We start from the raw sequence: 144179 nt of genomic DNA, 5'->3' as shown, positions 1-144179 counted from the left end.
TGGCTACATAATAAGAAATAGTTTTAATATTGAGAGATATTTTTCACATATTTTATATTTTATACCTGTTGTGTTTGATGCTAACAACTATTAGTGACTTTAGTATTCTGAAAAGATATATCATTAAGAATTTCATTGACAGTATTAAAATAATACCAAGCTACACACATTTTATTTTCAGGTAATACTTTGAGAAGGTCTATATTGATCTTCATGTTATATATTGTTGATACCTATCAGCCATAATTTTCCATAAATTCAAAAAGGTTGATTTTAATCAAAAACAAGTTTGCATATATCTTCTGCATATTTTATTTCTTGAATTGTAACTTTAAATAAAGGTGTATCATGTGCTTTGTAGCTGTAACTTGTTTAAGACAAAAATGCATATGTAAATATATATTATGAAATTTGAAGGTAGATAAAATAGTAGTTATGTTTGTGCTTAGAATATACTTGGGTTTACTTATGAAGCAAGTAATGACAGTTTCTAAACAGAACATAACTAACACTAAGTACTCATTAATGGTTCTAGAATGTACATTGTTGGCACTTGAACATAGCTGTGGCTACATATAGTACTTCTGTATTTCAAGATAATATCTCCTAGCTGTGTGTATTTTTTTCTTTTCCTGGAAAATGTATTGCAGTAGGTTATTTCAGACAAGGCATATGACATTCCTAAAGAATCTTTGATGCCATTTATATTACAGAAAGTTCTTGTTGATTTGCTGAAATGGAGTCCAATGCTCAACCCAACAGATGATGAAGAAATATATATATTAAGGTCTTCTACTTAAGGCATGGAAGAAGCGACTTCTTTACATTTTATACAGAAGTCATGAAATATCATTAATTTGCATATTCATGCTGAACTATCCATTTAGAATACATTGGCTTTTTTCGGTTCACCAGATGGAACAACAGATGTTAATATAATGACTAAAAACCTTGGTCAAGCATTTTTGAGAAATGAAAATATGAAATACTCTTAGGATGCATGTCATATATTTTTACATGAAGAATAAAATGTCTATTTTCAGGAAGCTTACCAAACTAATCTAAATATACATAATAAAATATTTTTATTAGATGAAATTAAGCATTAGCACTCATTTTTTTTCAACAAGAAAGCATTTGCTATTATGGAGTGATATGTAAAAACCCTGTAACATGGTTATTCACCTTTCCCATAGAACTCAAAGTAATAAATATGCTTTTAGACTGTTAAAATTTGAGAACGAACTTCATTATTTAAATGCTTACTATGTTATTAACTTCTCATATCAAAACACAATATCACAATATCTGGACTTTCTTAGTCATTTATAGTTTCTCAAATCACAAATTTTGTAGAAAATTAGTTGTTTTCCTGTTATTCAGAATTCTTCTAATTTTTAACATTTAATGGCACATCAATAAGGTCTTAAAATCTAGAAAAGTAGTGATATGATTAGTCCATTTAAACTTTTGTATTTTCTATGATTTCATTAGTATGCTTTAATTTACATTTCTTCATAAGTTTTTGTTAATCTGATGTTTAAGAAGGAAGAAAACTGAAATTGGATAACAATTAAGAATAATAAACAAGATGAGAAAAATAGAAAAATACTTAATGTTTCTATTTTTTCCTTAATTTTGAACAAATAAAAAATCAGAACTCAGTTTATTAGCACTGACTACATAGTAAAGCAATAGAATTTTGAGAGTGGGAGTGATTTTGCAGTGATACAATTGTTGATTCTATGGATTGATGTTAATTTTGAAATATAATATGAATTTACTCGAACTAAATTTGAGATGATATAAGGTCAACAATTTCAATAGATACCTCTTGGTCAAACAATCAGCTTGGTTTTAATTATACCAAGTAACAAATGTCTTGAATTTTTTTATTGTTTTTATTACACTTACATGTGTGTTGGTTTAATAAAGTGGCTGCTGCAGTTTTCAAGAAGCACTAGCCCTGAAAAATTGGCTAGGTTTCTCATACCAGAAATAAATTGTCTCTTGTTGAACTGGCCTTTAGTTCAATTAGAGAGCAGTGTGTTGTCACCAAGGCATGCATGACACTACTACACCTTAAGGTTATTGTGCCATGCTGATTGTTGTAGTTCATAGGCATCATAGCTGACTAGGACTATTAGTTGTTTCTCTTCTCGCGAAGCTTGCATGGCATGTCTCATATTATGAAAGCTAGCTCAGAGATAGTTTTTTGGTTATATCTAGATTAAGTCTTCCGAGTCCTATTTCTGAAATGCATGATGTCTTTGGCATTAAACTTACCTTCCACCTCTGGGAGGCAAACAAGGGCAACAAGAAGCCTTTAATGTTTTGGGAGTCCCCACCATAATACCTAACTACATTTTAAATATTTATGCTTATACCTACCCACAGATATATGTAGCTCTTCCCCCCATTAAGAAACATTTTTTGTATTAGATGGAGAACATGACAGAAAACCACAACAAACAAAATGGAGATGTGTGTAGCCCAGTCTCAGCTGATATATCTGCAACATAACTTTTGCACCCAAGGCTCAGGGATATTGCTAAAGACAAATAAATTCTGCTCTGAGTTTGTTTCTTCTAGAAGTGTTAAAAAAGCTACACTCATCAACATTTGCTGCCTAAACAAGACCTAAACAAGGAAGACACCAGTAGACATTGCTAATATGTAAGGGTGAAAGTTCAGGAGGCCATAACCCTAGAGAAAGAGGTATACGTAGTTAAGGAATGCTTCACCTAGAGTATTTGGTTATCCAACACCAACTGGTCAGCTCTAAAACCACACACATACAAGTAACATTATATAGACTCAATGGGTTATACTTACAAATTTAGGAATATATGTGCAAATGTAACAATAAAAAGAGGCCATAAATTTGAGAGAGAGCTAGAGAGAGGGGTGGGAGAGATGACAAAGAAGAGGAGTAATTAAGTAATTATATTACAATATCAACAAAACATATTAAAAATAATGGAACAAATATGGGGAGGCTCATGATACAGTGGGACCCAGGGATTGAACTCTGTTTGTCAGTAATGAAGGCAAACACTTATACATGCTTAATTGGTGTGGGAAGTTCTTCTGTATATGTGTTGTTTTTATAGGTTAATGAATAAAGAAGTTGCTTTCAGCCAATGGCTTAACAGAATATAGTCAGGCTGAAAAAAATATATAGAGCGAGTAGGTGGAGTCAGAGAAAAGCAATGTAGTTATCCGCAGGAGTCAGATGCCTCCAACAGAGCACACCCGAACCTTCCTGAAAAGTAACAGCCACATAGAAATACACAGATTAATAGAAATGGGGTTAATTTAAGAAATGAGTTAGTCTGAAATATGCTTAAACTATTGGTCAAAAATTATTGCAATTAATACAATTTCTGTGTGATTATTTCAAGTCAGGGCAGTAGAGAAATGAACCAGTGGCATCTGCCTACAGATTGATGCCTGGATGACTGGGGTTTACCCATGTGACCAGCCACACATTTTGGGTCCAGGTGATTATATGCCCACTCAGGGTTATGAGAAAAGTAGCTGAAAGCATGCCGGTCTCTCAGCACCCACACCTGAGCTAGCAGCAGTATTTGGTCGGCAAGGAGTACACAGACAGAAGAGCATGGAGGATTGTTACTGCCATACACAGATATTTCCAGGCTATGAAGTGTGCTGCATTGCAGATTTAGCTTTTACTCAGATAAAAAGGATCTACATGCTGCACAGTGCTACCCATAGTTGAGGTCATGAGGATGGCTCCCACCCAACAGTCTCAGAGACAGTGAATGGACCTCCACCATGTTGGATTAAGTGGAACCAAAAGGCAAAGGAGCCTTAGTCCTAACCACACTGCTTAGCATTTTAAGAAGTGATCCTGGTCAGAAAAAGATTACAGATACACATTAAGGCAAATTCAGATGAAAAAGACCTCTAAATGTGTCACAGTGTATTTAAAAAATGCACGTAGGCTTGGGAGAGAGAAGAAAAAGAGTATAGAGAGTTATAAAAAGAAATAAATGTATTTTTTTAAAATCAAACAAAGTCTTTAAAGAGACAGAGTAAACTTATAGAAAAAGTAATAGAGTAAGAAAAATAAGCCACATAAAGATGGAATATACATGTAGAGTCTCAATTATGTATATTATAGTGTTTTCTTTGAGATTTTTACTGTGAAGGAACTAAATACAGAGAGACATTTGTAGACCCTCCTCCATCAGACATTTCATTGTATGGACTGCTAAACTAAAGAAGCATATATATTTTAAAGGTATCTTGACTTCAAAATTTGGATCTAAGGATTTGTTGTTTTGGAAAACAGATTCTGCTTTTGCTTCCACGGAGGATGAGAACCTATGGATTCCTTCCAGACTAATGTGGTTTAATGAACCAAGATCCCCTTGAAAGGTCCCCAAGAACACCCCAAAAATTACTTCAACCAACAAAACCAGGAAGCAGTTTGGTAAGAACTATGCCTAAGTCTCCAAATATTGTTTATAAAAGTATGTTTACATTTAAAAGGGAATATGTTATAAATATGAATATTTTGCATTGGTATGGATCTTGGTCTATTGGTACAAATTTTAGGTCAATTTTGTCATATGTATATTTCTGCTCTTGATTAAGATATTGTGTTTGTACAGCTCATTTAAAAATGTAATGTATAATTGAAAAATACAGGTTAATAGATAGTCATCTATAATAGTCAAGTTTGTAATCATGTTAGTTAGGTTTTCTAAATATATAGAAACACATTTTATTTAGATAGATAATCTTCAAAACTTGTAAAGATCTATGAAATAGGACATTTAAAATATTTTAAGAATTTAGGTCTTTTCTCAACAATGAGACACATATGCTCCTGGCAGCACCAATCTACTTCAAGAGGATGATGGATATCAAAGAGTTTCCTTATAGAGTTTGTTAGCCATTTGGTCAAGAAACTGCTCTTGCCTGGACTGTTTGATGATATGTTGTGTGAACTGGATATGCAGGACCCACAGAAAAATGATTTCTGTCTGAACTTGCTTAAAGGTAAGACCATACTTTAGAGTTCCTGTTTCATTAAATTGTCTGCCAGACATTCTGCAGGACACTAATGGACTTTGCAATTACAAGGCAGAACAGATCTTCAAATTTCCTGCTTCATAGAAAAGACTGCTGGATACTATGTCAAGGTAGGCTGAAGATGAATGACCCAATGTTACAGAACTTTAGGTGACTGTCCAAGCAGAGAGATAGCTCTGTCAATTTAAGAGCCTTGGAAGTTGCTTACAATGCATTTTCTGTCTACTTAGGTAATATTATGTCCTTCTGGAGTCTTTTATGGAGTTGAAGAATAGCTAGTTATAGTTTTCCTTAATTATGATAAAAGATAAAGTAGGTATAGATACTTTAATTATAATTCTGGATTGATAACTATTTTGTATATGTAATTTTACTATGTTAAAGTTAAAACCTCCCTTTTTATTTAAACAGAAAAGGGGAAATGGTGTGGGAAGTCCTTCTGTATATGTGTCACTGTTATTGGTTAATGAATAAAGAATCTGCTTTCAGCCAATGGCTTAGCATAATATAGCCAGGCTGGAAAAGATATTGAGAGAGAGTAAGCAGAGTCAGAGAGTAGGAGACAGACACCTTTGCCAGAGCCCACCAGAACCTTGCCGGTAAGCCACATCCATGTGGCAATACACAGATTAATAGAAATGAATTAATTTAAGATAAAAGAGTTAGCCAGAAATATGCTTAAGATATTGGTCAAACAGTACTCCAATTAATACAGATTTCTGTATGTTTGTTTCAAGCTAGGGTGGTTGGGAAATGAACTAGTGGTCTCCAACAACACTTAACCATTTTGTCCATTTAGTGGTAATAATAAAATTAGTAATTTAACAGATGATTATGATATTGGCTTTTTATTTCTCTATAAAACTAAATTAGGGTATGAATGTAGAGGTATCATTATATAAAAACATCAATTTAATTTAGCAAATAGTTATGAAATATATTTTATAACAAATAAATTGTTATAAAATATTTTAATCAGGTTTTGGTAGTGACATTGTATGCTGCTAAGTTTTATAAAGCTGCATGGAATAAACTACTAATTACTTTGGAGAACTGAAGTTATCACTGTCTTTATTGATGATGCTCAGATTTCAGTGTCATAAATATGTCACATTCTTTTTAAAAATCTTTTGAGATTTGGTATTCTATTATGTTCTTCGTTCATCTTTAAAGCTTTACTTTTAGATGCATAATCACCTGTCATCATAAGAACTTTATTGTTTTAAAGTATATTTTCAATCTCAGATTCAATGGGAATGAGAAAATCAAATATACCGGTTGGAATTTTTCCTTAACTTGTCCAACGAAATGTTCCTCACCAGTTTCTAAATTGAAATAGATGCAATGTTGAGTGCAAAATCAGTTTTGCTGATGTGAAAACTAAAATCACTTAATATAAAGTGCTGACATAAAAGTGGGAGCTTCAAAGACTTATAGAAAAATCATTTCTTGTCAAATCGCAGAGCCAACATAAAGCAGTGGAAAAGAGAATCGTATAAAGTGGTTTTGATATGGTAATGAAAATTACATGGTTATGAACATGTATTTTGAAATTATTTTAGGGTGAAATGTATGTGATATAACATTTACATTTTCAGCCAATTTTAAGCATAAAATTTACTGGTGAGAAGTGTAAAGAAGTGTATTTACAGTAAGTACCAATGCATTCACTTGTAGAACTTTTTCATCATCCATCCGAAATTGAGAATCTTGTTGTCTATTAAAAAATAACTCACCATTACTTCATCTCAAAAGCTCTGTAACATCTATTCTACTACATATCTTTGATTTGGCTTATTCTAAGCACTTCCTATAAGTATATAAATAGAATCACAGGTAATCAGGTCTTTGTTATATGAAGTAGTAGTAGTAGTTTTATGAAGTAGATAATAGAATCATAGCAAATTGGATTTTTCACCAGATAATTGGAAGTAAAGAAGTGACATTGAGAAGCCAATAAAATATACACTTCTACTGAAAGATGAAGATCTATAGGCAATAGATGGCTGCTGAATGAAAAGACTCTGTGTTCTTCAGGAATGAAGTCTATGATAGGCTATCTAAACCCAAGTGGTCAGTTCTAAACACATATACAAATGAGAAACATTAAATGGACTCAGAAAGCATCAAATAAAAGGTTCTGACTGTGAGATGGAATGGAAGCTATAGGGAGAGTTGGAAGGGGATATAGAACAGTGAAAATGAAATAAACACAGTACCCAAATATTCATTACTCAAAAAATTTAAATTAAAAACATAAAAAGTAAATCTTAAAAGGGAAAAACATAAATTTAGAGGTATAGTGGGATATCTACATGGACATTTGAATATAAACATGTATATATATATAAATATTTATAATCATATTAAAAATAGAAATTCAAACATACATTATTTATCCTGCTTATGTACACTATACTTCACTTTTAATCAGCTGCATAAAACAAAGATATATTTATAGTACTTCACATATATAAACTACTATATTTTAATCAACGACATCTAAAAGACCATGTTCATATATAAGTATTCCTTGTGCATTGCTAATCCCCCAAAAGAACAGAGGATACCAGGAGAAGGCCCTCTAAATCAATGCAACAAAATTCCTATAAACTAATGGAGACTGTGTGATGGAGGAGGGTCATCTGTCTATTGGTTAATAAAGAAACTGCCTTGGCCCTTTAATAGGACAGAAAATTAGGTAGGCGGAGTAGACAGAACAGAATGCTGGGAGAAAGAAGCCCAGTCAGGCAGTTGCCATGGTTCTCCCACTCAACATAGATGCAGGTTAAGATCTTTCCTGGTAAACCACATCTCGTAGTGCAACACAGATTATTAAATACGGGCTAAAGCAAGATGTGAGAATTAGCCAATAAGAGGCTAGAACTAATGGACTAGGCAGTGTTTAAAATAATACAATTTGTGTGTAATTATTTCGGGTAAAGCTAGCAGGTGCAGGAGCTGGGTGGCGGGACGCAGCCCACTGGTCCATCTACAACTGTGGCATTAATCACAGGCCTACATGGGTTTGTACTAGGTCCTCTGCCTACATATCATAGTTTTCAGTTTAATACTTTTATGGGACTCCTGAATGTGTGAACAAGTGATTCTCTGACTCTTGTGTTTCTCTTAGGGCTCTTTTGTTTTTCTTTTGGCTTAGTTTGTTAAAATTGATATGATTTTTTTTAATTTTATTATATTTTGTTGTTGCCTGTTAGAAACCCATTCTTTTCTAATGAGAGACAAAAACGGAGTGGATCCAGATGGGAGAGGAAGTAAGGATGAATGAGGAATGGTAGACAGAGGGGAAACTGTATTCACATTATATTGTATAAGAAAGAAACTATGCAAAAAAGGGGAACAAAAAATTAAGTAAAAAAAGTAAAGGAAAAATACTAGAAAATCCCAATTTTTTTAGACCATGTATATAAGGTATATGCTTAAGATTGTAAATTAATTTTTTGCTTAAACTTAGGACACATTTCATGATATGTCACTATACTCAGATACTCCAAAATAAACAAAAGACAATATTAAATATTAATCCATTTTTGTTCTCCCCCAATTTCTCATGGCCTCTCTTATTCTGTAATATATTATACTTTAAAAACATACCAAACATGATTTAAACATTTGATAAAAATTTTAAAATCCTAAAGAGATATTCCTGTACTCAATTATCTATGCTATACTCAGTAACATATCACAATTTAATCTAACCACGTTTCATTTCAGAACACAATTGAAAGAATTCAGTTTGGGCAGATCTAGATATTACATATGTTTCTATTTTTATATAAATCACTATTCTAGTGACTATTTATTAGGTAGCTCTTATACTCCTACATCTGACTTTATTGCCCATAAGCATAGGAACATCAGAAATTATGGCAAGCAAGCAGTAGAACTCAATTTCACCCAACCCACTCTATATGATGGCAATTATTTTATTTAAATTTTAAATACACCTCCAAAATGTATTTATAGTTTTCCTCTTTGGTGAATGTAGGTGGTTATGCCTATAAAGCATTTTACATGGTGCCTGTCTTATACTTTTTAGAGAAAAGAATTTTTTTTTCTCTAGGGACTAAACTTCAGATCAAGATTAGATATACAAATTATTTTAAACTCAGAGTTTGCTGCAGAAAAGTTTATCTACCTTTTACCTATAATGTTAAATATATGTACAAAATTTTTTAAAAAATATTTTTAAGACATGGTTTTGTGAAGTAACCCAAGCTGGCATTGACTTTGAGATGGTCCTATCTCAGCCTCTTTAAAGTTGCCATTACAAGAATGTGTTACTGTGCGTGTATAAGTGATCCTTTGAAGTTCCAAATATGATAGATTTTTATATATAAAAATATCCATAGCTATCAATGTGATGTGCTTTAGTTTACTAAAAACAACATGTATATTTGTTTTCAAGGGCATTATTTCTGGCATATTAGCAAACATGCAGAAGAATGTTTTAAATATATGTATATCCATTATTATTAGTTCATGAAAGGCTGCAAGTCAGTAAAACATTGTTGATTCATTGAAGTATTCAACAAAAACAATTTTCCTAACATGAAGATAAAATATACAACTTTGAAAGAAAGAGATAAAGAAAAAAAATGCCTTTACCCTCAAGCAAGACCCAGAAATACACTATTTAATTACATCACTGGCAGAAGAATTAAAGGTCTCAGTACAATGTGTTTCAGTTGAACCTAAATGATAAATCTTTCATTGCAATCAGCATAGCTAATATGAAAACTACAGTGTCTTACTATTAATTATCTAGTGGAGTAAATCATAGACTGACGTTCACAGAATTAAATTTTATTCCTACGTTTGTCACCATGATGCTTTGTGACCTTGATATAGGCACTTAACCTTTCTTTGCCTCAGCTTTCTCATCCAAAAAAAAGAGGAGGAAGATGTATCTTTTGAAAGCATAAATTTATCCCATGGTTGATGGGAAAGTAGTTTAAATATATTTCTGCATTAACTCTGTGAAAAAATGTACCCAGTATGAAAATGTTACTAAAACTATCATGCATTTAGCACTTTTTCTCATTCTTTTCCTTTTATTTTTTCCAGTAACATTTTCTATTTTTAACTCCTGACTAATTTGCTTACGTATCACATTTAGTTAGGAAAAAATTCAATATAGAAGACTTTCCTAATCCATTCTCTTATTGTTGTTTCTAGTCCAAGAAGTGACATCAATATTTCTGAAAGAACCTTATGTGACCAATACTTATGGTGGTCCATTCTTATTTTTAATATTTTTAGACCAGACATATCTATCTATATCTATATCTATATCCATATCCATATCTATCTATCTATCTATCTATACATACATACATACATACATATATATGTATATATATGTATATATATATATGAGAGAGAGAGAGAGAGAGAGAGAGAGAGAGAGAGAGAGAGAGAGAGAGAGAGAGAGAGAGAGAGAGAGAGAGAGAATGAACATGGGCCAACTGTACCAACTGTGGAGCTGCAGTTTTCTGAACCTATTAGCAGTGCTAGCCAAAACTAATGTTGTTCCTAATGTTGCTCCTGTCACATCCCACTACTTTTGCTCTGCAATCCCAACAATAACAGTTCTCTGTTCTCAAAAACCTAGCAGACAATACAAGGTCTGAAGATTTAGAAATTTTGAAATTATGGTCCTATAGTTGTTTTGTAATTTACTTAAAAATGCTGTGAAGAGAAGTCACACCATACAACAAGGCTCATATTGGAAGTTTATTTGAAGAAAAGAGAGAAGGGGACAGTGAAATTGGCCGAGAAGGGAGCAGAGACGGGTCCCTGGGTACAAGAGGGATGGAGGTGGGAAAGGAAGCAAATGTGCACAGGGGGTGCTCTTAGTGGTTGCAGCTGAGGAAGTAACCTGTCAGGATCCCAAGGGCAGGACTGTACGGATGCCTGAATACTATCATAATTGATGAATATATTCCACATGATGCTTATTCCTGATGTCCATGTAGATTTTCTTATGTTAAAAGGGATGTTTGTGATGCTGAAGATGCTTTACAGAATTTGGATAGAAAACAGTTTGGGGTACTGAATCAAAACACAGTTCACACTGCAGAATGTGAAAATACTGAAACAAATGAAATCCAAGAAGGGTGGAAAGTGTGCAGCTCCCCTTGACATGAGCAGACTATAAAAGGTAAAGTTATAGAAAGAAATCAAGATGCGGTCTTTTTTGAGGGGAGAGGGATGTTCGAGACAAGGTTTCTCTATGTTACAGTCCTGGCTGCCCTGGAATTCACTCTGTAGTCCAGGCTGGCCTCAAACTCAGAGATCTGCATTCTAAGTGCAGGGATTGAAGGCGTGCATCACCACTGACTGGAGGACCACAACACCACAAAAAACAGACTCAGGGTAACAGATCGCTGCTGCTTGTTATGTTTCAACAAAGATCTGAAAGTGGAGTAAGAACAAAATAGAGAAGAGCAAGCAGTTCAAGAGTAAGCGGTTCAAGTGAACAAGAGGTGTGTAGAATGTGTTGCAGAATGTTTTGACCATGGTCTGAAATGATAATAGAATTATCAGAAAGTACATGGAGTAACTGGAGTCCAGTTCCGTTTGACAGTAAGCATTTTAGGATTAAATAAAGGAAATTCAACTTTCTACTTGTGGGAATTAATCTCCAGATAGGAACAAGTTTGTATCAAATTCTGTGCAATAGGTAAATTATAAGTTATTAGAAACTTAGATGTCTGAATATCAAGGTAGAAAGTCAGAATTGTGCCTCACTTGGTCTGTAGCAACCTGACAGTGTAGGAAAAAGTATGTTCTAAAATCAAGTTTTTCAGAGTTGTCTCCTAAGAATCAGTAACACTTAAGCCATTGTCGGCAGGTCTTGTCTATGTATATTGCAGAGGAGTTTACATCTTAAACCACTTTCCCCCAGTTAACTCCACTTATCCTTGATATCCACCTAGAGGGCCCATCTCTTCTCACCCTTTGCCTTGCTAATGTGTTTGATACTTATTTATCGAACCATTAGAGTGGGCAAAAACATTGTAATGGATAACAGGAGAGAAGAATAATCTCTTTAGTAAATGTCTACTGAAAACAATCTAATGAATCATTGAAATGTGACATTTTCTTGAAGTGTACTAAGATCATGCTTTATGATTGTAAACCCCAATAAGTAAAAGTATCTAGTATTTGTTTTATCCATTCCTATAAATAGTAAAAAAAAATCTGTAATTTATTGCACAGTAACTGTATAATATACTAGAGTAATATTAAACTGTTAACTCTGTCTCAGTTGAACACATACTAAAAGAGAATCCCACAAATAAAAAGTATCTAACTCGTTAAAGCAGATACTGGGTACTATAATTAGATTATTTGGGGCAAACAATTTTAATCCCAATGGAGTTAGTATGCTCTGTTTTGAAAAATGTTCACCAACCTAGACTTCATAATGGTCTACATGTATGATTTATAGAGAAGATTTTCTTTGTATAGTATATAAATAACTTATCTAGTATCACAAATTTTTTTGGAATATTTAGTTTCTTATTAGAATACAAAGCTTCGTTTCTTATTGATTCCATCACATTTGTGCTTTGTGACTTTTTTCATTTAAAATTATGTCAATATCTAAAATCTGGAGACAAAGCAAAAGCCTTTGTAACAATTTTTTAAATGAAGCAGAATACACAAAATTTTATGTTAACAAAATTTCAGTATGCCCCAAATTATACAGGAAGAAAGTATAAGAATTGAGCCCATATGTATGCAAAATTCAAGAAGTCATTGTTTTTTACAATGGAACCCTGACTGCTCTTTGGACTGGAGAGGGAGGGGGAGGGGAGTGAGGCTTGAGGAGTGGGGGAGGTGGAGGGAAAAGGGCGGCAGGGAGGAGGCGAAAATTTTTAATAATAATAATAAAATAAAAAAGAATTGAGCCCATAAATTTTTACTTCATTAGTTTTTTGTTACTGCTTTTATTATTAATTGTATTGGATATATATTAATCTCTTTTCAAGGAGACAGTAGAAGTTGATAAAATTATAAAAAGCTACAAAATTCCTGCTTGTATGTCAAGAAAGTGTATATTAATGTGAATGTGTGCATGTGAGAAACATGTATGTGTGTACACTAACAAGCAAGATTAATAAGAAACAAAGGGGCTTTGGAGATGGCTCAATGGTTAAGAGCACTGGTTGCTCTTCCAGAGGACCTGGGTTCAATTCCCAGCACACACATGGCAGCTCACAACTGTCTATAACTCCATTTCCAGTGAATTTGACTCCCTCTAGCAGACATACATGTAGGCAAAACCACGAATGAACATGAAATAAAAATAAATAATTAAAAAGATTTCTAAAAAAAAAAGAAACAAAGTATTTTACTGACAAAAATGTTAAAGCAACCAAAAGAAGTCTAATTTATTTCAAGATTATCAGGTTTAATGTTTTTCCACATACAACATTTTTTTCCAGATTGACATTTTCTGAAATAATTTTAAAAAGGGTTACTGCTAAATATATATTTTAAGTAAAAGATAGTTTAGTATAAGGAATTTAAATATCTGTCATTTGTCCTTTTTTATCAATAGAGATTTGGCTATTTGCACATTTTTATTTGTCATCTGTGGTGGATTGTATAGGAGTGGTCACTATAGACTCATGTGTTTGAAAGCCTGTCACATAGGGACTGGCACTATTAAGATGTATGGCACTGTTGGAGTAGGGGTGGTCTTGTTGGAGGAAGTGTAGTACTGTGGAGGTAGGCTTTGAAGTCTCATATGCTCAAGTTATGCCCACTGCAGCACCAAGTTCCCTTCTGCTGCCTGCAGAGAACTCTCAGCTCCTTCTCTACACCATACCTGCCTGCTTGTGACCAGGCTACATGTCATGGATAATGGACTAAACATTTGAAACTGTAAGACGGCCTCAATTAAATGTTTCCCTTTATAAAAGTCGCTGTGGTCATGGTGTCTCTCCAGAGCAATAAAACCCTAAACAAGAGAGAAGATGGATCCAAGAATGGAGTAGTGCTGTGATGGGTTGGACAATGTTTTTCTTTGGAAAAACATGGATTTGGGGTTAAAAAGATGTTGAAAACTTCAAGTGTGGCTAAATAAGCAATCTTAGTAGGAACATGGAAGACAGTGGTGCTGAGTGGTCTGGTTCAAGGGGTTTCAGAGGAGAAGAAATCTAGTATGTGATCTAGAGAGTGGTTTGCTGATAATTTGGTGAAGAATGTGGCTGGTTTTTGCCTTGATCAAACAGTATAAATGAGGCTAAATTGAAGAGATATGGATAAATTCCCTTGGCAGAAGAAATCTCAAAACAGCCTAGTACTGACTCTTTCATAGTTATTAATGCTCACTCTTATAAAGATTTGTAATGAAACAGAGCAAGCTGGACAAACAGAATTATAAAATGTACAATTTGAGAAGTAAAAGGTCACCAGGAAGTGAAATGGAACTAAGTCCTGTGTTTAAGGAGATGAAAAGATTAAGAAAAGTCAGGTGTTAAATGGAATAAAGGTAGTGCTAAGTTCAAGGCAAGATTCCATCCAGCTAAGTGTGCAACTTGTGAAAAGGAATTAAAGTAAAGCTTAGAGTAGAATGTGGTGGTGTGTGCCTTTAATTACAGCTCTCCGGAGGTAGAGGCTTTGAGTTTGAGGGAAGAACTTGTCTACAGAGCAAGTTTCAGAACAGCTAAGTTTAGTCAGTGTTGGAAAGCATCAACACTAGAAAGCTCGTAAAGATTAATTAAACAGTAGTAGAATTATGACATGATCCAGACCTCTCCCTCCTGGATACAGGACCAAAGGAAATAAAGTCATCATATAAAAGAGATTTCTGTATATATTCATGTTTAATTTGACATTTTCTTTCTTTTTTCTTTTATTCTTCTCTCATACAGGACATCACACCTACAGTTTGCCCTCCCTCCTTTTCTCCCAGGCTCCAACTCCCACCTCCTCCTCCCCCACATATGCTTTCCTCTGTTTCCATTTAGAAAAAGGAAGGCCTCAATGGAATATCAGCTCGACAAGGCATACCATACAAAAGGTGGAATAGAAGGGAGTTGTTCATGATGAATGCATAATACAGGAATGCATAGTTTTATCAGGTGAGACCTATTAATTCATATAATTTATTTCTGCCAAAATCACCAACTTTCTTTTGGAGATCAGGACTTAAGTATTCTTCGTTTTCAAATGAATAAAATGGAAAGGTTTTGTACAAATCCAGAAAGTACAGAAAATTATAAAACAGTATAAGAGCATAAAGTTATACTCTTAGGTTTACCTAATGTTCTTATGTATGGTATTTATCAGTTCAAGACACAATATTTAGTTTCTAGCTGACCCATAATGGATTGTATTTATAAATACTATTGTTTCTAGACAAAGAATGATATGTTTACCACGGATACATTTTCCTTTCTAAAGAGTTAAGGCAAGAAATGAAAAATATCGTTATATCTTTATTCAGAATATCACTTTCATTCATATTTTAGGTTCATTTTTTCTAAATACCTAATGCTAGGAAAATCTATCGCAGTATACCTTGTAAGCTAAAATTGCAACAGAAAATTTTCAGTATTTATTGTGTACACTGGCATATTTTTCACTGAACTGTCAAAAACAATGGGAATAAAAGTGATAAAGTGCTCCTCTGAATTTTTCTATACACTGATCTATTACACAAAACTAAACTGCAGACCAAATGATTGCAAATCATACATACACTTATGATAGGTATATAATACACACCAGAGACTAAATGTGTGTTGACTATTCAAGTCTATCATTAATTGCAAGTGTCAGCTGTAAACTGTTAGTGATATTTATCACAGGTTTTTACCAAAGAGAATAGCATGTAAAGAATTTTCCCCTGGTCAGAATAATTGCTGTTCGGCAAATGAGTCACATGAAACAATAAAGTTTTGAATCAAATTATATCATAGTTCAAGATTTGAGAGAAATGAATTCTTATATGATGCATGGATACATGCACACGTAAAAACTATATTTGCTTAGTATAGAAGAAAGATATTTTACATGCATTAGTGAAGGTATCAAATTAATTAATACATGGTGTTCTAAAAATATTTCACAAATATGACCCCCAAAAGTTATCAAGAACCTCTTTCAATAAGAATGTGCCAATATACGTAATTTCTTATTTTGTTTTGTCCTAGCTTCTCTTTTACGTTCCATATGGAATTTTTTCAAAAGTGATTGTTGTTGTAAATTTAAAAAAGATCATGAATATCATCCTTTACATCACTAAATTACTGAACATTTGGATTTTCTTACTGCATATCCATATTATCTTAAATAATTTGGCACTTGAAAATCCCCTAGGGGCAAATTTCATCTTCATCATTTTGTACATTAGTAAACTAACACTCTGGAGCTTAAAATAATTCAAATAAGCTTGTTAGACTGATGAATTGCATATTGTTTCTAAAAAGTAGTTCTCTGATACTATTCTGGTTACTTTCTGCATCAACAAGATATCAGGATGGTTCTGTGATTCTTCAAAACACTGAACTAGGCCCTCTGAATATGGGTGACAGTTGTGTGGCTTGGTAGTTTCTGGGGCCACTGGTCATGAAACCAGTATTTATCCCTAGTGCATGAATTGGCTCTTTGGATCCCATTCCTTGCTCGTCCTAGATACAGTGTGAAGGGCCTTGGTCCTGCCTCAAGTGATATGACAGACCTTTTTGACTCCTGATGGGTGGCCTCACGCCCTCTGAGGAGTGGATAGCGAATGGGGTGTGAGGAAGTTGGGGGCAGATTAAAGAGGGGAGGGATAAGGTACTTGGATTGTTATGTAAAATAAAAAAGATTATTTTAAAAAATAAAAACAAATCTTACTTTTTAAAATGATTTTGTCTGAAATTGTTTTGAACCCAAGAGATCATATGTGTTATCTATATAATGACAAATAAGTCAAAATGAAAAATTATTTGTCTAATGTTCAGCAGGACATAAATGCAGAGGAAGATTTTATGTATTCTATTCCATTGCTCGAGAAAATGGTTCTAAAAATGATTCCACTACAAAGTACAAGCACGATCTTCAAAAATTGTAAACTCATTATTTCAAGTACTTTCAAAAGCTAACATTTGTATAATTCCCTAAACAAATTCTATTTAACCTTTCAAATGTATTTCAGCACAAGATGATTTAAACATAAGAAGGATAAATTCCACCTATAGGAATCCACTTAGTATTTGGTTGAGTGTTTCTTTCATTACCCACATTGAAAAACATCAGTATGCCGTCCTGAAACTGACTCACAAGGTAGTTTCTCTACTTACAAATGAAACACTGACAGTGATTACCTGTAACAGTTAACTCAGTGGTTCTTCTCACAACAAAGCCGCCATATTTTAGTTCGCAGGTATAGTTTCCAATGTCATCTTCTTTGACTTCTCTTATGAGTAAGGTATCTCTTTTGAAGACAATACTTGGTCTCCATGCTTTTGTTCTACATTCCTATACAAAAACCATAAAATCAGCTAATACATATGACAAATAAAAGATATTTTAAATCACTAAAGAAATAATTTTGGTTTCATTAAGAACACTCACACAATGTCTCCTCTAGACCAAGCTGGCCTTGAACTTGCTATGTAATTGAGATTAGGCTTTAAGTCCTGATTGTTCTGCCTCATGGTAGGTTTATTGGCATGCAGCACAATGCCTGATGCTTAACAGGAATTTATACATTAAGATTTTACAGGGGCTAAAGATTTGGAATTAATATAAAGAAATTACATTTTTTTCCAAATCTGGAAATGATGAACATCCCCATGGAGAGTAGTTTTAGGGTCACATTAACTTGTTAATGGTACTACTTTGGTAGTAGAAACATATTGATTTGTTAGCTATAGCAACAGGTATATGTTAATCACACTCAACATAAAATTTAAAAGCAAATAATTCATAGAGGAGTACCGTGAAATTGACTCTATTGGTATTCATCATATAAGATTTAAAATGTATTATTGAATAAACAGTGCAAAATAGATTTACAGGGTAGATGCTTCTGTTCTAGTCCTCTATCAAAATAAAATTGCTGCAGTTATAAAAATTGAAATCTCTATATACTGAAAAAACAATTAACATTTGTGTACAAGGCCTTTTGAATTTCTATTAACACACAAAGTATTAGTTTTCAATATGGCATTTTTCAAACACAATTTGCTTCTATTGTTTCTCTTGTCTACTCTTCTTCACCACCTACTTCCCTTTCTTTCCTTTGTACCCTTCCATACTAAGCAGCCTCTTTTCCACTGCCATGTCACCTCTCTTCTCTTTCCTTGACTGCCTTAGTTGGCTTTAGCAACACCTCTTCCCTCTTGTGTAATTCTATCTAGTTTAATAATCTATGCTCATTCTCACAACCTCTTATTTACATGTACATAAACAACAACAGAATCTGCATATGTGAGAAAATGAGATTTTTTTCCCTTTTTGAAACTGGGTAACCTCATTTAATAGACTACTTTTCAGATCTATCTATTTTCTTGAAGATTTTTTTCTTTATGCTCAAGCAAAGTTACAATCCATATATATATATATATATATATATATATATATATATTACTTTTTCTTTATCCATTTCTTTCTTGATGGGTATCTGTACTTGATCCATTTCCTTATTGTGAAAATGCAGCAATAAAATGTATTCATGTGTACCTTGTGGTAGGATATAGGATTATTTGGGTCTATCCCAAGAGTGGTATGGTTCTATCATATGGAAGTTCAAATTTTAACATAGTGAAAAATATCTATAATGATTTTCATAAGAGCTATGCCAGATTACACTCCCATTAACAGTGAGTAAGAACTATTTATTTGCTAAATATCATGAATATTCATTTTCATTATTAATAAACGTGCCAAATTATAATCTCTTTAGTCGTAAGGTTATTGGGTAAAGAGATTTCTGCTTTTTCCAAGAACTTAAATCCCTATTCTCAGACTAGTGTTTAAACTAATAGAATGAGGACAAAATTGCTTTAAATGCTTTTAAACTATAAACAGGTAAAACTATTTATTGACAAGTCGAATTTTTAAGGACCGTAATATACGTGAGTCAGTGCCTCTGTATAATGATGTGTAGTGTTTTTCAGTTATTTGAAATAAAAATATACTTATTATTTGATTATATTTGTTATATAAGTAGTCATAATTACATAAATTTTTATTAAAGTATTATTCTTTAAATTAGCCTCTTAATGTCCAAAATTTGTGGAAGAGATTAACTATTTACTACAAAATATTTAAAGTATCATATAATATATACTGCACCTCTGTCTACCACTCTGTCATGATATTTTTATAGTCTAAGTGACTATTATGATGGTGAAAACATGTCTAACTGAATATTATAAAATAAGGAAACATTAAATGAAGTTGAATTTATTGAATTAGTTTTAATTGAAAGGTACACATGCATGCATATCTACTCTCATATTTTAGAAAACCTTAAGAAGTTCACTGCAAAAGATAAGGATAATATATATCTCAAAATCAATTTATTTCTCACCAAGAAAAGCTTCAAGTCTAGAGTATTCTACACACAAATGCTATTAAAGAATATGTGGTTTTAGAAATTTTAATTTTATCATATTCTTAAATGTTCACTGTAGAAGACAGGCAAACTACAAAATGTCAAGATGAAATGTACAAAATTATCAAAACTGAAAAAACAAAACTCATTCCCACAGGAACAATACCAGGGGGACTAATAATTTAGTAATGTTAGATATTGGCCAGGACAAAAATCTAAGGGAAGAGTTGAAAAATCTTTCAACAGCTCTCTTAATGTTCTGAGATTCCATTGGTTATTAATGCAGGATCAAAGTTAACTCTTTGAGAAGAATGCTTATAATTTTGAAGAAATATTTTAGAACTTATTCAGGTTTCTTGTTTTATTTTAAATAATTTTCTTTCTAATTTAAGGGCATTCAATTACAAGTGTTAATATTTTGATTCTGACATCTGTACACTAGGGAGTATGAGGTCCAGTTCCCTAAAGTCCAACTTCCAATTGATTGGATAAAGAAAAGGTTAAGTTAGGAGTTTGTGTCTGTGAATAAACTACTCCATACGAAGATTCATAGATTCTAAATTTACTTTTGTATATATCCAAATCCAAAAATACTCTATAACTCCAGTCCTAGGAATCTTCTGTCCTCTAATTTACTCTCTATATTGTGTATGCTAATGGTGCACAGACATACATTCAGGCAACACTCATACCATAAAAAAATAAATATAATCTCATAAAAACCTATAATGAGCGGCACAACTTGGTATAGTACTCTATATAACATGAGGTATAACTGAATACTTCATCCAGATTTCTCTAAAATAAGATATACATTAAATTATTTGCAGGCAATAAAATTTTCCAGATCCATACCTTGTACCAAAGGATTTCAGGTTCCCTGGTTGGTAATAAAAAGTCCTCTATGTCTCGGCATGCAATTTCCTTGCTTTTGCTAAGTTCAGCTTTTTCAAAGTACTTCATCTTGGAATTGTAGCAGAGTCCAGTGTCATTTTCTCCAACTGTCAGTGAGATGGATACTTTCATACAGTATGTGGAGTTCCTGTAACAAAGCAGAATTTATATGTGACCTATTGTGAATGGGAAGTAAACGATGCCAATGCAGAGTGTTCAACTTCTTCAGGAAAATAAATGAATGAATGAATAAATAAATAAATAAATAAATAAATAGAGAAAGCCTCCATTGTTTAATGCTTTTTTCTTGGTAACTTGACTTATTTCAAAAGATTGTCTACTGTCTATCAACTAAGAAATACTTGGCTTTATAAAACCAGACACATTATATTCATTTTCTATAAAAAAATATATCTGGATTAAATTCTAAAACTATTTAATATATATATATGCATAAAAGTGGGAAGAATAAAGAAAAATTTAGGACAGAAGAATGTCATACATAGGTTTGTGGTAAAACTGTCAAAGTAAACATAGAAATAGGGGGTCCAACTAATCTCTTAAGTGAAATAATAGAATAAGAATAATGCCATGTAGTTCTTATGGCACTTTTAACCTAGATAGGTGGAGAAATGATTGATGAGTATAGGACAACAACAAGTTTGGTTAAAGTATAGAAATAAACAGTTGCAAGCCGGGCGATGGTGGCACACGCCTTTAATCCCAGCACTCGGGAGGCAGAGGCAGGCGGATTTCTGTGAGTTCGAGACCAGCCTGGTCTACAGAGCTAGTTCCAGGACAGGCTCCAAAGCCACAGAGAAACCCTGCCTCGAAAAACAAAAAACAAAAAAAAAAAAAACAAAAAAAAACAAAAAAAAAAAGAAATAAACAGTTGCGATTACACATACATTTCTATTTGTCTTAAGATCTAGCCTGGTGGTGGTGGTACATGCCTTTAATCACAGCCGGGTGGTGGTGGTGCATGCCTTTAATCACAGCACGTGGGAGGTAGAAGCAGGCAGATCTCTGTGAGTTTGAGTCCAGTCTGGTCTACAAGAGCTAGTTCCAGGACAGGCACCAAAGCTACACAGAGTAACACTGTCTCAGAAAAACAAAATTCCATGAGGTGTCAAAGGTCAATACTTTACTGATGGGTTCTATATAACTGGGGAAATAAGTCAGCATCCTATTTTTTTCATGCAGAATAATAAATTATGATAAAAATTTTGAAAAATTTAGAGTAAAAATTATGATCAAAGATATTTTGAATAATTGGGAAACATGAATATGTAACAAAATTGTTACATTTTGCTAAGTATTTATATGTCTAGATATTTAATGCAGTATATTTTATGTGATACTGGAAAATGAAAATTAAGAAAAGCATTGAATTCAAAGGTTGGAAAGTATCTTTGTCTTGGTGCTCATAAATTTTGTTACAATGATAAAATAAATTTTCTGTCACCAGCCTCTTAGAAACAAGGAAGAAAAGTGTAAATGTAAACAATAGAAATTTAACATAATGTGTAATAGAAAATCATATAAACTACCAAAGTTGATTCAAAAAAGAAACAAGGTTTCCTAGACACTTGGATTGTCTTCAAGAATGAATGACAATTTGGCAGACATCAAAATGGCAATTTCAAGTAACGCTGTGCACAAAGCTTGGAAGGAACAAAAAGAGGATATGTTAGAAAAGACTCGAGAAAGATAGATTCACGGGAACCAGACCGAAAAACATGCAACCTATTTCAAGTGTTAGACTTGATATTATATGATAATGATATTTGTATTTTGGAAGTTTTTTACTATTGTAATGGAAAAATAGATAATATGGGAAGGAAGGAAAACTGAATGCAATTTAATAAAATGGAAATGAACTGCATTAATTTAGGAAAAATGGTAACCTAAAATAGTTTACATTGGCATAAGAAAGAAGAGTCCAGTTCAAAATGTAATAGTAAGAAACAGAGAGTCACAGAAGATGTAGAATTTTTTTTTGTAATTGATTATATGAAAAGTAGATTCAATATTTTAGTATGAGAAACAAAACAGAAAGAATTCTAAGATAAAATAAATGTGTGAAATTTTAGCTCAACTTTAATACCAAAGTGAAATATTTGCCACTCTTGAGGCCTGCTAGGAGTGTGGATTGTATATTATTTGATGTCATTCCAATGTATTCTTTTCAAATCATTGTAAGTAAAGTAGTTATCGAAGTTAAGTGGTTAACTATATTAGCATACAATGTCTCTTAACATATTTCTGTTTCATGTTAACATATATTTATAAAACACAATTTGCTATTGATATTTTGAGGAATATAGGAACTAATATATTATTACAAGTCCATCTAAATTTCTGCAAGATTCGTTTCATCATTTTTCTTTGGAGCTGAATAACATTCCACTTTTAAAAATGTATACTATTTCATTATCGATTAATCTGCTAATGGATAACAATGTTGGCTCTGTTCTCTTCATATGGTGAATAAAGCAGCAATAAACAGAAGAGGTTGTGGAGTATGAAATTCTCTGGGCATGTGTCTGATGATAAAACAACTTAGTAGAAAGGTAGTTTTATTTTTGAGGAATGTCCAAATTAATTTATATAATAGCTCGATTAATTTGTATCTCAATCAGCAATGAACAAAGATTCCTCTTTTTTTTCTACATTCTCTCCATCATTTGCTGTTTGATTAGTTGATGATAGCTATTCTGACTTGGGTAATAAAATTTGTCAAAGCAGTTTTAATTTACATTTTTCTATTTGCTAAGGAGTTTGAGCACATTTAAAAATGGTTATTGAAAATTGTCCATTTTTCTTTTTTTTTTAAATAGCCCATTCTTTAGTCCATTTGTTTATTGGCAGTTTTTTTCCCATGGTGTTAATTCTTTTTGGTGATTTCTGGGTGTTAACACTGTCAAAAGTATGGTTAGTTATGGTTTTCTAGGAGAATAAGGAAAAGTAAATATTAGGTGATGACGATGGACAGAATGCAAGTAAGTAACATGAGTTGTGAAAAGGGATATAAAGCAAATTGTTTTCCTAATTTAATATTGTCATGTGTTTTTCATTTTTATTTGTGCATTTTTCTTTCTCTGTGTGTAGGGCATAAGTACAGCTATAATTGATAGCTGTTGTGGGATAATACTCTTATATACTGTAAAGATTTGTCACTTATAATGGTTTAATAAAACTATGATTGGCCAGTAGCCAGACAGGAAGTATAGGCAGGGTAACCCTGCTAGGAGAATTCTGAGAAGGGGAAGGCAGAGATGCAGTTACAAGTCAGATGAAGAGGAAGCAAGATGAGAATGTCTTACTGAGAAAGGGTACCAGGCCCCATAGCTAAACATAGATAAGAATTATGAATTAATTTAAGTTGTAAGATCTAGTTAATAATAAGTCTGAGCAATAGTCCAAACAGTTTATAATTAATATAAGCCTCTGTGTTTTTATTTGGGACTGAATGGTTGTGAGACCAAATGGGACAGAAAAATTCCATCTACAGATAGTGAAGGTGTAAAAGCCAAAATGAATTTTCACAGCTTCTAAATGGCAGTTTTGATTACATAGACAATTTGATGAGTTGCATAGACTTTGAGTTCGGGAAAGTGTTTATTTGAGTAACACTATTAGTCTACCTGCATAGTCTATTTTGTTTATAAATTTCTTAAAATAAAGTGATTATATAAATAATAATAGGCAATTCAAAAAGTTCAATCTATATTACAGACTACATATATAAAAATAACAATTTCAATTGTTAATTTTATTCTAAATAAGTAGCTTTTAAGTATGTTTTAATAACTTTTTAAAACACTGATTCTTTTAGAGTAAATTAAAAACAAAGAACTAGTTACATTGTTTATCCATGAAGTACTTTTAAAGTTCAATGTAGGCAACCTTTCATTCTACTAATGAATATGGAATAGGTTTTAAATAAACTCATTTTTCTCCTGTAAGAAAAAGAACATAGACCTTTCTAAGCAGTGAATCAGTTTATTCTAAATTTGTATCTTGCATATAACCTTTTAGATATGGGAATCTTAGACTTCTTCTGTTTCAAATTTCTGTTTACTTCTATTGTTTTGTATCCCACACATAAATTTTATACAGTTAGGTAAAAAGAATAAGAACTCCATAGCGAAATAGTAGGGACATAGATTCCAATTCAATGTTTGAAAACTCAGGACTCCTACTATCACTTGAGTTCTTCATCTTTCTATTTCATATTTGCATAAGGAAAAACTACTGTTGTGAAATTACAACATGCTAAAACATTAATAGAGATTAGAATAGTGCTTGTCATACAGTGAGTCTTTGGTCAGTGATTGATCTTATTATTGTGCCCTTAATTCGTGTTTCCTTTATATTTCTACTCTGCCATGCAGCCCAGCAGATTTGTTCATTGAGTAGATGAGAAAATGTAATGCCTTTAATTTTTCAATGTGTAATTACTGCAAAACATAATGAACTCGTTATATTCATATATTTTGTTTTGTTTTGCTCTCATTTGGGAATAACTGAACGGGATGGAAAACAATGGCTGAAGTTTAAAGAGAACATGGGCTCTCTGTCTGATTTGTTAACTCATTCTCTTTCATAAACTCAACTGACTCCTAATCTAAATTGACTTCAGGCGGCTGTCCTCAGTTCTCATTCCCCTGACTTTCAAACCCTGTCTGTGCAGTGACTGCAGATTTACAATTTCTGGATTTAATGCTTCCTAATGAGCGGTGTTTTAAAATTACTTTCAATTCTTTTACTTCTTTACTTGTTTCTTTTCTTCAGGAGGTGACTTAAAATCCTAACAAATTATTAGATCTGATTATTACTGTTTCTCTATTTGATGAGAAGAGTCAACAAGTAGAAAGCAACATATGAAGCATTCATAAACATTTAGATATTTTGAGGAGAATTTACAACTGAACATTATGGCTCTCAGATATTTGGTAAAGTGGGATAAATAGCGTAAGAGAAATACACTTATAGAACATATGGGAAAATTCATTATCTTGTATTTACTTGGCTCTACCTTTTTATAAGAAAAGCGCTGCAGTATAGGCTAAAACTTGAAACGTTACTGATTGTAACAAAGATAATAAAAAAAAACAGAGTCAGATATTGAGGTGCGACCTGAAAACCAGAAAAGCAAATCAGTCAAGCCACTAGAGAAGTATTACCTCTACCAAGGCTGGGAAATGGCAGACGAAACAAACTAAGCAGATTAGGTCTCAGTCTCCTCTAATTTTCTGTCCCCTCTAATGCTGAGATTAAAGGTGTATGACTCCCTAGTTCTGGGATTAAAAATATAGGACACCACCACCTGGATTTGTTTCTAGATTGATATTTTGGAGCCCAGATTGTCCTTGAACTCATAGAAATCCATCTGCCTGTCTCCCAAACCTTGGGATTAAAGATGTGTGCCACCATTGCCTGACATCTAGTTCCTTATCTTTGCCCTTCTGATTTAGGCAAGCTTTACTTATTAAAATATAAATAAGTTATCACTATAAATGATGTCCCTATTGTTCATACAATGATGACATAGAATTTATATGTATTCAAGGAAAACAAAGTTGTTTAAATCTGAATGTGAACACCATCTTTGCTACTGAACAAAGTGGAAAACAATCTAGTTTTCTGGTATAAATGACCCTAATAGTATATACCAAGTACAAAACTATGTTTTTTTTTCAGTGTCATGGCCTCATAGCAGAGGTACCTAACACATGAAAAGGTTGATGAATTGGCTCTTCTGTTAAGCAACTAAAGACCTAAATGGGAGTAAAGCTTATGTCTTTTTTATTCATTGCTCCCTTGAAAATAATTAGTACTAGGACAGCATGCATAAATGATTCCATACACAATAAATTTAAATAACAAATATATTGTATGCATTTTGCAATAACTGTATAATTAATTGTTCTTTGTATAAAATAGTAAAAGTACCCCACCTTCAATACATGAATTTATATTTGTTTAGTACTGTAACATGGAAAATGATGAAAGATGGCATAACTTGGATTGTTTTTCTGAAAATTTAAGTTTTTAAATTCTCTGAAATCTAATAAAATTGAAAGAGAGCAAGTGTCAGTTCTTAATAAATTAAGACTCATAATATCTTTTTACTAATATATATTCTTACATATTTATTAAATGACTGACTTCTGAAAGCACTGGCTTTTGAGATTTGTCTTACGAAGGAAACGGTTCCACACTGTAATCCTGTATAAACATTGGGAAATAATAACTCTTTTGGAAGTAATTAAGAAATCTATATGAAACAAAATAATAAAATTGAAAGTAATTTCTTTATATATGGGCTCTGTAAATCTGTAGAATACACTGATATGCTACCAACATTTCTCACCAATATGCTACTTTGAATTGGGTAATATCAGGATTTTTAGAGTATTATTTCTAAAAGGATGGATACATTACAGAAGTACAGATTTAGGGATATAAATAAAGGTTAAACTAGAAAGAGGTCAGAGCAAATGGTATAATCTGGAGGCAAAGTTTTGTATATCTCTAGATAACTGAAGAAGTATATTAAAAACCACTTTATGAAATATCTTAACATAGCACAACTACAATTATTTTGTAATCACTCCCTCTCAGCATGATAATGTGTGGTATGGTATATCTCTTCAATTAACAAAACTACAAGTAACTTGATTGTTAAATATATCCTCGAACAGCAGCCCTAAACATTTATCCTGTATATTGTATTATTTCCCTGGTCCTCTGGGGATTTAATACAATTTCCAAAATGCTTTGCGATCTTTTATCACTTATAAAATGCTGTACAAGAAAATCAGAGATTTGATCAGTAACGTTAAAGAATAAAGTAGATGTATTCATCTTCATTTTACATGGTCAACTCCTTAATATTCATTGATAGAGTACAAGAAACAGTCTGTAATTTTTATATAAATTTAAAGACACACAGTATTTTTATATTTTCATTTGTTTCACTTTGTGTGTGTTTGTACCTGATTCATGTACATACATATTAGGCATGGTATGTGTGTAGCAGTTTTGTGAAGACAATTTTGTGAAGTTATTTCTCTTTTAACTTTTATATAGGTCCCAGAAATCAAAGTCATGTTATCAGTATAGGTCCCAGACATCAAAGTTATGTTGTCAACATAGGTCCCAGAAATCAAAGTGATGTTATCAGGCATGTACAACAAATGCCTTTATGTACTGAAGCCATATTTTAGGACATGACACTTAATATTTTTGAAATGTCCGAAATATGTGGCAATTTAAACAGTTACTACCAATCATAACAGAACTCAACAGTCAGGAAGGCATTTAAACCCTAAATTTGACCCTCAGGTCTGATTATTAGCTGTGAGAATGAAACAACATACACACACACACACACACACACACACACACTCACACACACACACACACACACACACACACACACACACACACACACACACACACAATTAAAGGTTGGATTGTGTGTCCCAAAGTTTATTAATCCTTAAATGTACTCTTGTGATTTATTTCTGATTTGAAAGCCTTCTATTTGTTTATTTTTCTTTTGTATTGTTCCATGTATCTTTATGGTGGTTAGTGAAGTATTTGGCCCTTTTCTTGCATCCTATTTTTCTTAAATAATTATGCTTATACTTACTGACACTAAATGTGAGGTTTGTTTGGATTAGTTTTTCTTTTCAGAGAACTCTGAAGGACCCATTGATTTAGCTGGTTGAAATCAGTCCTTACTAAAAAGATTAGAACAAATTCGTCTAGCAGCTAAGATCTAAAACTCCTGGCTTACTGCATTCTCATTTGGAATTTGACTTTTTCACTTAAATGATGAATTGAGTTCCATGATCTTCCATTGATCTTCAGGCAAGCTCTATTTGTTAAAGTGCAAACAAAATATAACCACAGTATATCATTTGGAAAACAATATATAAATTGTCCCTTCGTGGATACATCTTAACGTTAATATGTCTCACATGCTTTCACTCTCTCCCTTGTTCTCTTCAACGGAAAATATATATATCCCAATGGAAAATATTATGTATATTATATTTTCCATATATATATTTATATTTCTTTGAAATCTACCTACCATGGTCTCATATAAGTTTTCTGATTTTAATAGGTAATGTAATTTCACACACATAACTAAAGATCCAAAACTGTCCTTTGCTTACGAGAAAGAAAATTTGTTTTTCTGTGTCTGGGACACTTCATTCAGAATGATAATTTCCTGCTCCTTCTGTTTATATGGTAATTTCAAAAGCTACTTTTTCTTTCTGTCACAAAAATATTCCATGGTATATACATTATCTTTAGCCATTAATCAGTTGATGAACATCATGGTTGTTTTCAAGTTCCGAGTATTGGGAATAAAGTGCCTGTGCAAATGAAAGAGTACTTATCTGTCCAAACTGATGGTAAAGCCCTATTGCTGAAGACAATACCTACATAACTCATTAAATAAAGAGAAGGCTAGATGAGGCTGACATAGAGCCTCCATCCCTATTGGCTTATGTTCATGACAGTAAAAGTTATTCTGCATGCTATTGAAAAGAAAGGTAAACACAAGCCCACATACCAACTTTGAAATATACAATGGTGATCTGCCTGCAAGATACACCAGAGCAATAGTGGTACAGAAGTTGTGGAAGTAAATAACCACTGCCTGATTTAAATTAAGGCCCTCTCCATGAGACAGAACAAATCCCCAGCACCCTACAGACAACCAACAATTTGAGACTAGAAATGCAATGGGTGCAAGGGAAAACAAAACAAACACAACTGTTGTGCTAAAGGAATGTATCAATAAAACAGCTCATAACTACATTCTACTATCTCTCTAGATAAGAGTCTTCCTCATCCATAATTGGAGAGGTTTGTTTCTGCAGTAGATGGAAATAAATATGGAGATGCACACCTAGACAGTATGCAGAGAATGGGAGACCTTGGACCACTCAATCCTAAATTAGTTATCTTCATCAAGACCCTCCCCTCTGGTTTCAGGGAATTCTGTAGAAGGAGAGACAGAAAGATTGTAAAAGAGCCAGTGGAAAAGGAAGACACCACGGAAATAAGGCCTTCTAGACACAAGAGGATGGACTCAAATATGTACTTATAGAAGCTGTGGTAACTTGTACAGGGCCTGCACAGATATAAATCACATGGGATTGCAGTGCTGCGAGGATACACAAACCGCCATCCCTAGTTTAGAAGCTACTTCCAAGTAATAATCACTTGCCAAGGCAAAATTAATTTTCATCAATGGATGATGAAATGCACACAAATCACATTTAAGGGCAGCCCTACGGCCAGCAATAGATTGTCAATACAAAACAGTGATATTTGGGGGAGGATTTTGTCTTATAGTGTTTTGTCTGAATATTATTTTTCACCTTACAAATTAATTTGCTTAGATATTATAGTTTTTGATTTTAAGTCTTTGAGTTTTCTGTGTGTACAGATGTGTGTGTGTGTGACAGTTTTACATGTGTTTCATATGCTTTTATGACACCTGTTTCTGTTTGTTTGCATCTTGCATTGTGTTTTGTAAAATATATTATTTATTATTATATGTACTTGTTTGTATTATAATGAAATAGAGAAAGAAAGGGTATGGATTTGGATGTGTATGGAAGTGGGGAGAATCTTGGAGGAGCTTGGAAAGGGGAAACAGTAATCAAAATTTATTTCACATATTATAAAAATCTATTTTCAATTTTTTAAAAAAAGCACCGTCTGCTCTTGGAAAGGGTCTAAGTTCAATTCCTAGCACCCACATGCTGCCTCACAATCATCTGTAAATCCAGTCCAGGGACATCCAATGCCCTCATTTGGCCTCTGTGGGCATCATACATGCACAGGTTGCATAAATGCACATTCAGGCAAAAGATCCATAAATAGAGAAATATAAAAATTTCAAAAAGTAATTTATTTCATTAATTGCAATGTCACAAGTCATACACTTTGGGTTGTCAGATTATAATATCATAGTTAAATTACAATATGATTAGAAGTCTTAGTACTAAAATGTAGGCTGTCTGATCTTTATCTAAACAATATAAATCATACAGTCAGAAGACGATATTTGCATGGACAGAGGAATTTATTGATAATCTGCTTAACCATGTAAAACTAATTTATCTTTCCTGAAATTCAGACACCTTATCAAAAAAGTTCAAGGACATTTTTCCTCATAGACTTATGTTAAGAAAAAAATAACACCCTGTGGTAAGAAGTAAGACATCCTTTAAAATGAGTTAGTTATGTAATATATGTTTCTGTTTTCACCCTTATTGGTAGAAATGAATTAAATCATTAAAATTATAATCAATATCACTACATCTGTTTTATATTATCATTTACATATAATGTTGCTTATCATACACTTTAATATTCATATTTTATTAGTAGCTAACTATAGAATTTATATCAAGGTCACTCCTTTTTAGAGGCTTAATTTCCTTTTCAGAGCCATCTAATAAATGAAATAATTCACAAGTTTCTTCGTATTCAATCTCCTTATTCTACTGAGAGTACAGTCTTCTTCCATTTCTGCACTCCAGATTCAACTTTTCACTTTTATAGAAATGTTCAATATGAATAGAATACCCTTCCTGGGAGCAAAGTCCCATACATTTGAAATTGAGTTAATCTTGTCTCATGTTATTGCCAAAAAGAGTCTCAGTTGACACAGAAGCATATAAAATAGGAAGCATCCCTAGATGCAGTAGTTAGATGAAAATATAAATAAATAAAACACTAAGAAGTAGAGCTTATATGTTATTATCTCTGCTCTCTTTCCTTAGTTTTAGGTTGTTGAATCAACAAGGGGATTCTAGAACTCAATATTTAAATATCTGTAGATATCAACAACTGTGTAAATAAACAGACATTTTGAAATTCAGTATTTTGAAAACTATGGGTCATTTGAAAAAACTTCTCTAGTGGCTGAAAGTCGAATAATAACACAGGAGATTTTACAGCATTCAGCTGTCAAAATGATTTTCCTGTTAGTGTTATAAGATTATTATTTCTCATATTTTTCTCATATGAAACCATTTCTACAAAGAATTGAAAATACATTTCTTGTTTCTGTGATTTGCACTTACACTACCTGACTCATTTTTAAAAGTCTATAATTATAGTAAGAAAAGAGTAGAGAAAGTCATTTTATGCAATATGGAAGTTTGGCCCAATTACTTTGACTCACAGAAATGCTGCATTTCTCCAGTTGGCTTTCATACATACATAAAGAACATTGTCATGATTATTTAATATTCTTTCTTCCTAAGACCCCAGTTTGTGCAACAGCAAGGTTATCACTCCTACTTGCACACACCTTATGTTCACTAGTTTATTATATACAATTATAATTGACTACCTTGGTGGCTAATTTGCAAGAGCTATTAAATTACTGCTGGATTCTGGATTTCTTTTGCTAATGTGGGCTTATTTGGAGCCCAAATTATACTAAGTAGTTCGGCACTATATGACTTTTTAGTTACTGGTGTCATTACTTTCCAGTTATTATTTGTATAACATATAAAGCACATAACATGAACAAGTTATTAATTTGAAGGCAACTTTGGGTATGCTATTTTGAATTTATCAAATAAAAGGCTACCTGACAGCTTATGCCCTTTCAAAAATGTTGAAAATTATATCATTAATAATATGGTTATGTATGCTACATTTACCTGATTCAAATTGTATTATTGATATTAAGGATTATTATTTACTTATGTGAATGACTCTGTTCTATATTACTGTCTAAACTTTCCTTTTTTATATCTTCCATTGTATCCAACTGTCAAGATCTATTCTCCTCACTTTCTCAAGATAGAGCTGGCTTTTTCTTTCCTATGATTTCAATTTGTTACCATGAAAGGAAATATTATAACTAAGGTTTCAGTATTCTTTCAGCTTACAATAATTATCTGGCTTAAATAATCTGGAACATTAACAGTATTTGTTACCCTGTCTGCTTGAAAATTCATTAGAAGGTCTTTTCCTGGTTTTCATTTCATGTTTCTAACCATTATTTTCCTTCTATTAAGTGGTAAAAGTTCCCACAAGCTTTTCTTATCTATATTTAATATTTTATGTTAGTAAATGATAACAAGTAAATAAAATATTACTTCACTCATGATGAGTATCGTTTGCATGCTACCTGCACACAAAGCAGCAGGATAAATATTTGTTTTGCTTTCTCAAAACTTAAAAACAAAGGAAATGTTTAATATTTTTATATATGAATGTGGATAATTCCCATCCACATAGCACAGCCATTCGAAGTCAAATCTGATGGGAACCTTTTGTTAGACACAAGAATTATATTTTTCCCCATATTATTAGCTAACACCATTAGCTATAGGGATTGTTCATTGATAATCTCGTGGACTTTTACTTTAGCTTTAACTTGACGTCCTCTTATTCTAGAGGTTCAATATATTCTCAAATACCACAATAATCTCCTGTATTAATATTTATGTCAATACAGTTTTTTTATTTGAAGTTTTTTTTTCCTATTTCCATTAGTTTTTAGGGGGTGTCTGAGGTCCATGGGTTAGTTGGAAATGATTGAGCATCGATTTGAAACCTGGTGTATTAAGTTCCAGGTTAATGGAGATGCGGAAGAATGGAACACCGAAGAGCACACAACAGAGGGGGATGTCTCTTCTTATGAACAACAAAGGTTCCAGAAGTTAAGAGGTTTTGGGAGGAGCAACCTGAACTCAAGATAGTAACCTGTACTATAAACCGAGACCTTGTCTCAGAAAGATAATAAAAAACCTTCATCAAGCAACCAATTAATCAACCAAAGGGAAACAAAAAACAAAATTCATGAAGGTATATTATGGTAAAATAAATGTGTTTGTTAAAATTAAATCTCTAAAGAAAAAAATTAGCTAAAATTAAAGGATTTGATAAACTAAATCAATGTTCAGGAATCAGAAGCAGCCGAAACTTGAGAAATATCACACACCTATCTTTTATTTGAAGTATCATCACATGATCAAAAATGGGAAACAAGTAAAACACCTTTTTCCTCAGTTATAGGTAATTAGTCCCCGACTATAAAATCAAGTAAGTCATGCCATCCCCTTCCTTACTACTTTGAAGGAAATTCTTCTATTGCTGCTGTAGGAAAACAAAAAGATCAAAGCTGAGTATCTGTTCAGCAACTGAAACTATGCTACCCCATTCAAATCCGCATACACAAACTGGATGAAAACTGGCAACTAGGCAGAGAAAGGAATTTCATATGTGAACAAGCAACTGTAGAATTAAAAGAGCAGTCGAAAACATACATTTAGAAAATTCCAAGGAGAAAAGGAGAGCCTATAGAAAGAGAAGTAATGGGAGTAGTTCAAAATCAGCAAAGGCAAAGTTATGAGAGGACTACATTGAGGAGGATGCAGCAATCAGAATTTCTCCAATAACTAGTAAACATACTTCCAAAATGAGTACTGGATCAACAATGTTACGCTGCAGGAGGTAGCCTATGCCCACGTTATCTTATTGCCTGTCTTCTCTTGAGTTCATAGGATTGAGTTCTTATAGGAAGAAAATCAAACGCTATGCTTAAAACACATCCTCCATCCAAATTGATGTGTTGGAAATGCAATTACCAACTCAACACTGCTAGGAAGTAGTACCCAATGAGAGGTACTTAAATAATGAAGATACCATGTGGTGGATGTCAGAATGACCCAGGTAGAAAAATAATTTGCAAGACTCCCTCTCCTGCCTAATGTCAGGTGGAGAAGAAAGAACAGGGACTACACCAGATGCTGATATTAGTTTTTGACCTCCAATATATTGAACTGTAGGAGAAGATTTTTTTTCCTGTTAATTTTGTTGTAGGGTTACAAAATGTACTAAAGACAGGTGGTCAGCATTATGACTTGAAAATTTCTAAAGCTTGCAATTTTGGAGGTGTATATGAACAGAGACTTGGGCCTTCGTCGGATCTTCAGAAGTGAATATATAGAGGTATGCTAAGGGGGAAGTGACTATTTGACCTGATGAAGCAGAAATAATAATGTGGGCAGCTTGTGAGGTAAAATATGATTGTGTATTTGACTGTGAAGCTGACAATCAGCCATCAGAATTGGAGCAGAGTGTCATAAAATTGCTTAATGATCTAATGATCTACTTTTTTCTGCCCAAATAGCATCGTGTAAAGAAGACAGATATGAGAACCAGATGTGTCTCTTTCACAACTACTTATATGACTGACCTGTCAGGCAGTTAAGTAAAGAATGAGTCTGACAGCATAATCAATGGGTTCCAGGGATCTGTCGAGGGCAAGGCTGTGTGTGTTCAGGCAAAATGCACCACAGGTCCAGGGGCTCTAACAGTCTTGATTACAGATCCCAATGGAAGCAGCTCCCAATCAAACCAGTGTTCCCTCCAGTAGTTACAGTTTCTTCCAGTTCAGGAAAAGTATCCTCAGCTATCCGTCATCCCAGGCCAGCATCTATAGGATACTCATGCTCTTAATACACCCAGCCTTACTCAATAGGCCTTTATGGGTAGTCACAGGGTGACACCCTTCCTCCAGCTGTTCAGTCCCCTGTTAACTCACCAGAAACCAGTCTGGGCACACAGAAACACACCAATGTAACTGGTTTGAATGACATCAGTGTGGTCAGCCCATGCCAACCTGGCAATCTGAGTTTTGGTGAGTGGAGTTAAGGAGCTGGAATGCTTCACTGGTTCCCCAACACTCCTGGGACTCCCAAAGTTCAGCTGGCCAATTTATGTCCCCAGAAATGTAGCTGCCAAAATAGATAATTGTGCAACTCGGTAAGCAATGTGACAAGTCCCTTAACTCTGCAGCTTCAACCCTACTCCTTCACTGTAAACCCCCAGTAGTATGAGCCCCAGCTGTATCAGTTGATTCCACAACAATAACTGCAGCAATAGGAACAATAATCTTCAAATGCATTATTCATATGGTGGTTATTACTGTGCCAACCACATCTTCTTGCCTCCATTGACAGTGCCACATGGTTCTATACAAGGTTCAAGCAGTCAAGAATAGCTCTTAGCCACTCAGCAAGCTGTTTTCATTAACCTTACTGGAGTCAGAATTTTTCTGACACCCCAGGCATCTCTGTTGTCTTAGCTTGGCTTAGCCCAGCAAAGACTGAATAAAACTTTCCCCAATGTTGGTGGCAGTACTCTGTGCAGCAGCAGCAGCAGATAAAGTTGGTATTGCTTCAGTATGTACTGTGACAATTTCAGCAACACAAACACAACAAAACAGCAAACACAACACAACACAAAACCACTGTTTCCACAGTGAGCACACGATGAATCTAAGTATTCTATAATCCTTGGTTTTGTATGAACTTCTCTCTGTTCTTACCTCTTCTCTCTCTTTTCCTCCCCTTTGCCCTCTCTTTTAAATTAAGAGCATTGAATAGAAGTTCCTGGATTACTTATTATTTTTTGTCTGTTTTTCTTGTTTCCATATCAGCTTTTAGTCTTAGAGAATTTCATGTATGTATACAATGAAATGTGATTATTTATAATTCCATCCCCTCATTCAATTCCTTTTTTTCCTCTCCCCTCCCCACCGTCTTCTTCTCTCTCCCCCCTCGCCCCTCCCTTCTTCTTTTTTCTCCTTTCCCCCACAAGCTCCAATTAGTGCTACACATATGTACGTGGGTGCATGTCAATCCACTAGAGCATGGAAAACCTACCACTGTCCATATTCTCAAAAAAAGGTCTTTTGTCCCTTCGCTGGCAGCTATCAACTGCCAGAAGTTCTTACAAAGCAGTGAGGAGAGGAAAATGTGCCACTGTACTACTCTACTAGGGAAAAAGTCACACACAACCACAGTCTAGGTTCGTAGTTACCTTTCTATTGTTGTTTCCTATGGTACTTAAATATAAATGTGAAAACTATTAAACTAAATATAGTGGGCTTGGATGCAATGCATCATTATGTCAAAAGGCCAGTGCTGCTTTATTTAACACCTTGATTCTTCCTTCTACATTTCCTAAGTTTTGTTTCTTCATATGTACAATGTGAACAGTAATAATACATACCACTTAAGTTCAGTTAATTGATGTATAATGTTTATAAAATAGATTAAGTAAGCTATTTGAAAAGAGAGCAGGAATAATTAAACTTTAAATAAGCTGTAGAAATACAATTTCAATAATATTTTGTTATATTGAATGTAAGTCAACCTTAGAATAAATTGTAAATATATCATGGGAAATTAACAAAATGTTAAGCAAGGAATTTGAATGCCGTAATATTCTGTCTGTTTTTCTCTGTGTGTCTGAATGTGCATATATTCCTCTTTTTACATTTCATACAAAGAACAGCGAGTCCTCCTAAGTCTACCTAGAATCCCATAGGGTGAATTTTCTATGTCTTACAAAACAAAAAGTATTAGACAACATGGTATTTATTTTTGAATAATTGAGGGATTGTTTGTATATATGACTTTTAATGTTATTTGCCACACAATATACCACACTATTCTTCATATGCATTATTCATGCAGTGTTTATTTTTTGAGAACACTTCATAAAATACAAATGCACCTGCTGTTTGACAATCTTCTTGCTTCTCTATTCTGTTTCAATTAATCGCTCCCCATTAGACATGATAAAAACCATGAAAAATAGCCAAAGGTTTCTTGGCTTATAATTAGCAAATAAGTTTTTAAAAAAGTTTAGATGAACCAATAAAGCAAATGACAAGGAATTATTGAAAAATAATTGTAATAGAAAATGCATTTAAATATCTTTGCTAATTTAAATTATTACTGTAAATCTTTAACAGAGTTTTGGGTATAGCATAGTATGATAGGAAACTGAATAACCAAAGAAAAAAAAATTCTAATGATGTTGGAGAGATTGCTCAGTGGTTAAGAGTATTGATTGCTCTTTCAGTGGACTTCAGTTTGATTCTCTGCAACCCCATGTCAGATCACAGTCATCTTAACTCCAGTTCCAGAGGATCTGAGATACTCTCTGGCTCCTTCAGGAAGTCCACACATGCGGTACCCATATATAACATGAAGACAAAAATCACCCATACTCAAGAATAAAAATAATATATCTTTAAATGTTTTTCTGCCTGAAACATCCTCACTAATGTCAAACATGAGTTGTTATAAGTAAATCTTTTATCCATAATTATAAAAATGTATAACTCAAACACATTAGTTTCCTATTTTTCTGGAAGAGAATATTTATGAAAAATAATTACCTACCAAAATGTGGAAACATGTGATTATTTAAGACTATGAAAATGTTTGATATTTGTTGTTAAAATAATTGTCAATATATATTAATTACTTGTCAAGCAATTTCAGATGATTTTTTAATCTAAAATTCTGAATACTTCCTATTTCATGTCTGCCTTCTGGATATTGAAAGATCTGTAAGAAATTTTAAGACTTTCTTAATAATTGGATAATCTCCAATCTAGGGTACTAGACAGTGCAAAGAAGTTGGAGACATTATGTATCTTCATGCTAGTGAATGAATTGTTGAGGAAAATGTTCCACCTGTATTGTTATAGAAATCCCGAACATCAGAGGTTTTTTGATTCATATCCTTCCTTATATTGCCATGCTATGTGGGATCAGTTTAAGACTATTACGTTTGATCATAGAATATTCATTTTAACCTCGTCTGGTTTCCACATTGCCTGCCACTTTCATATTCACATCTTGGCTTTGGGTGTGTAAATCTACTGGTGCTATCACTATGTGCCACATACATCCTCACACCTCTATGTTCCTGGAAAAAAAAAACTCTATAGAAAACTCTTTTCCGAGGGGTACACCCACACACTGAGACAATGGGGATGTTCTATCCGGAACTCACCAAGGTCAGCTGGCCTGGGTCTGAAAAAGCATGGGATAAAACCGGACTTGCTGAACATAGCAGACAGTGAGGACTACTGAGAACTCAAGAACAATGGCAATGGGTTTTTGATCCTACTGCACGTACTGGCTTTGTGGGAGCCTAGGCAGTTTGGATGCTCACCTTACTAGACCTGGATGGAGGTGGGCGGTCCTTGGACTTCCCACAGGGCAGGGAACCCTGATTGCTCTTTGGGCTGATGAGGGAGGGGGACTTGATACGGGGAGGGGGGAGGGAAATGGGAGGCAAAGGCGGGGAGGAGGCAGAAATCCTTAATAAATAAATAAATTTAAAAAAAAAAGAAAACTCATTTCCCCTTCTCTGCATAAACATTACCATGTCGTAATCTGACTCTGAATCATTGTATTCTGTATTTATCATATTTTAATTATTTTGTGTTTTTAAAGATTAAAAAGTGTAATGATATAATAATCTAGAATGCACATTAAATTTGATACTAATGATGCAGAAATAATGCATATTAATATAAATATCTTTCGGATATTTTTCTTAATATTTTCTAATAGACATTATAGAATTTTGAGATCATTTATATGCAATTTCCACTTGATTAAATAAAATTTTCCTATATGTAACTATGAATATATTCTACCTAACTCTGTGTATAAATGTAATATGTTCATTATCCTCAAATTTTTATCTTTAATGTCTTATTAAAATGTCAAAAAATCCTCAATGCAAGTTATATAAATACAACACATATCCTTTTGGGTTTTTAGCTTTGAGCTAATAAAAACTCTGAAGTAATGATTTAAGCATAGGTTATTCTAATGAATGAAAACAGATTTTTTTTGCCAAAGCCAAAGTTCAAAGTTCAGACTGAGGAACAAGAAAATAGGACATATTACTTTTTATTTCAAATTATTCCAGTCTTTTTGCATGTCTTTTTTTTAATTCAGTATTGAATTCTGACCATATACTGAAAATAGATCAGTGTTCCCCTTTCTCTGATCATTTATTGATATATTATGTTGTTATTCTCTGGTGCATTCTTCTCAGATTACAGTACTATGTGTGGGATAATTGGATTTTAAAAACAGATACTGCTATAGAGCCTTTTCTAAAATGAAAAAGGTTTTAGAGCCCTATGTCACATAAATATGTATATATTTAAAATTATTAATTTTACACTTAAAGAATATTGTGATGGTTTATGGAGCACTTGCCTAGAATGAGGAAATCAAATCCAGAATGGCACATATATGTAAAGTGAGCAGGATGGTAAATTTACCTTATATATTTTTCAACCACAGCTGGAAATCGAATGCAACAATGAAAGAAATATTTGATACAAAGTCTTCGTTTTTAGAGGCCTGAGGGGAACTTCAGTTGCCTATATGCTCACAGAAAAGTGGAATCTAGAGACTCTGTCAAAACAAACAAGCAGAACGATTTCCAAACCTGACTCAGCCACTTACTCCTGTACAGCTATTAGTAAATCCCTTAACCTCCCCAATGTCTCATGTATTTTGATTTTCATATAAAAAGTGGAGATACTTAATGGAACTTTCCCCCACAAAATTCTTACAAAGACTTTCTTTTAGATAATATTTCTACCTGTTTTGGATAGTTCACAAAATAAACTCACTGCAAAACAGTAACAAAGGATTTATTATTCTCACAAAATTTAAAGGCTTTAGTTTAGTTGTTCTAATGTATTAGAGTATAACTAGTAAATATACAACCATTCTAGTGAATATTGGTTAGGGGGAAATTCTCCAATGAGTACTGCATAAATTGTTGATTTATAACATGAGGTGTCAATGGTTGTCTGAAGCTTTATACACAGCAAAAAAAAAAATGAAGATTTTATAATGGATCACCAGTTAAGCAGTAAAATAGAATAATCTCTGAATTGGAAATAAAATTTTATCATATGTGGCCTCATTGACCTAATCTGCCTCCAGGAAGATAGCTATAACAGCGCTAAGGCCAGTAATGACACTGTATTTCTGATCTGTGAGGAATGGATGCATATGGCTACCGACACAAAAGAAAATCAATATTACCCAGCTATTCATCTAAAAGACTTTTTAGTAACCACTGCAGTATTGGTATACCTTCACTCATGCATTCACACATAATTTGGAAATAAGTTTTGATTATTACTATACGGAATCCCTGAAGAGTTAGGAGTTAGGAATAAAAGAGATGACCTTTTCCAAAGTTTGTCTTCCTACAGAGATGTTAACAAAGTAGAAATGTTCTTTCGCTTGGAAAGCACATTTTATTCATCAGGCCCATTTTCTGCATTAACATTTTTTGTTTTTATTACATTTCAATGGTCCACACGTTTGAGAACCATTTTTAGGAAAATTGCAATTAGGACTTAAGATAGAAATAGCAATAGACCTCCAGATAGAGTGTTGATGTGGTGACACTTTTTAAGCATCACTTGTCCTCGTTGCAGCTTAATAAGCTCTCTTGGCTCACATCTTTCAACATTTAATCCAAAGCAATTAAACTTATAAACAAATGCTGTCTCTATTGTTTTAAGAGTCTTAGCACACAATTTCATTATAATAGGCAACAAAAATGTTGGCACTCTCAACTTCTTCTTGATATTTAAACTGTATGATTTTCTTCCTACATGTGTTTGAAAAGAAAATGTCTGTATACATAAATTTTATTTGATAAATACTAAATGGATAATACGTTTTTATGTCCTGAACACCACTTTCATACTAAATGACATTTCTATTTTTAAGGCTGCTGCCTTTTAATCAGTCTTTAGAGAAAATGGGTCTTACAGTTAATAAATTTCATGGTTGGAAAAAGCAAAATATATACAGAAAATGAAGAAACTATTGTGTGTAAGTGTGGAGGGGTGACATGGTCTTTTCAGGTTCACTTATGGGCAAAGAATCAGAAAGTTATAGTACTGTTTATGAGAATGCATGCACTTAGTTAAATTTATATGACAAGATGGTTTTGGTGAACACAAGGATATACCAAGTATTACCTCTAAGAATTGCATTTTTCAGAGAACTAGCTTTTAGTCTGTCAAATTCCATCGGTATCTAGCCTATGTTATTTTAGCAATTAGTTAAACTACCTATGTAGGCCAATGTGAAAGACCCCAGCTTAGCTGCTGTAATGCTATTTTGCAAGGCTTTCACACAAACAAATGTAAGTGCAAGGCAAAACAGGATATCTGTGGTCAGACACCAGGCCTAGGAGGGGAATGAAAAGTTCTGGGAAAAACTACATGTACCCTAGATAGGGCCAAGTCTGCTATTATTATCAGACCTTCATGTCTCCGGGAAACTTGTCCCCTAAATGAACCCATCGCCTCATTCGAACTGACCAATGAGATCCCTGTAACCATGCATTGCTTCTGTATGCCTGCTTTTGCCGCCTTTTTCCTATAAAAAGACCTTCTCCCAGCCAGCAGGCATGCAAGTCCTCCGAACGGACTTTGCCGCCCACAGGTACCTGTGCCCACCCAATAAACTTCTTGCTACTTGCAGCCAGTGGTCTCGACTGTTCCTGGGGTTAGGGGTCTCCTCCTGAGGGAAGGACCACTCTGAGGGTCTTTCAAATATAGTGCAGTGGCTTAGAGCATAGTGTATTTTATCATCTCAGGGCAAGCATTTTAGGAATGATGTACAAAAATTAGAACATTACATGAAAACGAAATATTTTTCAATCAAAAATCTTACTCTGGTAGCTGAAAAACAATTTGAGGAGCAAACTTGCATAATAATAAAGAATATTCATTCCTTATATCCATTTGAAAAATATTAGTTGAGAAATCCAAGATATAAAACAGATAACCTTTTGGAATTGAATTTAGCAGTTTCACTCGTGAATTTAAATTTGAACTCCTTAATGTAGCTAGGTAGTGTAGTCCCAACAGAAAAGTCAGCACTTAAATGGTTTGATTAAAGTAATAAATTAAAGCTATTAAAATTACAGTATTTATACATCAAATCAAACTTGAAAATAATAAAATATCTGAGTTCCAATGAATATATTCTTAATTATATTTAATTTTGACCTCCATAATTATATCTTGACTACTCCAACTGTGCCCTGAGATTTGCACAGTTAACAATCCTTTAAATAAATTAAAAAACCTGCACATTTTTCATGTTAAAAAACATGCAGTTGAATACGTAATATTTTCCTAAATCATGTGATGTCATGTGAATCAGAAAATGATAGCAGAAATATTCCATAGCATGGTTACTTGGAATTCTTTTATTTATTTATTAAAGATTTCTGCCTCCTCCCCACCACTGCCTCCCATTTCCCTCCCCCTCCCTCAGTCAAGTCCCCCTCCCTTGTCAGCCCGAAGAGCAATCAGGGTTGGCGAGATGGCTTAGCCGTTAAAGGCTAGGCTCACAACCAAAAATATAATTTACTTGGAATTCTGAGTACTTTGAAATGAAGGGAATTGGAAAGACTCAGAAAGATGTTCAGTCTTCTTTTCAGTCTGGTTCCTGGCCCCCCATTTTTTTTTCTTTCTGAAGTAAGTTATAAAAACCAAACTTCCTTTACTCACATTAATTCATAAAACCTAGGCATTTTTCTCTCAGTAAAGGATCCTACAAATAAGAATGGCACTTTAATCATTTTATCCTTTCTCCCTTTACCTTTGAATATATTCTTTCTGACGGATCCAACCATATTTTCACTGATTTCTAAGTACTTTTGAGATGAATTTCTTCAGTCTGCTATAGAATAGATAGTACTGGAATGAAATATCTCAATAATCATAATTGTTCTGTGAATTTGTTACTCTGTACATGTGCACATGCATATTAATGCTTTCTCTCCCCCCACTTTGAGAGAGAGAGAGAAAGAGAGAGAGTGAAGAGAGAGAAGAGTGATGGAGAGAGATTTTATTCGTTTCACTTTCATGTTATTCAACTGAATAAGATGTTCAGTTCCTGTTGCCTGGCAATTTTTTAGCAGTCTTGACTTCTTAGGTGCATTCCACAAAGGTTAGGTCAATAGTTGACTAAAGGATTTAGAACCAATAAAATTCATATTTCTGCTCTTATGTGGCTCCTAATATGGCATACTGAATCTTTATTTCCACTGTATTTTGAAAGAAAAGCAGTACAGATACATGTTAGTGGTCTTCTATACTTTGAGGCTTTTAGAATAAAGGTGAATTTAATTCTATTTTACACTAAAGTGTTATCTTTAATTTATATGTAAGTAAACCCATAACTTAAATAATGGAAAATTTGGTTTCTCTTATTAAAAGTAGGCAAATAACATGTTTTCAACATTTCTTGATACAAAAGCTATGTATTAATTTTCAGTAGTCATTGTTTATATGTGGTTTATGATGTGATGTTTGATTTCTTTGTGATTTATAATGGTGTCTTCAGCAGTAGGGTCTTAAAATTAAGTTCTGACGATACTTACCATCAAGTACAATGACAACAAAATATAATGTGTGTGTCTATAGACATCTCTGACCAACAAATTGAAAAATAGTTAAATCATAATTTCATTGAAATATTTTATATAACAGTCAATAGTATCTGGGAGAGGATTTGCCATCTGGTTTTAGGGTAACTCCACTGAATTCTTTTTATATGTATATGTTTTAGGAAGCTTCCATGCGACATTTTCAAAGGTCTTTGATGCTAGTCACTCCTTCCCATACTCCTTTCTCTACCATGTCCTCTAATCTTACACCCTACTTTATACTTCCTATTTCATTATTTCCCATTGAAAACATTGTAATCAGAAACTAAATACAAAAAGAATCATGTATCAGTGAGTATAAAAGGTAGCAGAATCACTAGGATATCTGCCCTCCTGAACTAAGCTTGTTATTTTCATGTTGTATTAACAAAGTATGAAGTGTCAAAGGTTTTATGAAGAATGATTTCGTAGATTGATAATAATAAGAGATTATCCAGAAAACATTAGTGTTTAGAACCCCTTTTATAAATCTTAGAGTTAAAATACGTTAAACATCACTCTTTGGTGAAAAACAAAATACAACTCAGTGACAAATAGGAATAATGTATCATGAAATGCATCAACTAGTGCTAAGAGGAATGCAAGGTAGACAACTCACTGAAAAAAATCATAGAAATATACATTTTGCAATGATGCAACCACATGACTCTCTAGTTTAAATAACAGAGAAAGTCTCACTCCGACAAATCAACTGTGAGACTGTTTAATGGATTATTATTTGTGATGATGTGGATATGGGGCAATGGTAATTCATAAGAGTAAGTTCTAGGCTCAGTGAAAGAATCATTATCTCAGAAACAGGAGGAAGACACCTGATATCAACTGGCTGCCTGAAGAACAAATTGCTCTGTCTCTGTCTCTCTCTCCATAAAAACAGAGATTAATTATAATGTAAAAAAACTGTTTAAGTATGTAATATAATTGTTTTATATAAATTAATATTTGTACAAAGTAAAACCATATTTTCTTTGCTACCAACACATTAAACACCTGAAAATTGATTGGATCACTGTTGAAAACTAAAAAAGATACTATGGGGGATAAAAGGGCATGCATATACATGCATGCGCAAATAATATATATATATTGCCTAATGTATGCATATGACATATTAAAATATTAATTAAATTATTTAAATTGAATTAAAAATTAAAGTATTAAAATGCAGATATAACCTTGAAAATGATGATAAATGCTTCTTAGTACAAGGATAACAAAAATGGATGAACTAATGCATGTGTGTGCACATATATCAGTTGACCCAAAATCGTGTATCCAAAATTAGACTTCGGAACTATGTATTCTAGCTGTCATGCTAACCATGGAAATCCATTTTATATAAGCATCATATTTTAGGAATATTTTAATGCATTGTTATATTCATTGTAAAATGGAAGATTTACAATATTCTGAATTTATTCTTTTAATACAAAGATATTCCTTTTCCACTCTGAATTTATGGCTGTCTGAAATATTTTCTTACTAATTAAAAAGGGCCCATCAGTGGAGAAGAGGAAGAAAGACTTTAAGGAAGAAGTGATAGTAGAACCCAGGTAATATGATGGGATAAAGGAAATAATGATGAGGGAGGTTTGAACAGCAAGGTATGGAAGGGCAAGAAAGAGTATTAGAGTGCTAGGGGAGGGAAAGCTAAAGGTATGTTTGAAAAAGGCACATGGTAACCTATTAGTTTATAACCTTCACACACACACACACACACACACACACACACACACACACACACATAGTTTAATTGGAGTCATGTATCTCAGAGAATTAGGATTATTCGAGAAGGCTGAAGTAGCCAAGGAGAAAGTCTATTGCCAGGTGTGGGACACGTCCGCTCAAGTTATACGTTCAGAGGTGTTGTGAATACAGCTAAAACAATACAGGCTACTGTTATTGTTCTCGGTTAACCATTGAAAATCAAGACCCTATTGCTAAATACACCAAACACATTGGTCACAGGACAGGGAAAAATCAATTTGGTATTGACAAGGAAATTTCTTCCATCCTGGTTAGCTTTCATAGTACTGGAATGTCTCATGTTGACTTGATAAAAACCCGTCAATAATCTGACTCAGCTCTGAACCCTATGAGCTAAAGACCAGCATGGTAAAATATGCCCATGGGTACAAGAGTGGTGTGAAATTTGTTGGGGTAACTGGGTTCTTTCTGATTGGACCTAAGTCCTACTTCACAAGAGAAAACACGTGCCTGATACTGCTAATCTGTCTAAGAACCCATGGCTGGGAAGCTCATGCGTTCCTGGGTGACCTACTGCTAATAATTTGGAAAACAAGCATAGCATCAAACTGCCCTCTATGTTAATATCTTTCTAACTGTAAATTGGGGGAGCTCTCATACTTCATTCAAGAAGCTTCTTCATAGAGTAAATAGATGGCTAACACAGAAACACAACTGGACAAAGAATAAAGAGTAAGTGATTAAGGAATGTTCAGATGGAGAGGGGGCATTATACCATGTTTCTTTTCATAGGCTCAGGCTCTATTATAGAAGATGAAGCAGAATGACTGTAAAAGTGAGAGGTAAGGGAGGACTCAATAGAGGCAATGTCTACTGGGTATGACAGAAGCGCTCCACTCATAAACTCAGAGCAGCTGTTCCCTGGACAAGGTCAAGCTAATCCACAAAACATGGACTGGCAAGAGGTCCGTAAACCCTCACTCCTAACCACGGAGCTATGGAAACTGACGACTTCCAGTGGCAGGGGCCAGTTAGTTTCATTTAAAGGTGTTGCTCCTGTTAGGTAGAACGTGCTCCAATGGATGTTCCACACCCAGAAATATATGAAAATCAAATTTTGTGTTAACAATTACTAAATTAAAGTAAAAGTGGAGCAGAGGATGCTGTGATTGGTATAGTAGAATGGCAGGGGTTAAAATAGGATGAATAGAATAGTTTGGATAAATTTTATTAAAATGCATTGTATTATCTCAGATAATTGATAGTATTTAATTTAATTTTTTTATTTATTCTGTGTATCTTTTACATCATGTATCTTGATCTCGTTTATTTCCCTGTTACTTCATATTTGCTCTATGCCCCTGAAAGTCTCCAACTAAAACATAACTTAGGAGATAAAATGGCAAAATTTTTAAAAATGGGAGAAAAACTAAAAGTCTCATTATGGAAGTACAGTGTGACACAGTAAGTAACATTGTAGATCCCTTTGTCCATAATCTTTACTTGCAGGTGTTCCTTGCAAGAAGTCATTGGTCTGGTTCTAGTCCTCTGATTTCTATTACACTATCAATGCTGGGTCCTCACTAGGACTCTTCCTGGGTATCCTATTGTTTCCTTGTATTGTGGATCTCCCACAGACTTGGGTCTCTGGGTCAGCTTTCTTCAGGTACTCCAGCAGATTATAGATGGAGTGGATGTTGGGACAGGTCAAGTCATATCCTTAGGGTTGGACCTGGGAAGCTGTAGGTTTTGTCTGTCAAATGAGAAGTGGTGACAGCTCTCCCAAGTTTACAACTTCAAAGCTGCCTCACCCACACCTGGGCTAATAGGGTAGGCTCTCCTGCTCTTATGACCATAGAGCCAGCTCTCCCACCTGCCTTAGGTGTTGACAGGTGGGGAGGGGCCACAAGACAGATGGATAATGAAAAAATCTCCCATGCTCACAACTTCAGAGCTGACTCATCCTCACCTGCACTAACAGGGTTGGCTCTGATGTGCTACCCTAATGACGTGTGGGGCCTTCTTTCCTGAGTGTTGCAGCTGGTAGGGGTGGAGGTTCCTTTCCTATTCTTATGACCACAGGGCCAACTCTTCCATCTGGCCCAGGCAGTGATTGGTGGGTGGGGAGCATCTTTCCCTTGCCCAAGTAGCCACAACACAGAAGAAACATAGGGACAGCTCTCCTATACTTACTACTTTAGTGCTGGCTCACCCACACCTCCACTAACAGGGTTGACTCTATTGTATTGTCCTGGCCACAGGGTCAGCTCTCCCAAGTGTTGAAGCTGCTGGGGTCAATTAATAGTATTTTAAATAATAATTTAAAAAGAATTCTAGCCAATTAACCTAACAACTTATATCACACTCATTTTAACTTTGTTCATCTTGTTTCCAATTATTAGATTTTTTCTGACACTCCTCCAACAAAAAAAATTGCATTGCTAGTTATTGGTTGTAGACTTATGATACAGTATTTCCTAGGAATAAATAGTAAATTACATGAGAATCATAAATATGTTTAAAGAATTTTTCTGACAGTGATAAGAAAATATTAAGATGCAGATTTCCATTTTAATTATGTATTCTACTTGTTATGTTCTACCTAGAAAATTTCAGATTATCTTCTCTTTGTTTGTTTTCATGGCACTTGTTATTAAAATTGTAGGATATTAGAATGTCACTCCAAAATATGACTATAGAAGAGAATGAGACATTCTAAAATATACCTCCTTAGCATAAATATTATTTTGAGATGAATATTTAAGATTCATCTGGCACAGAAGGAGCTCTCAAACCACAGAATTTATGATCTTACAATGCAATTCAAATGTTATACTAGAAATCTTCATTACAAAGACATTACTTTTTCTGTACCAGGAAAAATATTACAAAATGACAAGCAATTCTTAGTGATGGAGAAAGAATAAGGCTTCATATTGTTTGGCATATTTTAGCTGTCAGACAACATCTGGTCATCCCGATACTATTTTTCTCTGTTTTTAGCTTACTTTTGAAATCTAAACAGTATATCTTTGGTATTTAGAATTTACATATAAGATACACATGTTAGTAAACTTCCCTTGGCACTTCTCATTTTTTCTCAATTTTTGTGTATATATATATATACACACACACACACACACATATACGTACATACACTGTGCATGTGTGCATCCTTCAGTGTATGTGCCTCTGTGTGTCTGTGTGTCTCTGTGTGTATGTAAACCAGATGAAAACCTTAGGTTCCATCATCAGAAATGCTGTAAACCTTCTATGCAACTAGGACTACCACTGGCCTTGTGTTTACCAATTAGGCTTGACTTGTTGGCCAATGAGCACCTGGATGCCCTATCTCTATCTCTTTCATACTGGGATCATAGGCACACATCAAGAAACAAAGAATTTTTATGTGGGTTCTGAGAATTGAGTTCAGGTCTGCCTGCTTATGAGTCACTTTATCAATTAATCTATCCCCCAATGCCTACTTTTTCACATATTTGATGTGGGATGTTCTTCTGTGTCTGTGTTGACCAGAGTTAATTTGGCCAATGGCTTAGCAGAGTAAAGGATGTGGGAATAGATAGATAGATAGATAGATAGATAGATAGATAGATAGATAGATAGAGATAGATAGAGATAGATAGATAGATAGATAGATAGATAGATAGATAGATAGATAGATAGATAGATAGATAGATAGAAGATTGTAATTGACAGAGTAGGAGAGTCAGAGGGATACCATATAGCCACCAAAGACGGACATGCCATACAGGTAAGCCACAGCCTCATGCCAATATATAGATTAATAGTAATGGGTTAATTTTGTAGTTAGAGCTAGCCAATAAGAAGCCTAAGACAATGTAACTGATAATCAACCTCAGAGTGGTTATTTCATAAGCAGCTTTGGGAATAGGCAGGCAGAGAAAAAACAGTCCAGGGGGACCAGCAGGATGGAGAATACTTCTAGCTACATATATTAATGCATCTTTTGTGTGAAGAGCCCCACATAAAACTGCAAAAGGATAATTTTTACTTTTCTTCCCTAATACATGTTACTGCTATAAAGTAATTGTTTTCCTGAATCCCAAGCTCTAGACAATCATTAAATTTATCAGTGCTTTCCTATCTTAATTTGTTTTTTCAACATATTGTAGCTGTGGCATCGTAGAAAATTAGTAGACTAAGCTGTTGAAGCCTTGATAGTGAATACAATTTGTATTAATATAATGGCTACTTTGTGAAAGCCTGTTACTGAGGATTACGTTGCTAGTTGTGAGTTGTAGCTTCATGATACAAGTATTTCCAGGGTGTAATTATTACAGTATATTGAAAACTTAAATATTGTTAAGGAAATTTATCTGAAGTGTTTGTCAGAGCTTATGAATAGGCTGTGTATCCTGTTCCAAGCTTGTCCTCATGCATAAAAGTATAAAGATTTTTTGTTACAGAAAATACAAAAGCCATTTCAGATTGATTCATAACCTTGGCATAAAGGTCACAATGAAATGTATATCACAGTAAGTTTTGGTCAAAGCTATACAGATAATAAATTTATTTTAAAAATTATTTTATGAATCAAGACTTTGAATCAAGAAGTATTAATTAAATGTTTACATGTTTCTCTGAGGATTCTAGTGAAACTCTATGCCTTAAACTTATTTCATTTCTCAGGAGTATACCTGGTTGACTCTGCCTGATTCTCCTCCACATGCACCCTTCCCAAACCTCCAGATAAACCCTCAATCCCAGATTCAGTCTGGCCAGCCCTGCTAGTGCTATTACCAAGATCTAGGAGTCTACTATTATTTGCCTTGCTTACTCCAACATTCAGGCCCCCTTTGTACCACTAGCTAGGTGAGTCTTCCTGGTCCCCCCCCCCCCCACACACACACATTTGCCTCAGTCTCCACATCTAGTTACAAACTCCAAGTGTGAAACAGGAAACACATCCTGGATGCTTTCCCAGTCCCCTGAGTTTGAGGTCATTTCTCCTAAGCTTTTTCTAATATCTAAACCCAAACCAACCAGCATATCTGCCTCTGCTGCTCCAATCTGCTCTGTTGATATCAGATAAACCCTAACAAAATTAGGTCACAGCCCAGATCTCACTTCAAAAACACAAACAATATGAAAGACCAAGACATGTACTATTCCCCCACCCCCCTTAAAAAATCCACCAGTTCTATAGAAATGTCTGCCAATAACAATTACCTAGATGAACCCCAGGATTCAAAATAAAAGCCTGCTCCACAAAAGGACTGTCAGAAGTAATACTAGAAACTTAGTCAAATAGTCAGGGCTAATGAATTCATGGTCTTTGGAAAAGAATTTACAACTAGCATGCAAATGGATGGAAATAGAAAACACTATCCTGAGTGAGGTATCCCAGACCCAAGACGATGAACATGGGATGTACTCACTCATAATTGGTTTCTAGCCATAAACAAGGGTCACGGAGTCTACACTTGGTGATCCCAAAGAAGCTAAGTAAGAAGGTGAACCAAAGGAAAAGCATATAGTTGTCCTCTTGGCTATGGGAAGTAGACAAAATTGCCGGGGAGAAAATTGAGATCTTGGGGGTGGGGTGGGATGGGGGTAAGGGGAGATGGGGAGAGAGGGGGGAGAGGGGGAGAATGGGGGGAGCATGGGGAAGGGGGAGGATTGGGATGAAGGAAGGTTGGATGGGGGAGCACGGAAGCACGGTTCTTAGTTAAGGGAGCCACCTTAGGGTTGGCAAGAGACTTGAACCTAGAGTGGCTCCCAGATACCCAAGCCGAGGTCCCCAGTTAGTTCCTTGGGCAGCTGAGGATGGGGAACCTGAAATGACCCTATCCTAGAGCAATACTGACGAATATCTTGCATATCATCATAGAACCTTCATCTGGTGATGGATGGAGACAGAGACAGAGACCCACACTGGAGCACTGGACTGAGCTCCCAAGGTCCCGATGAGGAGCAGAAGGAGGGAGAACGTGAGCAAAGAAGTCGGGACCACGAGGCGTGCATCCACCCACTGAGACAGTGGAGCTGATCTATTGGGAGCTCACCAAGGCCAGCTGAACTGTGACTGAAAAAGCATGGGATAAAACTGGACTCTCTGAGCATGGCGAACAATGAGGGCTGATGAGAACCCAAGGACAATGGCACGGGGTTTTGAACCTACGTAATGTGCTGGCTTTGTGGGAGCCTAGCCAGTTTGGATGTTCACCTTCCTAGAAATGCACGGAGGGGGGAGGACCTAGGACTTACCACAGGGCAGGGAAATCTGACTGCTCTTTGGGCTGGAGAGGGAGGGGGAGAGGAGTGGGGGGAGGGGGAGAAGGGTGGGAGGAGGGGGAGGGAAATGGGAGGCTGGGAGGAGGAGGAAATTTTTTTTCTTTTCTCAATAAAAAAAAAGTTAAAAAAAACAGAACAATCTCTCGCTACATTCTAAATATTTATTCTTATATCTGAAGATAAGTGTAGTTCTCACCACCACCACCCCCATGAAGAACACTTCTCTTTGTAGTAGACAGAGGCTATAACAGAAACCCACAACCAATGAAAATGCTGTCATAGAGCCAATCCTAGCTGATTAGCCTGCAGCACACCTCCTGAACCAAAGGTTCAGGGTCATTACAGAAGAGGGTGCTGAAAGATTTTAGGAGCAAAATAGAAAGTTTGCTCTGAGATTGCATCCTAGAAATGTCAGAGAAGCAGTGGACATAAAGTCTCCCCAAGATGGCAGCCTAAACACTATGAACAAGGACAATACTAAGAGACATAATAGCATAAGATGGAAAAAAAATCTCATAAGGCCTCTACCATAGATAAAGAATTGTAGGCAACTAAAGAATGCCAAGAGCAGAGCAGGAGAAACAGTCTTTTTCAAGAAAAGAACATCAGTGTGTTATCTAATACAACATGGCAGCTCTGAAAACATATACTTATAATTAACATTATATGAACGGAGCATGCTGTATTTATTTATTTAAGAATATGTGTGTGTGTCTGTGTGTGTGTCTATTTGTATATACTTATAATGGATGTAACAACAATTCCAGCCAAAGAGGCCAAAAATTTGAAATAGAGTAAAGAATACAGAGTATATGTAGGAGGGTTTTGAGTGAAGAAAGAATATAATTATGCTATAATTCCCCAGAAAAAAAATATTAATTAAAACATATTGTACTTCTTGGAACTAGGAGTCTAAGATCAACAAATAATTAATAATGACTTAGCAACTTTAAATATATGCAACCTTAGAAAATTAGAACTGAAGAATTGTAAGTTTTCATAATACCTATACATTTTGAGTACTTTTATCTTATGTCTATGACAATGTTAACATATTCAAAGTGACAAACAATGCAAGGAGAAAGAAATGTGCAAATGACATTTTTATGGAAATCAATTTTGATAATTTACTTGACTAAATTATGAAACACATAAGGCATTAAACATGTATACATTCAAATGTGTAAGTGAGGGCTTTCCCCAAGAGTTTTGTTTTGTTTTGTATTTTTTCGAGACAGGGTTTCTATGTAGCTTTGACCTGTCCTGGAACTAGCTCTTGTAGACCATGCTGGCCTCGAACTCAGGGAGATCCACCTGCCTCTGCCTTCTGAGTGCTGGGATTAAAGACGTGCACCAATACCGCCCAGCTCCAGAAGAGAGTTAACAGAAATATATGGATGTCACCATCCCATGGGCTGAGTTTTTATACTGAATAAAAAAGGAAATAGAAGAAACCAAGTCAAACAATAGAAATTTTTGCCAGCTCTATATCTGACAGAGAACTAACATCCAGAATATAGAAAGAAGTCAAAAACTGAGTCAAGGAAACAAACAATCCAATTAAAAATGGGTTGGGGAATCTAAATAGTAGTTCTCAATAAAAAAAAATAAAAATCACTAAGAAACACCTCAAAAACTGTTAATTATTCTTAGCAATTAGGAAAATGCAAATTAAAACACTGCGATTTCATCTCACCTCAATCATAATGGCCAATATTAATAAAATGACTGAAAATAAATTCTGGAGAGTATGTGGAGAAAGAGGAACCTTCATTCACTATTGGTGGGAATGCAAGTTGCTATAGCCACTCTAGAAATAATTGTGGAAAACCTCCAAAAATCTAAAAAGAGACCTAACATATGACCCAGATATGCCACTTCTTGGCATATGCCAAAAAAATTCAATAACCTACTCCACAAATACTTGCTCAGCTATGTCCATTGCTGCCCTATTCTCTATAACCAAAAAATATAAACAACCCAAATGTTCTTCAACAAACACATGGATAATGAAAACATAGTACAATGTAGTACATATATACACTATGAAATACTATTCAGTTATGAAAAATGAAATCATTAAACTTGCAAAAATATGGGTTAACCTAGAAAAGATTATATTACGCGGGGATAACCAAGACCCACAATGACAAATGACACATATTCTCAGACATCTGGGATTTGAAGTTGGAAATGGAATAATAGGGATAGTGCTCCAACTGGAAAGTGGTGACAGAAGTCAACACAAAAGGAGATAGAGGGACAAATCACACCAAAATTGTTGGATGTAGCCACAAAGAATCAAATTATTTTATACTTACCTAAATTTATACACAATACATAAATAAACATATACATGTATTCATATGTATTATATGATATTATCCATTATATATGTATCCATATATATGTATATTAAAGGAAACATGGGCTGAAAATGTTCCTCCTAAGAGCTATAGAGTAATGAAACCTCTAGTACCAGACATGAGAAATCTTTCAAAGAGTTGATCATGAGAATCCAAGGAATTCTCCAAACAATATAAATTATAGATGTTGCTCTCAGGGGTTAGGATGAGCCCCTTTGCTGAAGAAACAACACACATAGGACACAGGACTCAGATGGCTGAAGCTGTATCTTACCTGAAAGCTTCCTCTTTGCTTTCTAAATTCAGTGGTTCCTAAACCTCTAAACAAGTCCTAGCCTGCTGCAACACCTATGAATTTTGACAATTACTGGCATGGAAAGTTGTTGTAGTAGGAGCGGCGGGGCTGCGTCCCCAGCACCCAGGCCGCCTGGCTAGCTTATACCCCGGAATAATTACACGGACACTGTATTCTTTTAAATACTGCTTGGCCCATTTCTATCTAGCCTCTTCTAGGCTAACTCTCGCACCTGGACTAGCCCATTTGTAATAATCTGCTGTAGCCCACGAGGTAGCTTACCAGGGAGATTCTAGCCTACGTCCATCCTGGGTCGGAGCCTCATCGCATGTCCAGGAGAGGGGAGCATTGCGTCTCTGCTCCAGAGAGCAGAGCTGTCGAGTCTGAGCTCACTTCCTCTTCCTCCCAGCATTCTGTTCTGTTTACTCCTCCCACCTATGTTTTAACCTATGAGGGCCAAGCAGTTTCTTTATTGCTTAAACAATGAAATCAACAGATTGATATATGACACTCCCACATCAGAAATATGCATAAAAGCACAATAAGTGGCACTCATATGTGGGTGGCAACCAACAGTTGTCTAATTGGATGCAAGTCACATTCAACAGAAGGGAAATCATTTCTGGTGTTGAAAACCTAGTCAACTTCCTTGATTAGTGAGGTTCAAGATATTATACAAAAACCTATTAGTTCTATACTATCGTAACTTTTTCCTGCATTCTAAATTTTGTCCTTATACCCATAGACAAGTAAAGCTACTACCCTCATCAAAGAAAATTCTCCTTACAGTAAATGGAGATTATCACAGTAAACCACAACTGCACACAATGTAGAGCTCAATAGACTTTGGAGAACTTAGCCCCATCATATACAAATATATCATAGATCCCTCATCTAGGACTCAGGGAACACTGTGGAAGAGAGGGCTGAAAGATTCTAAGACCTAGAATACTAGGAAATCTGTCATTAAACAGTAGTCTCTCCTAGAAATGGCTGCACATACAAGGCCAGAAGAATAGCAATATCAATAGACATGGGTTGCTGTAGGAGAAATTATAAGACTATTTTTGTAGATGATACTTAACTGAGAACACTGATAGAAATGTGGACAGTGAAGCTTCAGCTCACAATATTTTAGAAGAAAATAAGGTCTATGGATCAGAAATTGGACCAGAAGTCATTCAGGCTAAATTTGTGGAAAGATTGTAATTAAATTCTGACAGTTTTGGGAAATTCAATAAGGCAAAATTCATAATGTTGTTAAATTTGAGTATTTCCTGGATAGTATTTTGTCATCTCAACTCAAGCCTGAGTTTCTGGGAAGAGGAACTTCAGCTGGATATATGTTTCCATCAGACTAAGTATAGGGAAGTCTCTAGGGCATTTTCTTGATTAATGTTAGATTTAAGAATGTTCAACCATTGTAGGTTATGCTACCCATGGGCAGATAGTCCTGAGTTGCCTAAAAAAAGCAAGCTGAGCAAGCCATGAAAAGCAAGCCACTAAGCAGTGTGCCTCCTTGTTCTCTACTCATGTTCCTGCCTCAATTCCTGCCCCAACTTCCCTTCATAGTGGACTACAACTGTAAGCTGAAATAACGTCTTTCCTTGCAAAAACTGTTTTGGTCATGGTGTTTATCACAGCAGTAGAAACACTACTAGGACAAATACAATAGTCTAAGTAATTTGAAAGTAGTTAGCATTATTAGGATTATGACTCTGAAGGGTTGGAAATTCATGTGTAAGAGTTTTCATGCTGTGTCATATGTGAAAGGACAAGTGAGCCCTCTTAAAAACATGTCTAAGTATACAAAGGAAAATTGGACTAAACACACTCTTTTTTATCCTTTCATGGTATTCAGAAACCTAATTACTAAAATGTATGGAAAGACCTACTTCATAATACATTTTATAATGCAAATCTAATTTCAACATGTGCTCATTTTGCAGATACACAAAATACAAAAGTTACAGGGTAAAGTAAGATTTCGCCTCTATTTTTAAGAAAGTCCTGAAAGGAAAAGACAATGTACAGTAGAGTCAGAATTCCTTTGGGTAGCCTTTGAAAAGGTAATAAATGCACCTATGAGGTATAGTTAACACTGCAATAGAAACTGCAGAATGTTAGGGATGATATTGAAGTAAAATACTTACTGAAGGCCACACAGCTAATGAATCACAATGCCACAAAGGACAAGACATTTGGACAGAAAATGGCAAAGCCACAGGGCCAGAGGTATACCAAACCTAGTGAAACATTGTGTGGAACACACACAATGATGTTTTGTATTTCAGATGCCAGACATAGAGCTAAAGGATATAATATTTTTCAGTCTTGATTCTCATCATTCTTTGGTTCTATTCCTACTTTATGCACCACCAGTCTTTTTTGGAATGAGAATGTTTATAATATAAATATAATTCTTATTTATATTATAAGATTAATATAAATCTTAAGGTAGATGGACCCCAAAACCTAAAGCCATGAATTTGATTTAACTTATAGTGATCCCAAAGTAATTACACCTTAGGTTCTTGCTCAGGTTAATAAAAATCATCTCTACACTAGTTTCCCTTCATCTAAGGCCACAGAGTATCCTCACAATTAATATTCCAAAGGAAATGACCATCTCATTTATATTAAAATAAAGTAAAACAACTAATCATGAAGAAAAAATGAGGATCTGAACAAGAATCACGAGAAAGAATTGAGAATAACTACCATCACCTTTACTGAAACTTTAGATACTGTAGTTAGCAGCCAACAATTTTTAAAAAAGATACTTTTCCAGTAAATGGCATGTGAGTATAAAATTCATATAGATATTCTTATATGTGTCTTCAGAAATCACTAAGCTATTTAAACTAAAATGATTTAAACTGTAGAAATGAAAAACTCCAAGAAAATTAAGAACTTAAGGAACGGATTTAATAGCAAATTGGATACTCTCATGTAGTTAGTCTTCCATCAATATTGATATCATGTCCCTCCATAATCAATGCTACTATCACTTTTCTCTAAATAAAATTATTTGTTGGAATGCATTGCTGACTGTTTAGAGATCGCAGTCTTCCATAGCCCAGCAGCTTTCTCTAAGCTCGACAATAGCGATTCTCTCTCTCTCTCTCTCTCTCTCTCTCTCTCTCTCTCTCTCTCTCTCTCTGTCCCTCCCTCCCTCCCTCCCTCCCTCCCTCCCTCCCTCCCTCCCTCCCTCCCTCCCTCTCTCTCTCTCTCTCTCTCTCTCTCTCTCTCTCTCTCTCTCTCTCTCTCTCTCTCTCCAGCAAGGCTTCCTGTTCTCTACCTGCTGTTATCTGGAAAATGTCCCTGGGCCTGTAGGACTGACCTTATCTAAAGGCTGTCTCTAAACCAGATGCCTGTTTCATCTTTAGCTTGACCCTTGGCACAGATCCCTGCTAAGAAGACGTGTGCTAGGGGTTCTGCTTTAGCCTTGTTACAGGAGTGTGTCACTTAATACAAATTAGGGTTTATCCCCAGGATTCCCAATCCTATATATTCTTTATACTCTGAAATAAAATGGAACTGATCCACCGAAATCTGTTTCCTGGAGAGCTGTCTCTGTTAGTGCTCATGGGCTAGGTACAAATCTTTCTGTCACCATTTCTGTCTCTATCCCCTCTCAGACTGATGGCTGACAAGCGGAAAGGGAAGGAGAACCCCACAAACTTCTTCATAAAAAAATATTAAATATTGCTCATGAGAATGAGCAAAGTGGAACTTCAGAGTTTTCACCATCTAATTCAATTTCTTTGTTTATGGTGATTCATGACAAATAGGCAATGGAACAATCTTTATAAAACAAGTAGGAAAGCTGAGGGTCAATGGGAAAAGGAAGTAAGGTTTACCCAGGTATAAATGTACGATTTTGAAGAACACAGACTTTTAGGCTACATTTTTTGAAATGAACAAGTGTTGTTGCTGCTATAAAGAAAAAAAATGTAGAATAATCATGTTCAATTTCACAAAAAGTTAGAATGCTCAAAATATACATGAGAAGCTTCTTCTCAAGTGTAGTGTTTATGCTATTTTTCCAACATGAAAATGAATGCAAAGAGCATAAGATGGTATTTTTACTGTGTCATCAAACTTTTATAGAAAATAACAACTGAGAATTTATGTGCCTTATAAAATTCTCAGTGTTTCATGCATGTTATCTTCCAAACTCTTAATATTTCCAGGAAGAAAGCATTAATATTCATATTAAACATGTAAAATGAATTCAAAGAGCATAAATAAATTGTAAATGCCTACAATAGTATTTACATTCAACTATTCATATGAAAAAAACAAGTTTTAATGGCAGGAGAGATGGTGCAATTGGTAAAGACCATGATGAACAGGCATGAGGCCTTGACCTTGAATTCCTAGCACCCATATAAATTCCAGATCTATAGCACACATCTGCAATCCCAGCATAGGGGAGGCAGGGACAAAGATCCCCAGAGCTCACTGACCCTGAGATCCTAGCTAAATCAGTAAGCTCCAGGTTTAGTGAGAGAATCTGTCTCAAAATATAGGGTATAGCATGACTAAGAAAAATATCCAGCTTTGACCTACTTCCTCCACATATACATGCACAAATGCACACATATGCATTCATGAAGCCCCATAGAGGTGTACACAAATACATATACCAAACACACACACACACACACACACACACACACACACACACACACACAACAAAAACACACATCAAAACAAGAATCACAAAAAATTCTAGGTCCTTAACATCAAAACAATTTTATTTTGTACAATCCATTTTGAATAAAGCAATGATTTCACTTTTCATGAAATTAGCTTTTCCATGTTTAAGGTTTTTTTGAATCTGACCCAACATTGTTACCTAGACCCTCAGGAACTTATTATGAAAAGTAAGAAAACATTGCTAGGTCATGTACGCTATCCTAAATATAACTTATATGTTATAACCAATTACTCACATGGAGATTAAAAAACAGCCCAATAAGCATACGTATGTAAGATCAAAATGATCCTGCTATTGTAATGGTCGAATACAAGTTGAAATATGATAGAAACAAAAAGGAGACTGCCTATTTTTACAGACAGATGCAGATCAACAGGCAGCAGCAGCAGCAGTAACAGCATGTCTGCCATGAGCTAGTTACCTTTGGTGTGTTTTCAAACTCATATCACTAAAATACTTTTTAAAAAGCAATCACAGGGTCCAGACCGAGGACAAGTTATTAGGGCAAAGACAGAGAAATGAAAAGAAAGTGTTTTAAATGAACTAGTGTTCCAATTAGACCAAGAAAATATAGGAACAGAGGAAAGAATAAATGTGGCCAGTGAGGGTCACACTTCCTAGCATCTTTCTATTTTTTTTTTTCATGACAGGCTTTCTCCGTAGTTTTTGGTTCCTGTCCTGGAACTAGCTCTTGTAGACTAGGCTGGCCTCGAACTCACAGAGATCTGCCTGCCTCTGCCTCCCAAGTGCTGGGATTAAAGGCATGCGCCACCAACGCCCGGCTTCATAGCATCATTCTATAGGCGATCATGTTGATATCTGTTAGAGCGTTTTGATTGGATTATGTATGTCTGATAACAGGCAAACATTGTTCAGAATTTTCAATGAATTTATGTTTTTGAAAAATGTATGGGCAAGAGCACAACAAAACTAGATGCAAAGATAATGCATTGCCTCTAACCACCACTGATATACACTGTTATGCTTTTGAGCAAGGATTTATAGCTTTTTAAAATGGGACAAGAGCATTTGTGAGAAAGCCATATAAAGAATCGGGTACTAAGAACTCTACTCAAAAGGAAAGAATAAAGCTCAGGAAACATCACATTTCTAACTGAATGATGTAAATAGAAATGTCTGATTCAAGATGTCGGTGACTCAGAGCTCAAACTGAAGAAAGACAACCAGTTAGCAGATATGAGGCAAGGGCAGCCACCCAAGTAAGATGAGTTCCTAACACGAGATGAGTTACAAAGCTCCACTTCCTTCGCACTAAGAATATTTTCCATTAAAACTTATGATTTCCCCTTTCTTTATCTCTCTCCAGAACTTCAGCCATTATTTTCAAACACTTGTGTCAACCAGTCACCCTCAGAAATCTTCTAGCATCCTAAATCTGTTCAAGGGACAGAATACATCATCAGCCCAATTTCCTGTTTCTATTCTAATAGCACATTCCCTAGTCATCGAAGCAGGAAACCAATCATTACGGGCTTCTTCCTTCCCTTTCTACCCCAGTCATTTGCTAAATCATGCAGTTCTGCTTCGCACCCTGCTTTTCACAACCATCTTCTCTTTTTTTAGTTAATTTTCATTATTTTAGTCAAAGCTTTCACTATTTCTAACTTAAGCCTTCTTGTTAAGAAGTTGTTAACTGGTATGCCTCTCATTAATCTTACCTTTATTCTGTTTAACTAGTATCTGTCAGCCAAATCAATTTTCCTCAAAAGTAGGCTTGATGACACATCTCCCTCTTCAAAAATCATTACCTCCTACAGAATTATGCTCAACTCCCATCACACTGGGATATGACCTAAAAGCTATATTGAACATTTCATTTTTTTCTCTCTCTATAACTGTAAGTGCAATGTTCTCTATTTCTGTCAAAGTATTCTATTTAATTTTACATCCTTGAATTCTCTAACTTCCTATCTCAGGTAACATTGCATAGAGTGTCTCTCTATCTAACTTTCATCTTTAGAGTCAAAGGTCATTTCAAATACTACCTACTTACCTTAAGAGCCTTTTATGTGTGTGATAATTTCATTTACAAAATCTGTCATAGATTTTTGAATTTTTATGCTTTCTAAGGTTATAATGCAATTCACTTTTACTTTATTAAGTATTTTAATATTCAGAAGAATTCCCCTGATTAGACTTCAAAAGCCTGATGACAAGGATAATCTGCTGCTTGTCATTCAAATTCTCTAGCATCTGGTACCATGTAAAGATACCAGATATAAGTGTGGGGTTTGTAAATTGATCATGACATTTTTTTCACTGTGTTTAAGTCATTTTTATTTTAAGCTGATAGTCTGGCAAAAATGTGACGATATATATATATATATATATATATATATATATATATATATATATATCTCACCATGACAGGGCAAACCTGTCAATATACATTTCTTTCTGAAAGTTCATATCAACGTTCAGTACACCTGAAGTAAGTAACTCACCTAAATATTATCTCTATGGAGTAAGGGGATACATCATGGTACACATCAATTATGTGCATAAAACTCCTGTTTTGTGAATTACTTTTTAAGAACATGTCATCATACATTTCCTTTTGACAGTTCATGCTCAGAGTTTAGTATATCTGAAGAAAATAGTTCACATAAATACTGGCCTCTGGGACCAAGAATATACATCATATTTATAAACCAATTGTCTGCTTAAGACAATATTTTTTAAAACATACTTCATATTTTATTTTTAAAATTAGATAAATACAAAAATAAAATAAAGTAGATACAATTGCCAGAGAGATAGTTCAGCGGTTAAGAGCAACTGAACAGGACCTGGATTCAATTTACAGAACCCACATGGTGGCTCATAACCATCCATAACTTCTATTCTATGAGATCTTATGGCTTCTTATGACCTCTGTAGGCACCAGGCATACACATGGTACATAAACATGTGTGCAAGCTCATACACGTATAAACATAAAAGAAAAGAAAATCTTTCAAAAGTATATAAATATAATGCTATGATTCCCATACATTGTTTAAACTGTCTTATAAATTATTACGAATTTGACTTTATTATAAAGTTTAACATGTAAAATTTTCAAGCCGTGGATAAACAAATGCTTGCTCTGCCATATCTTCGTAAAGCAGATCCCTGAGTGAGTAGTTTCCATCTCAGTTTTCAGATGATGGAGAAAACTCCAAACGCCTATCACTCTGCTTACCTACACGTATATACACACTTTCATACTGATGGCAAGGGAGTTGAACCAAAAATGGCCACCAAGGAACAAAAATTAATAATGCTCACCCAAATGTGCATATCCCTTTTTTTGGATTTTTTTAATTTATTTATTTATTAAGGATTTCTGCCTCCTCCCCGCAACCGCTTCCCATTCCCCCCCCCTCCCCCGATCAAGTCCCCCTCCCTCGGAACTCACCAAGGCCAGCTGGCCTAGGTCTGAAAAAGCATGGGATAAATCTGGACTAAATGTGCATATCCTAATCCCCAAATTTGTCAGTCTGTTACTTTACAAGGTAAAAGACACGTGACTAGTATATTAAATTAGGAATCTCTAGATAAAAATATTTGGCAGATGTTTTAGTACCTGTTCTTTTGCGAAGAGACACCATAACCATAGCAACTCCTTTTCTTCTTTTCTGTGTGAATGCAAAACATGTTGCCAGCTAGATCTGTATTTTGAGCCTCTTTTCTGTTTAAAAAAATTTGAATTTTACATACTAGCCCCAGTTCCCTCTCCCTGCCCTTCTCCTGTGCTTTCCCTGTTTCACCCTCCATTCACTCCTCAGATAGGATAAGGCCTCCCCTGGGAAGTCAGCAAAGTCTGGAATACTAAGTAGAGGCAGGATAAAGCCCCCCCACCCCCCATATCAATGTTGTCAAGGCTTCCTACCACGGGGAATGAATGGGCTCCAAAAAGCCAGTTCATGCACTAGGAATAAATCCTGGTCCCACTGCCAGGGGTCCCACAAACAAACCAAGCCACACAACTGTCACACACATTCAAAGTCCCATACAGGATCCTCAGCTGTCAGTTCAGAGTCCATGATTTCCCACTAGCTCAGGTCAGCTGTCTCTGTGGTTTTCCTTTTTTTTCAGCATATGTCTCCAGATTTATAAATAATATAACAGTAAATATTTAAATTGATCCAAATTACTACAAATGAAATAATGGTCTTGGACATACATATATTGGCCAACACACACACACACACACACACACACACACACACACACACACACACACACATATATATATATATATATATATATATATATATATATATATATATATATATATATATCGGTCAGCTTGATCACAGCCAAAAGCCTTATTTTGTGTCTAGATTAAAACCAGAGGGGATGGCGGTGAAACACTCTATACTTGAGCAGAACTGAAAATCAACCTTACTTCCAAATCATGATGTTGACTCTCTCTTGTTTATGTGATCCCTCTTTTCTCTCTTCAACTAAGCTCCAGAAGCTCATCCAAATGTTTGGCTATGGATCACTGCATCTGCTTCTATCAGTTACTGCATGTAGGTCCTAGGATGACAGTTGGAGCAGCCACTATTCTGATTATAAAGGAAGGGTATTGCAGGCACCCTCAACAGTATTGCCAGGAGTCTTAGCTGGGATCATTCTTGTGAATTCCTAGGAATTTCTCTAGCACCTGGTCTCTCCCTAACCCCATAATTGACTTGCTCTATCATGATATCTCTCCCATTGTTACCCCTCTCAGTCCCTCCCCATCCAAAGCCATCTCAATCCCTTATGTTCACATTCTCCATCCCCTCCCTTCTACTCCCCTTCTCAGTTTACCCAGGAGACCTTAACAATTTCCCTTTCCTGGAGCCCTCCATGTGTGTCCCTCTTAGGGTCCTTCTTTATGCCTAGCTTCTCTGGGGTTGTGAATTGTAGCTTGGTAATCCTGTCCTTTCCATCATGTATCCCCTTAGGAATGAGAACATGCTCTGTTTGTCTTTCTGGGTCTGGGTTAGCTCAGTTATTATGGATTTTACTAGTACCATCTATTTGCCTTCAAATTTCAAGGCATCATTGTTTTTGTTTTTGTTTTTATATTTTTATTAATTTTATTGAGCTATACATTTTTTTCTGCTTCCCTCCCCTTTTCTCCCCTACACTTCAATGCTCTCTCATGGTCTCCATGCTTCCAGTTTACTCAGGAGACCTTGTCTTTTTGTACTTCCCTTGTAGATGAGGGTCCTCATTGTTGTCTAGGTTCTCTGGTATTGTGAATTTAGGCTGACTTTCTTTGTTTTATTCTAAAATCCACTTATGAGTAAGTACATATGATATTTGTCTTTCTGGGTCTGGGTTACCTCACTCAATATGATGTCTTCTAGATCCATCCATTTGCCTGCAAATTTCAAGATGTCATTATTTTTTTATCTACTGTGTAGTACTCCATTGAGTAAATATACCACATTTTCTTTATCCATTCTTCAGTCGAGGGGCATTTAGATTGTTTCCAGGTCTGTCTATGATAAACAATGCTGCTATGAACATAGCTGAGCACATGTCCTTGTGGTGCGATTGAGCATACTTTGGATATATACCCAAAAGTGGTATTACTGAGTCTTGAGGAAGGTTGCTTCCTAATTTTATGAAAAATCACCATACTAATATCCAAAGGGGCTGTAACAATTTGCAGTCATTTTTTTTAAACCACTGAGTAATACTCCATTGAACTACAGCAACTCTTATAAAAGGAAGCATTTAATTTGAGGCTTGCTCACAGTTTCATCGATTTTGTAAATAATCATCATTGGAGGGGAGTTGAGAGCTACATCCTGATCCATGGGGTAGAGAGATGGAGACAACGAATGTGGTGTGGCATTTTATCTCCCCAGTAATAGACTTCCTCCAATAAGGCCACCCTACTCCAGTAAGGCCATACATCCTAACCCTCTAATCCAGTGGTTCTCAACCTTTCCACTACCGTGACACATTAATACAGTTCTTCATGTTGTGGCGACACCCAAGCATAAAATTATTTTCATTGCTACTTCATAACTGTAATTTTGCTACTGTTATGAATTGTAATATCAATACATGACGTGCAGCCCATTCAACAGGATGGTTTGCCTCCAATGGGGTCATGACCTACAAGGTGAGGACCACTGCTAACCCTTTTAAATAGTGCCATTATCTGATAAAAAAAAACACTCAAATATATGAGCCCATTGGGCACATTCCTCTTCAAACCACTATACCAAGTTTACCCAGATGACTGCCTAGTAATTGCAAGTTTCCTTATACAAGACAGAAAGATGGATACTCTATTATCGACTACACTGGAGGTAAGATATTATTAGCAGTAAAAAATAAAGTAGTTAAGGACTAGGGATAGAACTCAGTGGTAGAGCATTTTTCTCTATCAGGCCTAAGTCCAGGGCTTAATCACTAGCAAAATACAACACACCCCTACAAACACACACACACACACACACACACACACACACACATACACACACACACGTACACAACGACTGTTTCTTAAAGGGGTCCTTTGAGCTTTAAATCTAAGAACTAACTGGACATAATAAGAAGAAGGAAAATTTTTGATGAACAACATAGACAAATAAAAGGGTTCTATTTTAGCAAAAATATTAAACAGTGCAAGGAAAACAAATATAAGCTTCTGTACATAGAAGTTTCTGCCCTGCAAGCTGCTCCTAAGTAATCACACAGAGGCTTAATATTATGAAACCTTGGCCAAAAGCTCAGGCTTATCATTAGATAACTCTTACATTTAAATTAACACATACTTATTATCTATGCTTTGCCACTTGCCAGGGTACCTTTTCCCAGAATGCATAACCATCTTCTTCTCTCTGTGTCTGCTTGATAGTCCTGAACCTGCACTTTTTCCCAGCCTTCTCCTAGTCTTGCTTTCCTGCCAAATCTTTTCCTGCCATCTAGAGACCAATCAGTTCTTTATTAACCAATGAGCATATTCATAGCTTGCAGAACAATTATTTCACAGCAAACCACTTCTTTATTACTAAAATGATTGATTTAAAAATATTCCTTATTTGTTTGACTTAAGAAGATGCTATCATACATAATCTATGCCTTATAATCACATTCATATAGAACATGAACCAACCAAAATCCTAGGTGAATTATGAGGTAAATTATATTTTAAGTTCTATAAATACATTAGTGCTTATAATGTGACATAGGTATAGGGAAGCCTTTTTGAAGAAATATACACCAAGAAGAAAAAAGAAATCATGGAGATTAATATATCAAACAAGAATCTAAACATTCTGAATTTCTTTGAAGAGCTGTTGATTTAAAATAAGTAGAACCATGTTTCTGGAATATCCCACTAGGAAAGAAAACTGTTGTTAATTTATCTAGGTAGATCAAAATGTTCGAATGATCTTGTGTGCTCGTCGCAAAAGTGCATAGATATTATAGGAACAACACCTTATATTTTAAAATAATAGAAACAGAGAAAATTAAGAGTGTTACTTTAATTATAATAAAGAATTTTGGCAATAATTTAAAAATTATCTATGCTAGGCACTTAGATCTCCAGAAGTAACAAAGTTAAGCTATCTAGGGGACCTCCTTTGGTCTTTGTGTGCCTGAAATTCTACTCCAGAATATACATACATACATACATATATATACATATACATATATATGCTTGTTTTGCCATTAACATTGAGACCTGTGACCCAGCAATGGAGCCCTCTTATACTGCTCCATTGCCCTTGTATATTCCACTTGCTTTCTGCTTCTTTTAATAATGTTTACTTGAACTTAAAGGGAAGAACATTATTGCCATTATTAATTTAAATTTTGTTAGCTTAATTATATAATCTAGGTGATGCTATTTTAGTGTAAGACTTGTTGAAAACTTAACAACTCACAAACAGTTTGAAAAAACAACCAGCAGTGTTTTATCTTTATCTTTTGCTGATGCTCATCCTTTGTTTTGACTGAGGAAAATACACAAAAAGAGGGTCAAATATAAAACTAATGACTACATGCTGATATACTTACTGAATGATTCACCCTCAAGGAAATGTTTTCTTTTTGAATTGCATATGCCCTCATTTTATTCTATTCGTATAGCTATACATTATTAAAAGGAGGGTGAGAGTCATGTGATACTATAACTACCTCTTCAGAAACTCGGTAATATTCACATTTACTGCAATTTTCCCTAGCAGACTAATGAGGAAAAAACCTTATTTTTTTCACTTGCAATTTAATCCACAATTTCTAGAAGTATCCTATACCTTAATAAGGTCTCCATAAATGAATTCAAGTAAATAACTTGATCTTGTCCTCAGGTTTAATGTTTTATTACTTTTCTGTCATGCAAACTTTACTTTTAAGTCCTCTCATCATAAAATGCTGGGTTTTTTTTTTTTTTTTTTTTTTTGAGACAGGGTTTCTCTGTGTAGCTTGGGATCCTGTCCTAAAACTCGTTCTCTATACCAGGTTGTCTTGAAACTCACAGAGATTACCTGCCTCTGACTCAAAAGTGCTGGGATTAAAGGTATGTGCCACCACTACTCAGCATGCAATTTATTTCTGAGATTATAACTTAAAAACATTTTACTATTTCCTGTCCTCCATCCAAAATCTCCCATATACCCCTCCCTTGTTTCCTTCAAATTTGTGGTCTTTTTTTTTTACAAATTATCATATATAGGAATATATATATATATATATATATATATATATATAGAGAGAGAGAGAGAGAGAGAGAGAGAGTATGTGTACACACACACACACACACACACATAAACATATAAATGGAATCTATTCAATCCATATAATGGTAATCATATGTATGTTTGTTTTCAGGGTTATTTGGCGTAGATAACATTTGGTGCACTTTTCCCTGGAACAGACCACGTCTCTTGCTCAGTTGCCTGCAGTTCTTTGTGTAAGGTTGAGACCTCAAGGACTTTTTCCAATCTACTTTGACATGTCTATTGGTGGGTTCCACATTCTTTTTAAAATTATTTTTTATTTCAAAAGTATTTTTCAGTGTTATCAGTATTTTATTAAAATATCAGTATAACCCATGTTCCAATCATTCCCTCTTATCTACAAAATTGAAAATGTTCCTTTTTACCAAGATAACATTTCTTTCAAAGACCATACTGACTCTTTTTTTTCAGATTAATTTATTTGATATTATCTTCAAGGCTAATAATCATTATTACAATTGCTTTGCAGCTCCAATGTTGAATTATTCTTTCATTCCAGCTTAATTATTTACTCTGTTTTTCTTTAAGAAACATTTTATGCATTTCAGAAATTTCATGGATTACTGTCTTTCTATTTGTCTTGAATGTGTTTTAATAAATTAATAAATGGGTTATATAATCTACAGATCCTCAGGTGTTAAACTCTTTAGGTGAATGTCAGCAAACTATGTAAAGCACTTCATCATTTACTTAGGTTTCAAAATCTCTTAAGATATTAGGTTATTTCTTAGAAGAGTAGTCACTTTTATTTAGATGGTATCTGTGCTTACATGCTGATATCTAACTCATGCTATATAATAGCAACTTCTATTTTTAGCCAAAATTTTGTCACCTCTTTTATCCTGATAAGTATGTGAAATATTTCTTTTAGAAAAATTTGAGAATGACAACAAAATTTATCAAAGTATGTACTGCAATAAAAAAATTCTAAATAACTTTCATCTGCACCTTGGGAGCTCAGTCCAGTGCTCCAATGAGGGTCTCTGTCTCTATCTCCATCTGTCGCCAGATGAAGGTTCTATGTTGATATGCAAGATATTGATCAGTATGGCTATAGGATAGGGCCATTTCAGGCACCCTCTCCTCAGCTGCCCAAGGAACTAGCTGGGGACATCTCCCTGAACCCCTGGCAACTCCTCTAGAGTCAAGTCTCTTGCCAACCTTAAAATGACTCCCTTAATTAAGATATATACTTCCCTGTTCCCATATCCACCCTTCCTTTATCCCAACCATCCCATTCCCCCAAGCTCTCCCCATCCTCCCCTTCTCACTTTTCTCTCCCCATTTCCCCTTACCCCCATCCCACCCCACCCCCAAGTTCCCATTTTTTGCCCTGCAATCTTGTCTACTTCCAATATCCAGGAGGATAACTATATATTTTTCTTTGGGTTCACCTTCTTATTTAGCTTCTCTGGGATCACGAATTATAGGCTCAATGTCCTTTATTTATGGCTAGAAACCAATAAAGGTCCAAATGGGGAGCAGAAGAAGGGAGAACATGAGCAAAGAAGTCAGGACCATCATTGGGGCTGATCTATTGGGAGCTCACCAAGGCCAGCTGGACTGGGATTGAAAAAGCGTGGGATAAAACCGGACTCTCTGATTATGGTGGACAATGAGGGCTATGAGAAGCCAAGGACAATGGCACTGGGTTTTGATCCTACTGCATATACTGGCTTTGTGGGAGCCTAGGCTGTTTGGATGCTCACCTTCCTAGACCTGGATGGTGGGGGGGACCTTGGACTTCCCACAGGACAGGGAACCCTGACTGCTCTTTGGACTGGAGAAGGAAGGGAGAGGAGTTGGGGGGGTGGAAATGGGAGGTGGGAGGAGGCAGAAATTTTTAATAAAAAATAAATATAAAAAAGATAACTTTCATCTAGGATTAATTGAAAAGGATGATCAACCCATTGATTAGGAAATGCGTCTAAATTTATTTGGATTTATATTTTATAGGAAATAAACATTTCTCCATCAATGTTTTTAAACAGATTAGATGTTTCTTTATCTATCACATAGATTAGGTCTGAAATACAAACTACAGTGGTGTACAACTCAGCTCTTCTAATTTTCAGCTTTGTCATTCTGCTACATTGCTTAAGTATAGATATCTCACTATAAGGGTAGTAGTTCAAAAAGGAAACATAGAAGTGAGAAAGAGGAAAGAGCTAGCGGGGTGCTTGTACTAACTGTGCACCCTATTATTCCTAGCTACTTCTCTTATAAAAAAAAGAAAATAGATGCAAAATGTTAGCATATTTCATGACCTCCTTGGTCATGAGGATTAAATCAAGCATCAGCATGTGACAAAGGCATGCTGTCAACTACGGGCTAAAGAAAAAGTAAGGTCTTTCTAAAATGAAGGACACAAATGGCAACAGAAGCTTGAAAATACTTTTTTTTAGCAACTTTAATGACCGGAAAGAAAATGAGCAGATTACTAAGAATGAAGTCACTACAAGCATACAGAAAATAGAACAGTCAAGAGGGAGAGGAAAGATCAAGGTGGGGACAGGGATAAACACAGTTCACTACAGGAACACTGGGAAGAAAAGAAGAAAAGAAAAAGAAAAGAAAGGAGAAAGAGAGAAGCAGACTAAGTACTTATACATCAAATGACAGCCACACCCCACAAAGAGGCTTGGTTACTGAGTCAGTACATAGCTTACAGACCGCTTTGTGTTGCATGTCTGTTACTTGACTCTTAGAAGATCGTGCTGCAGAATATGTAATCTAAAAATAAACATTCAAAAGAAGTGTTTTACTTTTAGTAAGTTAAAATCAATTGTTTAGTAATCTAGTAAAGCAAGGTTCTAACGTTGTCAACAAAATCTTAAAATATAAAATATTTAAAACGTATAATTTAATACATTTAATTTCATTAGGAATAGCACATTAATGTTGAATATCTACCTTGACTATATATATATATATATATATATATATGATTGTGCTTGCATAAGCACACCCATGAATGGCATTTTCTATATAAAAAATAAAGGTTAAATATATGTAAAAATAAATTCATATGACTATCTTTCACTTCATAGTTACCTTAGCCAAAAATTTATTCATTCAATTAATAATAGTCCATTTATTCAAGCATCTAAAGATATGGATCCTGTTAACTGATGAAACATTTTTATTATTGTTAAGCTGTGCTCCTTCTGTCCTTAAGTTGGTTAGTCCAGAAGAACAAATATATGAAGCAAAACCATTCAAAATGTTAATGTAATTAATAACAATTATATTAGTTAGCTTTAGTGAATCATTTGGAACACTGTTTGAAACCTTTATGTATAAAACATTTTATTTAATCTAGAAAAATCCTGTGACTCATATGTGATTATCAATACTCTCATTTTGTACAGGAGCACACTGAGGTTAATTGAAGTTAAATTACTTTTTATAAGGTTACACAGATGATGACCATGAACTCAAGAGTTGTGAACTACAACCATTACTTTTAGGCAGTAGTATAATTTTTATTGCTTTTGACTTTCATTTAAAGTTGGGAACAAAAGTTTTTTTTTGTCCCTTTAGATTAGAAAGTAATGTCTAAATGTCTATTCTATTATAATTTAGATAGCAATTTAAGATAAAATAGTACATAGCTTACAGATTTAATTGAAATGTAACCTTCAAAATCTGTAAAAATATGGGATAACAAGATACCTCACTGGGTATAGGTGCTCACTGGAAAGTCTGAAAATCTGAGTTTGATCCCCGGTCTCCACATGATGGGGGAGAAGGCAGAATTCCACAAGTTGTATTCTGACTTTCACGTGTACACCATATTATGCGCGTTCTTGTCCCATACATAGGTACATGCACAATAAATAAGCAGATGTGAACATAAATCTAGCATAGTCAAATATTAATATTAAAATGTATGTATTAATTGGCACAGATGTTTCATAAATGTAGACAAATTTCTTTCATTATCTTTGCAAAGATGGTTAAAAATTATCTGTATGTGTGTGAGCTGTTGTGGAGGGTTATACACATGAATGAAGTGCTTATGGAGGCTAAAGATACAAGATACCTGTAGGTTTCTGTTTTAGTTACTATCCTATTGCTGTGAAGAGACATCACGTCAATTCTTTTTTTTAAGAATTAATACTTTGTTTAATTTTTGCTATTATTTTACATGATATAGAATTTGTGTGATTGAAATTACACAGGAGTAGATCTTCTGTGTCAGGCTCCTTAATATAGTACAAAATTTTTCTTTTAGAAACTGTGAAGCATCTACAAGGGTACTGTATTACTGTAGATATTGTATTACAAGGTATTTTTCAGTTTTCTGATGATGTACTAGAATAGTTTATGGACTACTGATGCACTATTTAGTTAGTTAACCACTTAGCAGCTATGTACTTAATTTGGGGCTTGCTTACAGGTTCAGAAAATTAGGCCCTGACTATCCTGATAAAGAATGTGGCAGCTTGCAGGCAGGTATAGTAATGGAAAAGTAGCTGAGAGATTTATATCCTGCAAGCAGCTAGCGGGGAGCGGGGGGGGGGGGGACAGAGAGAAGAGAAAAACAGAGAGAGAAAGAGACTGAGAAAGACGGATAGGCAGACTGGGCCTTGCTTGGGCTTTAGAATCCTTAAAACCTGCTTACAGAGATACCCCCTCCAACAAGACCACATCTTTAATCTTTTCCAAACAGTTCACCAACTGAGTACTAACCATGCCAATGTATGAGCCTAGGAAGGCCATCCTCATCCAAGTCACCACAGTATAACACACTTCCAGAAATGTCTCCAAGTTCCTTTGCACTTAAATACATCTGAATCAATAATATTTTTAAACTATTAATTTTTGTTAAATGATGTTTTTAAAAATTAAATAAATAATGACAAACAAATCCTCATTTTATCCCCACAGGTATCCAGTTGCCTCCTCAAATTTTTGCCACCACGAGTCCTTTGACATAATCCACTGTACTCTCAAACTGTTAGCCAAAACTACCTTTCCGTCCTTATGTTACTATTTCTCTTAAGAGAGAGAAGAGAGACTTTCATTAAAGGTGAGGAAACACACATGAACAGCATGGCATACAGAGATAAAGATGTCTTTAAAACCACGGGCAGCTCTTGGGAAGCCAAAGCTCTCCTGAACTTACTTTTGTACTGTATTTTTAAAATAGTTATGCTCTATTTTTAAGGAAGTTACTATCTTTTTAAGAAAGTTTATTTTTATTTTTATATGTATGGGTATTTGCCCACATTTATGTCTATGCATCATGTATGTGCCTCCTGGCTGAAGTGGCCAGAAGAGGATGTTCGATTCCCTGGAATTGCAGTTATAGACAGTTGCGTACTGCCATATGGGTGCTGGGAATAAACCTTGTATACTCTGGAAAAGCAGTCAGGGCTAAGTCAGGTTTCTATCCCTTATGTTAGGAAGTTTTGTTCCAGCAAGAAGACATGGAACTTATATAGGCAATTTGTACCATGTAGTGAGGCTGTTGCTATTACAAACTTGACTATGTGGTTCTTTAGTCTCCATAGCTGGACTGCAGCAGGAATATGGAAGAATTTCAACTTTGGCCTGGACAATCCCTGGAATGCTGTAAGCAGATGCTAATGGGATGTTCTGATGTTTTTAGAAAAATAATGATAAGAGAAATTTGGACTATGAAGGCCCAGCTAGTGTTTTTTTTTTTTTTTTTCAGTGGGAATAAAATCTCTATCTGAACAGGGCTAGAATATATTCCGTTTATAATTTAGTAAAAACAGTGAGGCTGCATCCTGTCTGTATCTATAACAAGTGGAGCAAAATACTGTTGCTTATGAAATGAATTGTTTAGTGGAAAAGTTTTCAGTATAGAGTAGCATTCAGTCAGTAGCATAGCTATTACTTGACACCCTTAGAACATCTACAGTGCTAAAGAACAATAAGTGGAACAGAAAGATATAAAAAGTGTGCAAATTCTTGGAAAAACAGTTCCGACAAAGCTTAAAGTTACAGATAAAATGAATGCTGTAGTAGAAGCTGAAGTTTTTAAAGAGAAAGACTGCTTTACACTGAGACTATAGGATTCTCTCTCTGCAGGCGAGAAACCAACCATGGTAAAAAATAAATAAATACAAGTTTATTTGAAAAGAGAGAGCCTAAACTCAGATTGACAAAGGTGTTTCAATTCTTGGAAAGGAACTGCCTAGAAATGTGTTTCATCAGGATCATCACACAAAGGACATTACAGCTTTGGAGCGAAGGAGTCAGGCTCAACTCTGAGCTAGCAGCAGAACGTGGCTGCACCATTCACCTGGAACAGTATAGTCATAAAAGATGCAAGAGGTTTAGTTGCTGAGGAATCCCAGGTTTAGTTGCCAGGAATCCCATCAGGACGGGTGAGTGTGTGCTATCCAGGGGCAGACTGTCCCGGAAGAGAGCACAAACCCCCCTCCCCCAGCTCCTTCTGCAGGGCTGTCTTTCTTTTGCACGACCAACCCCCCCAGCACGCCTCCCCAACCCTGCCCTGCTGTATGCTAGGACCAGTGCTCAAGAACAGTTTTAAGCTCCTACACTAAGGCTACCCACCCAGAGTGGTGAGTGCCTGCCTACCGGGCAGGCCTCAGGGTCCCCTGTAAGGGAGCCTGGGCACCTTCAGCTCCAGCTCCAAGCTTCCTGTGCGCTCCTGGATACCGCCCCCCCTTGCTCCATTCATCCTTTTGGCCCTGGATCATTGGGCTAGCAGTGGCCCTGTTTAGTTGCTGAGGAATCCCATCTGGACGGGTGAGTGTGTGCTATCCAGGGGCAGACTGTCCCTGAAGAGAGCACAAACCCTCCTCCCCCAGCTCCTTCTGCAGGGCTGTCTTTCTTTTGCATGACCCAGCCCCCCAGCACCCCTCCCAACCCTGCCCTGCTGTATGCTAGGACCAGTGCTCAAGAACAGTTTTAAGCTCCTACACTAAGGCTACCCACCCAGAGTGGTGAGTGCCTGCCTACCGGGCAGGCCTCAGGGTCCCCTGTTAGGGAGCCTGGGAACCTTCAGCTCCTGTGCCAGGCGCCAGGCTTCCTGTGCTCTTCTGGATACCCCCCCCCCCCCTTGCTCCATTCATCCTTTTGGCCCTGGATCATTGGGCCCTGTTTAGTTGCTGAGGAATCCCATCTGGGCGGGAACGGTTCCTGCTTCTACACAGAAGAGATATACCCAGAGAGTCAATCACAGCAAAGACTGGACCAAGACATCAGGCCTTTCCTGGCTCCATTTGAAGGAAGAGATGGGAAGGCGCCAATGCAAGAATTCCTCCAACAACCTGAAAGGCAACAAGACACCACCAGAATCCAGGGATCCCGAAATAAGAAGAATTGTACACCCTACTCCAGAAGAAATAGAAGAAATCGACTCAAAAGTGAACTATATGAAAATAATAGAGGACCTTAAACAGGAGGTGAAAAAATGCCATAAACAATTAGAGATTACAAACAAAAAGGTAGAGGAAATGAATAAATCGCTCAAAGACACACAAGAAAACCAAGAGAAACAAGAAAAAGCAATCAAACAGGTTAGGGAAGCGGTTCAAGACTTGAAGAATGAAATGGAAGCAATGAAGAAAGCACAAACCGAGGGAAGAATGGAGATGGAAAATCTGGGTAAACGAACAGGAACTACCGAGACAAGGACTAACAACAGATTAGAAGAGATAGAAAGAAAGAATGTCAGACACTGAAGATACCATAGAGAAAATAAACACACTGATCAAAGAAAACAGCAAAACCAACAAATTCTCATCACAAAACATTCAGGAAATCTGGGACACAATAAAAAGACCAAACATAAGAATAATTGGAGTAGAAGAAGGAGAAGAAGGGCAGCTCAACGGTCCAGAAAATATACTTAATAAAATTATAGAAGAAAACTTTCCCAACCTGAAGAAAGATGTACCTATGAAGGTTCAAGAAGCATACAGAACACCAAATAGGCTGGATCAAAAAAAAAAATCCCCTCACCATATAATAATCAAAACACAAAATATACAGAATAAAGAAAGAATATTAAGAGCCACAAAGGAAAAAGGCCAAGTTACTTATAAAGGTAAACCTATCAGACTTACACCAGACTTCTCTATGGAAACCATGAAAGCCAGAAGGTCCTGGATAGATGTACTGCAAAAACTAAGAGATCATGGATGCAAGCCCAGACTACTATATCCAGCCAAGCTTTCGTTCACTATAAATGGAGAAAACAAAATTTTCCAGGATAAAAACAAATTTAAACAATACGTAGCCACAAATCCAGCCTTATAGAAAATAATAGAAGGAAAATCACTAACCAAGGAGTCCAACAATGCCCACAATAACTCAGTCATCTAGAGACCCTTCACCAGCGCAACTCAAAGAAGGGAAACACACAAATCCTACTACTAAAAAAATTACCAGAGTTAACAACCACTGGTCATTAATATCACTTAATGGTAATGGGCTCAACTCACCTATAAAAAGGCACAGGCTAAGAGATTGGATACGAAAACAGGATCCAACATTCTGCTGTTTACAAGAAACACACCTCAACCACAAAGACAGGCACCTACTCAGAGTAAAGGGCTGGGAAAAGGCTTATCAAGCAAATGGACCTAAGAAACAAGCAGGTGTGGCCATACTAATTTCTAACAAAGTTGACTTCAAACTTAAATCAATCAGAAGAGATGGAGAGGGACATTTTATACTCATAACAGGAATAATTCATCAGGATGAAGTCTCAATCCTGAATATCTACGCCCCTAATATAAAAGCGCCCACGTATGTAAAAGAAACATTACTAAAACTCAAGGCAGCCATCAAACCACACACACTAATAGTAGGAGACTTCAACACTCCTCTCTCACCAATGGACAGGTCAATCAAACAGAAACCTAACAGAGAAATTAGAGAATTAATGGAGGTAATGAAGCAAATGGACTTAACAGACTATAGATTATTCCACCCAAATAGGAGAGAATATACCTTCTTCTCTGCAGCTCATGGAATCTTCTCGAAAATTGACCACATACTCGGTAGCAAAGCTAACTTACACAGTTACAAAAAAATATTAGTAACCACCTGTGTCTTATCAGATCACCATGGATTAAAGTTAGAATTCAACAACAATGCTACCCCCAGAAGCCTACAAACTCATGGAAACTGAACAGTCAATTACTGAACCATACCTGGATTAAGGAAGAAATAAAGAAAGAAATTAAAGTCTTCCTTGAATTCAATGAAAATAAAGAAACAACATACTCGAACTTATGGGACACTATGAAAGCAGTGCTAAGAGGAAAGTTCATAGCACTAAGTGCCCACTTAAAGAAAACAGAGAAAGCACATATTGGAGACTTAACAGCCCACCTGAAAGCTCTAGAAAAAAAAAGAAGCAGACTCACCTAGGAGGAGTAGAAGACTGGAAATAATCAAACTGAGGGCTGAAATCAACAAAATAGAAACACAGAAAACAATCCAAAGAATCAGTGAAACAAAAAGCTGGTTCCTGGAGAAAATCAACAAGATTGATAAACCCCTATCCAAACTAATCAAAAGGCAGAGAGAGAATACGCAAATTAATAAGATCAGAAATGAAAAGGGGGACATAATCACACAGAGGAAATTCAGAGAATCATTAGATCTTATTACAAAAGCCTGTATAACACAAAACTGGAAAATGTAAAGGAAATGGACACTTTTTTAGATAAATACCATATACCAAAGTTACACCAGGACCAGGTGAACAATCTAAACAGACCTGTTGGTCGTGAAGAATTAAAAGCTGTTATCAAAAACCTCCCTACCAAAAAAAGCCCAGGACCAGATGGTTTCAATGCGGAATTCTACCAGAACTTCCAAGAAGAGCTAATACCTATACTCCTTAATGTATTCCACAATATAGAATCAGAAGGGTCATTACCTAATTCCTTTTATGAAGCTACAGTTACTCTGATACCAAAACCACACAAAGACTTAACCAGGAAAGAGAATTACAGGCAAATCTCACTCATGAACATCGACGCAAAAATCCTCAACAAAATACTGGCAAACCGAATCCAAGAACACATCCAAAAAATTATCCATTATGATCAAGTAGGCTTCATTCCTCAGATGCAGGGCTGGTTCAACATACGAAAATCTATCAATGTAATCCAGCATATAAATAAACTGAGAGAAAAAAACCATATGATCATTTCATTATATGCAGAAAAAGCATTCGACAAAATTCAACATCCATTCATGTTAAAAGTCTTGGAGAGATTAGGGATACAAGGGTCATACCTAAATATAATAAAAGCTATAAACAGCAAGCCGACAGCTAACATCAAATTAAACGGAGAGAAACTCAAAGCAATCCCGCTTAACTCAGGAACACGACAAGGATGTCCACTCTCTCCATACCTCTTCAATATAGTACTTGAAGTTCTAGCAATAGCAATAAGACAACATAATGGGATCAAGGGGATTCGAATTGGAAAGGAAGAAGTGAAACTTTCGTTATTCGCAGATGATATGATAGTGTACTTAAGCGACCCCAAAAACTCCACCAAAGAACTTTTACAGCTGATAAACAGCTTTAGTAATGTGGCAGGATACAAGATCAACTCCAAAAAATCAGTCGCCCTCTTATACACAAAGGATATGGAAGCTGAGAGGGAAATCAGAGAAGCTTCACCATTCACGATAGCCACAAACAGCATAAAATATCTTGGGGTAAATCTAACCAAGGAAGTGAAAGATCTATTTGACAAGAACTTTAAGGCATTGAAGAAAGAAATTGAAGAGGATACCAAAAAATGGATGGATCTACCTTGCTCTTGGATTGGGAGGATCAACATAGTAAAAATGGCAATTCTACCAAAAGCAATTTATAGATTCAATGCAATCCCCATCAAGATCCCATCAAAATTCTTCACAGATCTGGAGAGGACAATAATCAACTTTATATGGAAAAACAAAAAACCCAGGATAGCAAAAACAATCCTATACAATAAAGGATCTTCTGGAGGCATTACCATCCCTGACTTCAAACTCTATTACAGAGCTACAGTAATGAAAACAGTGTGGTACTGGCATAAAAACAGAGAAGTCGACCAATGGAATCGTATAGAAGACCCGGATTTTAACCCACAAACGTATGAACACCTCATTTTTGATAAAGGAGCTAAAAGTATACAATGGAAGAAAGAAAGCATCTTCAACAAATGGTGCTGGCACAACTGGATGTCAACCTGTAGAAGAATGAAAATAGACCCACATCTTTCACCGTGCACAAAACTCAAGTCCAAATGGATTAAAGACCTCAATATCAGCCCGAACACACTGAACCTGATAGAAGAGAAAGTGGGAAATACCCTACAACAGATGGGCACAGGAGATCGCTTCCTATGTATAACCCCAGAAGCACAGACATTAAGGACAACATTGAATAAATGGGACCTACTAAAACTGAGAAGCTTCTGTAAAGCAAAGGACACTGTCACGAAGACACAAAGGCAACCTACTGACTGGGAGAAGATCTTAACCAACCCCGCAACAGACAAAGGTCTGATCTCTAAAATATATAGAGAACTCAAGAAACCAGACTCTAAAATGCTAATTAACCCAATTAAAAAATGGGGCACTGATCTGAACAGAGAATTCTCAGCAGAGGAAGTTCAAATGGCCAAAAGACACTTAAGGTCGTGCTCAACTTCCTTAGCAATCAGGGAAATGCAAATCAAAACATCTTTGAGATTTCATCTTACACCTGTCAGAATGGCTATAGTCAAAAACACCAAGGATAGCCTTTGCTGGAGAGGCTGTGGAGGAAGGGGTACCCTCATCCATTGCTGGTGGGAATGCAATCTTGTGCAACCACTGTGGATGTCAGTGTTTCGGTTTCTCAGGAAATTCGGGATCAACCTACCCCTGGACCCAGCAATACCACTCTTGGGAATATACCCAAGAGATGCCCTATCATATGACAAAAGCATTTGTTCAACTATGTTCATAGCAGTATTATTTGTAATAGCCAGAACCTGGAAACAACCTAGATGCCCTTCAATGGAAGAATGGATGAAGAAAGTATGGAATATATACACATTAGATTACTACGCTGCGGTAAAAAACAATGACTTCTCGAATTTTGCATGCAAATGGATGGAAATAGAAAACACTATCCTGAGTGAGGTATCCCAGACCCAAAAAGATGAACATGGGATGTACTCACTCATAATTGTTTTCTAGCCATAAATAAGGGTCACGGAGTCTACAATAGGTGAATCTAAAGAAGCTAAGTAAGAAGGTGAACCCAAGGAAAAACATATAGTTATCCTCTTGGCTAAGGGAAGTAGACCAAATTGCCGGGGAGAAAATTGGGATCTTGGGGGTGGGGTGGGATGGGGGTAAGGGGAGATGGGGAGAGAAAAGTTTGAAGGGAAGGAGGGGGGGCCTTGGGGAAACAGGAGGATTGGGATAAAGGAAGGTTGGACAGGGGAGCACAGAACCACAATTGTTAGTTAAGGGAGCCACTTTAGGGTTGGCAAGAGACCTGACCCTAGAGGGGCTCCCAGGTGCCCAAGCCGAAGTCCCCAGTTAGTTCCTTGGGCAGCTGAGGATAGGGAACTTGAAATGACCCTATCCTAGAGCAATAATGACGAATATCTTGCATATCATCATAGAACCTTCATCTGGTGATGGATGGAGATAGAGACAGAGACCCACACTGGAGCACTGGACTGAGCTCCCAAGGTCCCAATGAGGAGCAGAAGGAGGGAGAACATGAGCAAAGAAGTCGGGACCACGAGGGGTGCACCCACCCACTGAGACAGTGGAGCTGATCTATTGGGAGCTCACCAAGGCCAGCTGGACTGTGACTGAAAAAGCATGGGATAAAACTGGACTCTCTGAACATGGCGAACAATGAGGGCTGATGTGACGCAAAGGACAGTGGCATGGGGTTTTGATCCTGCTTAATGTGCTGGCTTTGTGGGAGCCTAGCCAGTTTGGATGTTCACCTTCCTAGATATGGACGGAGGGGGGAGGACCTAGGACTTTCCACAGGGCAGAAAACCCTGACTGCTCTTTGGACTGGAGAGGGAGGGGGAAAGGTGTGGGGGGGAGAACGGTGGGAGGAGGGGGAGAGGGGTGGGAGGAGGGGGAAGGAAATGGGAGGCTGGGAGGAGGTGGAAACTTGTTTTTTTTCTCGTTTTCTCAATAAAAAAATAAAAAATAAAAAAAATTAAAAAAAAAAAAACAAACAAATCCAGATTGAAAAAAAAAATGCAAGAGTGGTCATGGACTTTCGCACCAGTTTCAGATAGCTTCTGAGACCAGATAATCCTTGAATGAGAGCTCAGGATCTGCATCCCCACAAGGAGGCCCTAAAAGGCTACTGAATAAAGTTGTGGTGGTGAAACATAAGTTGTGATGGATATCCCAAGATCTGAGAGTTGCCAGAACCATATGATGTCCAGGAAGGAAAGTTTCTGGAACCACATTACAACTAATGTGAAATAATAGTGTGCGTTATAATCACTTAAATGAAGATTTTTCACAAAAGAAGGGTAAGCATCTCTGGATTAGCTGCTTATCTGACTGGTGTAATAAAATACTCTGACAAAAGCAACTTCCAGAATAAAGGGCTTATTGCACTCTTAGCTCAAGAATGGAAGCCATCATTTCAGGAAGGGTATATCATGAGGAACTTGAGAAGGCATCATCACATTGTATTGAGAGTCAGGAGGCAGAGGCAGAGGAAACTTTCAGCTCATTTGCTTTCTCCTTTCTAAGCAGTCAAGGACTCTAGGCTAAAGTATGGTACTACCTAATTTTAAGGTAAATCCCTTAACCACAATTTCACTAATCTAGGTAATCTCTCATAAGCATGCCCAGAGGTTTTAATCATGAGTGTTTCTGAATGATGTCAAGTTGGCAATCAAATAAATCATCATAACACCTGTGCCCTAATCTTAAATTCATTGCAGACTTTCAGAATTTAAGTGGTTTACAAAAGTGAAGAGGGGAATATTTTGTTCAGATGTTAACCTAGACAGTTGTTGTCTGTCTCTTTGTAAAAGAATTGTGGGTTCTCACTCACCATCCCTCTACAGGCAAAGGAATATCTATAATACCGTTTTGGAATCTATTTAATGAGTTCTTTGTGTTGGAGAGACATGGAGGTGCACACACAAACACACACACACACAACAAACAAAAAATGTTGTTTCACTGCCGCATAATAAAGATGAGACCATGTGCAAAATGTGACGTCTAAATGATGTGGTGTGTGTTCAGTTCACTAGGTAGTTAACAATTTAATTTTCCCAGAATATGCCCATTTAAGTTTTCAAATTAGGTGACTTTATTTAATACTAAGTCAGATTCAGTGTTTTGGATGTTAACTTTCTAACATTCAACACTTATAGCTTAGAATGGTTATTATCCTAGTTAGTTCTAGATGCTAATTCAGCAAAACCAAAGTCATGTGGGAAGAGAGAACCTCCATTGAGAAATTGCCTATATCACATTGGTCTGTGATATCTATCACACCTTTTCTTAATGGTGTTCTGAAATAATATCTTGCAATTAATGTAAAAATAGCTTGCAAATAGTTATCTATATCCTTTGAACTCTTGAAAAACTCTTTCACTATGTCTTTGCTCCTTACAAAGGATATTTTTGTTTCTTTCCATGACTTGATTTCTTCTTTGAGCTTATCTCAGGTTTGGAGATGGTGTCCACGTCTAATCGCCTCAAAACTAGGTAGAATTCACATTCATATTACAGGTGACAGAGAAAGAAAATGCTAACTTACCCTAACATTTCAAATTCTCTCTCTCTCTCTCTCTCTCTCTCTCTCTCTCTCTCTCTCTCTCTCTCTCATGTGTGTGTTTATTCGTGTGTGTTGTGTGTGTATTGGGGAGTGATGGTAGAATTCAACTGCAGTTGGCATTACTCAGGAACTTTCCACCTTACTTTGGAGACAGCATATCTCATGTGGGTCCTGGCCCTTAAGTTGTAGGAATTCTTTTTTCACTGCCCTTGTTGCAGCAACAATAAGTTGAAAATGTAATGGCATATATTAATACTAATCAAATATCATTTATGTAATAAGATAACCATAAAACAAAGATGATGGTCATTATTTGATTTTCTTAATTTATTTTTCCTTTTATTACTGAAAATAATTTTCCCTCACATAGTCTATCCTGACTATTTTTTCCTCCATCTATTCCTCCTAGTTCCTTCCCATCTCCTTTCCTCTACAAACTTGCTTCCTTTCTATATCTCAGAGAAATAAGGCTTTTAGGGGATTATAAGAAAATAAAATGAAATATAGTAAGATAAAACAAAAACTAACACATTAGAGTTGAGGAAGACAAACAGATGAAGAATAGCCCATAGAAGGCACAAGAATCCAAGATCTATTCATTCACACACTCAGTAATCTCATAAAAACACTAAACTGTAAACCATAACATACTCTCAGAGGACCTGATGCAGTGCAACCCAGGCCTTGTGCACACTGCCTCAGTGTTTGTGAGTTCATATGTGCTTTGATCATCACGGTTTGGAAGGACTTGTTTCCCTGTTATGTTCCATCTCTGCTGACTCTTACACTCTATCTGTATCTTCTTCTAAAGGGTTCCCTGAGCCCCGAGTGGAAGAATTTGAGGAGATCTCATTTAAGGCTAAGTACTCCTGAACTCAAATTCGGAATAATATCTGACTATGGGTTTCTGTCTTTGTTCCCATCTATTGCAGGAAGTAGATTCTCTGTTGATGACTGAGCAAGGCAACTGCTCTGTAAAGATACCAGAGAGTCATTAGAAGTCTTTTGATTGGAGATTTTTTGTTAAAATAGGACACCAGGTCCCTTTGCTATCTAGTCTCAGTTTTTTTTTTTTTTTTTGCCATTCAAGTTTTGTCAGGCATGGGTTCCATCTTGTGGAGTGGGTCTTAAGTCAAATCAGAAATTGGTTGATTACTTCCCACAAGCTTCATGCCACCATTGTTCAAGAATATCTTGCAGGTAGCACATCATTTTCAATCAAAGAGTTTTTGGTTCACTTGGTGTTTATGTTTCTCTTTTCGTACCTTGTAGAGTACCTTTCTGTACCAAAAATCTTAAAATAAAGAATATATGCTCTGACAGGAAAGACTAAGAGTAATAACTACATGAAAATGAATCAATAAAAGAAACATATTCTGTTAATTTTAATCAATTTTGAGATTTTAATACAACTTTAATATGTCTACTTTCCCTTTCTCCATCCAAAGTCTTCTATACACCATTCCTTACTCTTTCCCCAAATTCATAACATTTTTTCCATTACATATTCTTAAAGATATAAATGCAACCTGCTCGGTCTGTACACTGTTATTTGTAAGTATGTTTTCATATAGATGACTACTAGTTATTGGACAGCTAATTAGTGTTCTCTCCCCTAGGGATGTCTATTTCTGCATCTCTCAGCATCCCTGGAGATTTTGTAGATTTTTGTACAGTATTAAGGCCTCTTGGACTTCCCCTGATCACTCCTCACCTGCATCTGACCCCATTCTCATTAGCATGTGTATTGTACTTGTTCAGTTCATGTGTAGGCAATTTGTTGATGAAGATTCTGACATTTGTAGAAGACATAATCTTATAGAAAATGCCCTGTTCTTCTGCTCCTTAGAATCTATTTGCCCCCTCTTCCTCAATGATCCCTGAGCCCAATGTGTAGTAGTTGTATTATAGAAGTGTCCATTGAGACTGGGACCCGGAATTCCCCATTTTGATTGATTATATAATTTATTTTTAATGTAATTGTAAAATTAGAGGGTTTCTTGTATTCTTAGAATGACGTTTTCTTCATGTATGGAACAGGAAAGATTCTTCAGACAGCAATTTTTAAAGGTTAGAACATTAATCAGAAAACCTTATTTAAAAAACAACAGTTTTCTTTTCTTGACAAGACAGGGCAGTGCACACATAAACTGACAGTCGCTATGACTTGGGTGAGATTAAGCCAGACAAAATCTCACCATGGACTGGAGAGAAAGTCTGGAAGTCCTACCCACAGTTGAGGAGCTATTGGTACTTGATGCTTGCTGAGAGGAGAGTTAGTTGTTTTCAGGTATGTGACCTATGACGAAAATAATCAAACCCATATTCCAGTAAATGGTTCAATAGTTGTACTCATACAGGCACTATTAAGTGAATTCAGTGGCAGATGTTGGAGAGTTTGTAGGGAAAAGTTGTTAGAGGTATGGGAAAGTTTGGAGGAATGGACTCAGTGGGGAAGGGTGGATGGAGTTGGTAGGGAAAAGTTGTTGGGGTTTGTGAAAGGATTTGAGGAGAGAAGAAGGAGGTGGACTTGATCAAAATACATTATATACATGCATGAGATTATCGATCAATAAAAAAACCAAAGTTTGTATATTATTAATTATATTTCAGTTTTCTGGTGTAATTCTTATAGGCTAGTCAACAAATCAGTTCTTAAAAGTCTGTGTGAATTAGGACGTTAAAATAAATATAAATAATTAACCATTACTTCATGTTTATTGGTGCAAAATAGAGAAAACAAGTGAGTTATAAAGGTGTAGAAGAAAGGAAGTATATTTTCTTATGTATGTGTACATGTCTTAAACACAAAATCATATTACTTCAGAACATAAATGAGTACATTGCTTTTGAGTATCTTAAGGAAACCTTAACCCGTGTTTTAAAAATCTATCTGGAATTCAAGTGTTAAAAACATTTTGAATTAACTACAACTTTCCCACTTATTCATAAAAACTTCATACATCTATACAATTGAATATTTTCATGTTAACCCCCTACCAATTTCTTTCATATTTTCCCCAAAATATCAACTTCCCAACTTCATGGGTTTATTTTTAATAGTTCATCAAGTCATTATTATTGCACATTTGTTTATCAGTATAGAGCTATCAACATTTTGAATGTGTAAAAAAAAGAGTATATAGACAGATTTTTAATCAACAAGTAGGTCTAGAATTACTGCCAGATGCATTAATTAGATTTTTATCCAAGTGAAAAAATAGCATGCAAAAGAAAACAGAATATAATAAAAAAACATTAATCAATAAATTTTACAGAGTTACCCTATAACAGGGCTACAATGACCTTACTAAACACCACAGGATTAAAAGTTAAAAGCTGAGATCCAGGAATGGTTTACCTACTTTAGAATTGATGGCCACGAAGACGACATAATCCCCCAGACATTATATTTATTGTCAATACTTTTGGTTACCTTCCAGAACTTGATGTTAAGACCTTATCATTGAAGACATCATACCCTAGAGTCATAAAAAAATTGGAGATATTAAACTGGTATTCACTAGGAAGCTTCATCCCTAATGGCTAGCTTTCATAGTACAAGAGTGTGCTGCGAACACATCTGGAGGAGAATAGTAATCATCAATGTTATCCAGCAGAGCTACAATAATGACTGTTCTTCCCACGAGCTATAGCAGTAGCATGAATATTATGAGAGTAAACAACCACTTTCTGATTGAACTTAAAGGCCTACTCCATGAATTGAAACTTTTATCTGTTACTCTTACTTGGGCCAAGAATGTATGGTTAGACAAATTATAGGCCCCAGTGGAGAGCTTACTACATTACTAATCTGCTAATGAATCATAGTATTAAACTGACTCATATTGACTGATTAGTATAACCATAGATTAGTGCATCAGTCAACCCCTCATCAAGAAGATAAACTTTTTTCAGTAGACAGTAATTAATACAGACACTCACAACTGATTAAAGTGCAGAGAACAATTGGCTTTGGAATGCCTGGCCAATAAATGGAACAATTCTGTCATACTCAAGGGCCAGGGATCATATCAGAAAAGATACTAGAAATGTTCTAAGAGCCATAGGCAATAGACAACTTACCAGAGAACAGTGTTGTCTGAACTTGACAGGGAAGTTACCCATCTAAATTCACAGTTGCTGAAAAAGCATGAACAAGACCTCCAGAGGCTCAACGCAGACAAAATTCTCTAATTCTGACTGGAAGTTGACATAAAGTCCCTCTTGAAGTTAAGAAACTATTAGCAATAGAAAACTACTGAAAAGGGACGACTTGATTTTCTTCAAGGAGATTGATCATGCTCCAAAGGATGGCCATATACTCAAGAATATATGGGCAGCATAAACTGTATTTAATGAATTTTTTAAAAAGAATGACACAAGGATGGGTGTGCAGGGATTGGAGCTGGATCTGGGGAAGATGGAAGGAGGGAATGAAGTTTGCCTTTCTGTTTCTGAGTTATCTTACACAAAATGTTTATTTTAGATGCAACAACTTACCTGAGAATTTTTTTCTTAATAGTTGAATACTATTCTGTTTAGTAAGTGCATCACATTTTCTTTATTCATTAGTTGATAGATATATGGGCTGTTTCAATTTCCTGATTATTGTGAATAAACCCGCAAAAATTAGCTGGACAAATAATCTCTGTAGTAATATATGGATTCCTTTGGGTATACACTCAATAGTGCTATAGCTGGAACATATTTTAAGACTATTATTTTTCTCTTTGAGAAACTTTCACACTGATTTCCATTATTACTACACAAGTTTGCACTCCCACAAACAATGGTTTGCTCATTTGTTGTCATTTTTTTGATGTTAGCAATTCTGGCTTTGATAGACTGGCATCTAAGGGTATTTTTAAGTTTATTTAAAACTGTATGAAATTTTAAGAATATTATATTCACAAATCAAAGAAGTTATGCAATTAAATTGTGGTATCATGACTCAAATAAAAAATATACCATCAAAGCACATTAATAACAAATGAATATTGCAATGAATAGTATTATTCATTTTTCTTTGACCTTCTTATTGTTTTTAACTTGTTTATTTTATTACCAATAAGAAATATATGTAGCAAGATTAATGAGAACTTTAAAAATTTACATTCAAATTTATATGCAGAAATTCACACTTATAAACTTATATATATGCATGCTCTTTATAGTTCTGCCTATCTATCTATCTATCTATCTATCTATCTATCTATCTATCTATCTATCTATCCATCGCTCCATCCATCTACCTATCTGTGAATATATGGAGAGTAAATGTAGATAACATTAGTAGATGAATACATATACATACAGATATAGATGGCCTATGAAATGCACATAAGCATGGAGGAAACTACATAAAAATAAACTTTTTACTCCTTAAAGGCGGATACTATTTTTTATCACTGACCATAGAAGATGACAAAATGCTAAAAAGGATTTGTTTAAAAATAACTCAAGTATCAAAATAGTTGTTGCTCTATAATGATGAATATTTCCCTGAAAATTTTTTTTTTAAAGTGGGAAAATTCTTGAACATGTTTTACTGGCTCTTTGAAAGTTTTATCTTTGCATATTTTGCCACCAAATTTAGAAAAAGTGAGCAGCATAACATTATCACTTATGGTATCACAGTTATTCCTGTCATATTATGATTAGCCCTGATTGAAATGACATTTCCAACATGTACCAAAATTGTGAAAATGGTAATTACATTCTACATTTACATAAGGTTATTCTTTTAGCTTACCAATTTGTTATAAAAGCAGCATAGGCATCGTCTATAAAATAAAACAAGCACTGTACTCTATGAATGCTAAGATTATTATCCTTTTCAATTGAAACTTTGATATTCAACCACAAATATATATTTGAGATAGCCATGACGTTATTGAAAGACAATAAGAACAATAAACTGTTTAGTTCATATGGAAGAGTTTTGTATACTTTTTATTTCACAGAGTATGTCTTCATGATGTATAGCTCTAGCTTCTATACTCTATTCTTATATTACACTATACTTCCTGATAAATTGAGAAAATGTCTAAAAGGTTAAAATCAGTTGACTAATCTCTTCCGGGAGAAAGATACAACTACAAACCTTATGTCTCTGTAAATATAATTGCCTATCTTTCAGAAAAGCCAAAATTCTATCAGCTAATGACTGGATAATAAAAATGTAGTATACACACACACACACGAGGTTTTTATTCATCCAAATATAAAAATCAAGTAATTAACTTTTCAGCTAAATAGATTGAACTGAAAAATAATATACTAAATCAAGTAGTCCAGGGCCAGATATGATGAATGCTGCATGTTTTTTCTCATATGTGCTTTCTGGTTTTGAACACTTAGATTGCTGGACTATCCTTAGAGGCCAAAAAGATAGAAAGTGACCATTATGTGGAGCAGAAAGGCCCTTAAGGGAGGGGAATGGGATAAATGGAACATACAAGATATGAAAAAATATGGGGAAATAATTTGGGGGGTCAAAAGATTTAAGTGGCAATGAAGACGAATGTGAGAGAAGAGGATTGGGGAGGGTTTAGCAACACCCACAAAAAATATTACCAAAAAAAAAACCACTCCCAAATGCCCAAACTATTAAAAAGTCATATGGGAATCTATTGTTTTGTAAACTAGTTTTAAAAAAGAGTTTGAAAGGAGGTCCCTGTATTTGTGGATCATGGATTATTAAATGAAAATCTTAGTGCCAAGGATACCTTCTTGTAAGCTATGTCTCCAGAGACCACAGGGTCCCCCAAAATAATATAGGCTGGTTTTACTGATTTTTATTGCCCAATAAAAGTAGACAACGAGACCTGATGGCTGTAAACACCATTCCCTTGGAGTATAGATAAATAATACTGGAACTGGACTGGTAACTTCCCTCTGCTGCCTAGTTTCACAATATCAGAAAGTGATACGTTGGATGTTGCAGGAAAAAAATTATCAATGGTTTCACCTAGCTGTGAGTCATATGATCTACAATATCAAGCAACCAGGTAAGATGTACTCACTTAGTAATGTGACTGTTCAGAGGTAACTTATGATGTTCTGGTTGGATTTTAAGGACACGGTGCCATATTATGAACTTGGTCAAAATTTCATGATTAAGGAGGACATTTATCCTAAGGGGGAGTTTTCGAATGTCATTATGTTAAATGGACATGATGTGAAACTGTTTTCTAAATATATTTGTTTATTCACACAAATTAGTAAATCCCTTAGCCTTAGACTGAAAAGTCTCTGTTTGAAGAAAGTGGTGGTTAATACGAATTTGAGTTGGTCAATATGCCAAGAATGAAGTTACTGTTTAGTGCTCAGTTCTCTATGGGTTTCTCTCTCTTTCTCTCTGTCTCTGTCTCTCTCTCTTTCTCTCTTTCTCTCCTTCCCTCCCTCCCTCCCTCCCTCCCTTCCTCCCTCCCCCTTTCTCTGTCAGGATTCAAGGAACACAGTAGAAGAGGCAGTAGAAAAATATGAGCTGGAGGATGAGAAAGAGTGCTTGTGAAAATGATGCTTTCAAGATATGACATGGCTGTTGCAATCATGAATTCACAGCAGTATTAACAATCTGCATAAGATTTACTGAGCCAATCAACATTCCATCACAGATTGGAACTAGATTCCTAAGGATTCTCCCTTATTTGAGGGATGATAACTACTTAATTTTTAAGGGCAAGGATGCTATGTTCTTCATTGATATAGTCACTGGTACATTCTAGTCACTCATTTAAATAATTTAATACTGATGCTGGCAACCCTAATTAAATACAGTGGGCCACAATGCAAAGTCATTCGAGAAGGAAGTAAACTGGGAAAGAAGGTATTCAGCGTAAGTGGAAAGGGGTGATGAAAGATCAGTAGGAATGGCATTACAAAAGGACTTTTGATATATTTACATATGTATTGTTATTTATATGATATATGTATGTATTATAGAAAAATAAAGCAATTACAAAATTCCTTGTTTTAGTAATGTCGTATCCACATATAACTATATTATATATTATATTTAAATTTCACATTTAAACACTTTTCACAAATTAAGCATGAAGGTAGATTAATAAGTTTTAATTTATGGGTTAGTTGTATCTAAACATCTGGCTACTGGTTAGAAGGTGGTTTATTAATCGGAAGATTGTTGCTTCACTTATAATAAAATATTGGTTCTCAAGCTCACAATCTCACTGCTTGTCATAATGATTTGTTTGAAGTACCTCATGTATTATTGAGAACTTGTAGCAATAATAAGGAAACAAAAAAGAGAAAATATGATAAATACTAGAAAGAAAAATTACAATATTATGCAAAGGAGAGTGACTCCGTTATCTTTGAATGAATACACAATGTCAACACAGGGAGGTATGTAAATATGAATGAGAAACTGTTCTATCTTCCCAGAAAACATTGTATTTAATGTGTCATCACATGCTTTTCTACTTACATATTAACTACTGCTTTCTTAGGGAATAAATATAATTATCAACCATGGGATATGAAACCAAAAGCATAGTTTTGTACAATATATTCTATTTCTGAATGATTTGCTGTCACCAACTATATGAATTTTACCCTTCTCCCATGTACATTGTATCTAAAAATATTTTTCAATAAAACTTATTTATAAATCTCTATTATTTAAAATGAAAGCATATGAAACACCAACTATCATTAATTTTCTAGGTGAATTACAGGAAAATAAGTTTCTTAGACTTTGGTGAATGAAAATAAAAAGAAAGCTTTGTGTTATTTTTAATATTAAAGTCTCTGACAGCCATCTTGTGCATTTTCTGGAAATTTTCTTGTAACCTGTGAAAAACTGGCATCCATATAGCCTTCTCTTAAACATGGAGATAGGCATTCAGCAATTTTGACTGAGGATGCTCAAGTATTTGCAGAGCAATAATAGAATTATAATTTTATTCCATAGAAAACAATTTTCAGCAAATCCTATCTAATTATTTTTCTCATTTATAATTCAATATAACAAATTAAAGTACATATGTTTAGAGTTTCTTCCAGACTATAACTTTCTCTTTGTGGAATGTGACGTGTGACCTTGGGCAACAATGCAGCAGGGGCATTCTAAAATGTTTGTCCAAGACAGTTTGTTCAGAAATATTGGTATTATGTGTGGTGCTGAGACACCCAATATATTACTTTTTCACTTCAAAAACAAGATCTACTCTGGAAAAAAAAAAAAACACCCAGAAGAGAAGAGAACTATTTTGGAACTGAGAAAGAGGTCAGGGGATAGCTTGAGGGAATTGCCTTTACACACAAAAAAGGAAAAAAGTGCAAACCATTAATGATTTTCAGAGGTGGGGACTTCAGTAACCAACAATCGTGCTTGCAGAATGGAAGAGAAATAAGAACTCAGGGCATAGTCAGGATGTATTACACTACTCCTTCCTTTCTATGTTTTCAAATTTGTTATCTTTATCTCTGGTCGATATCCACCATATCTGCTCTTGCCTGCTGTTCCTTGAGTTCTCTCTCTTTCTCATATTTCTCCCAATATTTTAATTTTAGCTCATCCTATCATCTACTTTTTTTGAGTTTAGCTTATCTCACACACATTGCATTGACTTTTTACTTTCAACTCCCAGGAAATATGTGAAGTCTCAGATGAGCATGAAAGACAAAAGACTAATTCTAACCTAATCCTCAACAATAGTACAGCCACTTTAATAATTTTTTTCTCAGAATCATGCATGGCACTATTAAGAACATTGTAGAATGACATGTCTTAAGCTTCTGAATACTGGGCTTGTGTGGCCACTATTTCAGCCATCTTTACATCTTGAGTATACATTAACATCATTAGAAGAATTTCAATTACAAACACATACAACATTAATAAATATAGATTTCATCTATGCTAGATCAATTAAATCACATCTCTGTGATGCTTAAAAAGGATACCGATAATTTTAATTTTCCTTTGACCTTAGTAATAAAGAGAGGCATTAGACTTTCTAAGAAAGATACTCAAGCACATTATCTGGATGCAAATATCCTTTAGACTCGGTTTTTAACTCATATCTATTGGAAATTTGTTTTTATTTTATGTTGAATTCTGATTCTTAATAACAATTTTCTTATCTAGATTCATCTCTTACATATCAAGCTGAACCATTATATGGAATTACACTAACTAATCCTCATCTGTTACTTGAGTGGAAATGAATAGATTATAGCCTTTTTGACACACCTTTTCCTTAGCTTGGAAAGGATCGTTTCTAATCCTTTGAAGATTCATGGATTATAACTAATTCATCAAGGTCCTGGGTCAAATATCAGATTCCCAAATATAAGTGTGGAGAAAAATTTAGATCTGTTGCTGCCTGAGCATGTCATTTCTATTTCTCCAGAGTACTCTTTGTGACACAGGGAAATGAACCTTTAGTCTCCATAGCTTTTGAGTAAACAGCTTTCTTATATCTCTGTGATCCTACACACAGCATGCATTTGGATGAAAACTTTGCAATAAATAAATGCATAATAATAGTAATAACATTAATATTGCTCCACTAGAAGCAGTTGATTTAAAAATAATACAGTTCAAGGACTAAATGACAAGCATCTTGTAAAGGACAAATTAGCTTATTGCATTATCAAAACATTCAAAATAAGAAAATGTTACTAGTATCACCACCACACTAGAACTGGTTCAACTGATATCACTAAAACTGCTTACATTTAAAAGTTCTTAAATCAATATAATTTTCCTCCTTGTTCCAAGAAACCATTCCTCGTGAAATGATGTTGTAAGTCTTCACTGGGGATTTTGAGAAATTTCTGAAAACAGTTCTGTGATGATTTGAAAGAAAATGAGCCCCTTATGCTTACATATTTTAGTGCTCAGTCTCCAGTTGGTGGAAATGTTTTGGAAGCAATGATGAAGTGAGGCTTTGTTGGCAGAGGAGTGTCACTGGAGAATGGACTGTGAGGCTTCAAAAAGCCCAAGACACACCTAGTCTTTCTCTCTCTCTCTCTTCTTGCTGCTTGTGAAACAGATGTAAGCTATCACTTACTGCCTAAATGTTGACAGAATTCCTGTCATGATGGTTATGGACACCCTCTCTGAAACTGTAAGTGATCCTTAATAAATTATTTCTGCTATAAGTTTTATTGGTCATGCTGTCTCTTTACATTAATAGAAAATATATTAAGATAAGCTTTGTCTGAAACATGTCATAATCAAACTGCTCTGTCTTAGAAAGAAAAAATCTGCTTTGATGGCTCCTGTGATGAAGAAAAATCTCTAAGTAATAGAACTAATATTTTAAAGGACTTACTTATCAATTTGGTTAAGAGACATTAAACTTAAAACAATAATGTGCTTTTCTGGAGGAATGACCCTTTTTCGGGGTCAATGGGTTAGGTAAATTGATGAACACACTAAGTTACCCACCAATTAGATCCACATGACTCCACTATTTCTGGCCTGCAGTGTGAACAGAGACTGCACATTGGTTCCTCAGCTGCCCAGACTCAAATATTCACACAGAAACTATATTAATTACTTGTCCAATGGCTCAGTAATATTTCTAGCTAGCTCTTACATCTTAAAATAACCCATTTCTAGTAATCTGTGTATCATTACAAGTCTGTGGCCTATTGGTAAGGTTCCTGTGTCTTTCTCCTTCAGCAGCTAGATGACATCTACCTGACTCTGACTTGTTTCTCTCTGTATTCAGCTTAGTTTTCCTGCCTAGCTCTATTCTGTCCTGTCATAGGTCCAAGAGGCTTCTTTATTAACTAATAGTAATAAAACATATTCATAACATACATAGGGACATTTCACATCACTTTAGTATGTCTTGAATTTTGGCTAATTTTAGTTTTACATCTTCACTCAAAGACCTACTTTAAATCACTTGAACCCCAACTCGTGACTACATAAATATTTATCTTCAGATTTTGTTTCCTGAGAAATGGCCAAGATTTTGTTAAGTTATTTGTGCTTTTATTGAGCTATTTAGGAAATTCAGCTGTGCTTTATTAGCATGCTATACTGAAGGCTATTTAGGAACGGTAAAAATTGACACTAACATCATTCCATTTCCGTCAGAATTGTATTTTAACATCTGTATTTGTAATAACAATCTGACACTGAGTCAAGAAAACAAATTTAATAAGATTCCAGTTAGTATTACAGCATTGAATTTTCAATTTTATAGAATTGTTTGCTAATACATGTTTAGGAGAAAACTGATTCTGCAATATTGCTTAAAATTTTCATTTAATAATTCATAATGAATATTTTAAAGACGAGATCAGAAACTGTCATCATTTGAATCCTGAAGAAAATGGAGGTCGAGGGCAAAACAACAGAGGAGTTTAGTGTCACCTAAGGGCAGATTTTAGGAACAGTTTTAAGATTTATCTTTTGTAAGGTCACTATACAAATTGCCACCTAACTAATCTTACACTTGGCCACCTTTGAAAGTTTCTGGGTAGAAAAACATTTTCTAAATTAATACTAAATTCTTGGGGCCTTTATTATGTGAGTAATAATAATTGTAGAATCTTAAGTCTTAGGTTAGAAGAACGAAGCTGGAGCAGATCTTACAAAAGAGTTAAAACTATGTAGAGCATTGAGACATTTTCATTGAAGAAACTAAAGAGCTCTAGTTCTATCTGAGGAAGGGTCTAAAAGATTTCATATTTTATTATACCCTCTCCTTATTTTGTTGAGACTGGATTACAGAAAAAAGAAAGTATCATGAAGTCACATGGACAGTTGTTAACGTTTGAATAAAATAGAGACTATGAGAGCTGAAGTGTGTATATGTATGTGTGAATGCATGCATTCTCATGTGGATATGTGTTTTATTAAGAACTAAAACATGGGATATTTATTTCATTTTATTTATTTTATTTTTATAATAATGTAGAATATACAGAAGAAATACTCAAACATCTGCGTGATTAATCCCTGTATGTTGTATTTTAATCACTTGACCCCGAGGAGCGATGCTTTAGAGTAAGAATGGTCTTTTCATGCTGTATTTCAGTATGGATGGGTTTGAAAAGACAGTGGACAGCATAAACATAGACAATGTTAAGGATACTCTCAAACAATGTAAAACTCAGAAAAATCTAATGGATTTCAGATCATAAGGCAGCAACCCACAAGAATCTTAGAAAAGTTGCGCCACTTTGAATGAGTATCTTTAGCCAGACAAAGATTTTCTTGTCTTCCTGTTTCCCTCTGGGAAGATTCCTTAGGACAAATCTTGATTATGTTGCTACTTCTATATTCTCATAGTACTCTATGTTTCTTGGACTTTGCCAGACTTCAGGAGCTGGTCCAATCATCTCCCTGGTACATGCCAAATAAATCTTAATAAATGAACATATTAGTTTCCTAGTTACTAAGCATGCAGTCCAATAGTGGGCAACAAATAATAGGGAATAATGTAAAAATGGCTTGACACATTTTATTTTTATTATTCCTATACAACTTGAAAAAAGGGTGTAATACTCTTATTAATATGTAAAAATGAATTTATTTTTAAGAATTAATTAATTTGGGAGCTGGAGAGATGGCTCAGAGGTTAAGAGCATTGCCTGCTCTTCCAAAGGTCCTGAGTTCAATTCCCAGCAACCACATGGTGGCTCACAACCATCTGGAATGAGATCTGGTGCCCTCTTCTGGCCTGCAGTCATACACACAGACAGAATATTATATACAAAATAAATAAATATTTAAAAAAAAGAATTAATTAATTTATATATATATATGTGTGTGTGTGTATATATATATATATATACAAATGCTTTTATGTATGAGTGCATATATGTACGTATGTACACCACAACTGCACAGTCCACTTAGAGGCCAGAAGGTGTCAGATTGCAAAACTGACAGTTGTTATCTGTTATGTGTGTACTGTGAATTGAATCTGGGTCTCCTGCATGATCAGAAAGTGCTCTTAACAATTGTATCATCTTTCCAGCCCTCTAAAAAGAAATTTCTTGATCAATTGAATTTGAAAAAAAAAAAGCTTGGTTAAGTAATGTAGATTATTCACCAACAGATTTTCAGATAGAGTTCTTGTATTTAAAAGAATGTAAAGAATCTAGAGTTGTTTTGTCTAGTATGTAGCTACTAGTGCCAGGCAGTTTATACAAAAAATAAAAATCTTCAATCAGTGTAATTCTACCCACATCTTAAATGCTTAAGGAAGTATATGGCCAATGGTTGGTGTTTTGAGCAACAGATAGAGTAGTTCTGAAATCATATACATATTTTTATTGGCTAGCAGGTATTACTTCAATCTAAAGAAAGTAATTGTCTGAACACAATCTTTGGGAAGTTCCTTGTAGAGTAAGATTTCTCTATCTGTGAATCTTTAGATTACGCATTATAATGCAACTATACTGCATCCTTTACTGCTTGGATGATGTTGATTACACATAGACTGGAAATAAAGCAGGTGGTTGCTCCCCAAATTTAATGTCAATTTATTATCTACCTATTATGTACAAAAAGCTTTTATATTTGACATTTGGTAAGATTAATTATGAAATCAAAGTAATCAAAGCAAAAAATGTTCATGGAGCATCCTCCATGTGTTTGCTGAAAAGAAAACTTGGATCTCTACTTTTGGCAATATTTAATTGTGAAGCATCCCTGTAGAAGGCCAATTGCCATACTCCATTTTCCTCCAACCATTTAAGTAGTCTTAAATTTTTCATTGGGGAAAAGCAGTAATTTAAGAAATGGGGAATAGAATTTTCAGTTTAGTATCATAGACAATGAAAAAAATAAAGTAACTTCAAAGAAAACGACTGTTATAAACTTCAATAAATGGAAATGCCTGGGAGGATTTGAATAGATCAAGATAAATATTTCTCTTGCCATTACAGAAGGAAATGCTTGAAGTTTCACTTAAGTTTTGAGGCAGGACAGAAAGACAGAAAATATGGGAGACATTAGAAGGGAGAGGGAGCCTGAATGCTCCACATCTGAGAAACAAGAATTCTAGTACTTTTAAATGTATTTGTTATAAAGGCTACTGGCATAGTGCTAAAAGTCTTTCAGCTGTCAGTATTTCATGTGAAAGCAATAATGAACCAGGTCTAATGCCTGAATTTATAGGACAATGGGTAGGTCCTCATTTCTTTATCAACATATTGCTTGAAAATCTCAAACAAAGTTGTTTACAGTAGCAATATTTTAAATTTCTGCATCCCTGTTAGCTAAACTTTCACCTTATTAATTGTAATCTAGTTAAATTGCCTCTCAGGAACCAAGCAGTAATCTCATTTTGACTTATTAACGTTTTGAAGATAGTTACTTCAAACCTATTAAAATGGGTTACCTGGCAGTTTTAAAGATGAGGAGTTATAATCCCTTTTAGGGATGCCAATATCATGCCCTTAAGTGTGTCTTCTTAAATGTCTCTGCAGTTTTTAACCCTCATGCTTAACTCTATATTAAAATATCTCTAATCATCAATTCTATTACAGGATAGTGTTGACTTTTTTTTTTAAGTGGGAAAGTCATAAATTCAGATATGTCTTGAATCCAAGAACCTAAAAGTTTAGGAGAACTCCTCAGAATACCAAGAGTAACAAAAGGGATCTGGGTGTCCTGACTTTTTCCTTCAAAACACTAGCTATTTGAATCTGGATTCAAGTAAAATTTTGGATATTTAATGGTAGTCTCTTTAATTTCAAAATTTCAGACGAAGGGACAAATGGAGTTCTATGAGTTCAAGGCTACCCAGGTTTAAGTGGTGAGTTTCAGACCAACTAGGACCCTGCTTCAAAGTATAAAAATCAATTTCATGGTTTTAAAAAAAAGCTTCTTGGAATGTACAAGACCACAAGTTTATTCCTAATTCACACATCCTAGAATAAAAACTACCTAATCTAATGTTAAAAACAAACACACAAAAATAACAACTAAAATAATAGTTGAACATTTACATCAGGATTAGGAGTTAGTTAAGAGGCACTACTAAACTGTTTACTCCAAGACTCTTCTGAGCTTTATTATATTATCCCATACTTTTCTTCTGACTAAATATTTTAATTTTTTTTCATTTTGGTATGATTTTTTAACTTTAGGCCTCTTTGGAAATGACACAAAAATAGTTAATATTGCTATAGGCCTTTTATTTATTGCTCTCCATTATGTTAATGTTCATATTCCAAAACCAGTTATTTCCATTAGTCAATCTTCTTACCCCATTAGCTTTCCACTACTATGTCATTAGTCAGATTTCAGAAATGATTTTTCATGGCATTTCTAAATTTGTATTTTAGTATGTCTCCATCATTATTCTACTGTATTTTGTTTGCTAGTTACAGCTTTTAAAAGTTTTGGCTGTTCGACTATCATAGGAAAATAGTCATGACACACTTTTCCAAATCTCAAAACCATGAAATTCATATAAATATAGCACAATAAGGCATGCAAATCATTTAGAAAGCATCAACAGGTAAAGTTGGCCCACAAAGAATGAGAAAGATAGGTGTTTTACAATTGGCCTTCATTCATTCAGCTTCATTAAACTTTTCAAAGTGTTTTTCATGATGATAAGCACCCATACCTCTTTCTCTTAAAACACTCATTCTACAAAAATGCAAATTTATTCTATGTTCCCTTGGAGTATTTTAGTGTTTTAAAACTCGGAATACCTTTCTGAAGCACTCAATGGTCCCGTTAAAATTCAGTGACTGAGAAAGATAATGTTCCTCTGTCCAAGTCCAATATGAAGTAGGAGGTTCACTTCTATGACCAACAATTAGCATTGCAAAGGGCCCAGTCACTTCATTTCAACCTATTTTTTCCAGTACTTTCCCTATAGCTCATCCAAATGCTTGGAACTTCTTTTATTTATAGTTCACTGAAAGAGTATACCCTTTCACCATTGTTTCAATACTATTGTACCTTATTGTGAAGATTTTCCATGCTACCAATATCACTTTGACTATGAGTTAGCTGTATCAAATCTGTAAAGTTAGATAAAAATTGTTTAATATTCCATAGGGAATTCATTAGAGTAAACTTTGGTGTTCTTTTTTTCTTCTAAAGATAATTAATGTTCTTTCCTACAAATAACTTAGTAGTTAACAATGTTTTGGGAGCTAAAATATCATTTTACAGACTCCAGGTTAATAATTGCCATCATATATTTTTAATTTTGTTTTGAATTAACTCTATTAACACCCTTAAGATTTCAGAAACACATTGTCAACTATTGGGCAAGAAGTTTCATTGAATTTTATTTTTTTGCCAAAAGTTTGTAAGACCATAACTTTTGTTCTTCTGGGCAAAAAAAAAAAATCTAAGAGGATGTAGCTAATTGTATTGTTATTTGCCTTTTCTATGAATATCACAATATCTCAATTCTTTTTTTTTTGATATTTTGAGACAGGGTTTATATGTAGCTTTGGTGCCTGTTCTGGAACTAGCTCTTGTAGAGCAGGCTGGCCTCGAACCCACAAAGATCCACCTGACTCTGCCTCCCGAGTGCTGGGATTAAAGGCGTGCGCCACCACTGTCCAGCACTCATGTGTATACATGTGTGTCTGTATAGATAACCTCAGAGGCCAGAAAGAGGTGCCATATTCTTTGGATCTGCTGTTACAAGGCTCCTGTGAGGCACATTACCTGAAGCACTGTATAAGCTATTGGTACTTATATTCATTGTCTCCTATAATATTGACATCTTCTATTGAATGAACCATACTAAATGTCTTGAGAGAACTTAGGAATATTGCTATCAATAAAAACATGGACCAATGATGACAAAGAATTTTATGTATCAAGATATTGTGAATATAGGTAGTGATCCTCATAGACCTAAATAGCTTGAATGCCAGAGTAGTGGTATTGGGATGTAATGGAACATTCAGAGAGTAAGGCCTTATATCATCCAATGATGTCCTAACTAAAAATGAAGGACTTAGTACATCTTGATCTTTCATCTTCTTGCTGATTTAGAATGTTAGTGGCTTGCTTCAACATGCACTACAAACGCTGCATCCAGTCCTCTCAAGCAAGGACTAAGCAGTGAGGATAAGTTATAATGAACTGCAACCACTGTAAGCTAAGTAATGCTTTTCTCTTCATAATTTGATTTCCTCAAGTATTTCATTGTAAATGTAAAATTGACTGCCACAGAGGGTATGAGCCTTTTGCTTTAACAGAGCTGATGTCGTCTACTGAAAACTTAAGGAATTATTGAAGGATTTTTAAAAAGGAAATAACAAGTCTGATTTATATTTCATAAATATAACTTTTCAAGTAGTATAAAATAAAATATCTGACAGCTGGATTAGAAGCAATTAAACAGGTGAGAATTAATGAGATTGTATTAAAGAGTAAAAATGGAAATTGGACATCTAAATATCTGGTCACCATCTACCTAACAGAAAACGCATAGAGCTTATGGTTTCTGTCATCACTACAGATAAGCACAGCGTCTTCTTAAAGAGAGTGTGATAGTGAATTCATCTTGCCTGACCTTCCAAGTGCTACAAAACAGTGTTCAAATTGCTATGGTTCCTTGCTTTACAACACACCTTTTATTGCAGTAGTACCCCCTGATAATTTAATTTTTCTTTTTACTTATTTAGAATTCCATTACCACATATATCCTTCATCTCTAACTCATTCAATGAATACCTTAATATCCCGGTTTTATAACTGGGTATCTACTCCAAATCCTCAGCATCCCTGTCTCTTCTTGGGATTTGCGAAGTATATCCTGGTTGTGCTTGGTGATGATTGCTTCCTTAGATTCTCAGATGTCCCTAGTTATTTCCTCATATTTTCTGCATTTAAGAGATAGGTGCTGAGGTGCTTTCTTCTTGTTATGGCTTTTTAATAATATGCTCGCCACTCTTTTTCAAAACCTTGTCATTTAGAGACATGCACCAGGTATTTCTATAGTGTTTTGACTTCAAGAATCTTATCCGTGCTTCATTCAAAGAGAGCTTTGGAGCCTGGTTTATTAATTGCCTCTTCACACCAAGCTTTGTCTTTATCCTTAATGTCTTCCAGATATGTGGTAATATCATATCATAATGTCCAGTACTAACATAAGAATTGATTACAAGTAACTGTCAAATATTATTGACTTTTTGGAATAAAATTTCATGTCTCTCTCAAACTACAAGTCTTCAAACACCTGTCATACTCAGTCTGATGGCTTTTTGGTGCTGGTGATCAAATCCATACCTTGTGCACGTTAGCAATGCATAGCATCCCTTGGATTTTTAAGATATACTTTTGTGCCATAACTGAACATGGATCTACAATAAACTTTACATAATTTATGTTTGTTTTTCGAGTTACGGTTTCTCTGTAGCTTTGGAACCTGTGCTGAGATTAACTCTTGTAGACTAGGCTTGCTTCAAACTCACAGAGATCTACCTGCCTCTGCCTTCCAGTGCTGGGATTAAAGGTCTGTGTCACCACCACCCAGCTGCTATTTGTCATTTCTTATTCTTAATTTCATTTTATTTCTTTTACCATTATTATACTACTTCTACATTTTATACTCTTTATTATATCAGAAATTAATTGTAAAATGAAAATTTAACCTTCAGAATAGAATAAATTATGGAGAGCGCAGCTCTGACTCTTTGCTATTCTTGTTCAGTTGTAATTCTGCTAAATCATTTATTAAAAAATTATTTGAATAATTGTATAAATATCTGTAACATTTTTCTTTATGGAAGTAATCTGAGAGATCAAATTTTTAGTCTGTAAAATTTCAAACAGCAGAACCTGAGATTACATGGTCGGATGGTTCCTAAACCTAATCACTGTTTATTTTTTTCAACTTGTTCAAAGTTCTTTTTTGTGCTGTTAACTGTAATTACATATATCTGCTGTTCCTATCTTCTCATAACCCTTTTCCAAACTCACCATGACTGACAATGGGCCACTCCTACTGTGTAAATCAAAATATCATTCCCACTTCTCTATCAATGAAAATCCACTTTACGTAACCACAGAACCTCCCATTCTGTGTAACAGTCACTAACTAGAATAGCCATGCTTACAATAGTACTTTGCTATAATATCTCCAGAAGCATCTGCCATTCAGTGATGCAGATAATTTTTAATGAACCTGACTGTCTTCTTTGGTTGATTGTGGCATCTTAGAGACAATCTGAGTATTGATCATCTTTTTTCCTTCTCAGAATATGATTCAAGCTTGACATTTAGTAGGTATTTGATAAATGTGTATCAAAATTAATAACAGAAAAATGTTTCCTCTGAAATATATACATAATATTTAAATCTACATGTATATGATCTAAATTATTTTAATGTCAACCTGTTATGAATAATTCCTCCCACCTTTCTCTCTATATATATAGATAGATAAAAATGCATATCTTGATATCTGATGATTAGACAATACCAATCAGGAAATTTTTAAGAAAATGATAGGATATCATATCTACAGAAAACAATATTTTTATGTGAGCAACAGAGAAAGTGACTGAAGCAGCAGACATAAATCTCCCTTAATAGGAAAGTAATCCCAATGGTGACAGTGAAAGCCCATGATGACAAAAATATATTGAGTCCTTTATCATGTAAGGGCACCAATAAAAACTATAATTCTTTTAAGATCAGAGGTCTAGTTACTGCTCAGAGTAAACAAGTCTGTAGCTTGACTTTGAAATAAAGACAGGATTCAGAGCTATAAATTTTATAGGTTTCTTTACCAGGGAAACCACAGCCAGCTCTTGCTGATGAGGAAATTATTTCAATTACAAAAATTACCAAGGGGACGGCATGACAATAAATAAAAATTTCATGACTTCACTTTAAGATCACGGATTAATATTCATGATGAACATAAGAGTCAAGGACATACAGCTTTACACTCTAGAGTTAAAGGTCTTCATCTCTAATTTTAGAGTAGTCATTAAGTACTGTTTAGACAAACAAAAAATGTTATGTCCTCCAGGGGGGCTATTAGTGTAAAGAGAGAGCTGTCATATTCACTTAATTAATGAAAACAACATTCAGAGATAAGAAAGTTTGATATTTTCAAACCCTTACTTTGTAAGTCAACGCCTTTGAACAGACACCCATAGATGCAATTTTCATTAGAAATACAACTACTGAAATTTCCAATTGAGAGACTAGAACAGCATTTTTATTCTTTTGTGCAAGCTGTCTAAATGAGCTTTTTGTATTATGTCAACAAGGTTAACACAGAGACTGTTATATTGCATGCTACTGGCTTTCTTAATTAAGAAGTTTTCAGAAGGTTGACTAATCTTCACTGCTAATTCATTTGAAGATCCCAGCAATGATACCTCAAAGGTACGCTGCTATAACTTTGCTACCTATGATTCTATCTGTAAATTAAATTTAGCTTAAGATGTACATCATTTGTCAAAGGAAAAAAAATCTATCAAAAACACCAATTACTAGAGAACACATCTGTAAAAGTTTAGGAGTTGCATCATTTATAGATAACATTCTGATATTTTGAGAGATGGTATGCACTTATATATACATTCATTTTCAGCTATTGCTTTGCTTTTAATATTTTATTGCATTGTGAATGTGTATTTCTCTGTGTGTGTGTTTTGAATAAATGCCACATGAGTGTAACGCCTGGGAATTCTGTAAGAGAACAATAAGATATCATGGAGCTGCTGTTACTGGTAGTTGTGAGCTGTCTGATATGGAAACTTGGAAATGAACTCAGATATTCTGGGAGGGAAGTAAGTGCTCTACACCATTAAATGCCATTTGTTTCTGTTTTTAAGACAGTATCTCACTATGTACTACAGTTTTTAATTGACTTCTCATTTCTTTTGCTTCTGCAATCCAAGAACTGAGATTACAGGTAGATTCCATCCAAACATCAATTCATCAGCTTCTATAATATGCTAAGCAATCACTGTAATAGGCACTAAATGTTAACCATCAAGAGATTCTTTCTATTATGTTTGTTATCAAAGTAGCACTTATAGCTAGATATGCGTGAAATATAACACTATTTAAAGGATTACTGCCATCCGAGGGCAAATTTTACACACTATACAAACTAAGGAAATAAATGTAAAAAATTAAACTTAATGTAGTAAGAATCACATATATGCATGTGAACAATCAGATTTCCTAATCTCTATTTTTTTTTAGAAAGTTTGATTCAGTAGGTTTATGATAGGATCCAGAGAGCTTAATGTTGGTTTAAAACCAAGCACCTTTGTGATTTTTTTTAACGCAATGGTATCTGACCATAACTTCAAGCAATGTTTCCCTCAGTAAATAAATTTCATTATCTAATAAAACTTTACACATTATAGGAAATAGAATAAGATGAGAATTGAATAAGTAAATAAATGATTTATGTCATGATTTGATGAAATAAGCTTCAAAGGAGTTTTTGGATAATACTAATCAAATATAAAAAAAATTATTCCTGGATTTTATCGACTACATTTTGAAAACCTGATAGTTCTATAACACATTCCAATTAGATTCAAATGATTCAGCATCATGACTGCCTATCATTTAAATTTTTCTGAATCAGAAATATGCTATCTGTCTTAGAATAAGCTTCACTACTATAGCCCTGTAGTTGAGTTTGAAGTTAGGGATGGGAGAGGATTGAAGGGGAGGGGAGAGGAAGGAGAGGAACAGAGAAAAATGAATAGCTCAATAAAACTAATAAAAATATGAAGAAAGAATAAGCTTCACATATAACTGAAATTCATGTAAGGCAAGCAGGCAGAAGAAGATTTCTTCATTACGTGAGTTTTGGATCTTGGGGGTGGGGTGGGATGGGGGTAAGGGGAGATGGGGGGAGAAAAGGTAGAAGGGAAGGAGGGGGGACCTGGGGAAACAGGAGAATTGGGATAAAGGAAAGGTGGATAGGGGAGCACGGAACCACAATTCTTAGTTAAGGGAGCCACTTTAGGGTGGGCAAGAGACTTGACCCTAGAGGGGCTCCCAAGTGCCCAAGATGAGGTTCCCAGTTAGTTCCTTGGGCAGCTGAGGATTGGGAACCTGAAATGACCCTATCCTAGAGCAATACTGACGAATATCTTGCATATCATCATAGAATCTTCATCTGGTGATGGATAGAGATAGAGACAGAGACCCACACAGGAGCACTGGACTGAGCTCCCAAGGTCCCAATGAGGAGCAGAAGGAGGGAGAACATGAGCAAAGAATTCGGGACCACGAGGCGTGCATCCACCCACTGAGACAGTGGAGCTGATCTACGGGGAGCTCACCAAGGCCAGCTGGACTGTGACTGAAAAAGCATGGGATAAAACCGGACTCTCTGAACATGGCGAACAATGAGGGCTGATGAGACACCAAGGACAATGGCATGGGGTTTTGATCCTACTTAATGTGCTGTCTTTGTGGGAGCCTAGCCAGTTTGGATGTTCACCTTTCTAGATATGGACGGAGGGGGGAGGACCTAGGACCACAGGCAGGGAACCCGGACTGCTCTGTGAACTGGAGAGGGAGGGGGAGAGGAGGGGGGGGTGGGGGAGAAGGGTGGGAGGAGGGGGAGGGAAATGGGAGGCTGGGAGGAGTTGGAAACTTGTTTTTTTGTTTATGTTTTTTTTTCTTCTTTTCTCAATAATAAAAAAAAGAAAGAAAAAAATATATTTCGTATTATCTTTTGTCTATCATCCAAGTCCTTCTTCCACCTCAGGGCAATTTATCATAAAATGGCTCGAGAAGGAAGATAAAGGTACCTTTATTTTCTGCAGTGGAGAAGTGTTAATGTGAGTCATTGGGCAACTTTTGACAGAAGAATATATGGAAGTTGAAGTTTCAAGATGAAATGTCTTTAACGTATTCTGGTTTAAAAAAAAACGTTGAAAATTCTTTCTGTAACCTTAGAGGTACTTGGATTTCATCTGGAGTGAGGTTTTTAGAGTAATATTGCACACCCAGTAGATTAGGTCAGCTTGATAGCTTGTCAGAAGGCACCCTGTTCATTTTCTTACAACAAATCAGTCCACAGTTATTACTATTTTAAATGATCTTTTTGAGAATAGACTTCCAGGAATTATAGTTTATTTTGGTTGGCCGAATTCACTACTGTGCTCCCAGCAGCTACTCCAGTGTCTAATATAGAGAAGATGCTTAACTCTCAATTGGAATGCATTATATGGACACATCTGGGTAAGTCTATTACATCAATTTGTTAGTAACTAATTCTAAAACTTTAAAATAGAATATAACGTTCTTGTTTTCATATTATTACTACAAAATGACAACAATCCTATCATTTAGTGGATTGGTTTAGAATCAAGACACAGAAAGATAAATTAATCGTTTGTATTTATAGATAGAATAAAAATTTGTTGCCAGATTATTATAATCATTCATCTACTAAAAACAATCTAACAAGTTTTACTAAAAAATACTAGGAAAAGATTCTAATTATCATTTCTCAACTATCGTAAGTGAAATGATAATTTAATAAAAAACTCAATTCTTTGTAACAGAAAGACCTGTTTGAATTATAGAAAGAAAAATAGATTATATTTTAAAATAATTTTAAGTTGCTTTAATTAGAGAATGAAAATCTAGTTTGATTTTCAGTATATCTAAATGCTAGCTTTAAAAGGGTTTTGTTTGGCCTCCGTGTATCACCATTGTAGTATTAATCTGAAAAATTAAGTAATTTTATAAAGAAATTAAAAATCCTTTCCAAAAATGCATTAGGATTTGAGGCTAAATAAGAACCACTGAGGAAAGTTTCTGTTCTGACATATGCGTAAGAATGGTGTGCGATACCTGTAATGGTCATCTTATAACAAGTAATAAGGTACTGGGGAAACCAGAAGTTAACTAAAGTTCTTTCTGCTATTTCTAAGGATCAGAGTTTAGTTCCCAATACTTATGTGAGTCAGTTCACAATTGCCCGTAATTCCGTCTTCATGAACCCCAACATCTTGTTCTGATATCCACATGCATGCACACACACACACACACACACACACACACACACACACACACACACACACACTAAATGAGGAATTTTTCTTAAAAGGTCCAAATATGGATAATTTGAATTAAATAACATTAAAATTCCTGCTCTCTAAGAGCACTCTGATCATAGAGTGACCTTGAGAATGAAACTAGATACTGAAAATGAAAAACCATAAAGAGTCTTGGAGTTTGGCCCATGCAAAGTCATGAAGCAATTATGAAAATCCAGGAATACCTATATTACAACTGCTTTCCAGAAGAGAATATACTACCTTGTTTAAGACTCATTTCTGAAATATGACTTCTAATTCTCTGTGATATAATATTGCATTGAAATGATGTTTTTTCTGGCTTTAGAACAACACATGATATTTTCCTGAAACCATTAAACTAGCCTTCAAACATTACTCATTCACTTTATAACCTGGACTCTTTTATGGGACTGTCATTTATGACCTTCTTGAAGCAAATGGCTTGTTTCAGATCTATAATTGTGAGAGATAATTAAATCAGTTAAATTCCTATTCAATGACCTCTTTATATTTTTATTTTATAACCACAGTTTCTGTACCATAGAACTGTTACTAAATGGAGATCTGCCTGAAAGCCAGAAATACCATTGTAAACATACAATAAATCTAGGCTACAGCAAACTGGTAAGAATAGCCATGGTGGTTCCTCGTCTGTGGTTTTATAGAATATGAACATAATAAGGTTGTGTGTGTACTAATCACTGAAACCCAGCTAGCTATTTACTTCCTCGGCAATGAGAACAACGGAATTAGAGATCACTGAAAGAGCCAAGACTTTAACTTTGTCAATTCAGGAATGTCAGCGAAATTCTAATTAGCTCTAAGTGTAGCAGGCACCAGTAAAGGAGAAGAAGCATTTGTAAAGAAGAAAGATTATGATAGATTTTGAAGAAGTAGAAAATTGTTCACATAGCTGCCTAATTTAGTAAGTGCTAATGAAATGTTTATCAGTCCTCCACCTGCTGTGGATATGGGCTGGTCAGTTAATTTTGTAAAGAATCATATTAACATGACAAAAGCCTCTCAAACAGAAATGCTTGGATACTCCAAGCCCACACCTGTTGCTCAAAGGCAAGACAAACTCTGCAACAGTATATGCTCTGTAGCATTTGCCTAAAGCTAGACTTTCAAAAACACCTTTGACTTGTTCCTTCCTCTGAAGATTTGTCTTGAGAACACCTGCTCCATCTGCACTGCAGCTGGGTGTAATTATATGGCCAAGTTCTAGTTGAACAGACAGAAGGAGGAATGATGAAAGAAATCTTTGGGACTTTTTATTTAAGGTCGGAATGATCATGTTCTTCGTTCCTTTTACTCTGCACCTTCCAGGTTAAGAATCATAGATATGCTTGATTGACGTTCGTATTTAAAAATAAGAATAAAAGTCATAACCTAGAGAAAACAGTGAAAAACAGAGAACCATAACAATTGGATAACCCATACGTCAGCTCTGAAATGCTTACATATTGATATCACTTCATGAAGCAAACTTTTCATAGACTATTTGTTTTAAAGATTTTTTTAATTAAAAAGATATATTTTATTTTAATTGTATGGGTGTTTAGTTTACATGTGTGTATGTGTCCTGTGTGCATGTCTGGTGCTGGCAAAAGCCAGAAGTATAAGATTCTTGGAAGTGGAGGTTTGGAGGGTGCCACATAGGTACAAGAACTGAATCTGTTCCCAACAAGAGAAGCAAATTCTCTTCTGAGGCATCTCTCCATCCCTTAATATTTAATTTGTTTTACTTATCTGTATATGTCTGTTAGCGTGAAGGTCTGTACACATCAATGTAGTGATTGCAGAGGCCAGAAGAGAGTGTCTAGTCCCTGGCATCTAGAATTACAGGTAGTTATTAGCCCCCACATGTGGATGTTAGGGATTGAACTTGGATCCTCTGCAAGAACAACAAGGACTCTTAACTGCCACGCATTCTCTTTAGCCCCTGTTTATAATATTTTCATTTAGAAGTTTCTTTGTGTATTCAAAGCCTGTCTTTAATTGGTAAAACTGTGAATGTTGCCCCAAAGTTTTTCAATGTTCAAATCTTATCAGTCATCTATGTTTCAGCAGTCATGTAAAGATGCAAATTAAATTAAATTAAATATCTGTCCTTAAAAGTTAATAGTCAAAAGAAAACTTCAACACATAGAGAGATAACCTAAATTTCCCCCAAGGCTCCCATTTTATTTATTGAAAGGTTGCATGAAAGAACACTGCTCAGGTAACTCTACCCAAACTCCTACTTATATTAGTGTAATAGGTGAAGGTCTCAGCAATTTTGTTTCTCAAGATCTTAAGTGTTTTGGAGAAAACCTTTAGGTTTGTATGGGAAAACATTAATATGCAACCATGAAGTGTCTCTTTTTCTTCTTTCCCACAACAGCATCTGATCACACTTAAAATATGTCTGTGAAATCATAAACTTGGGTGGATTCTTTTTAACAAAACAATCTAGAATCTGTTTTTTTTTTTTGTTTCACCATTACTACCATTAACATGCAAACATGGTCCCCATTGCTTCCAATCCCTATTGCTGTAAAAACTCACTGCCCATTTGCCATGTTTCAGAATGTTTATAAATTGCTCATACAATGGCTGTAGTATCACTTCACAAAACTGGTTTTGATTAATATTTACTGCTTGATAACTGCTTACCATTTAAATACTAGCACCTGTTCCCTTCTCCATTAATATTGAAAACTATCTTTCTAACCGTGACATATAAAAATTCTCCCTGACCTTTTAGGAATATGTTCTGACTTTGATTTTTTTAGATTAACAATAATTGTTACTCTTGATTTAACTGTTCATAGAATTTCTGTATCAGCAGGTCAGTAAACTATCGTTGAAAATCAAAACTTGCAGCAAACTTAGTTCTTAAGTTTGTTTATTACAACAGAATCATGTTCATTGTTCCTAAGTTGTGTGCAGAAGGTGTCTTATGACAGCAGTAGAATAGAGTGTTTGCAGTAGAGACTATACAGCTTGCAAAGTCTAAAATTTTCACCATCTGACCTTTTATAGCTAAAGCTATACAATCTCTGCTCTATGACTTTATTTGATAAGCAACCTTTCTTTTTCCTGTGGACTTTCCCTACCTAAGAGCTTTGTCTTCCAAATTACTCAAATCCAGGCTCTTCCTGAGCCTTGCTAAGAGTCAGTTCCCCCTTATCTAGGGTTATTGATCCTATTTACTTTGTTTATTCAGCAACAGAATGCAAAGTTAGATGCAAAGAAGCTTGCATGTTGTTAGATGCTTCAGATTTAATTTTTCATTTTTATATGAAGTTTTTTTTAGTCAGTAGCTATTATTAGACCTGCCAATCTACCTGTTTAGTTTCTGCATCAATATTAGAACGTTAGCTGGGCGGTGGTGGCGCACGCCTTTAATCCCAGCACTTGGGAGGCAGAGGCAGGTGGATCTCTGTGAGTTCGAGACCAGCCTGGTCTACAAGAGCCAGTTCCAGGACAGGCTCCAAAACCACAGAGAAACTCTGTCTCGAAAAACCAACGTTAATACTTCCTAATTTTCAAATGTTCTCTGTGTGTGTGTGTTTTGTGTGTCATATGTGTTTTGGAGAGTGGCGTAATGCATGTTTGGATAATAGAGGACAACTTTTGGGGTGCTGGTTTTCTCCTTCTACTGTGGTTCCCAGTGACATAAGTCAAGTTGTCCAGCTTTTATGAAAAGCTCTTTTTTACACACTGATGGCTCAGCTGTTTCTTTTTCAGTCATTATTTTCAATAAATTAAGGAAAATATTAGGACTAGAACCAAAAGTACAGCTACCAATAAAATTTGACTACATTACAGAAGTCATGACTCGCTCATGTTTACAATTTACTAATTTCCTCTGTTGGTTAGGAATGCTCACTTATCATGCGTGAGGTCTCTTGGTAGCTCTTCAGAGATGCAATAGACAATGAGTGAATGACTTGATTAATTAAATTAAACATTCTTCATACTTATAAGTTATATTCCATTAAACTTTTTGTAGGTGTTTATTTTACAAAATATATCTTTTCAGCAGCCTAGAAAGTACAAATTAATTTTTCAAATGTCTTTAAAACTGTGCATGTCTCTCCTTAACATTAAATCATAATTTCAAACAGTTTTTAAAGATTTCTCTCAGTGAAAGATTAGAAGATTAGATGCTCCTTTCCTAATATCTAGTGTCCTAAGAACCTATCTTCATTTCATTCCAGCAGAATTAATTTCATCTTCCTAGTAAGGAAATAGGATTATGGTGTTGAAAACATATTTCCTGGATGGTAAAAATGTGTAAATAAAAAAGCAATTCACATGGGTTTTGGGTTTTATTCCTAGCAACTGGATATATTCTTTGAGAGAATTAAGCAGACAGAAACTAATTTACCTAATTAATTGCCTTGTCCCAAACTACTTCTATCCTTTAGAAAAGTCTTCATGTTTGTACGAAGAAAGCTAAACTTTGTATCTGCTCAAGACTGGTATATCAATTCGGTATCATCTCTAAACATAAGAGTTATGGAACCAGAAAATCTCATTGAAGCCTACTATGGCAAGAAAGATTTTTCTCATCAAAAAGTGGTGGAAGAATGCCTAATTTATAGTTTTGCAGTTTCGATATATTAGCTACTAAAGACTTAAAATCTTTCATTATGACTTTCACTTATATTTTGCTCTTTTTTCAAAGGTGCAGCTTATGTAGGATTAAATGCTTTTCTGTAATCAAGGATACCAGGATTGGGTTTTATTTTTTTCCGTGAATAATTATTAGAATCATAATATTGTATAAGTAATATTTTATTCAAGGTACATTATGAAACTTTAATCCCATTCATTACTTCATTTAAAAATATGTAACAAGTATATTTTATTGTAAAAAATTTCAAATGGATTTTGAATCCTAAGAATGTCAGTTGTAACATATTTGGAGTATAGCACATCACTAAAAGAAGATAGCTACAAAGGTCCATGTGTCAAACTGAAGGGCTGGACCAAAGATGTGTAAAATTTTTTTGATGAATTATGACTTCAATATCAAAGTGGAATGTTTTTTTTGTTTTAAATACATGGATGCCTCATAGTATTTTAAGTAATAACAAATTGTGATCTGAGAAAAGAAGTTCAGATTGAAAATGATCCTGTGCATCCTTCATTTTTCTGGAAAGCAAGGAAGTAGACCAAAAGAGTCAGTGAGAACTACTTCTATTTATCAGAATAGCCCTAATTAAGGAACCAGTGACATATACCAATTGAAATATAAAAGAGCTTTGGGATGTGACTATTTGGTAACTCCTGTCACAACTCTTTAATTCAAATGGAACAATTTTGTTTATGTATGCTCTATTGTGTCATCTTTGCAGGCCCAAGATATGAGAGAAAGACAACATGTCTTCTTACTGGGACTTAGAATTTTGAGCAGCTATTCCTGAACAATTGTGTTAGAACTAACCATAGAAAAATTATTTACATCTAGACCTAACATAGAAAATGTGATCATAGGTTTCTAACCTGAGCCTGATGTCATAATATGACTTGGGAGATCACCTAAGGAACAGGATGAGTGGTTTTTTTTTTTTTTTTGAAGACCTTAAATGTAGATTCTAGTCCAATGCTATTTTGTAGACATTGAAAAATTTTCCAAATCTCATTGAATGTAATCCCTTCTGAAGGATGTTCACAAGTTAGCTTTAGACTTGGCTCAAGGTATATGTAACCGTGAGGTAAGGAAACATGTCATAAAAGTTTATATCTTATCACTCATTATTGGTTGAGGACAATATGGTTGTCCCATTGGAAAGGTCATGTGAAGACAAAGAAAAAGATTATTAAAATTATATATGGAGGAGGCCCAGCCACAAGTAACTACGGCAGAACTTCAATCAATGTGAGTTAAGTCTCTATTGCATATAATGTTAAAGTATAATACACTTTGTTTTAACTCATTATGTTACAGATTGTCTTATACTCACATTTGGCCATTAAAATAATTATCTTTGAGTTACCTCACTCAAAATGATGTTTTCTAGCTCCATCCATTTGCCTGCAAAATTAAAGATGTTGTTGTTGGGTTTTTTTGTTTGTTTGTTTGTTTGTTTTGCTGTGTAGTAGTCCATTGTGCAAATGTATCCATGTTTTCCTTATCCATTCTTTGGTCTGAGGGGCATGGAGGTTGTTTCCAGGTTCTGGCTATGACAAACAATTTTGCTATGAACATAGTTGAGCACATGTCCTTGTGGCATGATTGAGCATCCTTTAGATATATATCCAAAACTGGTATTACTGAGTCTTGAGGAAGGTTGTTTTTTAATTTTCTGAGAAATCACCACACTGACATCCAAAGGGGCTATACCAGCTTGCATTCCCACCAGCAATGCAGGAGTGTTCCCTTTACCCCACAACCTCTCCAGCATAAGTTGTCATCAGTGTTTTTGATCTTGGCCATTCTAAGAGGTATACGATGGAATCTCAGAATTGTTTTGATTTCTCTGATGACTAAGAATGTTGAGCATTTCCTTAGTGTTTTTTAGTCATTTTAGACTCCTCTGTTGAGATTTCTCTGTTTAGGTCTATAGTCCATTTTTTATTGGATTATTTGTTATTTTGATGATCAGTTTCTTGTGCTTTTTTTTTTGCATATTTTGGAGATCAGACCTCTGTCTGATGTAGTGTTAGTGAAGATCTTTTCCCATTCTGTAGGCTGTCATTTTGTCCTGTTGACCTTGTCCTTTACAGAAGCTTTTCAGTTTCAGTAGGTCCCATTTATTAATTGCTTCTCTCAGTGTCTGTGCTGCTGTGGTTATATTTAGGAAGGAGTTTCCTGTTCCAATGTGTTCAAGTATACTTCTTACTTTCTATTCTATAAGGTTCAGTGTGGCTGGCTTAATGTTGGGGTCTTTGATCTGTTTGGACTTGAGTTTTGTGCATGGTGATAGATATGGGTCTATTTCCATTTTGAAATTTGCAGGTAAATGGATGGAACTAGAAAGCATCATTTTGAGTTTAGTAACCCAGATATAGAAAGGCAATAATCACATGTACTCACTCATAAATGGTTTTTAAATATAAAGCAAATAAAACCAGCCTACAAATCACAATCCCAGAGAACTTAGACAACAATGAGGACCCTAAGAGAGACACACATAGATCTAATCTACATGGGAAGTAGAAAAAGACAAGATCTCCTGAGTAAATTGGAAGAATGGGGTTCTTGGAGGAGGCTTTAAGGGGAGGGGATAGGCAGGGAGGGGAGCAGAGAAAAATGTAAAGCCCAATAAAAAATTTTAAAAAATTTCTTTGAGCAATTTGGGACAGGCAGAGTAAAAACAGACATAAAACTAGATTTCTTCAGGAAATCAGTATATATTATTTGAGTAGACCACAAAAATTAATCTCAGGAAACTAAATAAAGGTTAAAAAAATCATACATTAATCTGTATAGAACAAACTGTGTTGTATGGTTCTGGATGAAAGAAAATTTTGGGATCAGGTAGAAACCTGGTGCCAGGGAAACTCCCAGAAATCTATAAAGATGGCCCAGTTAAGACTCCCAGCAATTGTAGATATATAGCCTGAATTGATCATTTCCTGCAATCAGATTGGTAACTGTCCCCAATTGCCATTAGAGAGCCTTCATCCAGTAACTAATGGAAACAGATGCAGAGACCCTCAGCCAAATATTAGACTGAACTTGGAGAATCCTGCTGAAAAGAGGAAGGATGGATTGCATGAGTCAGAGTTGTCAAGGACATCACAAGGAAACCCATAAAAACATTTAATCTGGCTCACGGAATTTACAGAGACCTAACCAACAACCAGGGGGTCCTGCATGATGGACCTAGGCCCTCTACATATATCTGACAATTGTGTAGTTTGGTCTTTTTTTTTTTTTTTCTTTTTCGAGACAGGGTTTCTCTGTGGTTTTGGAGCCTGTCCTGGAACTAGCTCTTGTAGACCAGGCTGGTCTCGAACTCACAGAGATCCACCTGCCTCTGCCTCCCAAGTGCTGGGATTAAAGGCGTGCACCACCACCACGCGGCTTGTAGTTTGGTCTTCTGTGTGACCCCTAACAAAGGGAGCAGGGCTGTCCCTAACACTTTGGTTGACTCTTGTGAACCTCTTCCTCATACTGGGTTGCTTTGCCCAGTCTTAATACAAGCGGAGGTGCTTAGTTTGGCCACAACTTGATATGCCATGCTCTGTTGATACCTGTGGAATGTCTGCCCCTTTCTGAACAGAAACATAAGAGGAGTAGATGGAAGCATAGTTGGGAGGTGGGAGGGAAGAATGGGAGGAGAGAAGGGAGGTGAAACTGAGGTTGGGATGTAAAATTATTTAATTAATTAATTAAAATATGCTGCATTTTCATGTCATTGAAGAAGCCTTTTCAACTTTTCAGACATATCTTAGGTGTTTTCCTAATGTTATATCCACATTTTTTAATTGTAAGTGGAAAAATATGTGGTATTGTAAACTATATTCATAGTATCTATAGCAAGTTATTGAATATTTATTTTCTCTTATGCAAATTACTTGAATGAACAAAAGTTTTAAAATCTTTGTATTTTAACATCAGCACACTATTTATCACAAAATTGTCAGAAGATATTTGTTATATGAATGAATAAGTAAATGAATTTCTTTAAGTACTTTTTGATAGATATTTAATATGTAGCATAAATGCTAAATGAGAACCATTTGATTCTCCAAATAGAAACTGAAGAAATGGGAAAAGTAGTTAGATACTATAAAGAGCAGATTACAACTGAGAAAATCATGATTTTAGAAATTGTTAGCAAAAAGGTTATCGTTTTCATGTATTTTAAAATATACATATTGAATTCAAAATTAAAATACAGTATTTTACCAATACTCCAAAGAACAGAAATACTTAGGTACAAAGTAATTAAGATGTTTATAATAGACATGTTTCAAATGACAAAATGCTGATGAAAGAAACCAAAGTAAAAGACCTAAATAAATAGAATGTCCTATTGGATTCATAGATCCAAGGCTCCTCCTACTTAAGACATGAGTTCTTTTCAAATCAATACATTTTACACAATTGCCATAAAATTATAATTGGGCTAATTTTTGTAGACAGATGTGTTAAAATTTTCATGGACAATACTAAACTGTACAACAGCTAAATAACTGTAATAACTTTGCAGCATATTTTAAAAGAATGGTTTGGGAAGAGAAGTAGGAAGACTTGCTTTATTAGAAATTTAGGTCTATTATATATCTACACACTAAAACCATTATAGTATAAGCTCACATCTTAGATATTGGCTGAAAATGAATCAAAGACATAAGCATTATATATGTAGCATTAGAATGTTTGGCATTCAAAATTTGAAAGATTACACATTTAAAACTCAAGAAAAAACACAGAGAAGCAAAAGTTTCACTTCACACAATAGTATTATCCATACATAGAAAACCTTGTAATAGCTGAAAACATTGTTCTGCAAAGGAAATTAAAATGATGAGCAATGAAGCCATGATGTGGCAGAAAGTATTTGCAAATCACGTATTCATAAAGGAACTGGAATCTAGGCATGCAAAGAATTTTCAAAGTCCAGCAAAGAAGACAGGCAATTCAATTATAAAATAATAGACAAATGCATTAATGGAAACTTTACTGAAGAAGACAGAGATGGTAAATTAGCACATAAAGATGTGAGCCGTCATTAACTATTAGAGAAATGAAAATTAAAATCATAATGATATGTCACAAGACACCTACCAGAATGGCTTTAATGACAAAATGATGTAATTAGTGGTAAACTCTATCACCTGCATTGCCAGTAGGAGCACAGTAAAGTTGCTCTGTCAGCTAATGTGCTGGTTTGAATGGGAATGGCCCCTATTTAAATGCTTAGTCATCAGAGAGAGGCACTATTTGAGAAAGAGTAGGAGGTGTGGCTTTGTTGAGGAAGGTGTGTCACTGGGGGTGGCCTTGACGTTTCAAAAGCTCAACTTTCAGATAAAATGTAAGCTGCTAGCTACTGCTTCAGTACCACGCCTGCCTGTCTGCTGCCATACTCTCTACCATGATGATCAAGGACAAAACTTGAGAAACTGTCAGCAAGTCCCCAGTTAAATGCTTCCCTTTATATGTTGTGTTGGTCATGGTGTCTCCTCACAGCAATTGAAAAGTATTTAAGAATTCTTTTTAATTTGATGCCATAACAATGTTATCACACACACACACACACACACACACACACACACACACACACACACGTATATACACACTCTTGTACATTTATGCCATAAGAAGCAGAACAAATTTTCCTTTTTTAAAACTTCTAGATACTTTTGTTTGTTCTGTCTTAGTTTGCTTGCCATTTTGAGATATGATTTCCTTATGAAATCCAGGCTGATCACTAAATAAACAAGCCCTACTGTGCTGAGATTGTAGGAGTGGGTTACTGCTGAGGGGAGAAACTTTAGCTTTACCTGATTCACGTCAGAAATAGATCAGATGCCATTCAGTGAACTAAAAAAAAAAACCAATGAACACTATTCAGGAATAAAAAGAAATGCAACTGTCTGGATGGAATTCAAAGGAGTTATCCTGTGTGAAAAATCCAATTCCAAATGATTATATACTATATGATGGCTTCCATTTTGAGTATAATATTACGTAGAAAGAACATTACTATGAAAGAATAGGACAGCTCTTTGCACTGGTAGTGTTATTCTATATCTTGACTGCCCTCATGACATTATCCTCATTATGATATTGAACCAGATCTATGAAAAATCTCAATATTGAACCTTGGGAAATCCTTCATGATATCTCTGAATATTAATTCTCCTTGCCAATTACAATTTTATAATTAATTCAGAATTACTTTTGAATAAAAATATCATAGATCAAACAATATGCCACCATGTGGGGCACTGGCCAGCTCTATATAGGAAACTTCCAATTGTGCATAATTCTCTAAAGTGATGAGTTAAAATTAAGAGGTCAAGAACTCATGAAAATCTGTATTCTTTTATAAAGTATGCTTATTTCTATAGCTAGTAACGATAGAAACAAAACATTACTGTTTTTCATTCATTTTATAAAACATTAAAATAAAAAATAAGGAAATTTTTTTTTTTTTGGTTTTTTCGAGACAAGGTTTCTCTGTGGTTTTGGAGCCTGTCCTGGAACTAGCTCTGTAGACCAGGCTGGTCTCGAACTCACAGAGATCCGCCTGCCTCTGCCTCCCAAGTGCTGGGATTACAGGCATGCGCCACCACCGCCCGGCAAGGAAAAATTTAATAAAAATATTTTATATGATTCAAGCAACTCTGTGATGTTGTTCTTTTAAAAGGATAAGGAAACTTTAGTTCATTATAGTAATAGTAAACATAGATATTTCTTGACTTAAAATACTCCACTGCATATATTTAGGTATATATGTGAATTAGATGTAGATAAGGCCTGTTAAACTATGTCACTGGTAAGTTAATACCATACACTTAAGAGAAAAACTGGAAGCTTATCTTAAAAGCTCATGCTTTGAAACTTCTAAAATTCTTTGCTAGTGAATTATTTAGAAAGTAATCATGACAGTTTGTGACCTGTCTAACAGCTAACGATGTGCCAAAATTACAGAGACTCAACAATTTTAGGCTTGTAACTGTCAACAGCAAGTCATGTTGCTTTAAATGCTTTTCTTTTTTATAAAGATTTTGAGAACCTTTCTCCAAATTGGAAAAGGAAGCCGCACCATCATGAGCTGCAAATCAATGGCATGCTTGAATTTCAGTGGCAAAAGTTACTATTTCCTCACTTTGTCACTTCCTCTAGAATGCAGCTTGACACGCATTAAACTTTAAGCCTTTTAGCCTTTCAATTTCACCTTCCATTAAAATGTAGACATATGAACAGATGGCAAAAGGCATCATTTTGGAAAATTGTCAACTTTTCATTCATCCTTGCAACTCTAAATGCAGGGGTCATTTTGTTGAAAGTTGTGAAAGGACTGGATCAGAGGTTATATTTAAACATATAAAAGAATTGCAGGTCAGTGCTTTTGAAATTCAGATTACTAATGTGACACATTATTTTGCCATCAACAACAAATGAAGAAAATGAGTCCCTTAATACAATTGAACATGACAAATTTCAGATGAATGATGGCCCTGCATTTATGTGTCTTATATAGTCCCCTGACATTTTACATGCGAGATAGAAAATACGAAATTAAATGATGGTTCAACATGAGCAGGTGGTCCTATACTAATATGGCAGTCATTCATCAATACTCACACTCACAACTTGTATATTTCTTTAACTTCTAATACATTTTTTTTGTTTTGGAAGGTTATTTTATGTTCAACTCTTAAGTGATTTTGAGGCATTTTAACATGCCAACACGCCTGTGGTGATGCTCTAGCATAAGCCAAAGTACAGGCCACAGGAATGTTTGCTGTTAATCAGAATTTCAGAAGTAGAAGCTGAATTACAATTACAATAAATATTAAAGAATTTTTAAAACATTTTCACAGTTCACAGTCAACTACTTTAAACTTTTCATTATATTGCAAAACAGTGAAATTCAGAAACATCAATAACTATAACTAAACACACCTTCCTTCCTTATAATCAGCTTGGTAACGGCATTCACTATCATTTATGAAAGGTGCTATTCACAGCCCATGAAAGGCTAAACATGCTTAAAGGGGGATTTTTAACTGTTAATATGTTAAATGGATCCTGTTTTAATGCATTAAGTAAAATGCATATCTTTTATTTTATGATGAAAATATTTATAAATATGCAATTAATTTCTTTATGGATGATAGCAAATACTTGTTACTAACTTTGATCCTTGTTCATGAAGACTCAGATTTTGTTTTGACTAGTAGTTGTCATTAACAAAGGTTCTGTAACAAAATCTTTATGTTCCCTAATGGGTCAACATTACCCTTCTTTCTGTGTGTGCACAGGCACTATACACACACACACACACACACACACACACACACACACACATGCACACATACACACACACACACACACACACATAAAACACACCACTATTACCTAAATCATCTTTGCATATGTGCATAAACCAGAGGAGTCTCTGCTCCGTCTGTGAAGGTCAATAACAAAATGTTACTGCCCATTTAGCAATAAACTGCGTCTCTTCTGCAAGACTTTGCTTACATTTTATTTGCAACATTTTACTTCCTCTGTAAATTTTATTTCATAGTCTTTAGTAATTTCTGGCAACAGAAGTAGATACCCAGATGGTATCTCTTTTCTCCATAAGCTTGAAATAATGTCTCAATATAAATTCCAATCCCATCTTTTTATGATTTAGATTCTAAATTTTAGTACATGGCAACACATGCAAATATTGAGACAATATGTACAGTTGAAAGTGACAGCAGGAAGCTTTAAGTATTAGAAAACACTATGTAGTTTCATTGAGTCAATAATAATTTCATTAAAAGGTACCTGATGACACAGGCATAAAGCCCACTGTCCTGTAGTAATGTTGGTCTGAACCAAATGGAGTCTTCTTCTTTGCTCATTCTACTTCCATCAAAGGCAATGGGCTCTTCAAAATCTCCAGGACCAGAGCTTTTATACCACATTAAGCTGAGTCCAGCGCTTTGGGCAAGGGAGTAGTTTGTTCTGATATAACCATAAAAGAGTGCACACTTGATTCTAACAGGCTCTCCCACCAAAACTTGGTATTTCTTGATATCAACAGACCAATCAGTGCATCCATCAGCTGCAATAATAAAGAGGAGAGAGAATAAAATCATTAGAGAAAAGAATTAGCAACATACTTTTTCATTCATTCATTTATGTAACTGTTTACAGAGTCTATGAACTGAATCAGACTTATACTAGACATAGAATACATACAGTGATGAAGAATACTGAGAATTGTCTGATAAAAGTAGTTTACTCTACTGGCAAACAATGCATTGTTTACTTGCTCCTTCCAATGTTTAGCTTTAGTTTGTATCACTAAGTTCATTATTTATTTATTGTTGCTCGGGTTTAAATATACCATTTATGCTGCTCTGTAAAAATAATTCTGGGCCTTTAAAATATTTTTCCTTTGTTCTGTTGAATTGAAGCTTTGTCAGTAGAGGGGGCCAGAGAGACGTTGCTGTTCTAGTATGCTTACTTGGCAGGTTTTTTTCAGTAAATATGGCTCCCCAGCACCTAACTCGGGAAGTGAATGGTCCCCAGCAGCTTGGTAAATTTTTTAGCAATCCTTCAGGTGAGACATCTTCTAACCAATCTCCCCCCCAAGAAATTCAGAAAGACTGTTGGCAATCTCTGGGGCAGGTGTATTACCATCAGGTTCTACTAATGCAGAAACTCTATGGCTTGTCACATTCAGTTAAGCCAGACAATACATTCCTAGTAATGTTTGCATCTCTGTCCTGGGGATAGACAAATAATGGCATCCATTGCTTGGAAGTTCAATTTTGTTGATTTGGACAATGGTAATCAATATTCTGTCAACTAAAACTTTCTTTTGCTATGAACTGAATATTTGTGCAGCCCCCTCCCCAGCACAAATTGAAGCAGTAACAGTATAATACACTGGTGTTTGGAGAAGGAACCAGGTATGGGTGTTTGGAATTAGATGAGGTCAGATGGCCGTGGCTCCTTCTGATAGGATTAGTGCCCTTAGATATAGAGACATGAACGTTTGTTTTTTCTTCCATCGGGGCTCAAAAAAAGATCATAGTGTAAGTACAAAGAATGAAGGTTGCCACTTGTAAAGAAAGCCATCACTAAAACTGAACTGCTTGATACCTTAATATTGGAATTCCCAGCTACCAGTACTGGGAGAAATAAGCTAACATTATATAAGCCACTCCATCTATTATATTTTGTTATGGAAGCCCAAGTAGAAATATATATATATATATATATATATATATATATATATATATATATATATACACACACACACACATATATATATATGTATATATAGTATTTCACATTTCACTTTACTATTACACTCTCTTTTTACATTTCATAATTCTCTATAATTTTATCATTTATGATAAAAAAAATTTGTGAAAATTACAGTGTAGTTCTTTCACTCTTTAGACCCATGCCGATAACTTCAGAAATGAATATGTCATAGTTAAAATATATAGAAAGAAATAAAATTGAGTTGTGCTCTGATAGCAGTTTCACAATCAAACTCAAGGGTAAACAGTTACTGCTCTGATGTCTGTGAGTATTGAGGAAAATATATAAATAAGAAACCGTGGTGAAAATAAAGAAGCTAAGGGTTACGGTTTTTCTTTATATATTTTCCAAAGGGACCATTTTCCAAATTTCAGACAAACTATTATTGCATGGCAATAATGACCTGGGACTTTCTATATGTCTAAACTGCTATGTACTTAACTCAGTTGCTGAATCTTAGAACAGCAGGCATATTCCCACATATCTGGTAACAGCATCTTTTAATATCCCCTCCCTGATACACATACAAAATAGTAGATTCCAACATTACTGATACACCAACACTGTCCATATGCCTGAGTCATCAGTAACTTCTGAGATAAAATATGACAAATTATCTATTACAATAAGGTCTACTCAAAATATTTGAACAAATATTTAAATTATGAAATTGCTTTCTTTTTCAATATTTCTAATATTTTTCATTATTTTTACAACTTTTTCCTTCCCATCCCATGTGTTCATTTTTTTCCATTAATTAGTACAAAATAATTTAGAGGCATGATGACATTTTACTCCAACACACAGCAGTATCTCCTTAAAAGCCATTTTGATTATACCACAAAGTAGTTTTTAGCATGGTACTTTAAGGACATCTCAAATTTTAAAAGGATATGTGATCACCTAAAGTTGTACTCTTGCTGACTAAAATTATTATTGATTCATTCAGTTCCTTCAGGTTTTCCTTATTTCAGTGTCTAAGTTCTGCTTACTTGGAAAAATCACAGGAAAAAAAAAAGCATATTTCTATATACTTTTGATTATGTAAGAACAAGGCAAATTTTCTATTTTTTTCTTCTTAGTTCTTAAAAATTACTATGAGTTAATTGTAGAGAACAGTATTAAATCTGTTTTTCTTTATTCTAGAATAAAACATCCTTCTATCAAGTCTCATTTAAAAAGTTGAACCTTCAATGTGAAGAATCCATGACAACAGCCTCTTTCCATATTTCTCCGCGGTAATACTTCTTTACAATCAATGAGAGTTTATGAAGCTAGAAAATTGTGTGGGAAAATAAAAGAAGGAAACTGTATCCTTATTTCTTTCTTCTATCACCCTTAAATTTCAGGGAATTTAGATGAAGACAGTGATGGAATTGGGACTCAGAACTAATTGCTTTCTAGAGAGTTCATACTGAAGCATCATTTCATGAACAAAAGCTATATACACTGGAAAATGTCAATATATTCAAATGAGATTAGAAAAAGTATTTTAAGTAAGTCACTATTCCTACATATGTAAGAGCTCAAAATATTTCCATGGTAACAAGCTTAAAGGTTGAATTCTAAAAAAAATCTAATCATAGAACTCACACATATTGCATCCTAATATGAATATTTAAGTGTCAGGTGTGGTGGAACATGTCTATAATCCACAGACACAAGAGGTGAAGACAAGAGAATCAGGTGATGAAGGCTAGCCTGAGGTATACAATGAATTTACGGTCAGCCCACATTACTTAGCTAAATCTCACCAATTAAAAAAAATGAAATAAAAAAACTTTATAAAAGTGATATCGTTTGTGGTAGGGTGCGTGGTGAGCATGTATAAGGCACTGTGTTTAAACTAAACAAAATGTAAGTGTTAGAATTAAAAAAAAGACATCAATAATTTTGTCAGAAATGATGAATTCAACTTCTTTACTGAGCTGATAATTCTTGTCTCTAGATTATTTTTTGCTGTTTAACACTCACAACTCAGTTATTTCCTTATGTATTCATGTATGGAGAACCAGGTTCATTTGAGTTCACAGTTTTGTTGAAGATATATATATATATATATATATATATATATATATATATATATATATATATCTTCATAATCTAAAACAGGGCTGCAGTAATGAGAATTTGCAATGATGGTTCTGGTAATATTTCATGAAAAGGAGATACTGGAGATATATGTGGAACTTTAGCAAGTTGACCACACTAAGAAAAAGCAGACAAATACAGATACAGACATGAAGAAAAAAAAGTCATATAAGTATGATACTGCATGTTTTATAAGAACTACTAATGAATTTCTGTTGTCTCTAAAATTTAAGGCAAAAAAATAACAAGATATAAAACGAAAGAGGTAAACAAAGGAAGGATCTATTGTTGGTTTTAAGAGATGTTTAAAAGTGTTTAGATTCCTTGTAAGAGCAATGGTGTACCTTGAAGCATTTCAATCAGAGAGTGGTAGAGCCAGTTTAATAGTTTTCCCTTTAATGTACTATACAGAATTTTGGGTCCAAGTATAAATTAGAAGAAGGTTTTAACCAGAGAAGTAATACGTACAGGCCTGAATTCAGCAGACACAGTAGAGATGTAATGTTTGTCAAAGATTTCAGAGGTACAAATGGTCAGGAGTAGTCAATTGACTGAATATAAATAGCAAGAGAGAGAAGTAAGATAAATTTACTTAGTAACTCATGATTTTGGTTGTGTTATAGACTTAACAATTTCATAATAGGAAGTCAAAGTTCCTTATGTATCAAGTGGTAATGTCATTGAAAGGCATTTTATCATGTTCTCATTAAAAGATTTTAGACTATGAGCATACAGAGAATTTTAAAAGTCTCAATAGATGGAGTTAAAGTGTTTGCTTGTATTTTCTGTTTTTCTAAATGGAACTAACCAGAAGTGAATGTCTGGCATAATGGCATCAATAGATTTTACCCTTTGAAGGTGAAGTAACCCAAAGCTGAAGACATGATTGTCAGTAATAAATAAAGGTCATGTGTGCAGTATATCACAAAAACTGAACAAAAGACTGAGGGTAGGCTTTAAATAGGCACTGACAGATTCGCTTTCAAAATATAAACGTCATAATTAAAATTTGGCATAATTACAGTTGTCATTTTAAGGGAAAAGCAGAAGCCACTGCAAGTTAATCTGTGCTAAGGACAGCAAACCCCACCAATAGCTAACCTTTGCATTCGACTTGCATTCACAAAATGCATTGGACCCAACTTTACTTTCTTAATCACATTTACCAGGTGGTGGATTGCTTCCAGATTTTTCCCTTTAAAAATATATACAGTGTAACATCTTTGGAAGAGTGCTTTCAAATATTTTGGTAAGTTCTAAGATATGATGCTTCTCAGGAGGCTCTGCCAGTTATCCTGAACACAGACTCTAGAAACCTTTAGTCTGAGAAGGCCTAAAAATTATTATCAATCAGCCTTTCAAAGTAGGTCATCTCTAGGTGAGTGTAGACCTTGCTTAGCTGTAATCGTGTTCCTTTTAAGATAGTCTTCCCTGTTGATCAGGGAAAAGCTGGCTCCTAGATAAACCAGGTGGTGGAATAACGTAGTTTACCATGGTCATATTTAATCTCTAAATTCTAACAGGTACTGCTAATTTGAAAACAACAATATTGCTTTGCATGTTATATATTTTGTAAGGATTTCCTTCAAACAAGCATTTGATTACAGTTAATAAAATAGAAGGGAAACTAGAGGAGAATAAAGCATTCACAAGCTATTATCCTAACATATATATATATTTATATATATATATATATATATATATATATATATATATATTAGACTTATAAGTTATGTCAGGATTCCCCCAATGAGAAGCAAATTCACAATATGGAAGTTAATGCAGCAATTGTATATATCATTGAGTATAAAATAAAATAAAGTCGTCACTGAGAATGACAACATGGAGATTACATAAACCATGTTTCAAATCAGTCTTTAGTGTTTCCACTCTATCATAGTAAACAACCACTTTGTTGTTGGATCACTACAAATGTGGAAATATTCTGGAGACTTCGGGATCCAGGGAAAGTAGAACTAGACTTTAAAAATTAGAGATGACTCAGCCAGAATATCATACATTTTTATCATATTCAGCCCAATTCCCTCATATTCACTTCCTATTCTATATGATACATCTTTGTGTACTCCAAATTAAAAAAAGTATATTGAATACCATTAGGTCTGCCTATACACTCTCAAGTATGTGACTGGTGTGGGAAAATTGTCTGTATTCTCTCAATCATGTTTTAAATAAATGCTGATTGGCCAGTCAGGAAGTATAGGCGGGAAAACCAGACAGGAAGTAGAAATGATGTAATGAGAACAGGAGAATTCTGGGAAGGAGGAAGTTGATTTTTCCCACTCCTGCCCAGACCACCGAAGCAGCAGGATGTGATCTGCCCCACTGAAAAAAAAAAGATCGTGAGCCACATGGCTAACATAGATCAGAAAAATGGGTTTATCAAGATGTGAGAGTTAGCAAGTAAGAGGCTAGAGCTAATGGGCTAATCAGCTTACAATTTATGGTGACCTATGTGTGATTTTCTTTGCGGCTAAACAGCTGGGGGTACCGGGCAGGACAGAAAACCCCAACAACAAACAAGCAGCCTGGCCCCCCATGTTACATGTGACCATCAACTGGAGCATTTTAGAGCTGTCAGGAGCCACTCCCTTTAAAACCGCTAATTCTCCCTTTTCTGTTAGCTATCAGTTACCAGCACATCCTCAGGAAGAGGTGGGGCTACGTGGCTACTTCTCCCTTTAATGCTGGAATTTTATCTTTTTAACCCTTCCTAGGCAAGAACATCCAAACTGAGGAGAAGTCAATGGAGTTTGGAGTAACAGCCTGGTATTGATCTCCCCTGTCCTGCGTATAAATAATAAAACTCTGCTTTCTCTGTCTAGCTGTGTTTCTGTCTCTGTCTTTCTCTTTCCTGTGTGTGTGTGGGGGGGGGGTACAGGTGTGCCGACTCATGTGTGTGCCTGCTGGGGATTAAACCCACATCTATTTTTATATTCATTTTAAATATAAACTCTTCTACTGAGATGTATCCCTATCTCTTAAATATCTTTCTGATAATCTGATACATTTGTATAACTTTAGTTTTTGCCTAAAGTACTTGGTTCTCTATAGTAATCATTCATCTACCCTACAACTTTAAACATACACACACACACACACACACACACACACACACACACACTTGACTCTATCTTGGTTTTTTTTTTTTTATTGGTCCTGTAAAGTCCCCTTAGGAACTCTTGAACTAAAATGTAAAATTACTTTCCTCTCTAACCAGACATCTTCTCCTGAGAAAGCAAAAGGAAATATAGAGCTGTACATGTAGTGCTTTTTTTTATCTCCTTGATCCAGGTAAATCAATTCTAGTCTTAGGTTGTTTTTTCATGTGTCATTTCTTTTCGAATTTGGAATTTATCTGATCAATATCTTGTATAAAGACTCAAAGGAAAATAATCACGATTACCAGTCATACTTAAATGTGTTAATGGAAACTTTATGCGTAACTTGTTTGTCCATCATGTTATGCCATTCCCTACTCTGTCCCCACTGTAGTCCAGGGGATGCTATAGATGCTAATGGTATTGCGGTGAAAATAATAAATTTCCAATTCTTTGAGAAGTCAGATAAAAATCATCGCAATACATTGTACAAGAAGTAAAATTGTCATCATTGGCTCTGCAGCAGGACACCTTGAGAAAATTTTCCTGCCCCTCTCATGCCATCTCCTGTAGGTCCCACAGGTCTTCCACAATTCGCCCCTCCTCATGCATTGGTTTGTCCCAGACTCCAACTCCAGCAGGTACCCCATGATAACTCAGGAGATGCTCCTGTCAAGGCAACAAGTAGGCTGGCAGTGGATCCTCCCATGTCTTCTGCTCCTCCAGACTCACCCACCCCATTCTCATCCTCAGCTCTGTAGCTGAAAACATACTGTGGCCCCCCTTTCTTCTCTGACCCCATCCTCGACAGATCACAATGATCTTCTTCAAATCCTTCCTTCCCCAAGCTCATCTCAGTAACCCAGCCTCCAACACCAGCAGACATTCCCTGTGAACACACCCGCTGAGCAGGCCAAGGAAAGGGGTAAGCTAACTGAAGATCTTCACCACCATCTCCTCTCCCTTCTTCTCCCAACCCATTTCTCCAGCCTTATTCCTAGCTTTGCAATGGAAAACCTGCGACAACCTTCTCTGCCCATCTGTTGCCATTTCTTGTAGATCCCACAAAGTCCAGAAACTCCCTCTACTCACTTGTTCCTTTATCCCAGCCCCTAAGTCCAGCAGGCACTTCATGATAACCCACAGACCACTTCTGCAAGGGAAGCATGTAGGTTTTAAGTAGACCTCCCCTCTTCTTCCGTTCTCTGGATCCAACGCCCCATTCTCATCCCCAGTCCAATACCAGACCTCATAGAGGGTGATCTCTCTTCACCATCACTCCTCATTCCAATAAGATGAAATAAATGGATTCTTGTTGAACACTCTGTTCTTCTTCCTTATGTGAACCCCCTTGCAACCTCTAGCCTATCCCCAATGTCAGCTCCCAATATCCAAAAACACATTTTAATTGGAATCCCCAATAGTTACAATTCTTAAGATCAAAGAAAGTTCTTACCAGGCACCATACAAACAGCAGACTCTCCAAAAAACATGAGAGGAAACAGAAACCAAGGAACAAAATATCCATCCAACAAAGACAAATCCAGAAATTATCACCTATACCTATAATCATTTCAGTTCCAGATACCTAGATGTCGTGGTAAGAACACAATAACAGTTAGGGTAATATGTCTCCACTAGAGCCCAGATACTCTTCCACAGCAGGTCTTAGATATTCCAACATAACTGAAGCACAAGCAAAACTCCTTAAAACCTTCTAATGAACAGGAGGTCAAGTTGGGGGAAAGACCGAGAGGGAGAGCAATGTAAGAGATATCTTGAGAGAATCATTACGGGGTTTGGGAGAAACCAGATGCTAAGTCAATGCATCTTTATGTGCAGATGATATGATAGAAAAAATACATAACTAAGCCCAAAAATTCCACCAGGGAACTCTTAAAACTGATAAACACTTTCAGCAAAGTAGCTGGGTACAAGATAAACTCGCTAAAATCAGAAGCTCCCTCCCAGACACATATAGAAATGACAAACGGACTCAGAAAGAAATTAGGGAAACAACACCTTTAATAATAGTCACAAATATTATAAAATATGTTGGAGAAACTCTAACCAATCAAGTGAAAGACTTCTACGATCAAATACCTCAAGTCTTTGAAGAAAGAGATTGAAGAAATATAATAAGATAAAAAGATCTCCTATTCCCATGGATCAGTAAGATTAATATAGTAAAAATTACCATCCTACCAAAAACAATCTACAGATTCAATGCAATTCCCTCTCAAAATTTCAAGAATAATTCTTCCCAAATCTTGAAAGGACAATTCTCAATTTCATAAAAAACAACAATAACATAAAATCTAGGATCGCTAAGTCTATCTTGAATAATAAAATAACTTCTGAGAGAGAGAGAGAGAGAGAGAGAGAGAGAGAGAGAGAGAGAGAGAGAGAGAGAGAGAGAGAGAGAGAGAGAGAGAGAGGAGAGAGAGAATCCTTGGAACACCACTACATAAATGTGATGTCTCTATCAAATCCCTCCCCCTCAAAGTTCTGGGAAAACTGCAAGAGAAGGCAGAAAAAGTGTAAGAGCCAGATGTGATGAAGGATACCAGAAGAACAATGCCCTCTAAATCAAATAGATAAGGCTCATACTCATATAAACTCACAGAGACTACAAAAACAAGGACAATCCCTAAATGAGTTTGTACTAAGTTCTCTGTGTATATATTACAACCTCACCTTAGTAATTTTATGGGTCTCCTGAGTGTGTGAACAAGTGGATCTCTGATTATTATTACTGCTCTCGGGACTCTTTCCCTTCTGTTGGTTTGCTTTGTCCAAGCTTAATGTGATAACTTTTGTTTTATCTTATTACACTTTATTTTATGTTTTGTTTTTAATCTCTTAGAAGCCTGTTCCTATCTAAGGAGAGGCAGAGATAGAGTGGCTCCAGATGGGAGAAGAAGTAGGGAGGAACTGGTAGAAGTAGAGGGGGAAGCTGTAATTAGAATATATTTTATGAGAAAGTAGTAATCTATTTTCAATAAAAAGAAAATGAAGGGGGAAAGAAAAATATTGTAGACTTTGAAGACATGTCTCAGTGAGTAAAATTCTTGTCACAGAGGCAACAGAACATGAGTTTGGAGCCTCAAAAATCATGTGAAACCTAGACAAGTATGATAGCTTCCTATATTTTCAATACTTAGAAGATGGTAGTGAGGAACCATGAAGAGCAATACATGCACAGACATATGTATACACATTCACCCATACACATGCACACTATACAAAAACACAAAATAAAATTATACTTGTAATCTGGGAACTTAAACATTATTTTACTTTCATAGGATCCCATGGAAAGAACATTGCTCCACATGATAGCTCAAAGTAATTTTAGAAGATGATGTCCCCTCTCCCAACAACATTTGTCCTCAGGGTTAGGGACATCATTTAGGGGTTGATTATAATTAGTATAGGTTTGAGGGATGGGGGGAGAATTTTTAAGGCCCAGGGATCTCTTTGGGAAAAAAGGGGAAATTGAATGGGATAATAGATAAGTATGAGCTTACTCACACTAGTAATAATAGTGAGTAATGGAGTGAATACTTGTGAGATATTATTTACAAGCAATTTACATTGGCATAGATTCTTGTATATTGATACAAACTTAAATTCTATTAAATGTGTTCCTATTTTCATCTACAATATTTGCATATCTAGGCAAAGTTATTTTGTCATATTGTATGCATTCATGCCTCTACCTCTGCTTAAAACATTTTTGTATATTCATACAATTTTAGGATATATTTATCATATTTCAATGTACATTTCTACCTATGATCAAGATACTTATACATTGTTTACATTTTGAGGTCATTGTGCTTATTTGTTGCACAGTTGATTGTTATTTAATATTCTAATATTAAGTCTTATTCTTTCAGTTATATAAGTATTAAGGCTTATAGATCAATAGTCATTTATGTTTGTCATACTTATCGTTAGACTAATCAGGTTCTTTAGACATATAGAAATTATATTCTTCATAGACAGGTAATCTTAACCATTTCAAGAGCTGTAGAATATGGCATTTAAATAACTTAGGGTTCTGTTGAAGTGAGACATGATTTTTCCTGGCAGCACCGATCTATTCCCGAGACAATGTTGAGCACCAATGACACTCTACTCGGTGCTTGTTTTCTTCTTGGCAAAACTGGCCTTTGGGCAAGGAACTGCCCATGCATTGACCACTGACAAAATGCACGCTGTCCAGACAGGGCAAGCAGGATACAAGAAAAAAGACTGCCAAATCTTGCAAGACAAGGTAAGATGGTTTTGAAAAATGTCTTGCCTCGGAAAATGATCTGTCAGTTACTCTAGGCCTTAGCCAAAGCTGGTTGCTCTAAAATTGAAAATGAGACTTTGGGTGATTGCCCAGTTAGCCAGTTGTCTCTGTCATCTGTTGCACATTTTAGAAGTTGCTTGATTACACTTCCTGCTTACTCAAGTAATTTCTGTAGGAAGTCTTGCAGCTTGTGGTTACCCGCCTACTGGGGCATAGCCTCTTATACTATATACGCTGAGGTAAAGCATACATCCAGCCTCTTTTCCGGCCTCTCTCTCTCTGTTCCAATTGCAGATTTAAATTCTGATCTCCATTCCAGCAGAGGTTTCTGATTTGTGAGTTTACCCCTAAATAAATAACCAGCTATTTCTCAATTCTGAGAAAGTGTGAGATTTCTTTTAAGTGTCCATTCCACAAGTAGTGTTATTTCCCTACTCGGATCTTCAATGGGATTGAAGACTAAATAGTTGTAGCTACTTTCCTCTCATGACTTGGTCAAGTTATTTATTATACAAGACAAAAACTAATTAGGATAGGATAATTATTGAAACATTTATCACATGTTTCTTGCTTGACATATTTGTTCTTATTGTATATAATTTTGTATTAGACTTAGAATGCTCTTATTTAAACAAAAGGGGGAGGTGCTGTAGGAATTCCTACCACCAGTAGCCTTTAAGTTACTTGTCCACTTTGGCATGCTCTCTTATACTATAAGTCTTGCAGCTCGTCATTTCACATCCACGTTAAAGAAGTAGAAAGAACTTCGTGTTTCCTTCCACTAATTTTTCTTTTACTATTTGTACATTCCAGAATCTGGCAAGAAAAGGATGCCACTTACAGTGGACAGAATTTTCCAACTCATGGCAGTTCAGATAATCCCCACAGGTGTGCTAGAAGCCCTTCTAAAGCCTGTAAAGTTGACAACACTGATCATCATAAGTATTTTCCTGATGATAAGGAAATCACGTTGCCTTGGGAGCTTGTTTGTTTGTGTACCTTTCCCGTGAACCAAGAGAAAGTCAATGATGACAGCCTTCAGAAAGACAGAATAAAGGTTCAGAGTAAGTGTAAGAGCTTCTCAGATAATTGGTTAGAAAAATAACAAGAGATTGACGTTGGCCTGTGTGCTGTCTATGATTCATTTGTAGTCTCTAGACTAAACAGCCTGAGTAGGAGTTCTTCAAACACCCTGGACCATCCTCAATAATTATTGAAGTTTACCAAACACTTTTACTTCAAAATTGCCCTGACTTTGAATTTTAAAATTCTATATATACTTATGACCATCTCGATGTTCCTTCTTCTTTTTGAAGGTTTCATTCTTCTAGCCACTCATAGATAATATGAAGGAATTTCTCCTGTTTAATATTATTATTCTCTCCTTGTTCTATGCTAATTCAGCTGGAGAGCTGTCTTCTTTGAACCTCTATTCTTCTGTTATCAGCATTTAAAATGAAAAAAGAAGTGCCTAAAACAATGACTATAATAAAGTTGATGTTCTTTGTTGCATTCTTTCAGATAAACTGAGTCAAACCCCACCACATTATTTGGGCAAATACAAGCAGATGTAGATTGTACTGCAAAAAAAAAAAAAATGATTTACTTTGTTTTGTTACTGTGAGCATAAATAAAGATTTGATAAAAAATATGTACTATTTTGTTGTATAAGGTCCATGTATTAAGAGTAAGACATGGGCTGGAGAAAGAGATAAAAGTAATTGCCAGGAAGGAAGGACTGGAGTTTAGACTCTCAGTACCAATGAAAAGGCTTAGTGAGTGTGGTAGCCTGACTGTAGTTTCAGCATTTGCAAGGCAGAGACAAGGATAAGCAGAGAGCTCTGGGTTCATCTCAGTACCATTGTCACCCTTGGTTTTCTACATGAGCCAGCATACACATGAGTAAGTAGACTCCATTACAAACGTATGTGCCTATACATATGCAAACATGCAAATACCCGTGCACACCACAGATATGGACATGTGAAAAATAATAAAACAATACTATTACTTTAATTATATATTTTAATATTTTTCTGAATTTTAAGTCTCTTTATATATTTAGTCATTTATTTGGAGAAGGCATACATATCATTCCACAACATGCATGTGGAAACTAGGACACAAATTTTTCTACCATATAGGTACTAAGATTAAACTCAGATTATTAAACTGAATGGCAAGTGCTTTAAAAGTGAACCATCTCATCACCTTATTTTTTAAATGCATTTAATTATTTATTTTGGATTCTTTATTGAATCTATACTTATGTAAAATATTGAATAATTATTTGCATCTTTGTATTCATTTTCAAGAATTAGAAATCAATCCTCTTTGTTAGCATTGTATCTGAAGCTTGCTTAACTCTAATTAAATAACTAGAATTACCTACATATCTATACGTATCTGTTATAGCATTGTTGGGGCATATAATGCAATTAGTGTTTTCAATAAATGAGCGGTTACTGAAGTAAATATTCATTTCTATTGGTACAGACATCCAGTAGCTTATGTTAGAACATTCAAAAATGACTATTTTTTTTAGATATTTTATGTTTGCTAATTTGGATAAAGTAACAATAATAATATTTATAATATTACAGGCTGCAACTTTTTAATCAGAGCAGTTTGATTATACAGGTCAAAATACACATAAAATTTCAGTAAATCCTTTATGATCTATTAAATAACACATTGTTTTGTGTTCCTAAGATGTGTTGTTTATTCGTGTCTGTCTCTACAAAACTCTAGTTGGATGAGAAAACAGGTATAGACATAGAGATAGGAATGAAGGCATTGCTAGTCTTGAGTCTTTTGAACCCCTGGGATACTTGTTAGACACTGAGTTCAATAAGAACATGATGAGCAACAGACAAAACAAACACTGATCAAATTTAATCCTTTCCTCAATTTACAGGTTCCTCCCAGGGAAAGGCCTGTTGTATCGCAAGATATTTGCCCTGCAAATTGGTCCTTTATAGACCAATAACAGGGCTCAAGGCACAGACTTACTTTTATCTCATTGTTGCTTTAAAGCAAGTAACAGAACAGAATTACATTTTTAAAGATTGCAAGTTATAAAAGGTCTTTAAATTTTATAAAATTCCCAAGTAGACTGTTGTTTTCAGCAATGAACATATAATCATGCATTACAGTTAAAATCATATTTAATGTAACTCCACATATACTATCTACTATTTACTACTTGAAGCTTGCTGATTTCCGACAATTACTGCAACTAGTACTTTTTTTTTTAATTCGGGGAAACTGTCTTTTACAAGGGACTGTTCTGTGCATACCCACATTGAATAAAAACATAAATGGAGGCATTTCAGTAGTAGAGCCAGCAATGTTGGAGAAACAGAATAAATGTTTTATTCTATCCTTTTGCTAGGTAACTGCCTTTCATTTTCTCAAAATGAAATAACAGGGAATGAAATCTGTTCAGAAAGATAAAAGAATGATTAAAGAATGAACTGGAATTTAAAGAGTATCTGAAATTCTCATTGTAATACTTGAGAAGAAGAAATTTCAAGTCAATTTAATAGTTCAGGTATGTAGGCAAGTAAAGGATAAAGATCAGAAATGGGAGGGAACTGATAACTTGAATTTCTAAAATATCTCCAGGTAATGCTTGAGTTTCACAGGTGACAATTTATGGACCACTGCCCCAAAGAAGGTGTGCAAAGGGAGTGGTATTATCAGCTCAGCTTTAGAAGGATCACTACAGTTTCAATATCAAAGATAAATTGGAATTGGATAGCTTGGAGCCAAAAGGGAGATTTTCTCCTCTCTCTCTCTCTCTCTCTCTCTCTCTCTCTCTCTCTCTCTCTCTCTCTCTCTCTCTCTCTCTCTCTCTCTCTCTCTCTCTTTCTTTTCTTTTTCTCTTTTCTCCTCCTCCTCCTCCTCTCCTCTTCCTCTTCCTCTTCCTCTTCCTCTTCCTCTTCCTCTTCCTCTTCCTCTTCCTCTTCCTCTTCCTCTTCTTCTTCTTCTTCTTCTTCTTCTTCTTCTTCTTCTTCTTCTTCTTCTTCTTCTTCTTCTTCTTCTTCTTCTTCTTCTTCTTCTTCTTCTTTTTATAAGAGAGGTTAAGAGATCTATACTTCCCTGCTCCCATATCCATCCTTCCATTATCCCAACCATCCCATTCCCCCAAGCTCTCCCCATCCTCCCCTTCTCACTTGTCTCTCCCCATCTCCCTTTCCCACATCCCACCCCACCCCCCCCCAGTTCCCAATTTTTGCCTAGCAATATTGTCTACTTCCAATATCCAGGAGGATAACTGTATGTTTTTCTTTGGGTTCACATTCTTATTTAGCTTCTCTAGGATCGTGAATTATAGGCTCAATGTCTTATATTTATGGCTAAAAACCAATTATGAGTGAGTATATCCCATGTTCATCTTTTTGGGTCTGGGTTACCTCACTCTATTTCCACCCATTTGCATGCAAAATTCAAGAAGTCATTGTTTTTTACTGCTGAGTAGTACTCTAATATGTATATATTCCACACTTTCTTCATCTATTCTTCCATGGAAGGGCATCTAGGTTGTTTCCAGGTTCTGGCTATTACACATAATACTGCTATAAACATAGTTGAACAAATGCTTTTGCAGTATGATAGGGCATCTCAAGAGTGGTATTGCTGGGTCCTGGGGTAGGTTGATCCCGAATTTCCTGAGAAACCGAAACACTGACATCCACAGTGGTTGCACAAGATTGCATTCCCACCAGCGATGGATGAGGGTACCCCTTGCTCCACATCCTCTCCAGCAAAGGCTCTCATTGGTGTTTTTGATTTTAGCCATTCTGACAGGTGAAAGATGGTATTTCAAAGTTGTTTTGATTTGCATTTCCCTAATCTCTAAGGAGGTTGAGTATGCCCTTAAGTGTCTTTTGGCCATTTGAACTTCTTTTGTTGAGAATTCTCTGTTCAGTTCAGTGCCCCATTTTTTAATTGGGTTAATCAGCATTTTAAAGTCTAGTTTATTGAGTTCTTTATATATTTTGGAGATCAGACCTTTGTCTGTTGCGGGGTTGGTGAAGATCATCTCCCAGTCAGTGGGGTGCTTTTTTGTCTTAATGACAGTGTCCTTTGCTTTACAGAAGCTTCTCAGTTTCAGGAGGTCCTATTTATTCAATGTTACCCGTAATGTTTGTGCTGCTGGTGTTATATGTAGGAAGTGGTCTCCTGTGCCCAGATGTTGTAGAGTGCTTCCCACTTTCTCTTCTATTAACGGAGCCATTTTAGGGTTGGCAAGAGCCTTGACTCTAGAGGAGTTCCCAGGGGTTCAGAGAGATGTACCCAACTAGGTCCTTGGGCAGCTGAGGAGAGAGAGCCTGAAATGGCCCTATCCTATAGCCATACTAATGAATATCTTGCATATCACAATAGAAACTTCATCTGGTGATGGATGGAGATAGAGACAGAGACCCACACTGGAACACTGGACTGAGATTCCAAGGTCCAAATGAGGAGCAGGAGGGAGAACATGAGCAAGGAAGTCAAGACCGCGAGGGGTGCACCCACCCACTGAGATGGCGGGGCTGATCTATTGGGAGCTCAACAAGGCCAGCTGGACTGGGACTGAAAATGCATGGAATAAAACCGGACTCTCAGAATATGGTGGACAATGAGGGCTGCTGAGAAGCCAAGGACAATGGCACTGAGTTTAGATCCTACTGCATGTACTGGCTTTGTGGAAGCCTAGCCTGTTTGGATGTTCACCTTCCTAGACCTGGATGCAGGGGGGAGGACCTTGGACTGCCCACAGGGCACGGAACCCTGACTGCTCTTTGGACTGGAGAGGGAGGGGGAGGGGAGTGGGGCATGGGGATTGGGGGGAGACGGGGAGGAAGCAGAAATTTTTAATTAAAAAAAAGAGGTTAAGAGGAACAAAGAAAGGGAAACTGTGAGACATAATGCCCAGGATGCAGATCTGGATGCAGTTATGAGGAAGATGGAATTCAGAATAACTAAGAATTCCAAACAGATTCCTGAACTGTGACATCACCAATGAATAGGAGCATAAGTCCATATCAAGAAGCAGATGATGACTGAGGCCAGCATGAAAGTCTCACTTTCAGCTCGTACCGCATTTTCTGTCTTTATAACAAGTGTATTTTTTAAACAGCAAAATGTTATGTCTTGAGATGTTTGGTCTGTGCAGCAAAAGACCAGAATGCACAATATTCACATCATGGGCTCTGCTGAGCATTCAAAACACTTACAATAGAGAAAATTTCAAGGAAAGAGAAAGGTATAAAGTTTGTTTTGTATTTTAATGTGCATGTCTACATGTTCAAAATATCAAGAAGTTATTGAAAAAATTAGACACAATTTGTATATAGTTTTACAAATAATATTCGAAGAATTAAAAAAGGAATACATCCATTTTAAATGGTACTGTTTACTTTTATTATAGTGGAAATAATCCCATAAAAACATAATAACATTTAAATGTATATTTAACATATTCATATTAGGAAAATGTATTTTAACATATGCACATGTATACCTATTATGATGTGAACATACTGATTTAAATAATTTTGTTGAGTATATTACAAAAACATCTATAAATTTCTAAGGTTATGATTTATCATGAATCATAAAACAATTTATTTTGTGTATTTCTTTATTTACAAACCATTTTCATTGATATTGTTGAACTTAAGAAGAAAATCAGCAAAGTTAAGAAAAAGTTTTAATTTTTTGTTTTCCTTTGTTTTTCTTGAGATTAACTGAGATATATAGATTTGGTAAATAAAATTATATTTGCTTAAAGTATTCTTAAGGCATGTGGTGTTTTGCAATGCATTTGAATTCTAAATTATTGAATTGCAGCAGAAAGGTGCTATGAACCTTCCTGGGTTTTGCTAACATTCTTTCATTATTTTTAAACAAATGTGGCAAACCAGAATTTGTGTAGATAACAGAAAATTACATGAATTCAGGCTTTGTTGATTTTGATTTAATTTTTCCTATCTTTGAGGGAACAGAGCCTTTAGCTGGGGGTCAAATACATATACATTTCAGATGGTTATTAAATTTGAAGGCAAGTTTCATTTGAAAATCTATGCTGAACATTTGTTCATATGATTAAAGTCAAAACAAATTCTGGTTAAATTTTGTGTTATTTAGCAATTAAATGATCCTCAAGTGTTGAATTAAGCAAGATTATCTTTATAATATGTCCATTAGTATTGACTATACTCAGAACTGGAAGTACATTAGTAACACTATTTCATGAAAATATTTGTGATTATTATTTAAATAAGAAGTTTAAATGATCACTAATGAGAATCTTGCATATCTCTCGTTGACTGATAATAAAGAGGAGCATACGACATTTTATGGCTCGTCTAATACAATATGTTCTCTTTGATTACTCTAAAACAAAACAAACTGTAGCAATATTTCTTGACAATCCCAAAGCTGAAAACTAATTTTAGTAGTCATATCATAATTTTAAAAAGTTATATGAATAGAGGAATTGGGAAGTGTTAAGAAGAGGAACAATTTTACAATATACAATATGTTCTACTTGTGGAAGGGGGCATAAATTGTTTAACTCTATCTTCTGCCAACTCTGTACAGAACTCTCGCTGTATTGAAGACAATGGATATGGTAGGACTAAGGTATTAATGAATTTATTGCATAGCACATCCCACAAGTTTCTCTTAAGACAAACTTACAGCTGACTTTATTTCCTCATAGTAGTTTCTCAGAATCATTTACTTTTTCTCAGACTAGTAATATTTATGGATGTTTTACAATATAAGTAAGTGTAATAAAACGGGTTATACTTATTGATTAGTATATATAGTCAAGTAGAGTTGATCACTAGAGATATATTTCTTCCTTTATTATTACTTACATTTTTGTCCTCAGGTCTCATGTATGTATGCTAGATAGTCATTTACAGCTGAGCCACATTCTCGAACATGTTTATTTGTTGAAGGGAATTTCTCTTCTTCCTATTTAATAGCAAGGTCTATCCTGGCCTATAAGATGATTCCTTTGGGTACCAAACAATTATGAAAAATATTTACTGAGAGATTTATAAACTCTATGGATTCTCTTTATTTCCATTACTGTGCTGTGAAAAGTCAATTACATATTCTTTTATTCTATAAATTGGAAAATACTGAATAATTCAATAGCTTTGAATTTCAAAACTTCATTCGGCAGAGTAGCTGAAGTCCCTGATCTCTATTTTAATACGCTGCCAGTTATTGCAACTCCTAATAGCACAATTCAGAGCCTGGATGAATATCATTCACTCAGTTGTTTTCTTGAATGGCTTCAGGGTATGAAATAAACTATACTATATCACTGTCCTCATAATGAGATCATTCTGCTGGATAAACAAGCTCCCCGCAGGCCCTACCTGCTGATAGGACCCAGTGAACCAAATATTTAACACGTTAGAGAGGCTCCTCCCTGTCATTCTTTAGTATTGCATGCATCATTTTCAAGAGAAAATGTGATGCAAAGAAGTAGAAAATTGAGCTACTGACTCCTGGGTCCATTACTACAACCTGGCTTAGTAACAAAGCCTCAATTCAATTTCTGGGTCCTGTGAGATAATAGAAGTTTGAAACTTCCCAATAAAATCGTGGAAATATACATTCTTCCTCTATCTGACCAATTTTCACACAGCATTCAGTGAAATTAGTCTGACTGACGAAATCACTGAAACAGAGCTTGGAGTTAATGCAGTGCTTGTTCATTTGCTGAAAATATTCACTGAAAAAATGGACTCACAGAAAATGGAAACTTTTTTAGTCCATTGTTTGAAAGATGACAGTTTTGCTTTAGAGAACATTCCACCTTAAAAAAAGTGCTCATATAGGAGAAAAACAACATAGCCAAGGATAATAATTTGATAGTTCTTATTTTCAGAGATGTTAGAAATCAAAGTTCTGATTGTGTGTGTGTGTTTGTATATGTGTTTTCTTACAAGAACTCCCAAGATTTGTTAATAACCCTAAGGCATCATAGCTTTTTTCATAAGTGATACAATATAAAACTATCAAATACATTCTATTCATTCAGTTACTCTGTAGAATGAAATACAATATCATAAATATTTACAAACAAAGATGGCCAGAGAATTATGAGTAATCTAGCTTGTCCTGGTGAGTCATTCAAAGCTTTTAAAGAGCCATGCAAGGGACAAAATTAGTCATTAATTCATTTTTGGAAATTCTAAGATGTGAGAAAAGTGAGCTAACTACCTGGATAGAGAAAAGATAATGCCTATATTTAAATGATCTTGGGGAATTAGAGGAAGAGGAAATTTGTTGTGGGTCTTTGTAAGCCCTACAAGCAGGAATTTATTATTATTAATGTCAGTTACTGATACGAGATCAATTCTTTACTCATATTTTGTTTGACATAGTATAATATTTTTTCTATCTTGTCAGGTAGGTGCTCTATTTTATTATAATTAACCTTTGATACTAATTAAAACATCATTTTGATATCTGTTATGATCCATTACTATACACTGATAAGCAGTTCTAAATCTTCAATAAAAAGCATAAAATATGGAATTCTGTATTTTTCCTTTTCTAGATGTTTAATTCTAACATCTAATCAAAATTTACATGTTAAAAATGAATTCAATCTATACCAAGATTATTCAATGATAAGAAAACAATTAGTTGGATATAACTGTTGATTATTTTTCTATCACTCTAAAACGTCATTCATATATCTGTAGTTTATCTAGCTTGAGACAATATACGGTATCAAGTCCAATTATTTTACATAAAAAAACCCACTGACAGTAAGATTACGGAGTTAGGCCATGATGCATGTATTTGCTCCATTATCACATAGACTAATCAAACATTTTCAATTATAATAAAACCAACAGTGAATAAACCTGTGGGGAGAGGATGAATTCCTAAGTGAATGTGTATTATTGACATTACCACAGTCATGTCAAGAACCCTCGTGCTTCAGATCTCCAGAAATGCCAAAGCCTTCCCCAAGCCATGGAAAAGAACCTTTCTCTGGTCCAAGCATAGATGCCATAAATGATTGGCCTCTAGCTAATACCAGTGTTTGCAGAAACTATCAACCACAGCTTCCTCCTCCCAGATAGCTTCCTCCTCCCAAATGGCTACCCCTACAGAGACCTTGTTCCTGAATTAACTAGTTCCCTTCCTTCTTCAGTTGTATTTAGTAAATCGACCCACTCTTTCTATTGTATACAATAAACTTGTCTTCTTTTCTCAGCGGTGTATAATAAAGACAATTTCCACACTGTTTCAGAGTTCATGGTCTTCTTGATCCTAGCACTTTGGTATGTATGTCTGCCTTTTCTTAATTCCTTTGCCACCTTAGTCAGGTTTCCATTTTCTATTCTCAGAGTTGAGATCAGATTTGGCTAAGTTCATCAGTGCCTTCACTCATATACTATTTCCTCCCAGAAATACCTCAAGTACTTTCTTTGTCAGAAGGAATTGCCTTGTGTGTACGTGGGGTTTCAGTTCAATGTTACACTCTTACAGGCTCTGAATTATTCTGAAAAGAAGGAAGAGTCAATTCCTCAAAACTATTTGAGTGATTAGCTTCCTTCCTAGTTGTTTTGCACAGTTTCTGACTAGCAGGCCTGTAGCTTGGAGCTATAGGCATTACCAACTTGACTGAGTTTAATACTGGAAAGTTCAACTGGTGCCAGCCTTAAAATGTACCATAAACAAAGATATCACAATTTGAATATCCTCATGAGAGACTCACAACTTTAGTACCTCAGTTATAGTAAATTCATGTCCACTAATCACCTGTAATTGCAGCACAGACTTAGACAAACAGACAAATACATGAGTCATGAATATAAATATAATTGTTAAGTAGGTAGCTTAATTCTGCAGGCATTAGATAACTTCTTCTGGAATGTTTGTTTACATTTATTTCACACTCACATGAGCAAGTTTGAACATGATAGTGTAATTTTGACTTAACTCTTATGAAGCAAAAGAAATGAGATTAAATAGTATTTTTTAAATGTAGCTATTATGAGCAAAGGAAACTGAATCCTCAGTGAAATTTGGTATATACATGATAAAAGAACTGGAAATATATATATATATATATATATATATATATATATATATATATATATATATATATATATTCTGGTTGGTTTGTATGGGGTGTGGCTATCTCTATATAATCTGCCCCTGAACACAATAAAGGGGGCATTCTTGGGGAATTCAAGGATGACCCCTATCGCTGTCTCTCTGTCTGTGTGTGTCTGTGTATTTTAACCTCCAGCCCCTTGCCCGAAGCTCGCAAACTGGGTGCCAGGGCACAGAGCGCATACACGGGGGCTCGGTGCTTGGCATATGATAAAAGTTTTCCATATTTATCTGTAAGTGAAGTATAATTCCAATCATAGCATTCAAGCATAATTGTTTGCTCAAGATACCTTTCACAACTATGTTCTTCGATATAAAGTACAGCTCTTTACATAACCTATTTGCATGCTGGTTATCTCAACTGCTCTCAAAACCATGCAGCTTGTACTCAAATTAAATATAGTTCAATAATGATGACACAAGCATTCTACAATAGAGAAAGATGGTAAAAGAATAAAGTAATTGTTTGAAAAGTTCATTCAAATGGATATCATTTTCATAGATCCAACTATGAAACAGGAATTGACAACATATTTTCAATTTTTATATAAATGTTATATCAATCACACAAGTGTACTTATATTTTAAATTATAAATTTGTATGTTCTGAATATTGTATTATATACATTAACTGATTTTGTGGCTATGCCATGTTGTCTATTCTTGCATTAAAATTGCACAAAACA

This window comes from Microtus oregoni, unplaced genomic scaffold, assembly GCF_018167655.1.
Source record: "Microtus oregoni isolate MIOR12 unplaced genomic scaffold, Mior012 000111F_ref0000342, whole genome shotgun sequence".
In the NCBI taxonomy this organism is placed as follows: domain Eukaryota; kingdom Metazoa; phylum Chordata; class Mammalia; order Rodentia; family Cricetidae; genus Microtus; species Microtus oregoni.
The sequence above is the reverse complement of the archived record's forward strand: the minus strand, read 5'-3'. Positions refer to the sequence as shown.